General features: G+C 38.4%; 3 protein-coding genes across 6 annotated transcripts; 1 reads left to right on the top strand and 2 right to left on the bottom strand.

The window, feature by feature from the left end:
* Positions 1-274: 274 nt before the first annotated feature.
* Positions 275-2471, bottom strand: six3b (SIX homeobox 3b). Its single transcript, XM_052103280.1, has 2 exons — positions 1670-2471; positions 275-1105 (listed from the first exon to the last, which is right to left on the bottom strand). Exons 1-2 carry the CDS (start codon positions 2359-2361, stop codon positions 916-918), a joined length of 882 nt encoding a protein of 293 aa, XP_051959240.1. The 5' UTR covers positions 2362-2471; the 3' UTR covers positions 275-915.
* Positions 2472-75842: 73371 nt separating this feature from the next.
* LOC127626781 (protein phosphatase 1B-like) lies at positions 75843-143098 on the bottom strand. Of its 4 annotated transcripts, none has more exons than XM_052102816.1 (6): positions 120508-120868; positions 83939-84784; positions 83089-83206; positions 82400-82511; positions 82137-82194; positions 75843-78083 (listed from the first exon to the last, which is right to left on the bottom strand). In XM_052102816.1, the coding sequence occupies exons 2-6, from the start codon at positions 84767-84769 to the stop codon at positions 78054-78056; spliced, it is 1149 nt and encodes a 382-aa protein (XP_051958776.1). In that variant the 5' UTR covers positions 84770-84784; positions 120508-120868; the 3' UTR covers positions 75843-78053. The 4 variants fall into 4 exon arrangements, with proteins under 4 accessions (XP_051958776.1, XP_051958775.1, XP_051958773.1 ...); XM_052102815.1 differs by lacking the exons at positions 75843-78083; positions 120508-120868 and adding exons at positions 78098-81388; positions 142686-143098; XM_052102813.1 differs by lacking the exon at positions 75843-78083 and adding an exon at positions 78098-81388.
* On the top strand, positions 89967-92380 carry LOC127626678 (E3 SUMO-protein ligase ZBED1-like). Its single transcript, XM_052102654.1, has 3 exons — positions 89967-90591; positions 91252-91862; positions 92057-92380. Exons 1-3 carry the CDS (start codon positions 89967-89969, stop codon positions 92378-92380), a joined length of 1560 nt encoding a protein of 519 aa, XP_051958614.1.
* Positions 143099-144179: the final 1081 nt, after the last annotated feature.

The following is a 144179-nucleotide window of genomic DNA, read 5'->3' as shown; positions in this document are numbered from 1 at the left end:
AAAACGAAATTTATATTAACGGCCTTCACTGCTGTTTAAAATGTGATTATGTTCTCAGTTGATAAAATAAATGCTTGATTTGAACACTTCTGAAGTGAAAAGAGAAATTTCAAGAAACGAACAAGAAATTAATCTAATGTACAGAAAGGATTCACTGAATATGTGTATATTATCTCATAGTTTTTAACAGAAATTGTCAGTGTTATCTCACTCAATGAACAAAACAGTGATAGTCATTATATTAAATTATATTTATTTGCATAAAAGTGACCCATAACACTGTGTTTTCAGCGCCATTGACCAATATACAGTATAAAAACGAGCAGAATGAACAGACACTTAAAATCTCCAAGCACTTAACAGACAGTTACACACGCTTTATGGACACAACATAAAGAAATCTGCAGGAAATATAGTGGCGTAATTGCGATATCATACAAGCATGTCTAGACAACCCTAGATCTAAGGAAAACTTCGAATAGGACATGGACAATTCAATATAAATCTCGAGATAAAATTAGTATGAACATCTGCTGCCCAATAAAAGATCTCCAAGCACTTAACAGGGGAATAAAGGTGCTTTTGACTGCAACGATTGTCTGATAAACACAAAATAACAAAATTGCCTCTCCGGTTCACTCATTTCACGGGGAACGGCAATGAGTTCTACTCCACTTCATAAATGCCTTTTTAAAATGCAAAATATTCACAAACGAACATGCAAAATGGTCAAGTAGGCCTCGGAAACGAAAGGAAAGGGCGTCAGTCCGTTGAAGCGCTGGAAAAACAGCATGCTTTTCTCCTTTTGTTGAACACAAAGTGGCAAGATGGCCGGCCGCCTTGTTGCCCACATTTTCTCACCATTTCATATTTCTCTGGGCAAAAATGTTCCATATTTGTCTGACGGTGTATCCATCATACGTCGAAATCAGAGTCACTGTCTGTAACTGAGAGAATGGTCCCGGCGTCTCCCCGTTCGTTCATACTGGACACGCTGGTAGTGGGACTGGCGGCCGCGCACGGGGACTCGGCCGAGCTGTGCGGTGTACACCCGGACTCTGACATGGAGCGCAGGCCGCTTTGACCCAGTCCGTGATGCTGAAGCCTAAAATCCACACATATTTTCAGATTAAGATTATTTATGCAATGTTATATTCAAAAGTACATTATTCACAGACTGTATTCTGTAAATTCAACAGGGCACAAACTTGAATTCACCATTTGCAGCCTACTGTCTCATATTTACAAACCTGATTTTTGCTAAATTTAATTTAGTAAGTTAGAGCAACAATATTTAGTAGCCTACATTTTAACGGGGTCAAATAAAAAAATAATAATAAACATCACAGGGCAAATTAAAAAAATGTCTAAATGTATTATTTTCTGCCTAAATGTCAGCATGATTATAGGCCTACTTTGTTTTCTATTTCCAAAATGCCAATACAATAACACGTTTAATTAATAAAGCTACATTCTAAAACAATTAAATCCCATAAATTGGTTGAAATTATTAGGCTACAGAAATCTGCTTCTTTTGTTTTTACCAAATTAATAAAATGACAATCAAACAAGATCAAGCACAACCATAATCTTTGATTTCGTGTCAGTAATTATTGCATTGTATTGCAGTAAAGTCCTCGCCGATTTCAATTTAAACCATTAAACTGACCTGTTTTTTGCAGCTGCTGCTCTGTCTCTTTGCCTTCGGTTTTTAAACCAATTGCCCACTTGAGTGGGAGTCAGTCCTGTGGCGTGTGCCAGTTCCCTTTTCTTGCTCGGATTGGGGTAAGGGTCCTGTAGGTACCACTCCCTCAATAAGCCGCGAGTACGTTCCTTGAAACAGTGGGTCTTCTGTTCTCCATCCCAGATGGTCCGTGGCAAGGGGAACTTCTTTCGGACCCTGTATTTATCGACGGGTCCGAGGGGGCGACCGCGCAACTTCTCGGCCTCTTGGTAGTGCGCTTCGAGCCACATTGCTTGGAGCTTTCCGTGAGAGTCTTTGGTGAACTTGTGATTTTCCAGGATGTGGTACAATTCACGGAAGCTTCCCGTGTGATACGCGACAACCGCTCTGGCTCGCTGGATGGACTCGTGCTTGCTGATGGCATCGCAAGCTCCAGGTGCCACGGGCAAGGACCAAAGAAAACGTCCAAGCCTCTCGATGTCCCCGGTCTCCTCCAGCGTCTCGCACACGCTGGCCACCTGTTCCGCCGAGAAGTTTAGGGTGGGTAGCTGAAACATCGGTAAGTCCTCCGGGGACCGCGCTCTGGGAATGCTGCCCGCTAAAAGCAAAGGGCGATCCGCGAAATTGGGCAGGAAAAGATGTGAGGGATATAACTCTAAAGGAGATCTGAACACCATGGAGTCGCCGAACAGAAACAAACAGATGGGGAAAGACGACAAAATTGACGTCGCGTTTGCGCTGCTATCGCCGCAGTGCCACCGCACGAGTAATATCTAGCCTACCCTTAATCAACTTCGAGTGCAACGTTGACACATTTTGTTTCTCTTTTCTATTGGTCTTCTTGGTGTCGTGCTGTGGTTGTCATGGCAGCCCTGCCAATCACTGTCAAGCAGTGCAGTGCGCGCTGCCCTTCTGCACATTTGCTTGGCGCGCGGGGTTTTATCGTCGCTCCAATCAGAACTGGTCACTCACTGCGGGATGTTTTCGAGCAGGCGAATGGTGCGCCAGTTCTGTCGACGGTAGGAGGATCAATAGGTGAAATATTGCAATATTACTGCAAGGGTTTTGAATATAAAGGCGAATATGCTTCCGTGCGTGGGTGTGAAAGTTTGCGGGATTTCAACAAATAAATGATTTTTTTTTTTTATATTGAATTTCTTTTTATAGAGTTAGATAATATAGATGGGGTGAGAGATATGCAAATTTAAAAAATAGGTGAATGCTAAATTCGTTTACTAATTTCTCTCAGACAATAACGAGAGGGGGAACGCTTTAACGTGCTGGATTACGTCTAAAAGACTAATAACTGAGTCTAAAGGAACATTGCACTTGCTTGTAAAATGGTCATGCTTTGAAATAGTTTTTAACAGTTCGCATCTAAGCTCTGACTCTGGGAATATTCGTATTTGTTCAGTCTTATTTCCACGGCCGAGTTTTTCTTTAGGGATTTATTTTACTATAACAACGTTGTTCCGTGCAATTTTTATTGTTGTAATTATTTTGCCTCCTTATCGTTTAAAAAGGCCAGAAAAAACGTCAGTTTGAAACAAGATCGGCGTGTCCGGCCTGAGTCAAATAGCATTCTTTCACAAGGCTTTTAGTTTGCACAAAGCGTGTAATTAATGCCACAAACAAGTTAATTCTGATGGCCTAATTGTCTGTTTATCCTGGGGCTTAGCGCTTAATGGCCTTCTCTCCAGTGGGCATATCACTAGTGTCTTAGATTAAAGATTGATGTGTGCACAGTTAAAAGGCGGCGATGTCCTCAGATTTATCTTTAGTCCTTCAATCGAGTGACTGTTAGTAAAAACTGTCGTTATAATAATGTGCGTTTTGAATGATTTGAACAAACGGCATTGCTCCAAGGCACGATTTAAACATAATCTAAGGCTACAGGTGTTGGCATAATAATAACGGCAAACAAAAGCACTAATCTCGCGCCCCGTTGACGCAAGTAACGAGGCGTCTTTGTTCATCAGGATTAGCTAATTGGTTGAATATCGTGTTCACTGCAAATATGAATCTCTATTTAAGCGAACTGAGAACAAAATCGACCAGGAGCAAGTTTTGATATTTCACAGACAAACAAAAGGTCTATTTGGGATCATATTGATCATTGACATTTTTAGAATAGGCCTATAACAGCCAATACATTTTAAGGCAGGAAAAAAAATCTGCAATTTAACCGAAATAATTAAAGAGTTATTCTAAGTGTAATCTTTTCACAGGCTTGTAACACACTGCTGAGCAAACTATATATATATATATATATATATATATATATATATATATATATATATATATATATATATATATATATATACTATAAAAACCAACAGATCGGTATTATACACAGTTAAAAAGATTAGAACGAAATACAATGGTGTCTTTGAGTTTGTTTGGCAATACAGTTGATAACTGGCGATAATCAAATTATCAAATGAGACAACCTCGTTATACGACCTTAGCAAATGACCTTGAAATGACACAACGCCTCGCATTAGATCGGATGACAACTAAAACCTTCAAACACTCATTAGGTCGACAGTCAAATCTACTTATTAACGTTACAGATAACAGGATTCAAAATTAATCTGGATTTCTTTTGGATTTTCGTCGCTGGAGGAGTCAAATAAAACGTGGTCGAGTATAAGGCAATTTATCTGTTACATAATTACACAATTTAACACAAAAGCAAAATTTGCCAGGTGAATTTATTCATCATGATTTGCGACTGTTGAAAAGACAGTTGAAATGAGATTTGATGGAAGCTCAATTTGCCCTGTTGATCAACAGTGTCTGAAAAGAATATCCATAGTATCATCATGCAACAAGTCGCCCTTGATCTACACCGATTTTTCAGCTCTGACGCCGGCGAGGAGGATGAGCGATTTAGTCATTCAGGAAAAATCTGTAACCATAGTTTTCTCATGCTGACCAATACACCAGTAGTTCAACCTGTTAAACAAAAGCCTTTTCATGCTTGACCTCACAACTAATATTGTTTTTAAATAAATGAATAAGGTAGCCCATTTAAGGTGTTTTTTTTTTTTTTTTTTGCATTTAAGAGATTTTTATTTGATACTTTTTTATATTATGTAATAAATGAATAGTACCCATTTAATTCTTATTATTATTAAATATGCTTAATTTAAATTTTTCAAAACATTTTCAAATGATAAATAACCGAGCTACCCGTTAGTTAAAGTTAAAATCTTTTTGATCAAGGCTTGCTATAATTTGTGTGACAAAGATGTAATCAAATGAGCTAGCATGAATGCATTTTAATACCTTCCTCTGACGACAATCTCAGAATATGTGTAAATGGCATTCATAAAATAAAAGCTGCTGTTAACATTAAACATTACAATTAGACAAGAACTGTTTGTGTAAGTAAAATTAACTGCATGTGTATTTAACAATATGTGAAGGGTATAGAGGGGATATAAAAATTAACGGTTTGTTTAGATACCCCATGCATATTTAATTAAAGACTGCAGTGTGTTAATACCCTCCTACAAAGCAGACGTTGAGCTGTCTGAATAATAATCGAGTGTGGCATGTTGTGCTGGATATGAGGACATTACCTGGGCACTAAATGAATGATTCATATTAGACAGCTGTCTGGAGCCACCAACCATATTCATCACACAGCATTTAAAATATTTATTGCATATAATTATACAGTATCTGCCCTACTTGCTTTACCTGTCAATCCAATAGTTCTATTCTGATCTGCAAAAAAAAATATGTAAAGCATACTCCTACAAAACCATAATCAAGAGGCAAACTTTTGCTACATTTCGTCAACAGAACTGTAAGTTCTGCTTACAGACAGCTAGATGCAAGTGTTTTATTTCTCAATATGTTAGACTGAAAATTAGCAGAGAGCCCAAATTAAGCCTGAGATGAATGTCCTATTGCCCAGTCTGCAGTGTGAACCATTGCACACTGATCCATGTAGCATATGGTGAACACACATGTAGTGTTTTAGTGAGAATGAGGTAAAAAGATATTGAACACAGTCTCCTTTGTAAAAGCTATTCTATTAATCACGGCTATTAATCTAAACCTCTACTGACTAGAATCATCTTATGTTGTTTTAAAACGCTTTCTGGCCTGAACATGCCTGGTCATGCTGTTATAAATGTAAATTGTGGTTGCCAACATACAGAAATATAAGCTCATCCTGTAGTGAGTGAGAAGTGAGATTTTCCGCAACAGTGGCCCATAAACCTCTGTTTAACAGTATTGTCATTGGGACACGCTACTTAATGGCAGTATGCAATTTACCTTGATCCATGTGGCAAAATGTTCGGAGTATTTGTTTAATAATGGTATTGGCCATATAACAAAGGATTTCAGGACTCACCAATGAGACATATTGTGTGCGTCAAGATGTTTGTCTTTTTTTAAACGAGTAAAGAGAACAAAGATTTAATTAGGATCAAGTGATTAATTAAACAGTACTTGTAATGTCAAATTTTGGGATCATAACTCAAATATTCAGTATATTTTCTATGGCTTTGAGTACTAATAACTCAAAATTACAAAAAGTACAACATTGCAGCTGTGTGGGATAGGCTACCCAAAAGCCCTTGCACTTGAATAAAATATGTATGTTTGGTCAAGACAAGGGAACTTATGGAGAAATAAAATAATTGTTATTAAGAAGTGAATATAGTTTAATATTTATGCCTATTGTTGTTGTTTTGTTGTAGCTGATTGATAATTGTAATCTGTGTGAAGTCACCATTTGGGTGATTAGTGTTACGTCTGGTGAACTTGAAGCCTGTTAAATGAAAGTAATTCTTGTTTACTCAGTTGTACTTTAAAAAAGTGCAGATTTATGTACACTAAGAAGTACTGAGGAAAATCCAATGTGCTAGTTAACCTAGTCTAATCATAATTTCCCTTGTGTAAGCTATAACTCAATTCATATAATTAAATAAATCAAAGACACTTTAATCACAGATGAGTTCAGTTTAATTATAACTAGTAAACTGTACTTAAATAATTAAGTTCAATTTACTTGGGACAAATGAGTATGTTTACTAAAAACCATGCAAACTGATTGCCTTAAAAATATCTAAGGTCAACTAATTAGATTCTACAGTTTTTAAACTTATATATATATATATATACATACATACACACACAGTATATAATATGTACTACAGGGAAATTGTGACACAGCTACTATATCAGAGTAACTGTAAGGTTTTGAATCAAAAGTCCAGTTGAGTTTTTACCCCTCTATAAGTTTTTTATGTTGGTTTCAAGCAACTAGATCCAAAGCCTCTTAAATTAGAATACTTTTCATAAATATCAGGTTGTCACATTTTTATTGGGGCAAGTTGTCACATGTTTTAAATGTTAAAAATATATGCAATTTTATCATTAATAAAGTTTATAGGCCAAAACAATGGCTTGGTATTTCCTTTTAAATTTATTAAGTTTCATGAATTACTTCTGTTTCAAATTTCATGTTTAGATTTTTTCTTAAAATCCTTTAATGTGATAGTTTGACAGCATGCTTCATTAAGTCAAACCATTTAGTGTGCCAACATGCCCTGGCATTGGGGCCAGCAATTAGATAAACTAATTAGAAATGAGCTTCAGAAGCAATATCATTATTGTACGTACATGCTGACCACACTCCTATGGTAACCTAGAAGTAAAGAATGTAATGTTAATTGATATCAAATGACAGAAATGGGATCATCTGATTTTTGAAAATTTGATTTGATTACCACAATAAATTCATGCACACATTTACATTTATGCATTTGGCAGACGCTTTTATCCAAAGCGACTTACAGTGAGTGCACTTATTACAGGGACAATCCCCCCGGAGCAACCTGGAGTTAAGTGCCTTGCTCAAGGACACAATAATGGTGGCCGTGGGGATCAAACCAGCGACCTTCTGATTAACAGTTATGTGCATTAGCCCACTACGCCACCAGCACTCCACAATTTAAAACATTGTTTAAATGTAGCGGGGTAGGTTGTAAAAACAGCACACTGTGTAATGGACACTAATTTAGTCAGTTTAGGGATAAGATTTACATTTCTGCTTTAATTTGTAGGAGATAAACACTGTATAGGAATATTACATGAAAGTGTGAGACACACACACACACACACACACACACACAAACACTGAGATACTGGCATTGATACAAAATGTGTTACAACACTCCTGTTCTCCCCTATCTATCTATTTGTTTATTTATTTATTCTATCAACACAGAAATGTTAGCTCTTGATTTCTCTTGCAAGTAATAAACTACTTTCCACATTTTATAGATAGAACAAAAGCATTCCTGAAAGAGAAAATGAAGGAGCAAATAAAGAGAGAAGAGAGAGAGAGAGAGAGAGAGAGAGAGAGAGAGAGAGAGAGAGAGAGAGAGAGAGAGAGAGAGAGAGAAATACAAGCTTCAGACACAGAAGGAAACTGAATAGGAACTGAATTGGCCAAGGCATTCAAGACAGAACTAGTGGATAGATGCAGTACGCTGTGGAATGCCAAAAGCGAGGCTTATTGAGTGTTTTGAATGACCTCAGAGAACTGTACAGAGTGGAAGACTAGTGTAACAATTTAGGACTGCTTTTTGTAGAAAATTCCAATGCATAAAATTACAAAGGAAACATTGCTGACCACTAACTGGAAAACATATCTGACACTGAAATTGAGTGAGACTTAAGAGGTCAATGCCAAATTATGGTGGTAGCAGATGTCATGTTGCACAAAGCACTAAATCCATTTACATCATGATTAAAGATGTTAATATGGTGACGTTGAAGGCATTATTGCAAAGAGCTTCCAGCTGTGTCACAAAGCAAAGCCTATCACACTCACAGCATCTACTCTCTCTCTACTAAATATACAGTTAAGTGAATATATGTATGTTTTATTATAGATGCTTTAAATGTTTGCAGCTACGTCAGGTACGTGCTGGTATCAAGGTGAACTCATAAACCACTCTGCAGGTGGAAATGCAGCAGGCATGCTAATACACAGAGATTACGATTGACAGATCGTGTAGTTCTCCACTTTCATGATGAGCGCCATTCCACAAGAGGTCAGTGTGTAGGCTTAGCAAGAAAGTTTCTGTTGAAAAGCATGTTTGCTGTCTGTGAGGCTCATGCTGTTCCAATCTCCCCATTCCACTTATACTCGGAGAAGAGTAATGAGTAGAAACCCATCAAGGCAGAGAGCAAGGAGGAAAGGGAGGAGGAACGCAATTAATTCTCAATTCAGCTAACACCGAGAGATCAGAGCAGGACTGGGCTCATTAAGTGTCACACACTAAATTAAATGCTAAACAGTCACTAAACGCCAAAAACATTCAATTCCACCTCAACAGGCAGTCCCCAACTGCATGATTTCTTTGAAAGCTCTGCCTCCTCCTTGGACATACAGATGCCTCCCCCTCAATCCATGCTTTTGCATCTTGTAATCAAATGACTAGCAAACACAAGTGGTGCTTTTCCACTCACTCAATCTATAATTGCTTGTAATTAATCTTATACATACTGATTAACGTCCCCTTCAGTCTCTTAAATAAAAGGTCAGAATTTACTTCATCAAGGAAAAGATATGCAGCACTTTGCTTTGGGCTACCGTTTAGACTCTGTTGAGGTCTGTTAAAATATGCATTAAAATACCCAGCCTTGCCTGACAGACTCCTCACCGTTCAGCATCAGTCTATTTGTATTCCTAGAAAAGCCTTGAGACCATGGGTGGGTTGAGCGACAACAAGAGGATGGCTAGATCAGGGCAAGCCAGTGGAGTGCTGAGGGAAACCACAGCTTGGATCTACATGGAAATGCACTCTTCAGACAAGCTGATTCTGGAGAGCTGAGGACAAGCGTACCCCAATACCAAAAGCTCCCTCTCAACCCTGTCCCGGGCCTCATTAAATAATTATAGTTCAGGCCCTGTCCCCATTCTGCCTCTGTCCTCCTCTCCCCTTAACATATTTTGGTTAATTTGTTAGGGCTTTCGGCTATCAATAAGAGTAAAATTCACAAAGGATATGTGAAAGAAGTCAGAAAATAAATTCAGTTTGGACCTGCTCATTGTGAGGTGGTTTCTTCGGTCCATCTTTGGTCAGTTAGTAGAGCTCCTGAATTTGTTGACCTCCTCATAGTCTTTTTCGGTTAATGGTGTGCATATTGTAATCCTTCTGATTTCTTAATGTGGGATCTCAAAGGACAAGCAGAAGCAAGACTAAAGCTTGCAGAGTCAGGACAAAAGGGGCTTGTAATACACACAACCTGGGGTGGAGATTTGGGAGTTAGCCTCTCATCTTTAGATCCAGGCCTGCTGCATAGATCAATATAAAATATGGAATGCTAACATAATCATTATGGAGGGTTACCTGCTTATTTATACAGAGGCCCATGAATCAATCTCACTGTGCAATTATTCCTCTCATCTTTCCCTTTTAACATCCTTGAAAGGCTACCACACTTTATCCTTTGTTGTTGCAGAGATGCAGCACTGTAGCCACCAAAGGTCAAGCTGTAATGAGTGTTATAATATGAAGCCAATGGCTTTCAGTACCTGAAGTCTTGATTGTTTAGAGTCTAAAGGTTTTTCCACCATTGGATCTGTACCGATCTGGTCTTGTTTACACGGTTATGGTTTATTTTTCCATTGTGTTGCTTTAAAATCAAGAGTTGAATGGACTGACTGGGCAAGTGACCAATCATAAGTTGCCACATACTAAAAAAATGGTCCATCAGCATCGTTTAGCACAGGTAACTAACTGTACACAGAAATCCAGGCAGGGAACAGTTTGTTGTTGTATCACACCAAACCGTGCTCAATAGCAAATATTACTGGTGCCGTTACTCACTGTGTTCAGAACCACTCTGGCCATTGGTAGAAAAGTGGCTAGTGGCCACATACACATCAATACATTTTCACTTCGATTTCACCCACCTACCCGAACACCATTTTCCTCGACAAAAAAATGCAGACTTTGGAAAACAATGGCATTAAAAGCTGGGTCAGAACAGAACTTGGTTTATGATATGACATAATACACAGCCAAAACCTCAAGAGGCTGTGTGATCTCCTCCTAGTGTGTGACCAAGCCAACAAATTGCAATGACATTTGCGTCTTCTGATCATGACAATATGTGAGCACTGAGAGAAAAGGATAAAAAGGAACATAGTGAGTCTAAAACAAGATTTCAAGAACAAGAACTCCACTCTCCAAGCTTTTCCACATGTGTTGGAATTCTTGAGAATTTCTTGTACGGACATTATTATAGAACATACTGTAAGTGCTTGTCTAGCCTCAGTGAACAAACCTGCAGTGATAATCACTCCTTAAGGAGAAAATGTAGCATTTCCTAGTCATGTAGGCTACACAGAATGAAGCTGAATTAAGTTGCTCTTGTATCAACTTAATTTGGAGAGGATTATTGGTACATTTCTGAAGTGTGTTAGACAGTCTTGCAATTTCTATATGTGGCATTGCTTCTCTATATGAGGCAGATTTGAGAGATTTGTGATGGTAAAGGCATAAAATAAAAAACTACATCTTGGCACAGTCATTCCTCTGTGACTTACCTGTGACAACACAGAATACTTTTTCATTGCAACTCTGAGAGGTCAGAGGAAGTGACACCAGCAGCGCTGCCTGCAGCCATAACGATAGGGCAGAAAATAGAGAGACAGCCATAAAAAATTCATCAACCTCATGCAAGGTGGGGGAAGGCAGAAACAGGACTGGTGAGGGGTTTAATTTGCCCAGGGAGAAGTGCTGCAGTCTTCTGTGCTCCAGCGCTGCTGTAATTAAAGGGACGAGGCCTGCGGAAATTGGCTCGGACCCCTCTGTAGAGCATTGTCAACCCCGCCTGCTCACTCTCTTCACTGCCTATTCTAAAATCAATTATCTCCACAAAACAGCTGTAAGGCCCTCACTGCAGCCTCTTGCTCCTGAAGTGAGGACAACATTTGAAATTCATTACCATATAAAGCAAATTGTCCTTTACGTATTAAGCAGCATTCGCCTCTTTACAAATTGTTTTTCCCCCCTCAAATCTGATGACAATTTTACCCCTTACAGCCTCCTGGTGTGAAAACCAAGCAGTGAAGGTTGATTGCATAATTTATAAGCCAACAAGGAAACAAGAGATGGAACATTCATTTCTGATGTTTACATTGAAGGCTGTCTTTGTTTATCTTGATGACGAACAAATCCCAGTGCATTTGATTTCAAACCAATTTGCTGCACAGTATAGCCACTTATACACCATAGTGCCAAACGGTTCACAGTCAATAATCGTTCCGGTTGCATTTCCACTTGAGCACGTTATGGTACAAAGAAAAAGAAAAGTTTCTGGCCTGGTTAGCAAACCGTACTTAACCATGCTGGTGGAATGAGTTTAATATGTGCCAACTCATGATTAGTAAATTGCACACTCATTCCTTATACTGGTTTCACATTAACAGAGTGGAAAACGAAACCACAACCATACCAGCAAGCACAGAACAGTACAGAACGGCATGGTTTCACAGAATCGTTTGGCCCGATGATAGAAAAACTCATTATGTAAAAGTTTAAGAATTGCCTTCCCTGCCAAAAAAAAATAAATCAAATCTGTATGGCTGGTCACCAGCAAATGTGCTTTGAAATCTGGATGTTGGTGTGCTGGAAATCCAACTAAACCAGCAAGACTTCTTTGGTTTACACTAGTTTTGCTAGTAAACACCAACTAAACACTAGCCAGCATAAACCAACCTAGACCAGAATGGGAATTGCATGCTTGTTAAGCAGGTCTTCTCAGAAGAGTATTTGTGCCAGAGAACTCAACCTTGTAATTCTCTGACAGATTCTCAGATAGTTTGAGGAAGTTTTACAAATTTTCACAACGAACAACCCTGACTGAACTGAACTTCTCTGTTATCCTGCCACATGAGCATACAATATAATGTAATGACAGAGAATTGGTAGGAGGAGAAGAAAAACTGATTAAATATTAAACTGCACAATGAGATTATATCTCTTTAGCAAGCCAAAATAAAACAGGAAAACATCACCTTGATGTTTTTCTCTCACACTTTTATTACATTTGCCTCCATCCTCCATGCAAGGCATTTTTAACAAGTCTTTTAATTACTGCCTCTTACCCCAGCTTCTAGGTCACCATGTTCTGCTTGGGTAAGGTAAATAATTTACAAGCAACCAACTGGGTACATTTCTGGACTGAAAAGAGTTGCCTGCCACACGTCTCTATTTTCCTGGATCATACCATCGTTGGATCATCAGGCCAAACACAGAGGCATGAACAGCCAGTATTCTCACTGAGAACATTGGCCATAGAGTGCAGTGTGAGGGAGTTCACTAAGGGGTGTGCAATGTCAGGGAGTGACTCATCGTGTCTGACTATTCCCGGACAAAGAGATGATAACAGACGACTCACCGGGGACCTGTCTTCTCCCACTATACACAGTTCGCTGCACTCTCTGTGTTCTAAAGTTTGTCAGAGGGGAGAGAGAGTTCGAGTCAGTGAATCGCAATACTGATGTAAACCTCCCAAAAAGTGTTAGTGGGGTAGGGGGGAAAGAACACGGGTGTTCAGCAGTTGTAGTTGATGCAAAAGGGGGCCAATAAGTAGCGCAAATGTAAAAGTGAGAATTCCACCATACTCTGGTGAGATATGGATAAATCTACAAGAACAGAGGGTTGATAGCAGGGCTCATGCACATGCATTGTTGATGCTGAAGCCAGGAGTGAGGTGTTTGTTTGTATATGGTGCACCATAGAGACCAGGGTGAATGCAGTGTCAACTATATGATGTCACTAGTGCCAATTTCTCAGCATTAACACACAGCCAATCTGAATTATTCCACTGCACTGAATGTCTTTAAAGGATTAATTCACCCTAAAGTGAAAATTTACATTTTTCTTTTGTGGAACACAAAAGGAAGAATTTAGCCTTCACATGCCTTAACATAAAAGTGAATGGTTACTTCAGGCTGTCAAGCTCCTATAAGAACAAACCAAAAAAATATAAAACTCAATAAATAGTCAAATTCTTCAGAAGCCATACGATCACTTTGTGTGCTTAAAGGAATATTCCGTGTTCAATACAAGTTAAGCTCAATCGACAGCATTTGTGACATAATATTCATTACCACAAAAAATTGGTTTTACCTGCTGTGGCATGGGGGTGTGGTCGTGTGTCGGTCTGCGGGAGAGAGAGAGAGCTTTAAGGCTTGTCACCTGACCACGCCCCCCATTCCACACCTGCCCCTTCTTTTCTTTGTTAAAAAGCAAAAATCTGGGTTCAGTGAGGCACTTACAATGGAAGTGAATGGGACCAATCCATAAACGTTAAATACTCACTATTTCAAAAGTATAGCATTGAAGATTTAACGTCAACAAACCCTAAAACACTAAAATGACTGTAAAAATAACAATTTATACAAATTTACAGCTCAAATAATACATTAATTTTAACAGAAGAATTCATTTAAGTGCGTTAACAAAATATTAAGCTTCACATTTCTGCCTTTAAACCCTCCAAAAAATGGCATCCGTTTACTTCCATTGTAAGTGCCTCACTATCACTTCAGTTTTTGCTTTTTTATAAAAAAGTTTGTGGTAAATCAACATTATGCCACAAATGTTGTCAGTTGAGCTTAACTTGTATTGAACCCGAAATCCTTTAACTGACCGATATTTTATTTGATTTTCACTCTCAAATCAAATCATTGAACAACTCATTAAAGCAACACCGAAAATAAAATATGCTGACAGTATAGCATCAATAACTATGGCAAGGAGGAGGTGGGGCCGGGCCGTGATGACGCACACCCAGATCCTAATCAGGCTAATCAAGCCGACAAGAGGGATACATGTTTGAGAGAGAGAGAGCTTCAGACAGCTGCCCTGTATGTGTTTATGTTTGTGTGTTTTTGTTTAATTAAATATTACTTTGATGCTTCGTCTGGTTCTCTACTCCTCCTTTCCCTTTTACCCCTGTTACAATAACATAAAACATCATTGGTTCTCACGTGTATCGTGACCAAATGCCATGATGTCCAACCTCCACCGTATTTGGCATATTTGATTTGCTTGCTGCAAACATAAGTTGATCAATGATTTGTTTAGTTTATGAGTGAATATACATTTTAATTTCAATATGTTTATTTCACAAAGTGATTGTATGGTTTCAGAAGACTTGCAAAGTGCTTAAGTCAAATAGTATTTGAAATGTTTACTGTGATTTTATTTTGGAGCTTGACAGACCATGAGCCGCAATTCATTTTCATTCTATGGAAAAAGGCTGTGTTGAATGAATAAAAATAAAAATCCTTTTGTGTTATGCAGAAGAAAGAAAGCCATACAGGTTTGGAGTGACTTTAGGTTGAGTAAATAAAGGCAACATTTAAATTTTTGTGTGAAATATCCCTTTAAATATAAAAGATAAAAATGTAATTTGGTGTTTGGAAATCCAGAAAAATACTAAATGCTTAAATTTCTATCTGTTCATCATACAAAGTCACTGTTTGGTTTTAGAAATTTTTTAATATATTGGATGAGTTAAATAGTATTGACAATTTTATTATTTTATTATTATTTTTGTTTAACCTTTTAGGAGTTTGACAGCACATAGTCACCATTCACATTATAAGAAAAAGCCATGTAAAGACTTTTTTTTTTGGTTATTTCCTTTTTTTGTTCTATGGAAGACAGCCATATGTTTGGAGAGACTTTAGGGTCATTTAGGGTCAAACATTTTTTTGGGTGAACTATTCATTTAAGACAAATATCTAATTCAGTGTTTGGAAATCCAGAAAATTCATGTAAAATACTCATTGCTCCCATTAACTGAAAAAACATCATGGTACAAAGACAATACACACAGTTAATATTTGGATAAAGTCTCTTTCAGTGTGAGGCCTGTTCTTACCCAGCTAGCGTAAACATATCAGCAGTCAACGGCTTACAGCTGAGGCAAATAAGCCCCTGAATCAATTAGTCCTGAATGGGGGCCCTTTAGTAATGTTAATGATGTACTCATTGACCACAGTGTTATCTGTGTTGTTAAAGGGGTGGCCTGAAGCTCAAGCCTGCAGGTGCCCTCATGCTGAAGGAGATACAGCCAGATGTAGAACAGAATATAGATGTTATTATTGACTACCTGTTTGACAGACTTTTCTAGGGTTTTATTTCGTTTTCCCAAGCGCTCATTTCTCTGAGCATGAGAGAAGATGAATGAGGCAATTTGTTGCCATTGTTTTGCGAGTCTGCGCATATATTTGTTGGCCCTTATGTCCTGGTTGAGAACTCTGAGAGCTCTTGAGAAAATCCTCCACAGATGGAGCAATAACTTCCCAGACTTTTGTCCCGCTTTGTGATGGACAGCCAAAACAAATTTGTCACAGATACTTGAGACACACATCTTGTCAGCACACAAGGGCACTGAAAAAACACCGGAGCCAGCAAGTCCTTTCGCTAACTGCCATTAATTTACCTGTGAATCTTTTATACAGTGTGAGCTGCAGTACTGCATTATGTTTGCACACAAATCACAAAATGATATACATTTTAGAAAGCAAGTCTTTGCCTGTTAACCCATTCTTATAGTGTCACAGTCTGAAGTAATTGACAGATTGGACATGTACTCTTGTACAGAATAATATGTTCTTCTGACAAATGACATTTTAATACTATTAATATGGCCCAAAATTGAGAACACACAATACCAGTGTATTAAGGAGACACCAATGGGAAGTCGGTCTTTCACCATGGAGGTGCTTTGTTGCGCACACTTTCATTATGCCTTAGCAATGGCACACAGTCCCTTACAAGTAAATACTCATATGTTTACATCAAGACTAATGTAGCCATGTGCTACTTTACAAAGAGTATCTCTATCCATGTTACAAGGACTTGTCTTATTGGTTAAATTTTTTCATGTACACGTATGTAGCTTGGTACAATTTTTCTGGCTTTGTATATCACAGGAAGATTGCAAGCATGCAGGAAAGAATCTTTCCCCCTCGTAATATAACGTAGCAGTTCATAGCATTGCATTACAGTAGACATCAGTGTCAGTAAAAAACACATACATTGTGTGCAATATTAATCAGGTTGCATTAGCAAGTGATCTGTGTGATCTTGTGTGCGCCTGTAGCCTAATGGAGTTTCTGTGTTCTGCAAATAACAAAGTGGCAGATACAAGTGAACTGTTGCTGTGGGGGTGGAAATGGATTCTGGAGAGGTGTGATAAGCACACAACACTGTAAAAAAAAAAAATGTTTTGTAATATATTTTTTTTGTCTGTTATTTAGAAAAATATCTAAACATCCTTAAAACAAGATAAATGTAACCGAGATGCAAAATTTCAAGCAAAGAGATATTAAGAGTTGTTTTAAGACTTAGAATATATTTAATTAAATACATTTTTCTTACATTCATTCGCCACTGGCAAATTGTTTCTATTGTTTTATGCATAATTCTGGCTAACAAAAATTATGTGATGTATGTTTAAAACAAGAAGAAAAAAAAAAAATGAGAGTGGAGGAATAAATACTTAATTCATTACATAATATATTAAAAATAATATATATAAAAACAACTTTTATCTTCAATAAATACATTTGTTTAGATTACATTTAACTTGCATTAAGGATATTTACTGTAGATATACAGGTAACACTTTACAATAAGGTTCCATTTGTTAACATTAGTTAACATCATTAGATGAATTGAAACAAGAATAAAAAAATATTATTAAGCATTTATTAATCTTAGTTCATGTTAATTTCAACACATAGCAATTTAAAAGTCAAAGGTTGTATTTGTTAATATTAGTTAATGCACTATTAACTAACATGAACTTACAAACAATATTATTTGTATTAACTAACATTATCAAAGATTAATAAATGATGTAAACATTATGTTGTTAATTGTTTGTTCATGATACCTAATGTGTTAACTGATGTTAACGAATGGAACCTTATTGTAAAGTGTTACTGATCTATTTTTACTGAAATTAAAGGCAAAAAAAAAAAATACATTTAAAAAATGCAGATGCAGAAATGCACTGAAAAGGATGCCAGATTTGAAATCAGTTTTGAAAAACTGTAACAATGAGCAATTTGATGATATATCTATATTATAAAATATATTCCTCTCGTCAATAGTGTTCTACCAATTAACCACACCGCACTTTCTTCACAAAACTATCAAGACATCAAACAATCTTGCTCAGTTTCTCCTTCAGCATTTTCCTGGAACAATCTCTTGGGTCTGATCACACCTGGGTCTGCAGTGCAGTGCACGGGAACTGCTTATAAATAGTCAGCTATCCTGGAAGCTTTGACACATCACATGAAAATTTCATTTGCGGAGAGGAAATGAGGCGAAGGACGTGGTGTAATTAAGATTTCCAAAAAGCAGAGATCAGGCTTTAAGTTCATAAGTCCACCTCATGTAAAACCAAAAATATCTTATTCCAGTATTGAAACAAGCATTGTTAACATACCAAATATTTATGACCAAGGACATTCAACCATATAGTAAAGGAATTTCCCAGGTTCAGTACAAGCATTTGTGGCATAATGTTGATCTCCATAGAAAATAATTTTGAGTTTCAATTTAAAAAAGATAAAAAAAAAATATCATGGTTACACTTGCAATGGAAGTAAACAGGGGCCAATATTATGGAGGGCTTAAAAAAGAAAGGTGAATTATTATTTAGTATTATTTTGGTAAAGCAGTGTAAAATTCTAGTATTTCTGAGCTGTAAAGTTGTCTAAATCATCAATTTTGAGGTTGGACTATATTTCTTGGTGGATGAACTGGTTATGTTAACAATGTTATGGAGTTTTCACCATGTAAAGTCCCTTTCTGGTGTCCTAGCACATGCCAGGCAAAAGATACCAGGTTTACTTGCTTTAATGCCATTGCATATGACATTGAACTTGCAAAATGGGACTTACTGTAACACAGACAAGGTCAGTATACAATGCTTTCTCATGCCAACACATATAATGTTTCAGTGTTGTGGCTAGACATTTCAAACTGTTTATTTTCATATTTATTGCCTGGCCCTGTGTACCTTATTGATATTGTAACTGATTTATTGCTTAAAAAAATCAAATGCTGTCATTACAGCTTGTCAAAGACCATTCTAAATAAGCATCTGTCTAAACTTTAGTTTGAGTAAATGAGCAACTAAATGCCCTTCTGCACACAGATTTTACGTAGAAGTGTTTATCTATCAACAATAAGTGAAGAAGTGAGACCCCACACTAAAGTAATTCCTGTACTTTCAACAAGATCCCAAGAATAAGACAATAATGACATTACCAATTAGCTACACATGTCAAATGTCAGCATCATCTTCCGTTTCTTTGTTTGTTTTGGCATTAATAATGGGAGCATCTGCTCACGGTGCATTTGAACCTGAGTCTTTATCTCCTGCCAACAGCAGATTGAGTGAACCCACCCAGTCTACTCACTGTCTACACTCCATTGATTCTCCTAAAACCCTCAACAATGGTATTTGTATGCCGGTTTATTCTGTAGTAATGCAGATATGCCAGGCAGAATTAAAGTGGGCCAAACAAACGCGACGGGCGCTGGCTAATTGTGCTCCGAGATTGTGTGTGTGCATGAGAGAAACAAATGAGAGGTTCAATTTTATATAACCCGCAGCTTTTCCGTCAGGCATCTTGCTAAGTACTTTCAAGTCTTTGTGAGGAAATAATTGATTTGTGGATGTGCCTCGGGGTGTGTGAAAAACGTATTATGATATTTGTTGAATAATAGCAAATAATCACTTGCAGGGAGGAAAGGGCTGGTTAATGGATTACTGACTAATGGAGAAAAAGTGATTGACATTTTTGTCAAATTGACAAATTGTGTGTTCGTTTGATTATTTATTCTGCTGAGGTGAAAAAATGCTTGTATGTGCTCAATTATGCCAAATATTTAACATCTCATCCCCATGTTTCATTGAGATTGTATAAGTGTACGTGCATAAGTGTGTGTGTGTGTGTTTACCTGAGCAAAAGTGCCTTGCAGAATAAGAGTGTAGTCAGTACAGACTTAGCTTTTTTTCAAACTAGCAGAAGCTCATTTCTGGAGTCATACCTACAGTAATGATGTCTAGTCTAATCTGAACAGGGAGACAGCAGAAAGGATATTGAACAGTGGAAAGGTTAATCACCACTGCCTGGTTAGCCAGGGAAGACAAGCTAATTCCTCCGAAAGGAAAATGGCACACAGCTCTATCTGAGTGCAGATAAGCAGCGTTAATACAGAGACAGAATGGGGGCTCAAGGGCTGAGGCTCTGTTATCGGCAAGCCCTGAGACAGGGCAACCTAGAAACAGCCCATCCCCTGCCCTGAGCACAAAAAAACCCTCAGACAGCCTCTCAAGCAGAACTGTCACGAAACCCAGAACCCCCAAACCATCCCCCTATCAATCCGGACTCATTTACACCATCCCTTCATAACCTCAGCTTCCACAAACCACAGCAGAATCTTCCCACCCGAGCACAGCCCCCCAAAACAAGCCTAATAGGTGGCATAGCTAATTGGAAGATCAGGCAAAGGCATTAAAAGATAAGATATTCTGGCAGCTTGCCTGAAGTGTGGATCAGCACACCAACATGAAACCATCTAGTTTTGTGACGTAATTACTGAGTGAATTCAGTCAAAGTAGCCTTGAAATATCTGACTGTCCAGTTAGCATTAACAAAGACGTGCTAGCATGTGATTCTATGTATGTAAGCAGAATGTAATGCTTTTAACTCCACAATGTCCATCACTCTGATTCGCCCCTCTCGCTCTCTCTTGAGAAAACACAAAATACACATCGGAAACTCATCAGCCATTGTTTCTTAATGTGGTATAAAATCCCATTTTCTGGTGTATGCAAATTCCTTACTGCCGGCAGGATAAGCCTAGTCTTACATGTAGCACTCTTTCATTCAGCATGTTACGGTGTCACTCTGGAGGTATAAGCTCTGCAGCCTTTCCCTTTCTTAGTATTAAGAAGTATAAAATCCTTCCATTATAAGGCAGATAGGTCACAGCAATAGCAATGGGGATAATTGATCCGGGAAAAAATTAAATTATATATATATATATATATATATTCCAACCTATATGTCATACTTTCTTCCCAAGAAACACACATAAACAAGTTTTAGATTTTGTCACCATTCACAAAAGATGCAATGAAAGTCATTGATGACTGAGGCTAACATTTTTTCTATCGTTTTGTATTCCATTGAAGAAAGAACACAAAAGAAGAAACAATGTTCATGTTGAAATAATAAGTACTTTTGCTATCCTCTTATTACACACAATAAGTTTAAAATAAACTTGTTTCCTTGTAATGGTATTTGTTACTAATGTTTTACATGGCATATTTGATGTTGTTGGAATGTTGGAATAAAATTTGTAACATGGTAAAATCAATAAATGTTTTCAATTTGTTTTGAAACACTTGTTAACTGTTACATGAGACAATTAATCTATAAAAAAGATATTCTAGGGACTATTAAAAATAGATTTTAAATTAAAACGTGTGAAGCTTAGCAGAAAAATTAAGTAAGCATTAGTTCCAGACTTCAAAGATAATGTTTTCTTTACATAAAATGCACTCAGTAATTTTTTCCTTATTAAAAAAGCGTAACTCCTAAAGGCATGAATTGTAATTGCAGTATATAAGGACATAATGACCACTCAAATGAAAAGACTCCAGTCATACCAGTAACCTTATAAAAGCTGTTTTATGCTACATGGTGAGGGTCCCCTGATTGACACTTCCATGTTAGAATCACATGACCAGCCAAATATTACTCACTTAATCTCAGTCCTGTTATTTGACACTTTCACTCATTGATTAAAGTAATCATGGCTGACTGTGAATTCTTAATTTCTACAATGGCATCTGAAACTGGAAAACTATTTATTTTAAATGATGTTGCATCTAAGCCGCTAGGTGTCAGTTTAGGTCCAAGATGACACAAAGACAAAAGTTACTGAGTGCACCTTTAAAACTAAGGAACAATTCAAAGCTGAAGTATGTATTTTCTGTGACATTAGCGCCCCTGAACAAAAATAAACTATTCTTATTTAACAGCTTTATGAATACACCCCTCATCTGCTGTTGAGCAAACAAACAAATAGCCCCATCCCCAAATAATTCCACTGGTTGAGTAATGTTGTTGTGGTGGGTCTAAACGTCTCGCTTAAAAGAAACACAGGAATTTTCTTAGTGCCACAGAGACACAGTTTACAGTTTTTGAGAAAATGTATTTTAACACTGAAAAAGTTACTTGCTTAAGTTTTAATAAAGGTTGAAAAAATTTAAAGTCTGATATGTCAAACAAAAAATTGGTTAAGTCCAAAAGACCAAAAAATCTGATGCAATTAGTGTCACATTAATGGCTGTTTTTGTTCATGTCTTTTATTTTAAAGTTTGGTTCCTGTTTCCTGTCTGTTATGTGAGTTCCTGGTTGTGTTATGTGACTTTCAATTTCATGTATTTTGTTCTTATTGGTTCTTGGTTAATTAGTTTTGTCATCTTGTTGTCAATTCTGTATATTCATTGGTTGTCTTGTTATGATGTTCTCCCTAGTTTGTGTATTTCTAGTCCTCGTACTCTCTCTTGTCCTTTGCCAGGTATTGTGGTTGTTATCCAGTTATGTCAGTTTATGACAGTTTGTTCTTGTTCTAGTTCCTTGTTCTTGTTTTCATAGTCATAGTCAAGTCTAGTTCAGTCAGGTTCATGTTTATGTTTTACGTCTTAGATTGCACACTTTGTAAATAAACTGCACTTTGTTTCGCCACATTGTCGTCCTCTTCTGCTGTCGTTCCTGTTTGCCTATGATTGACATAACAATGCCTCATTTTAGTAAAATCAGCCCAATATTTTTTTTTTTTTTTTTTTTTTTGCAGTATAACATCTCCTTTGTATTCCACAAAAGAAAGAAAATCATTGGTAAATAAATTATGACAGATTTGTATTTTGTTTAGTTTTTATTTTGGAAGAACTATCCATTTAAAACTGAGCATTACTGAGCAGAAGGATATCTCCATATTGGTTTTTTAAAAGAGGTTTTCCCTGTTGGAAGTGAGAGATGGAGAAGGTCAAACTGTTTGCAGTGGAAGCATTAAACAATAAGGCAGCTAAGGAATTTCGCAATATTGGATAAACAAACAATATGCAGTGGCTAATTAGCACAGTTCAGAAAGACTCAGTGAATGCTTGAAGGCCAGATACAGTCTTTCAAAGGACAGTTGTCTACATAAGAAGATAAGTTTGTTTACATGCAACGATCATGCTTAATCAGCTGACATGGTGTAAGCTCATGCAAATGCCTTAAACTGTTTTCTTTTATTGGGTTAAGTTAATCAGTGGTTGGCAAATATAGATTTTTGCTCATATTGATTTGCATATGTACCGGTGTTCTTACTGGCATATTCAGTGTGCGCAAGTGTTGTGCAAAAGCCGATTACGTTGTGATGTCAAAGCAGAGAATAAACTGATGATTTTAAATTTCATGTAAATGTGGTTTTCTTGCATTGTTGCTGATTTTTAGTAGTTTTCAGCATATTGGTGTGCTTGTAAACACACTCAATGTCTGCTGCTGCTGACTCATTTAGTATAAAGTAAGATTGAATTTTGATGCCACTGTCATACATTTTAATGGCAGAAACTGTGTTGATGTGACAGTGCACAGTGGGACATCTCACACAATCCCAGGGTCAATTAAGTTGTACTTCTCCCCTTCTGAAGACTGATAATTTGCTGGAGGAAGTGCCGACAGGACCTTTCTGTGCCATGTTTTCCTTTCATGGCTCCACCTCTCTTTTTCTAGCAGACCTCCCGTTATAGATCTGGAGTGGTGGGAACCCAAAGGGGCCAGAACATAGACAGGGAAGGCCACTGGTAATTAACCACTTCACATGGGCGTTTATGAGCAAAGGGGAAAATGGGGGGCATTGGGGGGAAGAGAGAGTGGCAAGCGTGTCAGGAGAAAGGGGGAGAGCTGATTTCAGGACCCTGAGAAAGGCATGACTGACAAAGCCTAATGGTGGAGAGCTGCATTTAAGGACATTCTCCTGAAGCACACAGGCCCCTCGCTGCAATGGGCCACTCAACACAAGGGCACCTCTCTCACCTGCCAGGCAAACACTGCAGCCTCTGCACTCAGTGTTTACTACCACCAACCCTCAAGCCCACTCTGGACTCATCTGCCCCAATTTAGACACAGTGAGGTCATTCTAAATATTTAGCACTCAAACAAAAGGGTGACAAATACAAGGGGCACAAAAAGGAGGTATGAAGTAGGCATGAGTAATCCGCAAATGGCACAGCCTTGCACGTGAATATCTTGTGAAAATAACAATGTGTCATGACATGTTTCTTTAGGTAAGTAAAAGGGAAGATAGAAAAAAAAAAAAAACACAAAAAAGCGAGTTAAATGTTTTCCAAAACAGATGAGGCTTTGAAGGTTAATGCTCTACTGAGTTTTAAAACAACAAAACTGACTTCCCTACCCGAAACCTGAAACCTGATAATGTCATAAAAGCAAATGTAAAATGAAAAATGCAATTGCTGAAGCAACCATGGTGCTTCTATGACACTTTCGGCTCACGTGTCGACTTGTGTGGTGTTCAGGACTCCTGGTCTCTTGCATCACAAGTGCAATGCTCTATCAGTTGAGCTACCACGCAACATGATGGCACACAAATAAATGGCACCCTTGTTATTAATGTAATTAATTATGTAATGCAAACAATAAAATGATTGCTGTCAGTTGATCAACATTTGTAATCGCAATTAATCAAATTTTTGCAATTATTCATGATTAATTGCAGATTTTGAAAGTGCTGAAATTTTACACTAAATATACTTATTTTCCTGTAAAAATGCATTTATTTCCTTTTTAGAGAAGAAATCAATATTTAACAATATAATGCTTTATTAACAATTTTCAAACAAAGTCTTCCACATTATAAAGATAGAAATGAACTAAAATATCAAAAATGTATGTAACATTAAACATTTCCCATAGTGAAAGTGGGAGGTTGTATAATTAAAAGAATTAGATTGAGTATTCATTGTAATGTATGGAATGATTTTCCGGACATTATTCAAAAGGAATTGCAAATTGTATTTGCAACTGCGTTTTCAATTTGTGGACGCATAAAATGTGACATAATCCAAACGCAATTGCAAATTGCGCATTACCGCTTGCATTTTCGCTTAAGCTTAACGCACAGTGACTGCCAGATTTCAAATGGAAAAGCAAAGTCCGCTTTGCAACTGTGTTTCCCATATCTTACGAAGTTTTGGCCCTGTCATATTTAAATAGCAATTTCAATTACCACGCCTGCTTTTTCACTTTCTCAGCGTCACGTATGTAGCCAGCCAAAACTCAAATGGAATACTAATTCCCTTAGTATTTCCATTGATGCCTTACACGGAAACCCGTCAATCAGGGTCAAGGGTGGGATTATGCTATCGGGCGTGTTTGTCTTGGGAAGAGACGCCACTCACAGTCGACAGTCAAGATCAAATAAACTGGCGCCTGTTCAGGGCATCACCTCTTTATTTATTTTGTATTTATTTTAATGTTTATTTGACAGGGACAAATGCATAGAACATTGCTTTATAAAGAATACAATGTAGATGCCACGCATACATGTTTCTAGCCATGACTAATTTGCAACCCCTGTCCCTGGTTAGGCTTATAAATTTAAAACAAAAATTACAGAGTATTGAGTTTAAGATTTATAATTAATAAAATACATACAACAAATACATCCCATATATGAAATAAGATATGGGCTTAAGTAGATGTGGAAGTCACTATAAAACAAAGTCTAGACACATTTAACAATACAAGAACACAAAAGTGTGCATATGTCTGTGCGTGCTCACATATGCAACATTATGTTTGTATGCATTGTGTTATGTCCTGTACAGTCAGTGTTCACAAAGTTGTTTCAGTTTCAGCCATTGCTTTAAATGTGTATTAAAAACCTTGAAGTCTGTCAATGTTTTAATTTCAGATGCATTCCACAAATGTATGCCTCTTACTGAAAATGATGTCTGACCAAATGTTGTTCTACGCTTTATGGCTATAGTTTCCACTTATTGTGCCTCTAGTTCTTATTCCGCTCTTTTGTTTATGTACTAGTTGACAGAATATTTCTGGTGCAACGTTGTTCACACACTTAAAAATTAGTTCTAAAAAGAAAAATTTACAAAACTGTCAAAACTCAAGATATTATGCTTCCTTAGAATGATGTAGTGATGCCATCTTACAGATTTCTGGTCCATTACTTTTAATGCTTGTTTATATAATGACTCTTGACCGTCGACTGTGAGTGACGCCACTTCCCAAGACAAACACGCTCCATAGCATAATCCCACCCTTGACCCTGATTGACAGGTTTCGTGTAAGGCATCAATGGAAATACTAAGGGAATTAGTATTCCATTTGAGTTTTGGCTGGCTACATACGCGACGCTGAGAAAGTGAAAAGCAGACGTGGTAATTGAAATTGCTATTTAAATATGACAGGGCCAAAACTCGTAAGATATGGGAAACACAGTTGCAAACGGACTTTGCTTTTCCATTTGAAATCTGGCAGTCACTGTGCGTTCGCTTAAACGAAAATGCAAACGTAATGCGCGATTTGCAATTGCGTTTGGATTATGTCACATTTTATGCATCCACAAATTGAAAACGCAATTGCAAATACAATTTGCAATTCCTTTTGAATAATGTCCGGAAAATCATTCCATAGTAATGGGCATGAAATCTAAACTCTTACCTCCACCATAGTAATCAGAAAGCAGACTGTGGTTATCCGCTTTGCTACAGCAATCGTGATGCTGTCTTCACGACTTGCGTCAGGGCATCAGCGACAGCGATAAAATAAAATGGCTCATTCTGCGTTTTGGTGATAGTTAAGACTTGACGTGATTCTGTGGTAATTAAAATGCTTTATAAACCCTAAATATATTAATCACGATTTAGAAAAATGTAAGCATTAAATGTTTTTAATTAATTACATGCGTTAACATGTTAATTTTGACAGCTTTAAATAAAATGGATTGCCTTAAATGTCATAAGATAGCAATCTGTCTTTTTACTCATGATTGGTGTTAAGGTGAAGAAAAGTTGTTGTTGTAGTGCCTCTAGTGTACATTGTACCAGAAAACTGTTTCGCGTAAAAAGTATTTAGCAAAAATGTTGGTATATTAACGTGACTCTATCAGACCAGTTTTCTACAAACCGATGTTTATGTTGTTACTGTTTATGATTTTATTGAAAAAAGAAATAGACAAGAGATACTGTAGATGGCAATAGTAATTTGATGGGACTGCATTGACAGGTCTCAGTGTTGCGTTCATGTGTGGTCAACGGAAGCAACTAATACAAAGTAATCTACAGCTCACATTCTCAAATAAAGACAACAGTGTGGTCTGATACACCCAGAATACAAACAATGACAAAAAGAGCCCATCTCTTTAAGATATCAAGAAATGCCTACTCCACCCTTCAGCCTTGTCTCCAATCCAGCTCTTTTTACTGTCTGGACAATGACTTCCTGCTTCCAAATTAACCACCATTCTGACCCAAGAGGCCCCTGTCTCTATTGAGTGGCCCTCTAAGCTCCCAAAAAGTTACCCCAATTTCCGCTTTGCTTTTGTGCCCTGTTTGGTCAGACTGAAAAGCTCAGTTAGGGCATTGTTGCAGAGTGGGACAGAGAGAGAGAGGGACATTGTATAACATGATCTCCTTTAAGGTGGTTCTGATTGTTGGAAGCAGCATGGGTCTGAACCCTTAGGACAGAGCCCAGGATATGGCCCATAACTTTCCAGGGGCCAGGGGAGATTTTGCACAGTAATGAGCACTTTTATACAGGATATCTCTGGCTCTTTATTAGCGATCAAACCTTAAAGCCCACCCTTTTTCTTTTTGTTGTTTAAGGAATTTGAAATCAAGTGCCTTTGTGTAAATCATAACACAATCAGTGACAATTCAATTGTGGAAGATGTCACGCATACAATAATAAAGCTGGACTGATTGACTGATGGTGAATTTTACAGTTCATTATCCAATCAGGCAACAGCGTCATGATGGGTGCTTGTCACTTGGGGAGCTCTCCTGGCGGGGGCAGATGTCACTCTGATGCAGTTAAGATGACAAGTGCCGGAGGACAGCGCAGAGAGACTGACATTTTCTCTTCCCTCCCTCCGATGAATGGAGCGATATAAGAAAGGAAAAGCGAGCGGAACAAGATGATGTGGAACTGGAGGGAGAGGGAGGACACAGTGTGACAAGCACCATTTTGGCATTTGAATTAAACCTCAGATGGAGGAAAATAAGACAAAGAAAATAACAATGTCTGACAGCGTTATCATCCTGTTTATACTCTTCTAGTTATACCGGACAGATAGACGCAGAATGAAAGCATTACAGGTCTTATATTATCGCACTATTGAAAAAGTCTTATCTCTGTTCTGTTGAGACAGAATTGAAGAAAAAAATATGAGGATGAATTGAACTAGGCTGAATGTAAGGAGAGAGGGAGTGAATAAGTAGAAATGAACAAGAAACACAGTTGGATAACAGAATCAAAGAAAAATAAGTTGGAGGATGCAACATTCTGACATATACAGTTGAAATGCCAAAAACAAACAGGTAAAGCGGCAAACAGGAAATAGGGAAACCGAGGGAAAGAGACCATAGGGAGACCATGGGGAGACAGAGTTAAAGGGAGCGATCTCTATCTACTCAGAGTGAGGGCCCCATTAACTTGACCACATGCCCTTTGCACACAAAGGCTGTAGCAGCCCTCAACTCCTCCTATCCAATTATGTGTGATTAGGCTGAGTGTGCTGTGTCAAGATGGAGGGTAACAGTAAAGATATGTCACTCTAACTTTCTTTTTCCTTATACAGTTGTCTTCCTCACTCACACATACACATTGGCACACAAACCATGTAGTCATCTATGTGCCATTGCAGTTACAGCATAGACACATTTATCAACTATCACACCCATCCTCACAATCTACAAAGGACACTGCACACCCAGGTTCAAAACTTAACTATCGCCAATGTTAGCAAAAACTTTACATTTGTTTTTCTCCAGAAATCCACGTGGCAACAATTCTGTGAAAAATTCCTTGCATTAAGCCACCAAAATGAAAATATGAGGATAGAAATCAAAATGCTTTTGTGACAGATGCACTTTTACTCTAAGTGGCACAATGACCTGTGCTGTTTTTCATAGCTAAATAAATAAATTAAATACATCCCCATGTCATAGGAACAAAATAGGCTTTTATATTAAAGGATAGTTCACAGAAAATGACTTTCTTTCTTCTGCTGAACACAAACAGATTATTTTTAGAATAATATTTAAACTCTGTGGGTCCATATAATGCAAGTGAATGGTGACCAGACCTTTGAAGCTCCAAAAATCACATAAAGGCCTCATAAAATTAATCCATAAATTGTTTAATTTATGTCTTCTGAAGCGATGCAATCAGTTTTGGTGAAAAATTGATCAATATTTCAATCTTTTTTTACAATAAATATCCACTTTCACTATTAGAATATGAAAGTGAAAAAGGAGATTTATAGTAATAAAGGGTATACATTTGTATCTGTTTCTCACCCACACCTATTATATCGCTTCCGAAGACATGGATTTAAACACTGGAGTCTTATGGCATACTTTTATGCTGCCGTTATGTGCTTTTTGAGCTTCCAATATCTGGTCACCATTCACTTGAATTGTATGGATACACAGATCTTCATTTGTGTTCAGCAGAAGAAAAAAAAGTGAGAAATGAAAGTGAGAAAATGATTTTTCATTTTTGGTTGAACTATCCTTTTAAAAGTTCAAATTTTTTTTTCATAATTCATCATTTCACAGTCATCATTTACTCACTCTCATGTCGTTCTACACAAAATATGTCATACAATGAAATTGAAATGGTGACTGAGACTGTCATTCTGTCTAACATCTCCTTTTGTGTTTCATGAAAAAAAAAAAAATACCTTGCAAAAAATCTTGAGTAGCCTATTTTTGTTATATTTTCCAGTAAAATATTTTTAAGTAAAAAGAAAAAAAAACATGAGAAGCAAAATTACATTACATATTAAGTATTTATTTAAGATAAAATAATGTTTAAACACATATTGTTTATGTCTTGTGGCTATACTTTTGAAACATTGAGTATTTTAATGTTTACGGTTTGGCCCTCACTCACATCCAATGTAAATGCCTCACTGGAACCCAGATCATTTTTATCTTTTGCAACGCAGAATTAAACTATTGCTGTGAAAACTTCCATAGTGGTGAATGGGAGTCCACAACAAATATTATGTTTGCTTATGCTTACCTATTTGCCCCTACAGCAAAAGAAAGAAATCTACTATTACTTACTATTCTACTACTATTCTGCTACTATTCTACTATTATCTACGACTTTTTACAAGATGAAACAAACAGACCAACATGCCAAATTTACTGTCACTGCCTCAGCAGTTCTATCAGAAACTTTTAGAAACGTAATTTTTTTTTATGTAATTAAAAAAAGCGCTAGCCTGCCATTGGGAGCAACTTGGGGTTCAGTGTCTTGCCTAAGGACACTTCGGCATGTGGAGTCGTGTCGGCCAGGAATCAAACCACCAACCCTGCGATTTGTGGCCAACACGCTTACCACCTGAGCCACAGCCGCCCCGGTGAAAAAGGTCTATTGCCTTTCCATTGGCTGGTGTGCAAAAGGTGAACTCTGGTTCCTGCACACACCCCTTAAACAACAACAGGTGAACGCAACCGTCATTTCCGTCACACATTCGCAGTTACCATGGTGGTTGGTGGTGCGCTGTTTAACGGAGTAGGCCCTTGTGTTGATTCATTGGTGATTCAAACAGCAGAGCTGAATGTTGTTTTCAGAGACAGAGAAGGAGGGGAGCGCGCTCAATTAACAGCCTTGTTAGAGGTAGTGATTAGCGAGGTCTCGGCTCTGAGAGAGGCCCCCTGGGGCACGAGCAGGGCCAATGCCTCTTCAGCATCGCCACAGGAACCCCCAGTGTGTCCCACAAACCCCAAATGATAACAGACAACTTTTGTTGTGCAACTGTTTCTGGTAATTATCCAGGCAAGAGCTGAAAAGATATTCTAGAATTACTGAGGGAGAAAAAACAGCCATTTACAGGGTAAAGAAATATTAGCCACCAGAGGAAAATTATAGACATACTATGCAGTCAAATATGCCTACTTCCCTGCAACACAGTATGCAAAAAGCAGAATTTAGACTACATGCCTACACATCTAAAGAACATACAGTAGGCAATTTAGGCTAATCAATAGTCACGGAATAAGTTCTTCATCTAATTCAGTACATACTATGAAAGTGCGGGAATTCAAATGCAGCCTTGCAGTAAGTAAATAGAGAAGAAAATCATTAATTCATCAAAACAGCAGCTGAAAAACACCCAATGAGAGATTAAAAGAGTATGTGAGTTCATGACAGAGAAAAAAATGTGTGTGGATTCTGAACTGGCGTATAACTATGCTGGGGGCGATATTAAAATTCATGACTCTCTCTGCCAGCATTTGTATAAGAAAAAGATTAAGAGGGGCCCGGGTGGAAAAAGAAGCAGCATTATCAGCTTCTCTCCTGCACCAAGCAGCCCGTTTCTTCGCTTAGAATCAAGGGTTAAGAGGATAACTGCCCTCCTGAGTCTTGTACTAGTGGACAACACAGCTGCCTCTGCCCTTATACCCTGCTCCATGCTTCAGAGACATCACATCACTCTCTTAAGATATGAAATAATCACTCAATAGTACACATTATGACAACACTGAGTTGTATTAAAAAAGGGAAAACAACAGCACTGCTTCCACGAAATTAAATGTTTCATTGTGTGACATTAAAAATAAACAAAGCACTAAAACAGTGCTAATACAAATGCATGAAATATGGTGCTTTTGTTTTTTTTATTTATAAATTAATATTTCTGGTGAAGATGAATGACTTGCCAGTTACTGCATGAGAGTACTGTGTAATTATAGGCTAAAAAGACCACCCCAAAATAAATAAAAACAAACAAACATTAAAACAGTGCTTATTGCTGATAAAAATAAAGTGCCTATAAAAAGTTAAACATAGTAAAACATAGTACCTATGATATTTATAATAATTGTAATAATAATAAACTTCATTTGTATATACTTTTTTGTAGCTTCTCAAGGTGCTTTATGTAAAAAAGACAAGAAAAAAGATATAAAGAAAATTATATATAATTTTTTTTTAACAGAATTCTGCACATGTGAATCAAAGGACAATCTCACATCAAATATAACTCCAAGATTTTTCAGTTAAGTTTGAAACTCAGTTTTAAGCTGATAAAGAGAGCCAATAATCATACAGTAACTTCATTTATCAAAATAATATGGCTGGAAAATACATATACCTTCACCTGGAAAACAATTAACACAATAAGCCATTCATTGTTTATTTATTTATGCTTTGTTAGATCTATTTAAATTAAAAATAATTCCACCAGGAGGCATTTCTGACATTTTAGTTGTCCTTTATTCCGGGCCTGATATTTGTTAGAATGTCATTGTATATCTTAGATATTGGCTACTGTCAATTGCAGATTGGTTATGATTGATTTTAAATTGGTCAGCATGGCATTCTGTGTTTATAAATGCCTGATGTTTTGAGACCGAAACGTTGCAATCACTTATTTTCTTTTTTTTCTTCGTCATAATAATTGATGTATTACGCACCTACCTCACATAGTGTGGGAGGTGTGCGAGGTCTATATATTTATTGTTTAGATTTCACATTTTAAATTATGTCAGTGGCTAGTCAAAGTTGTGTATGCTAAGGAAAATGTATGTTTGGTCATGTTACATTGTTACAAAGCTATTGCATGAAGCAATAATAAAACAGTAATATAAAAAAAGCATTAATATGTGAGAAAAATAGAGTTGAAGACTAGGCAGAGTGAGTGGTCTTAAGGTCTAGTATTAGCGACCTCTGCAAAATGGAGCTGTTAGGCAATTCTCCAGAGACTGGTGAGAGGTGCTGCACCATTATGTGTGCATGTATTCCCAGGGCAAACAGAATCAGCTCCCATCTTAACAGGCTCAGTATTGCCGTCTGCTCTGTCTAACAGCAGATAAGAGGAACGATTCAATCAGTGGCTAATCCTCACCTGCCCGTTCCAGACTGCATAGGTTCATCTGCATACTGCACCTCAGCATCCTGTCCGTGAGGCTCAAGTTTCCACTGTTTGTACATGAATGTATGGAATGAGTGAATAAATGAATGTTCGTGCGGGAGGAGTGAGTGTGTGTTTGTGTCTGAGAAAGAAAGAAAGAAAGAAAGAAAGAAAGAAAGAAAGAAAGAAAGAAAGAAAGAAAGAAAGAAAGAAAGAAAGAAAGAAAGAATGATAGAGAGAAAGAAACAAGAAAACAAAGACAGACAGACAAAAAATAAAGAAAGAAATGCAGAAAGAAAGAAAACAAATGCAGAAAGAAAGAAAACAAATGCAGAAAGAAATGTGTGACAGTATGAGTATGACTGCAAGCTGACCGCTGAATAACCCAACCACAGCTACTCAAATCTGAAGAGAAGTGCAGGTAACTTTACCGGTTTACTTAATCCTAGGCTCTAATTGGAGTGAAATTCTACCTGTCTCCCTGATCCTGGGCTCAAATTGGAGGGTAACTCCACCTGACTTATTAATCCTGCATTCTAATTGGTGGGTAACCCTAGCTGGTGAACTAATGTGAATTTGTAAGTGCCATGTGTCACAAAAATATCTATCAGTGCTCTGACCGACGGTATTCTATGTCACTCCATTCAAAGGTGCTGATTTTTCCCCACACTTTCTCACACCTTTGCAAGTCCATACCTGCAGTACAAACTTTTTCTTCATCCTGTTACGCCACTTATTTTAAACTTGGAGCAATTAACCTTTACCATAAGAGTTTTCTCAACACTCAAAAACATAAACAAGGTTTGTAAATGCATTAACAAATTTTAGGCACAAGTAAACTAGCATGTAAAACATAATCTAATTTAAAATGCATTATGTAGTCTATGAATATACAGTATAATGTATAAAAATGTACCAGTAAACAATTTTTTTCAGTTAAGATATTTAGTTATTTATTTTTGCTGCATGAACACATAATTTATATGTATTATAATATATAAAATATATATTACAGAAGGAATCACACTGTATCAATGCTTAAAGCAGCCAGCAATCATTTCACTTTACATAAGATAAATGTAAACTGCTCTGTTTTCTTTCATTTCAGCACAGAGGGTGCTGTAATGTTTCTCAGAAGAGATTCAGAAGGATACTGACTGGCAAATTTAAATAAATACAAAGATGAAATGATAATAGAGCAACAAATTCCCCCAATCCCATTATTATTATTATACTAGCATATATAAAGTGTTTTTTTAAATAATAATAATAATAATAATAATTATTATTATTATTATAAAGTATTTATAAAGTGTTTATAATTTATATTGACAAATTGTCTCAGTTGAGGATATATTATAAATCAATGGCTGATAATGAAACAAAACTTCATAAGAAAAATGGTTAAATATCATAGGACAGAGGCCTTTTTTATATATATAATTAAAAACATTTCTTACCCATCTAATGATATAAAGATATATATATATATATATATATATATATATATATATATATATATATATATATATATATATATATATATATATATATTTATTTATTTATTTATTTTTGTCCTTTCAGGCTATTTGTTTCTAGACAAAACCATTCAAAAACATCTGAGCCAATCCTGCAGTAATATATGCTAATTTTCCATCTTTAAGAGGATTGGGCAAATGTTTAACATTTTAAGTAAATTACTTTGTTAAAAATGTATTTGCAATGAAATGTTACTGATGTTGATGTTGTTAATGATTGTGTCTGTTTTTAATTAGAGGGGGGCTTAAGATTGATAAACAACTTCCAAAAACAAAAACAGCTGTCTGGTGCTTTATGCACAGCTGTTTCCTGTGGCATTTTTACCAGCAACACTTGCGTTCAATAAGCACCACACAGACTGTCCTATAAACCCCAGCAATCAAAAAACAATTCTTTTTTGCCAGTCAAATTCAGATAACATGATAACAGATTGCTCCTCCATCAAGCACGGCCGACACAAATTTCCATGTGAATGTAAGTCAAAAACATGAAGGATGTAATCATTTGCCGAGAAAACCACACACACATACAGATTCAATTTGTGATCTTGATTTTCAAGTGCAAAAATGAGAAAAGAGTGAGGTAAATAAGAACACACTTGCTCCCTTTTCCTCTTGTTCTTGCTTTATTCATGTGTATGAGTGTGCGGACCTCTAAAAAGGGTCACAAATGAGAGTCAGCCCCAAGAGAGTATTCAATTTGCTCCTTATTTTCTCAGACAAATGTGACTCTTTATCAAAGTGAATAGTCCAACCCAGGGAAGATAAACAATAATCTCATTCAGTGCTTAATGTTTTCACCTTGCACGGCACCCAACTCAGCCTTCTCTTATCTCACAGCCTGGGTGCCAAGGGTTGGTCAAGATTAGCCAAAGGCATCAGACAGATAAGACAATACATTCAAATTGCATATGAAAAATATTAAAGAATTATGATTAAGAATTAGTATTAATCTGTTCATTGCTTTATTTATCTTAATAGTTTGCTTTATTTATCTTAATAGTTGAGTGGCAGTGTATGAGATTTTCAGTATGAGAGAGGACACCTCATCGTGTGATGGGTTTCAGAGGAATTACACCACACATATCAAAGACCAGCAGCACTATTACCGGCCACTTTCATCGGTAGCCACAGCTGCCATAGTCTTGCAGTATTCCCAGTGTTTTTAAACATGTTGTACTGTAAATGTCAAAAAGGATGACATGTACAAGAACACATCATTAAATGCATCTGTTGCCCTCCTGACCTGATTGGCCCCATGTCTAGGGGCCCCTAAATGTAATGTGCAATCTCAGCAGGGAATGGGAGGAGCTGTCAGGTCATCTCTAATGTCTGCCACGCTGGCCGCACATCTCCCCATAATCTGTTCTAATCTCTCCCCTTCTCACCTAATCAGAGTAATGAAACCTGAGTGATCGGCCGGAACAATGGATGAGGAGCACATTTGCTAAATTACTCAGCTAAAATCATATGGTGCTGCTTAGAGACACTTATTTCAGTCAGTTATGTTACCAGTTGATGTTATTGGCGATTATTTGTTTATGGGTATGTGCGCCCATGTGGAACTAATTGGGTTGACTATTTTTTGCATCAATTCACTTTCACTGAGTAGATTGCGATCATGTGATCTGCATTTCTTTCACACAATGAGCCCTGCTCTGTTTAGATCTCAATGTGCGGACGTGTCAGCACAAGCTCTTGTGTGATAGTAGTAATAGCTCATTTATCCAGTGTTTTCCATCAGATTTGTGCATTGTGTTGTTCAGGTTCTTCATAGGTGCCAAAGAAAGGGGAGCTCTGGCATACAATTCCTCTACAGCGTCATATTTAAAAAATTTTGTGATATGAGTCTCGGTTCCCTTAAAAAAATGCTTGCATTTACGAGAGGCAGCTCAACTACATCCACCACAAATGGTGGGTTTTCACTGGAAACCCAAGGCTGTGTAGCTATTCTGAGCAGAGAGTGTAAAATTGTCCTTCGCCTCAGAAAAAGAGATTAAAAAATACTCATACAAAAGGTCATCTAAACTTTTGAAAAGATGGAAGGTATGGATGCATGCATGTGTAAAACTATTTATTTTCTCCTTCTAACACGGCAGTCCCTTCTCTTTCCTTTCGGTTTCTATGCGTAATAGTCTGATTTATTTTGCCATACACAGTTGTTTGAAAAAAAAAATTATATTGCCTTTCATGGCATATCAGGCCAGAAGGGAAATGACATGATGTAATATTCTTTTTTACAAGGACCATCTGATAAATGTCTTTTCCAGGTGGTACAGGGGCTGGAATTCCCCCGGGCACTGAGGAGGTGGCAGGATGCGTCCATCCCTAGTGATGGCCTCTTCAACAGTGCCCTTTGGCCATTGTCACTGCTTGTGTCAAAGAATCAGAGCATCACAGCTGCAAAGCATTAAACTGACAGCAATGAGCGTTTTTCATGCACAAACATACCCAGCCTGCATGTCAATCATTGTTTGTTTCCATGTATGATGTATTTCCATCTTAATTTAGCAGGGTTTATCAAGCACATTTTTGTATTTTACATTTTTAATTAACACATATTTATTTATATTACTATGTTATGTGTAATGTTACCCTGGCATTGAAAAACACTCACAGAGCACCTTATTAGGAACACCTGAACACCTGATAATCTAATCAGCCAGCCGTGTGGCAGCAGTGCAATAGTAAGCAGATATGGTTCAGGAGCTTTAGTTAATGATCAACCATCAGAATGGGGAAAAAATGGGATCTCAGTGATTTGGACCATGGCATGATTGTTGGTGCCAGATGGGCTGGTTTGAGTATTTCTGTAACTGATGATCTCCTGGACAACAGTTTTTAGAGTTTACTCAGAATTGCGCCAAAAACAAAAAACATCCAGTGAGGGGCAGTTCTGCGGACAGAAATGCCTTGTTGATGAGAGAGGTCAAGAGAGAATGGCCAGACTGGTTCGAGCTGACAGAAAGGCTACGGTGACTCAGATAACCACTCTGTACAATTGTAGTGAGCAGAATAACATCTCAGAATGCGCAGCATGTCGAACCTTGAGGCGGATGGGCTACAACAGCAGAATACCACATCAGAGACTTTATTAGGACCATAGTGTTCCTAATAAAGTGCTCAGAGAGTGTATATATATATATATATATATATATATATATATATATATATATATATATATATATATATATATATAAATATACATACCACAGTTAATTATAGTCCTTGAATCTGATTGGACAAGAGACGTTCCATGAGCACTGATGGTGTGACAGCATCAGCACTCGGACACCTCACTGTGTGTATCACTCCGCTTGTGTTCGTGCTGTTCTAAACTAGTGCAAGCGTAGTGCATGTCTGTTAGGAGTTACTGTCTTTATTTTTGAAATTACATGTGTTAGCCAGCAGGTGGTGGCAAAAGATAATTTTTGTGTGTAATATGAGCCAGTTGGTGATGTAAAGGAAATCTGTCATTGTTTACATGGAACTGCGCTCCATGATCGCTAGTATTACTAATACATTACCAAAGCTGGGAAATAGCTTTAAACGGCTTTAAACGGACAACTTCAGGATTAAGGCTCATGCTGAGAGACACAACAGTCTGATTTATTACAGAACTCAAGTGCTTACCTTTTATAAGAGTTTCCACATTGGATACATACCGTTTAAAATGGCGGAGGACATCACTGTTTCTATAGTGAATGACTCTTGCACACCAGCTACCGCGAAATAGAGAGGAATACCCCCGCTTGGATGTCTATTTTCCACTGAGAAAGCTCACTGAGAAATCTCAGGTGATTGCACATGCTCCATCTCTCTCTCTCTCTCTCTCTCTCTCTCTCTCTCTCTCTCTCTCTCTCTCTTCTCACACACACACACACACACACACACACACACACACACACACACACACCCAGCCGTCTATCCTTGTTTATCCAATAACTTGTTTGAAACAGCACAAGCCGTGATACTATTTCTGAAGTGAACCTTTTGAATTACTAACGGAGGCTTGGACGCATCATTTGTTTTGAACCAGCAACGACAGATTCTGATCCATCTTGTAAGAATGCACAAATGCGTTTTTATGACCGCACTCGGTTTTTTGCGAATTTTTTAAAATGTACTTGTTCATTAAACTGTTGTGTATTACCTACGGCACTAGGCCTGTGGCCGAATCACAGCAGTGCTGATGTAGGGCCATATCACACTCTTGCTTGTGTGATATTGCTTAAATACATACATATATATATATATATATATATATATATATATATATATATATATATATATACACTCACCTAAAGGATTGTTAGGAACACCATACTAATACTGTGTTTGACCCCTTTCAGCCTTCAGAACTGCCTTAATTCTACGTGGCATTGATTCAACAAGGTGCTGAAAGCATTCTTTAGAAATGTTGGCCCATATTGATAGGATAGCATCTTGCAGTTGCTGGAGATTTGTGGGATGCACATCCAGGGCACGAAGCTCCCGTTCCACCACATCCCAAAGATGCTCTATTGGGTTGAGATCTGGTGACTGTGGGGGCCATTTTAGTACAGTGAACTCATTGTCATGTTCAAGAAACCAATTTGAAATGATTCGAGCTTTGTGACATGGTGCATTATCCTGCTGGAAGTAGCCATCAGAGGATGGGTACATGGTGGCCATAAAGGGATGGACATGGTCTGAAACAATGCTCAGGTAGGCCGTGGCATTTAAACGATGCCCAGTTGGCACTAAGGGGCCTAAAGTGTGCCAAGAAAACATCCCCCACACAATTACACCACCACCACCAGCCTGCACAGTGGTAACAAGGCATGATGGATCCATGTTCGTATTCTGTTTACGCCAAATTCTGACTCTACCATCTGAATGTCTCAACAGAAATTGAGACTCATCAGACCAGGCAACATTTTTCCAGTCTTCAACTGTCCAATTTTGGTGAGCTCTTGCAAATTGTAGCCTCTTTTTCCTATTTGTAGTGGAGATGAGTGGTACCTGGTGGGGTCTTCTGCTGTTGTAGCCCATCCGCCTCAAGGTTGTGCGTGTTGTGGCTTCACAAATGCTTTGCTGCATACCTCGGTTGTAACGAGTGGTTATTTCAGGCAAAGTTGCTCTTCTATCAGTTTGAATCAGTCGGCCCATTCTCCTCTGACCTCTAGCATCAACAAGGCATTTTCGCCCACAGGACTGCCGCATACTGGATGTTTTTCCCTTTTCACACCATTCTTTGTAAACCCTAGAAATGGTTGTGCGTGAAAATCCCAGTAACTGAGCAGATTGTGAAATACTCAACAACCATGCCACGCTCATAATTGCTTAAATCACCTTTCTTTCCCATTCTGACATTCAGTTTGGAGTTCAGGAGATTGTCTTGACCAGGACCACACCCCTAAATGCATTGAAGCAACTGCCATGTTGGTTGATTAGATAATTGCATTAATGAGAAATTGAACAGGTGTTCCTAATAATCCTTTAGGTGAGTGTAATATATATATATATATATATATATATATATATATATATATATATATATATATATATATATATACACACAACCGTTCAATGAACAATTCAATAAAAATAAAAAATCTGGAACAACTGCAGTTGCTGGTTCAAAACAAATGATGCGTCCAAACCTCTCAGAAATATAACTTTAGAATGGGCTGTTTCTAACATGTTATTGGTGAAACAAGTATGTGTGTGTGTGTGTGTGTGTGTGTGTGTGTGTGTGTGTGTGTGTGTGTGTGTGTGTGTGTGTGTGTGTGCAAGTGTGTGTGTGTGCCTGCGTGTGAGAGTGAGGAGGTTTAAGTGCTTTACGAGGACTTTTGTTTAGGTTACAAACTGGTAATTACATGGTATTACGCAATAAATGTGGTTTATGAGGTCATTTCTAGTGTCTACATAATTCAAATCGCTTAAAAACACACTAAACAATGTTTTATTGAAAATGTAAAATTGCAGAATGTTTTTGTGAGGGTTAGATTTAGGGGATAGAATCTATGGTTCATACAGTATAAAAATCATTATGTCTATGGAGAGTCCTCATAATGATAGCTGCACCAACATTTTGTTGAATATAAACACTGAGTGAGGCTTACTCACTTCACGTCACCAACTGGCTCATATTACATGCAAAAATGTTATTTTTCCTCCACCTGCTGGCTAAAATATGTATTGTCACAAAATTAAATGTAAAGAGACAGATGGCTCTTAACACATCTGCACTGCTCTTGCACTTTAGTTTAGAATGGCATGAACACAAGCGGAGTGATGCACACAGTGAAGCGTCCAATTGATGATTGAGAGACGTTACATGAGTACTGATGGTCTCACACCATCATCACTCAGATGCTTCACTGTGTGTATCACTGTATCACTATGTCTCCTTTAGTCTCCCATTTAACCATCTTTAGTTTACCAGAAATGTGAAAATAGTCTATTATTTGGAGGATTTTAAGCAGTTATTCTGTCTAGGTTTTCCTCAGTTCAGTCTGCTCTCCACACCTTAATCTAAACCTTGCTTACTCCAAACAATTATTGTTCTTCTCTGAGTAAAGTGAATATGAACATTGTTCCCTTTGCTCTCAGAGAGGAAACTGTGATCACACTGCCGGGCTCTGATTAATAATCACTCGTTATTCACACTGACTACACTAAAATTACGCCTGGGGGAAACACTATTTCTGCCCACGGCAGGGTGCCCTCGACCAGCCCCCCTTCAGCCAATCACGCTGCAAACTTACGGCCCCCTCAAACTACATGCTCCGACGGTGCTCCTAATCTGCAAAGACAACAATGGAGACTAATTACACGTTTACGTCTTCAATCTCTGCTCCAAGTGTAAATACATGACAAGGAGGGAGTGGAGGAAGAGGAGGAGCACCGCTCAACAGTTCAAAGTCAAAAGCTCTCTGAAGGACACAATGAAACATCCTTGAGAACTCCACTACAACCAAGCTGAATATATTTTCTCTCACCATCTATCTCCCTCACTCAAATTCAGCTCAGTGCATCCGGACATATTCAGATGCTGTGATAGTTTTGTTTGTCTGGCTTGAACTGTATCTGTGTCGGAAGAGCGGGAAGGAAAAACGGTCACAAATCCTGTCAATCTCACAGCACTTTTCTGTCCTTATGTTCTTTTTCTCTTACATACTAATCATTAAGTCACATCAGTCAATAGCTTTATTATCTGCTTGCCTGCGAGACTCTATCTTGCTATCGCCCTGTAGAGTAATTGCATTGTGACAGGGGATGATGGGGACTGAAGAGCCTTTCATTTGCAGGTTAGCGTTTATCAGTCAGAGCCATCGCACAGGGCTGTCACTCTGCCATCGGCTCGTGTGGCCTGTCTGATGTCCTTCATGTAACTTTGTGCGACAGCAATTTTTCAGTTTTGGCCTTTTTATCTTGGTGTTTTTAGAGGTGTGTGTATGAGCAGGGGATGCAATTCAGGAAGGATCTTGGAATTATACAGACACAGCGACACTTTCTGAGATTTTTGCAAGTGCTAATTTTTTAACTCTCCATTGCAAATATCAATTTGTTCAAGTCACTTAATAGGAAACAAAGAGAGCTGTTAATGAACTATGAACAGACTATCATTTACAAATCCCCCACCTCTTGTTTATTTATTAAATATTTGAGTGTAGGACTTTCCGCTCTTTTTAATGGAATATTTTACCTTCTTTCTTCCTTGGAAAGTCTTCACAGGGTTTATTTAAAACAATACATGTGAATAGTGACTCTGGTCAGTCAAGCTCAAAAAATGACATGACCCATGCACTATTTTTCCATGTCTTCTGAAGCCATCCGATCACTTTGTGCCAAGTACAGAACAAAATTTAAGCCATTATTCACTCTCAAATCAAATAAAAACATAAAAAAGCAGTTACGTCAAATGTGGCGGCAACATCGATAACATCACACCTAATGTGGAGGTTCTTAATTCATAGTGACATGTCTGTCATAAAATGTCAACATTAAATGCTCCTTGATTCCTGGAGCTAAAGAAAATAAAAGTGTTTAGATTTCTGAAAAACAAAACACAAACGGGTGCCTGGATTGCAGCAACAAAGTGAGATGGCTTGATACATACTAACAATGGTAGGTTATGTAGCACATATTTTATCTCTGTAAGAAAACATTTTTTGGCCAAAAAAATTTCTGCACAGGCTCTAAAATGACTCGCTCCCATTTTAATTAGTAAAGCTGTGCAAGTCACACACTTGCAGTGTTAATAGCTTAATTGATTATAGTGGGAGCGATCAAATATTCCCAACTGTTCCTCTGAGGAAATAATTGTACACATTTAATTTACGAGTTTCTTCGTTCCTTCGTACATCATTCGAAAGGTCAATACGCGATGAGACCCAATGGAGACAGTCATAAAGGTTCGGAGTAACATTAGAGTAAATAGGGACTGAATATATATTTTTGGGTGTACTGTTCTTTAACACTTATTACCATGTAGTTCCCTATGATTTCTGCATTGAATATAACAGACGGAAAAAAACGTATCACCTATAAAACCTATAATCTGACATATTTGGGAAGAAATTCATGTATAAATGCACAATTAATCAAATTAAAATCTTGATATGTACTAATGTGACATTTAACCACAAAAGGCTGAGATTTAACTAAAGAAATAGCCTATATGGTCTGCATATGCTTCAACAGAAAGTGAATGTGAGAAGCCTGATCATACTAACTGAATCATTAAAGGAGTATGCCAGGTTCAATCAGAGTTAAACTCAATCGACAGCATTTGTGGCATAATGTTGTCTGTCCTTTTCTATCAATAGCAGAAATGGAGGTTACAGTGAGGCACTTACAATGGAAGTGAATGGGGCCCATTTTTGGAGGGTTTAAAGGGAGAAATGTGAAGCTTATAGTTTTATAAAAGCATTTACATGAATTATTCTGTTAAAACTCATGTATCATTTGAGCTGTAAATTTGTTTAATTCGATGTTTTAATGGTCTTTTTAGGGTTTTAGGGTTTGTTGATCATCATGGCAACAAAGTTGTTAAATTGGCTATAACTTTACACAGAAAAGGCAAGTAAACTATTTTTACATGAATATCCTTTTGTCTTGTGGCTAAACTTGAAAAATGAATATTGAGTAATGAGTATTTTATGAGTAATGAGTATTTTAATGTAAAAAAATTGGCCCCCGTTGACTATGATTGTACTGCAAGTGTCTCACTGTAACCCAGATTTTTGCTCTATAAGAAAAGTCCAAATACATTTTTGTGGTAATCAACAGTATGCCACAAATGCTTTCGATTTGGCTTAAATTGTATCGAACCCGAAATATTCCTTTAACATCACGTGCATGTGCATATAGTGTTGGAATAAGGTAACGCCCCAATAATCAAAACAAGCTAACCCCCTCCCACCAACACCCCCCCCAAATATTTATACCATGATCAATGGAACCATGTAGATGCTTCATGCCCCCAATGTTCAAGACAAATCTACACCCTTGGTAGTAATAGTAGTAGTAGTAGAAGTAGAAGTAGTAATAATAATAATATATACAAAATTATTACATTATATTTAAGTAATATCTCAAGCAAGATTTTCATCACTGCTTTCGTTAAAACTGTGATGCTCTACTGAGCCGCACTGTATTTGACAATATAATAATAATAATAATACAATTTAAAAACAAAAAACTCCAGTTTTGGGTTTTGGATTGTGCTGAGATGATCAGTATAGATGCTTTTCATTTAAAAATAACAATGCAATGGTATGTTGATAAGTAATTGTTCTGTTTTCATTTGAGTATAATTTTATGAATACAATTGAGTTTTTTTTAATGATGACATTTAATTAAAAGTTAAACCCAAAATTCAGTGAAAATAAAATGGAAAACACAGAATTTGAGAAAAAATAAAAGGCATTTCATAAGGCGCTGTTTGTTTAAATGTTGAAATCCAGATTTAACCTCAAAATCAGTGAAGAATATGTGATAAAGATGCCCAGATTCTGTTCAAAGAGATCAAGTATATGACAGCTGTGTCACATCGCAACTGCAATATATGACCTTCTTCCTAGTTGCTGTTGTAAAGGGTTTGCAAAATGAAAACATACCATCCTCAAGAGTTTTCACTCTTTCTTGCTCATCTTCAAGTAATAGACAGAACAATGTGCTGACACTCATGAAGACTGTGGAAGATTAAAAGTAAATGTGTCAATCAATAGCTCAGACCAAGTCAGAATCACAGTTCTAGACAGCCCTCCTCAGCACAACGGTGATCTGAGTGCCTTTGAATAGAAATCATTGATTTATGGTCTTCCATCATGTGTCTCTCTTGCCCAAGTAAATCCTCTCAACGTTCCACTCTCTCCTTTGTATTTGTGCCCTTTAGCAGTGCCCAGGTTCAAAAGAATTAACCTTGATTGGGATAATTGAGCCCAAGCCATAGTGAATTGATTGTGGTTTATGAACCTGTTCTTCTTCCTCTTCGTCTCCAGTCCCCCCTCCTTTCCTTCTCATCTCTCATTTGCTAACAATTTTCCTCCCCCTCTCTGGCTGCCATCATCACAGCCAAGATTTCTTCTTTGTCCTTTTCTGCTCTTTTTGTATGATTCAAAGAATTCAGTGCCAAAACAGACACTGTAAGACAGACATTGTGAAATTGCTGTAGCCCAGGTGTTTGGGTTTGGTAGGATATTGAGGACAAAGGCTGGATGACAGAAATCTATTTGTCCTCAATGTTGCTGAAGAAATAGACACACGTTACAAAAGTACAACAGCACTCAGAGCAACAATGTTGGACTGACCTTCAACTGTTAGTATTAAATCAATGGCCAATGCAGTCCACTCAGCAGAGAAATACACATTCTCATAGCTTCTGAGTTTATACAGTTTGAAGCATGTAAGAAAAATAAGAATTTCCTCATGACAGCATAGGGCAAATAGAGTGTGAAAGTGTGTGTATACCCGTAAGTGGCTGGGCCACACCGAAAAGCAAAAGAAGCAGGCAGTCAATATCATAAGCGGCTTACAAGCAAGCGTCCACTGCCTCTCACAACAGATAGAGAGAGTCTTGTATAGCAGCCCTCTCTGTCAGCTCAAGATTAGTGGCAGCGAGAGGGATTTCATCACCTTTATTCAGAGCAGAAAAAGGAAGGGAAGATTGCTACTCTGGAAATGTGCATGCACAAACTACTGTAACGACCCCCCCCACACACACACACAAAAAATTGCTCTATCCGTTCTCCACAGAGGCCCATGATTGCTCCACACTTCACTGGACTCGAGGGGTAAAGCTGGAAGGACAATAAGCCACAGCAGATACATTAAAGGCCCTCTAACACTCTCCAGGTTACTGTCAGATGGGTTTCTGATAGTGCAGAGAGTGAACAGGTGAGGAGCTCCACACTGAATGTGTGCGATTACAGAAGCGCATAGAGCTGCACAGCCACACACAAAGCTCAGAGAGGTCTGTAGCCACCATGATTATGAGCAAACTTTTTGCAGAGCAACATACAATATCTCCAGCACGCCATATTCAAATGGGGCGGTTTAATGAAGCAAAAAAGTGGAAGGGAAGCAGTTAAAAATATAGATAAGTAATGCAGGTATTGGGAATGTAAATATACAGAGAAAAAAGTAAGCTGAGCTTCTGCCGGTCTGCTTGGCAAAGCACATCCTTGTATAGAGGTAGGGTAAAATCATTTCAGCTTCAATAAACTAACTATCCCTCCCCAGCAAATTCAGAGCAGCCGAAAGGAGATCGTTCACATCAGCTTTAAAAGCTGTGTGAGTGTCAGAGACCTAAGGGGTTCAATACAGGAATTGTATTGTATCCGACAGTTCAATCTGAGATGGTTGCAGTCATTAGCTGACAGAGAAAGTTAGGCAGTTCTCAACTTTTTATCAGGAGTCACAGTGGACTTTACTCAACTTAATTTTATTAGTTGATCAACCAGACCTGCCAGGTTTGAATCGGACCATCTCTGATAGCTCATTTAGCAGAGCTAATTGTTTTAAAAGGTCAGACAAGAAATTGTATTTTAAGTGTTTTTAGATGACATGACACATAGCACATTCACTGGCTGCTGGAAGAAACAAGCTAAAGCAAATCACCCAGGAGTGCAGCTGTACTTACCTCTTCAAACATCACAGTAAAAACATATTCTTGGTCCTGTCGGAGATGACCTCGTTCAGATTTATCTAAGCATTGATGACTACCTTTATGATCTAAAGCTCTCTTTTTCTATGACAAAGTCGGCCTTTGGATGACAGGGGAGGCAAAGATCAGAATATTGAAAGGAAATGTTTTTCACTCGTTGGACTCATCATGAATTGTCTCTCCCATTCTTTTGATCTCTTACATTCTCTACTGTTTCTTTCAGGTTAATTGCCTGTTAACCCTTCACTTACAGTAATTACCGCCCCCAATTACTTTCTGACAGAAGTGCAGGACGACTGGGAGAGAATATAAAAAAGTATATAAAAAAAGTATATCTCTAGTTTGTACAGTCCTTTACATAGATTTGCTTATGGTCAGCTATTAGTCTTTTCAGTATTTTGTATTTGTTTCTTCAATGTACCTACTTACCAAGGCAACAAATATATTTTAAAATGAAAATAAATTATAGCCTGATCTCATTATAATTCGTAGCTATATGTACATTTGGATCGATGCTAACACGTACAATATGGACGTGTGGACAGCATCTAAAATACGTTGTGTGTTCAATACACAGTGTTCAAGTAAAATCTACGCCCTTGGTCAGCTTTGTTGAATAAATGTAAAATAAATACTTTAATTCAATATTTATGCATTCAATAATGATTCGTAAACAACCTTTATTTGTTCATACGTACAATGATTTCCATTTCAGAAGCTGTCATTACATTAGTATTGTACGTTTAACAAATGTATGTGCACTAGAACCACACTTTACGTACAAATAGCTTTGAGTATTCATGAGATCATGTTGACAATAATCAAGTCATATTCTCAGTCAATTTAATGAATCTCTATAGGATATCCCAAGTCCATTAACACATAAGTGGAAGGAAGTATATGTGCAGGGTCCCCTGACTGTATATTGCTCTGGGCCTCTTCCCTATTTAAAAATATAGTTTTGAATTTTTTGTGGGGCCCCTTGGATCTTTGGGCCCCTAGAATCGTTACCACCTTTCACCCCACTAGCTACGGCCATGGATATGTGCAACTTGTCTATAATCCACAAGGATGTGCACTGTATATTTGTTTGCCTTTCAAAACCATTTTCAATGAAGGTGAATGTCATCACGACTGAAAGCAGTATATTGTATAAATTGAGAGCATTATAGTAGTTTGAATATCATGTGCAATGAACACTTATTGACCTTCGCCCTATATAGCGTTGTTACATAAACACTATAAGTGCAGGCAACATGTGCTAAGGAGACAACAATTCAATGGTTTAAATCAGTGGCGTCTCTACAGTAGGAGCAGGTGGGGCTGCACCCGATCAAATGTGGCACTGATCAAAATGTGTGGCATAACCATACATTTTATGTTCATTATAATGTCCATTATGCAAGACAACAGAATTGTTGTTTTAGAAATTCTATAATTTTAAAGTCTGTTGCATTAAATCCATTTAATTGTTCTCATTTGCTCTACGTGTGGCTAGCCCATCATCCTCAGTATTAATCAATGGAGATCTGGACAGGTAATATGCTTTAAGCGTAATGTGCAATAAGCATTCAGTGATAGGCTGAGGAGCACATTTGCCTTTGCATGTTGGCCAATCAAAAGCTTTGATCATATGTCAAGCTGACAGGTCCTCGGAAATAAACGCTCGAGTGCAGACCTGCGTAGTGAACTTCACTGGCAGTTTTAAAAGCTAGTTTTATTCTAATATGTTGCAGGTTGGATTAGTTAAAGTGGACCGCTCATCATTTCAATGAATTGTATGCCATTGCTTTAAAGTGTTGTTGATGCATTGGTTTGTATTAGATCACAATAACTGCAAAATATTGAGTCTTTTGTCAGTGAGATAATATGCACAGCCTTTGACGATTTGCTTACATCTGGATTGCTTTCATGGTCACTTGAGCTTTTCGAGGTGGATGTGCAAGTTTAAGTAGTGTTTTGTGCTGATATTAAATTAGATGAGATGTTTGTGCGTGACATCATGTTGAGAGGTTGCAATAGAAAATATTTTATCCGCCACTCTGGTCATTGCATGACTCATACAAAATGTATTTCATGATCTATTTCTATCCTTATTTTCATTTTATAAGAACTAGGGCTACATTCAGGGGTGTAGCAATCATTATAATGGCATAAACAATACTGTGGATAGGCCTATATGATAGATTTTTGCTTGAGCGTGGTGAAACCAATGAATTGTAGGGGGAAAGTTTACCGCTGCAGTCAATTAACCGCTGCACTAAAACACTTTTTTTTTGTACTTGTTGAAGAGTATAGACACATGTACAAGTTCACAGAACTTTTTCAGTGTGCCTGATATCAACATAAAGTGTCACAGATGAGCAGCACACACACATCTGAAGCTCATTTAATACATTTACTTAACTAAAATAACTGAGAATTCTGCTCTAAATGTAATGTTTGTTCTTAAATTAGACGCAAGTATAATTGGCAGAAATTATTCACCAATTTTTTGAATTTTCTTTTTGTTATTATAAATTTTTAAGCTTTATTATCATGCAAAAACACACTGACACATAATACCAGGTGTAAATGGCGATGGTGCCTGTTAATAAGCATCTTAACACATCATTCTTTTTTTCTTTATTTTACTTTTATCCCCTTTATTCTCCCCAATTTGGATTGCCCCAATTCCCACTACTTAGTAAGTCCTCATGGTGGCAAGGTTACTCACGTCAATCCAGGTGGTGGAGGACAAATCTCAGTTGCCTCTGCTTCTGAGACTGTCAGTCCCAGCATCTTATCACATGGCTTGCTGCACATGACACCGCAGAGACTCACAGTATGTGGAGGCTCATGCTACTCTCCACAATACACGCACAACTTATCACATGCTCCAGTGTGAGCGAGAACCGCTTAATCATGACATTGAGGAGGTTACCCCATGTGACTCCACCCTCCTTAGCAACCGGGCCAATTTGGTTGCTTAGGAGACCTGGCTGGAGTCACTAAGCACTCTGAATTTGAACTTGCGACTCCAGGGGTGGTAGTCAGTGACAATACTCGCTGAGCTATCCAGGACCCCTTTAACGCATCAATCTTAATACCAGGGAATAAACAAGGCACACCGATGCAGTAGGAGTGTGTGTATGAGAGAGTCAAAACTGATACTCTAGGTTAAAATTAATTTCTGTATTCTTTTTTTATCTGTCAAAATGAAGGAAATTAATTAGAATTATTCATCAATGTTTAAAAAATGTGTAAATGACATGACGGAGAACTTTCGGTTAACGCAACCCATGACATGTTGTGTTAAGTGATTGTTTGTGCCTCACCAGAAATAATAAGCCTGAGAAGCAAGTGGTTAAAATTAATTCTGAACAAACTGCTTCAAAAACACGAAAGTCTGAGATAAAGCAGAGTGCTTGGTTTGACATTAAATAGAACTTACAGAGGACATGATGTTTTAAATGAAAACATAACTGCTTTTTTGAATATTTTATCTGCAGAAATGATTTTGTGAGAGTGCTGAAATGGCTCCCAGGGACCCTCGAGCACTTTGCATTTTCCTGCCTTTTCTTTGCAGCTATTCCCCACAGACGCACTTCGTCTCTGCCTGGCAGATCCAACATTCACAATTTTCCACCTCCCTACACCGCTAATTACAGGAGACACAATTGGCACAGACACTTGCAAGATAAGATAACTTGTAGCTTAACAGTTGCCACTGATATAAGAAAGGAGTCTTTATAGATCACATACTTTGGAGATGTTGAATAATGGCACAGGGTGTTAAAAAACAAACAGTTCTTAAAAAGCATCAACTATAGAGTACCACAGCATTAATTGGTGTTTAATTGTTATCAGGGATTAAATTGGGATTTTGGAAGTGGGGGAACCATAAAATCAAGTTGTATTTCCGGAATGTGTGAAATGCTTCGAACAAAATGGCACGTTCTGGACCATTCTGGCCCAATTAAACCCCTGGACATTTAAAACAAAATTTAAAACTTAAAATTGCCCTTTTCCCATTTTGTAGGCTAATACAGTCTTTATTAATATTTAACATCAAATTGTAACTGTAATGTTTCCAGTGTAAAGACTTACTTTCTAACAGCACATACAGAAACATTGCACTGTGGATAAGCTGTTTTCCCAGGGTCTGCTTTTTTGGCATCAGTATGTCAAAACTGTAAACTTATGTTGGCAAGATGAGCACAAGAAAAAGATTCCTGAATCCAACCACAAATGGTCAGAATTTCGCAAGGGACACTCAAACCAAGGTCTTTAGTGCGGATATGCAAAAATAGATTAGGCTCATTTTTACCCATTGTAAAACACTATGTGTAATAGTGCCCCTTCCCTTTTTAATTTGAAGACACACATCTAGTCAGTGAATGAGAGGCCACAACCTAAAATGTTATCTTTACAGTCAACAACTGTTATCTCTGGGTTGCAAAAGAATCAGATTTAGTTTTTCAGTCTACCAAATATCATGTCATTTTAAGATTGTTTGTGTGAATATGAATTTTATTAGCAGCCATTTTTTATTTCACATCTTGATATTCACCCCCATTTTCTCTCTTACAAGTTTGATTTGGCTTCCTAACCAGAAAGCTTAGAGACTGGCCACATGTTACACTCAAGGTTAATGGATTTGCAACTGTAAAGGTAATCTACAGACAGAAAGATGACCCCTTGTATTATAAAAGGCTTATTGCTTTGCAAGGTCTGATGTTGCCTATTTGGCACAGTCTATAGCTGCTGGCATTCAACTTTCGGCCTTTTGTGACATGCAGCTGCATTGAAAGACAGTGTCTTTCTATAAGCACTGTAAAGCAGAGCCCACATCAATAAAACGCCTGTTATAAAATGAGTTACATGACTATATTTGTGCCCTCTTTGCTAAGTATTTTGATTCCAACATTTTTAGTTCAAACAGCATCATATTGCCAAATTTATTCATATTTTTATGTCAAAATGCTTTATCGGAGGCATCTGTTACAGTGGTTGTGTTACAGTGGGGAACAAATACACCCTGGCAAGTGAGCACATACAAAACACACACATACACAAACACACACACACAGACTTGCACATGTGGTATATCTGCAATCAGCATCCAACTGGTCTGCATTCCCACCTGCCCTGTTAAAAATGCAATTTCTCATGGAGTGGTGAATATGAAAAACAAATACACACGTAAATCACTTCCACCAGTAAATTACTTGAGGCCCGATTGCATCTGACCCTTCACTCTGCTGTCAGTAGCCAATTACAACCCCTCTCTGTGAGCGTTCTGCAACCTTGGGATTGGGATGTCATACGCAAATTCTTAAATTTAGATAGAGCTACACAAAACCTCTTTGAGAGCCTGCGCAGCTCTTGTCATTTCTCTCATCTGACGATCTGGGGAATTGTTCACTATTTGGGTATTTAATGACAACCAGTGCATTTCATGACAATGGGCATTTTATACTGTGAAAATCAGTATTTTACGATTGTTTGTTAGTAAAAATTCTAAAATATCCTTAAAAGAAGCTAAAATTCTTGAAAAGCATAAATGTGTTTGATGAAATACTAACATTAAGTTTATTTTTCTGACCACATTGTCCAAGGGCATAATTTTTGATTAATCACAAACTGTTTTGTTGTTAATCACGATTAATCACAGATTTTAAAAGTGCTGAAATTTGACTCTGACACTATATATAATTAATTTCTTGCCAAAATGAATTTATTTCCATCTTAGGAAAGAAAACAAAACAATATGTAATAATGTAATGCTTTATTAATATTTTCCAAACAAAGCCTTCCACAGTATAAAGATTGCACTAAAATAGCACCAAATCAAGTAACATTAAATGTTTCCCAAAGTCTAATTGGGAGTTTGACTAATTCAAATACATAGTCTCCCCATAGTTTGCTTATTCATTGCAATGGGTATTAAATCTCTTTAACTCTCATCCTCCACAATATTAATCTGCTGGTAGACTGTGGCTATCTGTTTTGTTACGGCAATCGTGAAGCTGCGTTCATGATTCGCATCAGGGCGTCTACACCAGTGTCAAGCATCACTTTGAACTCCACATGAAAAGCGCATGCAGACAAAAACATTCTGTGTTTAGGTGATAGTAAAGGCTTAACATGCTTCTATGGTTATTAAAATGCACATTACATTGGCTGAAAAATACATTTCTATCACAAGTCCCATCTGGGCTTGTTTTGTACATCAAATAGCATTAAGAGCTCTTTCCTCCATAATTGTATCACTGACACTGAAACACCGTTATATGTGTGTGTTTGTGGTGTGTGCATCAGTGTAATGACTCTGGGTGGACACATTCAAAATCTGCCCTTCCAGCAAGTGTTTATGCTGGTTTAGCTGCATAAATACATTAATCATGATAAAGACAAATTAATGCGTTAAACTTTTTTAATTAATCACATGCATTAACACAGCTCTAAAAAATATATATTCTTCTATTATTTTACAAAATGTTGCCCCTCTATTCAATTTAGCTTGTTTAACATACTTGTTCCTAGAATACGAGACAAAAATACTGAATAAGGAGATCCTTTTTTGCAGCGTATAGTCATGAATTCACACTCCGTGGCCACAACAATATCTACCATCTCTCGCTTCGTGCAGTTATAATTATCGAAATTAAACAATTAACATTTTCAACATCTTTATTATTTTTCATACTCCATCTCTCTCTCTTTCTCACACACTCTTCTCTGCAGTGCTAAAGTGTTACATTAATCATCTTAAGTCTCTGGTCAATATGCAGGCGAAGAGCAAAGCGGCTCAGCACTCTGCTAATTTAACGGCTCAGTGCTTTTCCACCTCTGTGGATTAGAGAAGAACGAGCTGCATTTACACATTTATTCACTCCACAGAGACCTGCTCAACTTCCACTCTTCACTATCAGAGAAGAAGAGAGAGAGATAGAGAGAGAAAGAGAGAGACTGACTGAGAGACTGACTGACCTCACTGGCCATCAACATACTGTAGAAAACACAGCGTTCTCCTGATTCACTGCCAGTGTGCATATGTGTCTATACACCACTGATACGGCAGAAGTCGTCAATGGATTGAAACCTCACAGTGGATTAAATTGCTCTGTTATGAAATTGCCCTAAAAGTGATAAGATGAACAGACACAAGGGAACACCTTTTAAACATAATGGCAGCTTGACAGACAGTGCAGCACTTACATTTTAAGAGGCACTTAAGAGCAATAATTAAGTAATGTCTTCACACGGCGTGTCCTTGAAGGGATGCAACAGGCCTGTCACCTTTTTAAAAGAACGAAGAACTTTTTAGAAAGTGATGGTTATTGTTTTATGGGTCCTTACATTACCATGTCTCTCTTAAGTACATCATTTTGTGATGATTAACTCTTGATTTAGTCAATGCGGCCCACATTAATTGATATGGGGATACGTGTTCTTTACAATTCTGAGAAGTAACCATATTTGAAGTAAATGTGAAACCTTGTGACAGACAACTGTAGGATGAGCCATAAGGAAGATTTAGTAGGCAAGGGTTCAGGTGTGCCTTCTCCAAGCTGTTGTGAATTGGGAGTATGTGCACCCCTAGGATACCATGAAATTCTAGCCATCAGAACCAGAGCACTGGAGATGCAAAGTCAGGGCTTGTTAGACAGCAATGGGGGCAGCATGCTGGGCACAGCAGAGAGCTGTAGCCTGAATGATGGGGTCACTGGCTGGGCTTGTTTCTTTATAAAGGCATGCTGAGGAGGAAAGAATGAATGGAGAGCAATGGTGGAAAACATTGTACACAGGGCAGAGGAGACCCAATAAGAAGTGCGTGGTGACAAGGGGGTCTGTCAAAGGCCATTTCAGTTAACGGCCTCCCCAACTCACAATGCCCTGTGCTTTCACAATCCACATGGCAAAGTGAATGGGATTGACCAGCTCTATCTTGCTGACAGGAGGTCATGCTGTAATTACGATCCAATTTTTACCTGCGTGGGTAAAATGCTGTGTGTGTGGCCGCTATTGGTAATGTGAAATGCTCTGTTGAATAATAAACTATATTGGTGATCTCTCCAAATGAAAAGCCCATAACATACATGTAATATTCAGAGGCTTTAGTTCAGGCTTTTAGAGGCAGCTTGGGTGGCTGTGGATGCTTGCAGGATGCCCTAGAGCAATAGCAATCTGTGCAGGGAATGACCGAATGAACACCTGCTTCAAATGCTCCATAGGTCTCTGAGCACATAAACCAGGGATTGGTTCATGGTGTGGGAGGTTATTTTGAATGTAGAAGTGAATAGTGTTGGGAAGTATCTGACTAAAAGTAGCAAAGCTACTAACTTAACAAAATGTTTCAGTAATGTTACAGTTGTTTTTTTGTTGTTGACCTTTTCCAGTAACAGTTATGTTGAATGAAGCATAAATTGTATTAAGAATAAATTTGCAACATGCATTAACAATAACACTTTACAATTAGATTGTATTCATTAAAATGAGTTAATTAGTAATTAACGTGCACTTACAATGAGCAACAATATTTTTATAAATTAAAATGAACCAAGATTAATAAACACTGTTAAAAAATATTGTTCAATGCATTTACTTATGTTAATAAATAGAACCATATTCTAAAGTGTTACCAAATTCACGGATGTGGCATTTGTTCAGTTTAAGCCACCATATGTCAATGTTACCACCCTAATTTTTGAGACAATTGAGATCTTCATGGTTTTTACCAGATAAATTCTCTTTTGATTTCAGAATAAAATTATATCATCTTGTGGGTATGAGGGCTTGGCCGTGTGTCTGTCTGCAGGAGAGAGAGTATGATGAGGCTCATCCTTTTTCATTATCTTTAACACCTGTTTCTTATTACAGGTGGTGGTGGTGTAGTGGGCTAAATCACATAACTATTAATCAAAAGGTCGCTGGTTCGATCCCCACAGCCACCACCATTGTGTCCTTGAGCAAGACCCTTAAATCCAGGTTGCTCCAGGGGGATTGTCCCTGTAATAAGTGCAATGTAAGTCGCTTTGGATAAAAGCGTCTGCCAAATGCATAAATGTAAATGTTATTATAGTGATGGTGGAGGGAGACCTGAAAAAGCGCATAAATGCGTCAGAGTGATAGAGAGAGACAGCAGAGAGTGTTGGCTGCATGTGCCCGTCATATTATAGAGAGAAACCTCAAGACTCATTTGTGTGTGTTTGGCAACGAAGAGACCTTTTTCATTGAAATTTTGTGTGACACTGAAGGAGTAAATAAAATACGTTGATAGTTCTCCTGATTCGTCCATTGCCCAGAAATCACGAACCTGTCACAGTGGTACCGAAACCCAGGAATCCATTGGAGGATCACGTTATCATGGAGTCTTTTCCTCTGGGTGAAGTCATCAAGTCCCTCACCAGCATCCTGCAGAACCAACACCAAGCCCTCATAAAGTTACACCTGGAGCAGGAACAGTGTTTCCAACTCCTGCTCCAGGCCCAAGCAGACGACTGGCAGCCTAATTGACAGAGAGGGGCGAAATGATGATCCTAAGGCCTACCTCAATCTATTTGAGAAGACCTCTGAGGTGTGGAAATGTCCACCTGACCAGTGAGTGGCCAGCCTGTTAGCACAGTTAGCAGCCCAGCAACTTCTTAAAACCCTGCCCAACCCCTCCCCCGGCTCAGGGTGTCCTTCCCCTTGTCTGTGTCCCCCACTTCCCAAGTCTCCCTCTTCTCACCCCCCCATGTGGTGGGATGGTAGGGAAGACTGGGTCAGTCTTTTGTAAATGCGGGGAAGCCGGGTACTGCCAGGATTGGTGTGCAGTGATGGAGATGGGGATCCCTGATGCTCTGCAGGCTGCACCCGATCAGGCAGGGGTGTATCAGTTACCAGTGAGTATAAAAGGGGATACATATCAAGCTTTGGTGGATTCTGGTTTTTCTCAAATTTCTATCTACCAATGTTTGGTGCAAGACAGGGCATTGGGCACAAATAGACGGGTGAGGGTGCGGTGTGTGCATGGGGATTTTATTCGACACTGGATTTAACAAAGAGTTATTGCCAGATCCCTTTAACTGCAACCTCCAGAGAAAAAAATGGCTTTTCCCACACTGTTCGGATAACACCAATTTGTGACTCTTCTGTTCGATTTGTTCGGGCCCCTGCCACGTTTCAGCAACTCATGGATAAAATTCTCAGACCACATACAACACATGCCGCCGCTTATATATCATCATTTATAGTAATGACTGGCAGCGACATATTCAACACCTGAGCATTGTCCAGAGGTTGCTGCGATGGGCGGGGCTCACGGCCAACCCGAAAAAGGGCGGGTGGAATTTCTGAATCTGGAGTTCTACTTGGGTCATGGGTAGGAGCGACCCCAAGTTAACAAAACTGCAGTGATCGCGGCCTGCCCGAGGCCCAAGACCAAAAAGGAGGTGATACAGTTCTTGGGGCTGGCTGGCTACTACCAAAGGTTTGTGCCTAGTTACTCTGAAGACACCAGCCCGCTGACTGATCTTACTAGAAAGGGGACCCCTGATCCAGTCCAGTGGACGGAGTCGTGCCAACAGGCTTTCATAAAAGTAAAATCTGCACTTTGTAGGGGGCTGCTTTTACATATTTTGCAGACAGATGCATCAGACTGGGGGCTGGGGCAGTGCTGTCGCTGGAGGTTGGGGGGGGGGGGGGTGATGGCCGGTGCTGTACATAAGTCGAGACGAAGTACAGCACCACTGAGAAGGAGTGTCTTGCGATCAGGTGGGCTGTCCTTACCCTCCTTCTACAACCTTAAAAAGCACATGAATGGTAGACAGAGAGGCAGCAGAGAATGTTGGCTGCTTGTGCCCATCATATTATAGAGAGAAACCTCAAAAATCCTTTGTGTGTGTTCGGCCACTAAGAGATGTTTTTTGTTAAAGTTTTGTGTGACGCTGAAGGAGTAAATAAAATACTCACATTGAAAGTTTGCTGCCTCCAGACTCCTCCATTGCCCAGAAATCACTAACCTGTCACACATCTGTCACACAGTTGTCACACAGCTGTCACACAGCTGCATTGTTACATCTATTTAAATTGAAAATATTTTCTCTCTTCAATGTAGTTAGCTATTCTGTGTTAGTAGCTTGTAGTTTAGCTAACTAATTCTCTAAAAGGGTTGCTTGACTGTAGTTTAACTAATTTTAGTTATGAGTAATTTGAAGCATGGGAAGCAACAGTTTCAAAGTACAAAGTAATTTTGGAATTAGCTAATGTCATAAAATGGGATCTCATCTTTATCCAAGTCACAAATATAGACAAACGCAATGTGCTTAAGCTAACAACATTCAAATAATTCTAATATTGTATGTCTTTTTGAACACATCCTATTAAACATTCACAGTGCTGTGGAAAATGTAAGTGAACCCTTGGATTTAAACTGAGGTAGGCAGCAATAACCTCAACCAAGTGTTACCAGTAGCTACGCAGTAGACCTGCACAACGTTCAGAAGGAATTTTGGACAATTCTTCCTTACAGAACTGCTTCAGCTCAGCCATATTCTTAGGATGTCTGGTGGGAACGGCTCTGTTGAGGTCATTCCACAACATCTCTATTGGGTATTTATTATTATTTATTTTCTGGGCTCTGACGGGGCCACTCCAAAAGGTGGATTTTCATTTTTTTAGCCCGTTCTGTACAGGATTTACTTCGATGTTTAGGGTCATTGACCTGCTGCATTACCCAAATTCTACTGAGCTTCAGCTGGCACACAGCCACCACAACATTATCCTGTTGGATATCTTTATAAACTTGGGAATTAATTTTCCCTCAATGATGGTAAGCAGTCCAGGCCCCGAAGCAGCAAAGCAGCCCCAAATCATGATGCTCCCTCCACCGTACCTCACCTTTGGGATGATTTTTATTGTTGGTATGCGGTGCATTTTTACTCCTTATGTAGTGTTGTGAGTTCTTCCCAAACAATTCAACTGTAGTTTCATCAGTCCAAAAAACATTTTCCCAGTAGCATTGTGGAGTGTCAAGTTGGTCTTTGGCAAACTTCAGGCATGCAGCAATAATTTGGTTGGAAAGCAAAAAGCTTCCTTAGAGGTGTCCTGCCATAGGCACCATGCCTGTTTAATGTTTTCCATGTAGTAGACTCATGAACAGAGATGTCCCAATGACTCCTTCAAGTTTTTTGCTGTCACTCTAGGGTTCTTTTTTTTCTTTAGTTGTTTCATTGAGCATTCTGCGTGTGTGCCCTTTATCTTGGCTGGATGGCCACTTCTAGGAAGAGTAGCAACAGTACTAAATCTCTCCATTTATAGACAATTTGTCTAACTGTAGACAGATGAATATCTAAGCTCTTAGAGATAGCTTTGTAACCCTTTCGAGCTTTATCTAAAGCAACAATTCTTGATCGTATGTCTTTTATGATCTCTTTTTGTAAGGCATGGTCCACATCAGCAAATGCTACTTGCGAATAGCAAACTCAAAAATGCTTTTTATAAGTCAGAGTAGCTCTAACCCACACCTCCAATCTTGTTTCATTATTTGGATGCCAGGTTTGCCAACTCCTGACTGTAATTAGCTTTTGTTGACGTCATTAGCCTAGTGGTTCACATATTTTTGTTATAATTGTTAATGTTATAATTTAAAAAAGATTGTGTTTGTTCATTATTGTAACTTAGATGAAGATCAAACCAGATTTTAAGACAAATTTATACATAACCGCAGGTAATTTCAAAGGGTTCACCACTGGAAGTTGTCTTCCCATGAGCCTCTTATCCGAATTTAGGTTGTTTTGGTGCTTAGAAGTGCACCTCTAAAGAAAATGGAATACAATAATCTAATGGGTGCTTGTTCGCTATTGTGACCTATATTAACTGCGGACACATAGCAGTGAGACACTATAACAGGGCTCTTCCTGTAATGAGAAGCTTTGCACTAATGGTTGAGAGTTTTGGGGGAGCTTTGCTAAATCCTGTCCCATTACAATATGAAATTAATCACAAAAAGACAGCAATTATATCAGTACGGTCTTTTGTCATTAGAGAGGCCACACCTGCCACAAGCCCTCTCTCCCTCAGGGTGACCTTGGTAATGGTCCACGGAAATGCACCAGTCCTTCATCACCAAGTTTATGTCGGTTTGACCCCTCACAATGGGCAACGACAATGCGAGCATAATCTCTTAATCCGCAATCCTGATTGGGAACACCTTTCAGTTATGATTGCATTATGATGGACAGACCATTATTAAGCTCATGGACACATAGAATGCGAAGACATCAAAATACGGAGTGAGCAGAGAATCATTCTCCTCATCCATCTATCCCACTGAGCTGCCTGGACCAATAAAAACGATTAGAGAGTTATATTGACATCATTCCACCAACCTGCGCTGTCTAGTCCTGTATCAGTGCTCTGAGCCCTACTCCACTGTCATATCCATGAGCCAAAATCACTGGCTGAAACCAAGCACACCTTCCACTCCAATTAAGAGCTGCATCCGATCATCAGAGCTTCATCCTTAATCTCATAATACCACACTCACACAGCAGAGGCACAGATAAGACTGCCAGAGGTGCATCCAAGGGAGGAGGAGAGAGAGCGAAAGAAAGACAGAGGGAGAAAGAAGGATAGATGGAGATTTCTGAAGGTGACAAAGTTCAGGGATTAAACTGAGCATGAGGGAAGCACTTCTGTCCGTTATAGAGAGAGAGAGAGAGAGAGAGAGAGAGAGAGAGAGAGAGAGAGAGAGCAAGGTAACAGGTGGAATAGTGATGGGACTGGAAGAGGATGAGAGGAGCTGTAAATCCCCTCTTGAGTGCTTTAGCATAACTCATCATATGCATGAACTACACCTCAGTCCTCTGGTTATTCAGTAGTGACTTCACCACAGTACATCTACAGCCTATAGCGAAGATTTAAAGGGACCGTTCACCCAAAAATGAAAATACTCGAATTATTTACTCACGCTCATGCCATCTCAAATGTGTATGCCTTTCTTTCTTCCGCAGAACACAAACAAAGATTTTTAGAAGAATATTTCAGCTCTGTAATTTCTCACAATACAAGTGAATGGTGACCAAATTTTTTAAGTTCCAAAATGCACAAAAAGGCAGCATAAACGTAACCCATAAATCTATATCTTCAGAAGCGATATGAAACGTGTGGGTGAAAAACAGATAAATATTTAAAGGTGCAATATGTAACCATTTTTATGTAATATTAGCTCTTTTTTTGCCAATGTGTGAACGGTTTGTACCGCAACATAAAAAATTAGCCCTTCCTGGACTTCCTATTTTGCCTATTAAAGCCTGTAGACTGATTTTAATGCAAAGGGAGCGGGTCACTTTTGCCAGGAAAATCCAAAGGATGTGAAGTTTATGTGTGCTCCTGAGAGCCTTGCCTCAGACAGTAATATCCTCTCTTCTGCTATTCAAGAGCAACAACAAACTGCAACACTAGGTGACGTTATCTTAGAGATGGAATCCAGCAAACATCACAACCACGACTCCTACACAAACTCAGAGTAAGCCAAAAAAAAACAATAAAACATTTATCTACTGAATCCTGTCTGGCTGAGCAGGAACTTGATTGTGGTCAAGCTAAAACTAGAGTGAACATCGGCAGGGGCATTTGATTCCTGGAGAGACCTTCATTCGGTTTTGTGGATCAAAACCAAACCTGAATAGGCGTTCTTCTTATTGGACAGGTAAGCTTGCATAACTGTAAAGCATGTGAAATATAGTGCCATATAGTGGATCTGTGTAATTTTAGCAAAACTACAATAATACATGAATGCTAGTCAGTGATCAAGATAATGAATAAAGCTCTATTCTTTAGAGTAACGTAACTTGGTTATACCAAAAATATATACATTCTATTATTATAAAACAATAGTGAATTGATATATTAAAATTACAGTTGTGATGGAATCACATCAATACTGAATTGTGTCAACATATTTATAATGTGCAGCCTATTTTAAAAACAGCTACTGTCATCATCCTCCAAATTTAGCTAACAGCTATTGATAAAGCTGGCTAGCTAGCTAACGCCGATATAGGCTATCGTATAAATGCAGTCAATGTATCATGCAAAGTAAAGTGATTACTTCAAACTACAGTCTTGCATAGTCAGACCTATATACACACTTTGTTTTAGCCCTGTCCCAGCACTGGAGAGTCAAATATAATATACAGTCTCAAAGTTTGCAGTAAAACAATCATAACTGTGTAAATTTAATTATGCTACCTCATCTGTCAACATGATGTCGGTGAATCACGTTGTCTCTGTTGTCATTGTTTTGGTCGATGCTCACTTGCTTGCATCCCTATAGAGTGTGAGCATGAGCACGAGTTCAAACTGCAGTTCATATAATGGCCACAGGTGTCATTAATAACAATGTTTCTGAATCTTACATACTGCACCTTTAATTTTCCTCCCTGCCCAGTAGGTGGCAATATGCATGAAGAATGCAAATCTAAAAAAAATACAAAAAAATAAAAATGTGAAGGAAAAGATGGATAGTAAAAAACGACTTAAATATTGATCTGTTTCTCCCTCACACCTATCATATAGCTTCTGAAGACATGGATTTAACCACTGGAGTCCTATGGTTTACTTTTATGCTGCCTTTATGTGCTTTTGGAACATCAAAGTTCTGGCCACCATTCACTTGCATTGTAATGACCAACAGAGCTGAGATATTCTTCTAAAAATCTTTGTTTGTGTTCTACAGAAGAAAAAAAATCATATACATCTGGGATAGTGTGAGTAAATGATGAGAGAATTTTCATTTTTGGGTGAACTATACCATTAAATGTTCACCCAAAAATGAAAATTCAGTAGTCATTTATTTAACCTGTAACACTTTCGTACTTGGAAATCAAAAATTTAGAAATGCTTTTTTCCTCCATTGAAAGCGAATGGTGACTGAGGATGTCATTCATACTCGAAGATCTTGCTTGTGTTCCACAGAAGAAGGAAAGTCATACAGGTTTGAAACAACTCAAGGGCGAGTTCATGATGACAAACATTTTCAATTTAGGATGAACTATCCCTTTAATGGGTTCTGTGGGGGGCCAACAAAGAAAACAATGCTTTGTTTTGAATATAAAGCATTATATAGTAATATTTTATTGAGAAACATAGTTTTAGTTATGTCAGCTTTAAAAAAAATGTCAGCATCAATTTGTGCCCTTTTTACACTGATTTCCTTGTGCATACTGAAAATGTAAGCTCCCCCACTGCCTACAGCGCAGAAACCTGAACAAACTACAGAAACACCTATCAGATAGAGACACACACATATACACACCAGAATCACCTACTCCCAGTCACACATAAACACTCCCCCTGGGAATTTGGTAAGTGTGTTTTGCGCCTCAGCCTTAATGTAATCTTTCCCTGTAGTCCTCGTGAAAGATTGCTCTTGCTCTGAGGCACCCCGCAAACATTCAGCAAGTTTGAGCTGGCAGCTAAAAGCCCAAATTAGAAGCTCTTAATATTGCAAGTTTGTTGGTCATTTTACTGACTGAAACAATCAAGATTCTTGAAGACCACCAAAGGAACCCTAAATAAGCTCCCTGTGCAAAGAGTGGAGACTGCTGCCACCCGCTGGCACCCAACGGTGAGGCAGCACAGTCATGTGTAGATCTTTCTGTCAGCACAGTGGCTGTTATTGGATTAAAACAATTCCACTCTGAACAGTAAAGCAGGATAAAGCACTTAAAGCCACAAATCAGTAAATGTCCCAATGATTGGGTAGCTCCACTAATATAATTCAGGTCTATAATCCCTGCGACGCCTAAAGGCTATTGGTAAGTGCAATTAACACTGTGTGCTGCTCAATCCAGTTGTGCAAATAAGGATATGGCTAGATAGAGGCCAAAAGAGATGGTGCGGATAGCATACTTCACTGAGGGTCTGACCTTACTTATATGGCATATTCATTTCACATCTGAAACCAAAGTGTAATATGTAATGATGGTGAGTCAGAGGCTTGGAGTTATAAGATGGCATTCTATCATAAACTTTTGCACAGAGGCACATGGGCTGCATTTATCTCATATGGTGCTGTGTGTAATTTGTTAATGGCAGTTAACTTCCTTTACAACTTGCTGGACCTAATAGCAGGGCTCAGCAATAAGTATGGCACGTAGACCCAGAGTCAATGTGAGACAGATTCAGGCCAGTTCATGGAACTGTCACTTGCTTCATTGATCCGAGCTACTTTTCACTGCGATCATTGACCTTGTACATGTTTTTATGCCTTGCAAACTTAAAGGGATAGTTCACTCAAAAATGAAAATTCTCTTATCATTTACTCGCCATCATGCCATCCCAGATGTGTATGACTTTCTTTCTTTTGCAGAACACAAAGATTTTTAGAAGAATATATCAGCTCTGTTGGTCCTTACAATGCAAGTGAATGGTGGCCCGAACTTAAAGCTCAAAAAATCACATAAAAGGCAGCATTAAAGTAATCTATAAGACTCCAGTGGGTAAATCCATACCTTCAGAGGCCATATAATAAGTGTGGGTGAGAAACAGACCAATATCTAAGTACTTTTTTACCATAAATCTCCACTTTCACATTTTTTCACATAAAAAAAGTATTATATTTGGAAATATATTTGGTTTTCTGTGATGTATTTATTAACGTTGTTGCAAATTCTGCTGAATTAAACTTGTCAATCAACATAGTTGAGCTTTTGTCGATATTGTGAGAATTATTTGTGAAAGTCTTTAAAGCACAAGTAAGATAAGTTTTGCTTTGAATGCAAATGGATGTCATGGACTGTATCTGTTAATTTCCAGCTGTATAATTGCAAATTATAATTTTTATATGTAAATATATTATTATCATGATATTTTCTTTTTTGAATGGGGGCCAGTTAAAATGAAAGCTCTGAAAAAAAGAATAGTCCAGCCAAAAATAAAAAGTGTCTTTATTTACACACCCTCATTTTGTTCCAAACCCATATGACGTTTTGAAGAACATCCTGGGCCACGCTTTTTCATATAATGAAAATGAATGAGGACTGAAAAGTCAAGAAAGCACCTTAAAAGAATCATAAAAGTGGTCATAGCTTTCATAAGTCATACGATGGCTTTGTTTGAGGAACAGGCCAAAATGTAAGTCTTTATTTAATGATAATCTTCCTCTGTAGCTGGTTGTTAACTGCAGCATCTAGATTTTGCAAACTGGATCAACCGATTCACTAAAAAGATCCAACCCAAAAGAATGATTCATTCACTAAACCAGTGATTCTCAATTGTCCCACTGAAATGCTCATTCTACATTACAGCATTGACTTATTTGTTATTGATCTATAATATCTATAAAAAGTAAAAATTAACACCTCACTAAATTATTTCATCAGATTCTTATTGATTGCATAATTACCCCCTGGCATCCTTTGAAAGCCCACTGGGGGACAGTACCAGGATATTCTTCAAAAGTTTACCTTTTGAACTTCATGGAGGAAAATCATACGCATTTGGAACAAGATTAGGATGATTAAATAGTGACATAATGTACTTTTTTGGCTGAGCTATCCCTTTAAGCACTGCTCTGCCATTCTTTGGCATCTGTAACTTATTTCCTTTGCAATTTCTGTAGGTTGACTGCAGTCGCTTTGTCACCCCCTCCTTCTCTCCTTCCCTCTTCTAAGTCTCTCAATATGACACCCATATCCTGCTGCTACCTTTCCCTCCTCCCAATAAATAAGATATATGGCCTTGTCTCTATACGCTCAGCTGTCATCTTCTAAATTCATACGGCTCATGAGAGACACTCAGCGTTGTGTTTAACAATGACTGCCCAAAGGAGCGCACATTGTGTCCAGATAATGCACATACACAATTGGGCAATGTGCATTATAGAAGTGGATTAAGAGCATTCACGGAAGTGGCCCAAGGGCACCTCCAGAATTAAACGCTTCACTTGAACTGAATCAAAACTATTTTTATTCCACTGACCTTGTGTTGGTTCTTCTTGGGCTGGCTGCAGGACAGAGGGTCAAATGACTAACAGGTTGGTGGTGTTAATGGGCAAAACCCAGTTTAGTCAATGTCAAATGCAATGGATCTGAAAGTTTAACTGTTAGGAAAGAAGGCCAGCTTTGATCGATTAACAAATAAACAGAGCAAAAGTGCATGTGACTACAAGATTTTCCTTTACGCATTTGACAGACGTATTTTTCCTAAGTGACCTCAGGGTACACGTTTTATCAATTTGCATGAATCATGACCTTGGCATTCCAAGTGCATTGCTCTAGCAGGAACAGGTAAAAACTATAGGATCTCAAAAAACATTTAAAAAGTGAAGGAGACCAGTCCTTTGTCCCAGCGTCTCCAAACACCCGATGAGAAGCATTGTGTTGAAAGTGTGTGTGCATTTGTTGGGCCGGCCCCCACAGTGATCTAGTGATAATCCACTCCTCTCCGCGGCAAATGAGGTACAAAGAGCGAAAGAGAGAGTGAACCAGAGAGAGGTGGCCTCAAGCTGTGATTACTCTATTTAATTCAACATGGTTTCTGAGGCATGAAACATGCTCAGCCCATAAATGACTTCCTTCTCTGCTCTCTTCTTTCCTCCACTAGCCCACGGACCACGGCTCCTGCACCTGATCGTATCTGCCTCTCTCTCCTCACTTACAAAAGGGAAACCATAATCTGGGGACAGATATAAGGAGCACATTGGTCTGGTTCCCCAGGCTAGAGTACTTCTGTGAAGGGAATATGAATAAAGAGCTCTTTTTTGGCACATATTCACATTCCTCCTAATGCAGAATTGAATACAATGGCATGTTCACTGATACTATAGAAGGACTATGGGACTTTGGGAGTCTTTTAGAAGCAAGTTGTACTGAGATGACTTCATTTTTTAAAGCTGAAGTATGTCATTCTTCATAATTTAAAATAGTTCCTCTTATCATAGCTTAGTAACTATATGCAATTTGTAGGATGATTCCCCTGAAGAGTGTAAACACTGTGGAACTATCCAAAGGTTCCTCTATTTGTTTGAGCATCACGATCAGCATGAAATAGCAACACTGGCTCAACCAGTGGCGTTAGTTTGTGGCAGGACTATCACTCTGACCAATGGAGGACTGGGAAGGTGTTCGAGAAACCTGCTTAAAAACAATCAATATTGAGCATGTTTACATGCACTTAGTCATAATGAATGTTTGGATAATTGAATACACTCAATCAGCATAAATTAGACAATGCAACAAAAAGAAAACGTGATTACATAAAACTTGAAATTATGAAGTTATTCTCTGCTTTTGACGTCAAAACATAAACAGGCATGCACACAACTCTTGCACACACTGGATACGAATTTTGGAAGTATTTTTGTAAGAATGCCAGTAAAGGAGTTTACATACAGAGCAAAATTGGGGTAATGTGTGCTGATCGGTTCATGTGTAAACCATTCATGACTTTACTCCAACAGAGGGAAACCTTTGTGTTGCATTAATTTGTGCTAACACCTTTTGTGTTCCCGGTCACAAATGACTGGCCCATTAGATTGTTAATAAATCTCTCATATTGCATATATTATCCCAAGATATTGCATTATTTTTTGATAGAAAGATTCATTGACCTGAGCTTTTAAATGGGATAGTTGGGGGCACTCCCTGCAGAAAAAAATAAAAATAACAATTATGTGATAAATTAATCACCACTTGCTTGATCGAAACAAAATGGATGTAATTTTAAAGCTTAGAATCTAGACTTTACTATCCATATAGTGGATCCTACCAATTTGTAAATCATGCTTTTTAATTTGACAAATTAGAACTATTTTGTTCTCATTATTTGCTATCACGATTATATTCAAAGTTGGAAAAAACATGTGCCATGTGTTTTATATCGTTGGAAAGGTCTAAATTACTAAAATGCAATGATAATTTTTGTTTCCCTCAGAGGCCAAACTGCAGTGAGTATTAGTTTATGAAATTCCCAATGAGACACAAATATAAACAGGAGTTTTTTTTGCCAAGTTTTTCCTTATTACTTTGTGAAACAGACATATAACTGTAACATTTGCAGTAGAGGATATATATGCAGGCTTTTTAATTAAAACTAAGAAACAAAATAACTCAAACATGACAACAAAACAAACCGTTACATCCAAAGCAGCACGCACACATAAAGTCAAGTCAAGTCAATTTTATATGTATAGCGCCTTTCACAACACACATCGTTTCAAAGCAGCTTTACAGAATATCAGCATTAACAGACGATAAAACTGTAATGTCTATAAAGGCGATTAATCATCATTGTGCAATTTAGATAAAATACGATTTTTAATAGTGTTTAAAAATAATTAAATGATAATTGTATTAATAACCCAAGTGAGCAAGCTATAGGCGACTGTGGCAAGGAACATAAAACTCCATAAAATGTAGATTAATGGAGAAAAATAACCTTGGGAGAAACCAGACTCACTGTGGGGGCCAGTTCCCTCTGGCTAACATTATGAATGTAATGTAAATATTAATTATGTATAGGTAAAATCATGGTTTAAAATTATTAAACTAAGTGTTAAGGGTCAGTGATTAAACATAGATTGTGTTTGAACTGTAAGATTAATGACCAAAGTCTTTGAAGTCCATCTTGATTAATTGCAGAAGTTCACATAGATGCAATTGTCCTTGTTAATTGGCTGATGAAGGCTTTTGTTGGCAATAGTTAGTCTAAGCATTTCATTTCAAGATCGTAGTCCATAAAAAGTCTTTATCCTTCTAGCGACCTCTAGGGAGAATGTCCCAAGTGTTAAAGACCCCCCCGCCTAATGTTTTGGAGCAGCTCCTGACACTGCATTAAAAAATAAATAAATACAAATTTCATAGGAAGCAGACACTCAGGGGGCGGAGCCACAGGAGGCAAGGATTCAGTTGTAGGAGCTGCAGGAGGCAGAAGCTCAGGTGGGTGGAGCCGCAGGACAGATCAGCAGACTGAACAACGGCCGCTGGACAGGGATCATACTGGAAGGATCGTTGACAGTCACCGGGGCGGACGGACTCGTCGAGAGCCTCAGTGGTATGGGGCGCTGGCTCTGGGACGGACGAGGCTTCAGCCGCTGGCAGTAGCACAGGATTACTGCCATACCCACAGTGTAAGAGGAGAATGTGAGCCTTAAAGCATAGTCAATTAATTCAACCAAGGAAAGTTCACATCTGCCATCTGGTTTCACAGGCTCATTAAGTCCAGTCCTTGAGACAAATATCTCCCCAATTGAAATCCTGGGCGAGATGCAGAACTGCTCTGTATACTGCTCGATGGCATCACCTCCTTGCCTGAGAGACAACAATTGCCAAGCCGCTAGATCCATAGACTGGTCAGTTGTTCTGTAACATTTGCAGGAAAGAGGCGAGAGGAGGAGGATATATGTGCAGGCTTTTTTCATTAAAACACAGAGATAAACATAAAATAACTCACAACAACAACAACAACAACAACAACAAACTTTACATCCATGAAAGTTAACAACTGACAAAGACAGGGAGAACAGGAGGGCAATATATACACAATAACTAAGAAAGTTGACAAGACACAGCTGGGATCAATCAAAGGGAACACAGGGAACATAGACACAACAAAAACAAAAGCTAATATTCAAACTAAAAGTCTTTATCCTTCTAGTGACCTCTAGTCCACTAGGGAGAATGTCCCAAGTGTTACAATAACATAGATGACATATCTGTACATACAGAAGACTATCCTGATTCAAACCAGCTGAAACACAACATAATATGATAAGTAGATATGGAAATATTCTTGAAAGAGTGTACATGGAAAGAGGATGCACAAAAGGGTGCTCAACACATCCAAAAAAATCCAATCTAAAGGATTGGGATGCTGAAAACTTGATAATTCTGTATTTTGTAGTCTCATTCATTTCCAATGGCCGGTCACTTAAGACCGGGAACACCACAGGTGTAACAATTTGAAAACTTTTTTTTTATGAAAATGATCAAACAATTTCCAACTGGATGAAATAAACTACAGTATTCAGTAAAAAAAAAAGATAATAGGTCTGTTTTGACCGGAACACAATATAAGGGTTTTGAACATTTACACAACAAAACAGGTTGTTGGCTAATTAAATAAATTAGCCGGTTAAGCTCAATCGACATCATTTGTGGCATAATGATAATTAACTCAAAAATTAATTTAGACTTGTCACTCCTTTTCTTTAAATAAGAAAAGTGGTTACATTGAGGCACTTACAATTGAAGTGAATGGGGAAAATATGTCAATATTAAAATACTCACTGTTTCAAAATTATGGCAACAAGACGTAAACAATATGCATGTTTTTGTGTGATAAAATTGCGTACTTATAATGCGTGTAAAGTTATATCCAGGAAGACAGCTCTAATAATACACCAGTTTTAAACAAATAATTAATCTCACTGCTTATATAAATATAATCTCACTGCTTATTAAATTATAGGCTTGACAGTTCTGCTTTTAAATCTCACAAAATTTGGTCCCATTCACTTCCATTGTATGTACCCCACTGTAAAAAATTGTAAATTGTAAAAAATGTTGTGGTAATCAGCATTATGCCACAAATTCTGTAGATTGATCTTAACTTGTATTGAACCTGGAATATTCCTTTAAGCAAAATCGGTGCATGTATTATACACCATGTATAAGATTGCGCACAAATGATACACTTCAGCTTGAATTGAGTTTAATCATGTATTTCAGAGTGGTTACACGGTGTCCAGTGTGCATTTAACTTGGTAGACCTGTGCTCCAGCATACAAACCTTCTCATGCTCCATTAATTGCAATAAAATTGCTGACAAACCAGACGAGCCATGCTGAGCCAAATGTGAATGGCCAGGCCTGTAATTGGAGCCTGGTGTACGTGAGGAGCTTATCCTACCCTTACAAACAAACGGTCCTGTCCTGACCTCACAGGGGCTCTGAGGTGTCATGTTCTGAGCCGCTCTCATCGGCATTCCTGCTCTTTTCACTTGACTTGACAGTGTTTTGTGGTGAATCGCATAATTAACACAGGGATCTACAGAATTCAGTGACTAAACATAATTACTTCTCCCCTCCTATCCTCCCTTAATTCCTTCCTGCGGCCAGGGGTTTCGGCCTGGCTGGACAAACACAATGGGCTGTCATGTCAGGACAGCGCCGGCTGGTGGGCCAGTGGCTGAGAGGGAGGGTACATTCAGCTCCAGTGGATGCTGCATGCTGAGACTCAGAGATATCCACTGACACAGAGGTGACAGCTCAGAGAGGGAGAACCAGAGATAAAGAAATAGCGGAGGGGAGAGCCGTAATTAACATCACTTGGTGAGTACAAAGTCAGATGAGACTGAGAAAGTTTATCACACAATCAAGAAGAAATACAGTAGACACACATATTCAAAAGAATTCCTGCTGGTTACAATAGCTGCAATCATTTGCATGCTGCAAAAACGAGATGGAGGCAGCACACAAAATATACTCCAAAAAAATGGGCACAAATCACAAATAAGGCCACCCTAAAGTTGCCACAATCAAAACTATTGGCATTCTTCTCCTTAACAATGATATTGAAGAAAGCATAGAGCAACAGTGTCTCTCAACAGGTAGGCACAAATCCTTGGGGAATGAAGAAAAGGTGGGGAAGAAAGCATGCAGGTTGGTGAATGTGGTTAATTAGAGCTGAATTACCTGGCTCCCGGTCCCCTGCTCTGTCCTCTCATTTCCTCTGTAATCCCACCAATCGGGCTGCAGTTAAGCTGTGACCCCCAGGACGTATGGCTGTTCCAGTCCTGGGTGCATTCTTTCAACAGCTCATTTACTTCTGCAATGTAACTAGGCTTTGAAAAAGAGGTAATCCCAAACACCCCCACGCCCACCCTCCCATTTCACCACTCAGACCCCCACTACTAACTCTGCACAGAAAAGAGCTTAGGTGTTTTAGCAAAGCATTACAGACGATGATGCCAGTTATCAATATACTGGATATCTGAAAGAGCACAGACAAGTAATCACATTGCAGAGACAAGCTAAACAATTAAGGGCAACAGGGATAGTTGTCCCAAAAAAAATCATTTATCATCCTCATGTAGTTCCAACCCCATATGACTCTTTTTCTTCTGTGGATCACAAAAGGAGAGTTTAAGGCATTTATACATTTGTATAATGTTTATACTTCTGCGTTGAAATGATTAGATTATGTCACTCATGACTTGTTTTGTTTTTCGAGAACATCTGGTGCTTTTAGATTTTATAAAATAAAATGATCATGTTAAAAGCAAAAATATGACAAAAAGACATGTTTACAATTTATAAACTGTGCTTTTTTTCTTGGGCTTTTACTCAATATATATTTGGTATATGAGTGCAACAATATTAGTTATATTCTACTCGAGACCATTCCGAATTGAATTATGTTTTGACCGTGTCTTTGACATTATGATGTACAGTAAATAATCATATTTCTTAAATTATGAAAACCAAACACTTCTAATTTGTCAGCTAACTGTTAATAGTTTGCTATATTCCAGAGGTATACCGATATATCGGTTTTACAGATTAATCCATTCCAATAGTTGCTTTTTGGAACTATTTTGGAATGGGTTATCTGCAAAATCCTCCCTCCCTCCGTGTTCCTCTGTGGCCAGTACTGGAGTTTTAACAGCATAACAGCAGCCTCTAGAGGTAAAATATAAATACAATCATGTGAGCACTTTCTATATCAAAATCTTTTCTCATTGGCAATATTCATTCATATTTTTATCCTCGCTTCAAAGCATATTTTGTCCGATAATCAAGTGTTAAAGCTAGGACATGCAAAGAAACATTTGACTAAATGGATGCCCCATCAGCAAATACATTGTGTCTCCAACTTCCTATCTTGTGAATAATAAAAACCTTATCTCTCATTATATATCATCTGGTAATGGCAGACAGCCTCAGTCTCCATTCACTTTCATAACATATTTTCTCAATGAAATTAAAGTAAATGAATGAGGTTGTCATGATGCCTAACATCTCCTTTTGGGTTCCATGGAAGAAAGAAAGCCACATGGGTATGGAACAACACTAGGGTTAAAAACATTATGGCAAAACCCCAGAACCAATCAATGCCAGTTCTCACCTGCATTTCTTACCTGCAGAATCTTCTCAGATGACATTTGTGACTGGAGGAGAGCTGCTAGACACTTAAGTTTCTGTTAAGACCAAGAATTTAACATTATGTTATGTTGAGCGAATGTACAACAGACTTTTAAAGAGCATTATGGAATATGAGGAAAACTTCCAAACAACTGCCATGTCTACTGTCCAATATTAGAAATTCACTTTCTGTCTATGGAGCAAAAGTCATCTCTGCCCCAATCAACAGGTGTTTCAAGCACACTAGCCTCACTATTTCCAAAACTCATTTCAGACCATTCTATAACATCTGCCTGCCTTAATCTCCCAATCCACAAACCTGAGAGGTTGTGTACAATGTGGTCAAGTTCCCCCCTGCCTCAGCCTGAAGAGTATGGATTACCTTAATCCACATGCTTGGCATCATGATCCAGGGTGACAACACAGTGTAAACGTACAGGGAGACTTTTAAGGAGTGATGGGGGGTTGATCTATTAAGGGGATTTAGACCTTGCAGTGGGTGACATTGTAATGAAGTGCAGATGTATAAAAGCCTGCTCAGAGCTTTAAAGAGGATGTCTCGGCTCTTTAGGCTGTTGATTAGCAGATGGGGTGAGAGGTGATGACCTCTCAACACCCTACTGTCAGGTAAGCATGTGCAGTCAGCTATGGTGTAATGCACACTGTGATTCTTCACCTCAGCATACTTACACCTTTTTCCTAACATTAACCACATGGTTTGTGAGCTCACGTCATGCCAATCAATGGATCCCAATGTAGTTAGCCATAAATCATTCTTTACTGTTATTAAAAGTAACCGGTACTTGCTTTTGATGCGAGTGAGTCTGGAAATGTGGCTTTGCATTGTTTGTTTTTGGTTTGTCAACCCTGTCTCTTTTAAAGCAAAGTTAACCGTCTTTGAACATGGGGTTGTTTTATTAGTTTCACTGGGTTTAAACTGTCGTTTGTAAGCACCTCAGAGCAAAAAACTCACTTTGAACTTAAAATGCCGCACATGAAACCGTACCGTGTGTACTGGTCCTCGAACTTCCGTCATTTTGTCCAATCTTTTTCCGCTTCTCTTGAATTTAACCTCGTACTCTCTGCAGTTTTTAGGCTGCCGCTTGAAATTTTTCATTCAAAAAGCTCTGTTCACACATACAGTGCACTCATTTCATAATTTTTTTTTCATTTTACAGATAAACCCCATTTTAAGAAATGATTGAAATATTGAATAAATAACATTGTATATGTTTACATTTTATGATAGACATTTAATTTTGAAGTTTAAACGCCTGCCTTTCAGTTTTGTATCCTCAATTTTCAAGCAAAAATAATTCTTTTATTCCACTGGATGGCAGGAAGTACTAGAAAAGTAAACCTTCCATCACATTATACTGATCTGAAATTATCTGAAATGAACGGTGCTCTAATGAAGTATTAGCGCTCACCCAAATCACTTTTTGAAGAGCTGAGATCTTCCACATTTGTTGAATGGATTGGCTTCTGCATTGTCTAGAAGCCCAACCTAGGTGTCATTGGAAAGCACAGAATCTCAGCTTTACAATCATGTGTATCATTTCATACAGACGAGAAACTATTTTGCTGATGATTTTTTCCTCGAACTTTTTCTACCAGACTTCATATTTTGTTGTAAATGTTTTTGATACAACACTGGATTATTCTCCCAAGCAAGCTTACAAACAATTAAACAACCCAAGGTAAAATTTTATATAAAGTTTGAGGCTATTTGGGGCTCACAGATCAGTGGTCAGCAAAGAAAATAGACGTTTGCATTTTATGCCTACCAAAATACATTTTTTAATAATTCAAACTGTGGTATTATGGCAAAAACCTTCCTGAGAATGAGAGCTTTCATTTGATATATGACTTGTCTATTTAAGTGCTATGTAAAGGACTTTTATATAAAAAAAAATAATTTTTTATTAATTGTAATTTCTTTTTTACAACGTAACCACTAGGTGGGGCCAATTTGCAACACAAAAGTTTTCAGGCCTTATTTTGTTATTTTATGTAAGTAAAGGCAAAAGTGATGGGGTTTTCTGAAAGAAATTACCGGCTTGCCATATAGCACTTCCCCATGCAGAGTTTATTAAAGGAATATTCACCCAAAAATTTTAATTTTCATCATTTAATCACCCTCATGCCACCCCAGATGTGTATGAATTTCTTTCTTATATAAAACACAAAGATTTTAAGAACAACATCTCAGCTATGTAGGTCCATACAATGCAAGTCAAAGGTGACCAAAACTTTGAAGCTCCAAAAAGCACATAATGAATGATGTGCCAAATAATGATCCTAGATCATTCCTCCCACCCCTGCCCGCAAAATTTATTTTAAATCCACAACAGATACAATTATATTTCTGTGGCCAGCAGCAGGATGAGGCAGCAAACAAGGTGCATGAGGGGGCTTATTAAATTGATGTTGTTCAGCTGGTTGGGTAGAGTCCACAAGAGTTGCAGCATTAAAGAAAAAAGGCAGCATAAAAGCAATCCATATGATTCCAGTGGTTTAATCCATGTCTTCTGAAGTGATCCAATCGGTTTTGGGTGAGAACTGGCCAAAATATAACAATTTTTCCCAATAAAGTTTGACATCAGCAGTCTCCTCGGCAATCATGATTTAAAGCTCATTTACACTTTCTAGTGATTAATAAATGCGCAGAGCACTTGATGTCACTAGGATGGGTGATAGAGCTTGAAATCATCAATCATGATCACTCAATTTTTATTGAGAAATGTGTTATATTTTGGCCCGTTCTCACCTAAAACCGATTGGATCACTTCAGAAGACATGTATTAAAACAAATGTGTCTTTTGGATTACTTATAAGCTGCCTTTATGTGCTTTTTGGAGCTTCAAGGTTTTGTTCACCATTCACTTGCATTGTGTGGACCTACAGAGCTGAGATTTGTATAGTGGTTTCTGGAGGGTTAAAACGGAGTAATAAACAGACCCAAAAAAATAAAAATTATTTTAATGCATTACATATCTAAATATAATGGTTTGAATCTTTACACCCCCAGATTGAACATCAAGCATTTGTGAGATACCACATTTCAAACACGTCATTGTGTTAACATCAAACTTCAGCAATCCTTTATTGAGGAGAACAGATCATATTCACTGGTTGCTACTGAAACATCACAACATCATATTGGGGACGTTCATTACACGGGCTCATCAGGTGGTTAGAGATTCAGAGAGAAATAGAGGAAGGATGCAAGAGCAAGAGAATTCTCTATCCTGCTCTCCAAGACATTGGGCACAGTAGTTTCCCCATTCCAGAAAGAACCCTCCATCTCAACATTTCTTAAGCCAAAAAACTTGGAATAAATAAAATACTCTCCATTGATCTACTCATCAATAATTGTTGACATACACATTGCAAATGAATGTCCTTGCATACTCGCTGCACAAAATATATCTCTTTACCATCTCAACTGGAAATCATTTATTACATTTACTTGATCTATTCATCTTAAAATTAAGCTTTCCAGCATACTGTTACAATTTAAGTGTACCAGGAGGGTGGGGAAACTGCAAAAAACATATATACATACATCAACAATCATCTCATAAAATTCAATTAAACACTCATTTTAAAGCTACACACCAGAGCAAGTCAATGAATAAAGAAAAAAGGCAGGTGGGGGAAAAAACTCTAAGAAGGCCTCCAGAGCATGTTTGTCTGTCAAATGTATGCAAACACACACACACACACACACACAACTAATCTGTGACATAAATGAAGTAATTATGTGATGTATACGATGAAAGTGGTATGCATAAGCATGTACTAATGCATGCATAAAAGTATATGTACTGTGTATCAGTGTGAAAAGGGGGTACATTCATCCCATCCATAGCTAACTGATCTGTAAGTACACCCTTGCAGCAATTGATCATTTTTTTACAGGCACAGTTCAAAACATAAACCAATCCTACATTAAGGATTAAAAAAAAAAAAAAAATCAGAGCCACTAAAAATGTCAAGTACCTATAAGCCAGTCTGAGGAGAGAGTGCCCCTTCCATTCTTTCACTCCACTGTTAAGGGAGAAAAAAAATATATAGCTATATACATACATATTTCTGCAGTTTAACTTTAGAAATACTCTACCTTCTCATAGTTTATCTTTCATAGATTTTTTAGTATTTTTATTTATTTTTCATAATCAAACGTGAGTGCAATCAAACAATACCAATTATGCCATATAATCTGGAGGAGGAAAAAAAAAAAGACAAAAAGAAAAGTATCGGTAATATAATAGAGGGATTTGGTTTTTTTTTTTTTACATTTTGTTAGAGAAAAACAAACCAGAAGGCAAGCTTATGGGAGAAATTCAAGTGGGGAGAGCAAGGGAGCAGAAGAGGGAAAGGTACAGATGGGATGAAAAAAGGAGATCAGAGTTCAGTTTTTATTTAACACGAGTGAGAGTCTTGGTTGACTGGGAAGTCACTGCAAAACAAGCTCCTCCATATGCTGTACCTTCACTCCTCCTAAAGTTCTCTCCATCCTGGGCGGGTTTGCCATAGGATCCTGCTGTCAGATGAGTTTAGTTTTTTTTTCCTTAAATTGTTTATCAGCAAGCACCAAAATGAATGATACTAGATCATTCCTCCCACCCCTGCCCACAAAAAAAATAAAATAATTATCCACAACAGATACATTATATTTCTGTGGACAGCAGCAGGATGAGGCAGCAAACGAGGTGCATGAGGGGGCTTATTAAATTGCTGCTGTTCAGCTGGTTGGGTAGAGTCCACAAGAGTTGCAGCATTAAAGAAAAGAGGGGCTGAAATGGTGAGAACATGCCTGGTGGACACATTTCCAAAAAGCTGTACATGCGTGGTGTCAAGGGGTTGAAAGTGAGCCATCTGAGATAGCCAATCGAGGCAGCAGAAAGGCTCCCTGCATTCGATGAAGGTCCGAATGCCCCGCTCACTGTCAGTCTCAGGGGGCTTAGTTGCCCCGCCCTCCTCCAGTCGAGTTTAGAGTTCACGCCTCCAAATTAGCATCCAGCAGTCTCGTCACTGCTCTTAATTGACACAGATTTAAGGAGGGGTGGGGGACTCAAAATATATCTCTGTCTACCATACAATGTGGTTCTAAAAATCATAACATTTCCATAGTTACTCATCTTTAAAAACAAATGTTTTCCAGACGTGTTGTTTAACATTTCCTATGACTCTTTCAGAATCAAAAACAAAAAAAGTGTGAACAAGGGTTTTCTTGTGTGAATCTCTTTCATGTGGAGACCAAAGCTGTCTGCTGCTTGGGCTACCAGGGATCATCCAGGTCACCTCCACTCTGCGACGGAGAAAACAAGACAGGGAAAGAAATAAGCAAACAGAAAACTAAAAAAAGGTAAAGCACTGACTAGATAGAATCAGGGAAATAAAAGAATGATGCAAAAGAAATCAAGGAAGGGTATGAATTCAAGAGAAAGTGGATTTCTTTGTTCTTGGATACCATAAAATGAAAATTAAACCATGGAAGAACATTACCTCAAAAAGTACATAGTTTAAAAAAAAATTAAAAAAATAAAACACTGAGCACTTGTAACAGGAAATGCACAAATACAGGGTAAGAAAAACAAAACTTCCCATTATTAATTTAAACAGCATTTAGATGGAAGTAGCATTCATAGGTGGGGGAGAGAGAAAAAAAAAATGACAGCAAATCTGTTTTGTTTTTATTTGTTTTTTTTAAAGCTGAATTTCCAGAAAAACAAGGCATCTAAGCAGAAAACTAATTTTCCTCAGCCTGAAGACGACTGACTCATGCAGGTTTGAAGCACACTTACCTCAAGTTTAAACTGTACTTCCAATATTGAGCTCATGAATAAGAACCTAACCTAAGAACCTAAGGAGTAAGTCTGGAAATATTTGAGTATGATTTTTTTTTTTTAAAGCTCATTCTAGGAGATAAAACAACCACACCCACCATAATTAGCAGAAAGTGGAATAGAGAGCATTCGTCAGATGGCTATGAGTGAGCAAATGTATCAGCATTCTGTGAAGTGTAACATGTCATATACAGGATTTTTAAAACCTCAAGTATAGTGAAAGAATTCAATGAATAAATGGCAACAAAGACAAATATGAAGTTTCATTTGATTTATTTTGTTAAAAGAACTGCAGCATGAAACAAAATGAAATAAAACTTTTGCCCAGGATAGAAAAAACCAGGGCATAACCCAAACCAGCAAACCATCCTCTATAGACAATTAAGTAAAGCTCTTAGATTCTGCCCTGAGACTGTATATTAGCAACATGAGTTTAATAACAACTGCAGCATTATGCATGCACTTACAATAACTGTTAAGAGGATTACACAGTTTGCATTATGTATTAACTTTGAAATCAACTGCAAGCCAAAATAATCAGCTTCAAATTGCTTATTTTTATGATAAATCAGCAAAATAAAATAAAATTGTAGCATCAGACATTTTGGGGGATGACACTTAATTCCAAACATTTTAGTGACTGATAAGAAGCTCTGTGCAAATTCTGCAGAGTACAGACATTCATGAATGATCATGTAGCAGCATTGTCTAACGTTTAGATTGCAATATGATCTACTACAGCTAATGCAGTCTGCATGTATTTCCCCCTTTAATAAATGACTTCTACATTTCAAATATGAAGCCATTAACTGACTGGAATAGTACAACAGTAGAACTGATTTACAGCCAAAGAGCAGTTTGTGGGAAAAGAGTGTATGAGCTTAGAGTAAACTGTAAAGAATATTCACTGAGCCATTGTAAATCTCATTTGGTCCAAGCTTCTAAAGCCAGTGCATTTCCATATTGTGCTTTTTCCTCAAGGGGACACCTGGATAGTAACTCTTGAGCACTCAAAGAGAAGACAGAGGACAATCATATTTGAGAGGTCAATCCAAATGATAAAATCAATGAAAGACAGACAAGAAATAGACAGGGTGGGTTGATAAACACACACACACACACACACACACACACACACACACACACACACACACACAATTAGAGTTCCCTTTAATATTGTGAAAGAATTGCTTTAGATCAGATTCACGATCATGTCACATTTATGTCACAAACATGTGCGCGTACTCACACACAATCAAAGAGCACAATACAAGCTGTACCTGATGCTTTCTACAGAACATGTTAATATCCTAAAACTATAAATCAACCACAAGACAACCCAGAATGCGGAGTACACATGCATTGCATGGCACATGGGGAAATAGTCAAAATGTATCCTTGGCACAGCCCAGATTGTCCACTCAATTAACGAACCATTCCCATTGAAATCATATAACTATTTACAGTACATTGGTAAAGTCTTTAGGTGCAAAATGGTGACCATCAAATCATTAAACTATGTGGCACTGCTTAAGTCATACATTTAGAACTGCTTATTAGATAACGGTGTTTGCAAATATAAAAAATACTGGACTAAGTGCAGAGATACAGAAAAGTGCTTACTGCAGACAGAACTGGGATATGCCAAGGTTAAACTCACATGCAGTAGCAGAGCAGGTTTTTAGTGCCAAGAATAGTGCTAAAAACTTCCCCCTTTAATAATAAAGGGATATGCTTTGTTCAACACAAACTAAGCTCAATGACATTTGTGGTACAATGTTGATTACTCCAGTCCACAAACATGAGGTATAGCCAGCCACGATATGTAACACATTATACATGTTTTAGTGTGATAAAATTTCTTAAGAACCTTATCTGTGTAAATTTATATCCAATAATACAACTTTGTAATCATGATGACATGATGCTGGTAAACCTTGTTATCTGCTGTAATGCCAGTAAATCCCTGATTTTAGCACACTAAAATCATGCTCACATGTATAATTTTCACTACTTGAGGCTATACTTTTCAAATAGTGTGTATTTTAATGTTTATGGACTGGCCTCATTAACTTCCATTGTAAGTGCCTTATTGTAAACACGATTTTTGGAGACAAATGAACTTTTTTTTTGTGGTAATCATCATTATACCCACAAATGTTCTTGATTTAGCTTGTATTGAACCTGGAACATTCCTTCGTTTAAGTTGAATAACCAGTGAGTGGCTGAATAGAGTCTTGGTGCATGCAGAGCAAACTAAACACTCAAAGAGACCCTAACAAACATATCTCCATAAAGATGACAAAAAAACCTGCACTGGAACTGCCCTAAGGAGGAACTTAACCATCAGATAAGCAACCTAGCAATCTGGGCCAGAGAGCAGGTCTGGGTAAGGGTTTGATAGCAGGGTGTGATAAGAGTAGGGTAGGTTTAGTTGGTACTACATTGGATGTCAGGGTCATGCAGTGGGGGCGCCAGAGAGCTTGTCCTGAGACAGCGATGTGGCTGCTTCGTCCTGTCCCTCCTCAGAGTTGACAGGTTCAGTGGCTGGGGATGGTGGGGGTGAGGGAGGGTCCTCCTGGGGGGCAGTCCGTGTCGTGGCACCTGTCGAGCAGGACAGCCGGTAAGTTGAGAGCGCCTGCTCCAGTGCTTGGCGATATTCGCCTCGGTGGCTGAGCCGGAACTGTCGTAGCGCCTCCAGCAGGTGGGCTGCAGCAGTGCTGCCATCATCTTCCTCCTCACCACCGGCTGCTCCTCCCTGGCTCTCCTGGTGCAAGACGCCAGTGTCAGTGGACAGAGCAGGTTACAGCGGGCCACCTGCCCATGACCTTACACTGCCCTTATGAAGGCTTTCATATAGAGAGAAGCCGGACTGAAGACTGTGCCAAAGTAAGCTGCCCTCCAGGTAAGTGGTAGCGAATGTATGTTCGTCTGCGTGTGTGCGTGTGTACAAATAAGGATAACGGTCTGAAGTGAATGAGATGCAAGCATCTTGTCAACACAGAATAATTTCATAGGTGTCCACGTCTTAGGCCAATACAATTTCTCAAATATTTACTACCAAGATGTAGACATAAAAACAAACCATTACAGAGAGGCCCAAGCTCAGATGGACAAACAAAGTCAATGCTTGCACAAAAAGCCTGGCATTTTCAACTTAAATGCAATGGCACTGCTTTTAAAGATAATGGTGTTTGAATGTTTAAACCGCCCTATATATAACGAAGACATCTCTGAGAACCAGTTTCATTTCCCTAAGTAGGACATACCCTAATCACTTACTAAATGTATTGCTCTCAAATGTTCAAGAGAGTAAACCTATACACGAAAGAGACACCTAGACCTACATTAAGACAAAATATTTGCACTAATGTGTGAAACATTAACTGTATTCCAATATGTCAGAGAAAAAAAAAGGATGGATGTATGACTAAAAAAAGAGAAAACTCAAGTGACCTTATGTTTTATTTGAGGTTCACTTATATGGTTATAAAACTATAAAAGGAAGAACTCACCCCATCTTCTTCTTTATGTGGATTTAGCCTGTTGTAAACAGCCTCAATTACACTGCGTCTAGAAGAGGACAAAGAGACATATTATAATCACTGAAAACTTAACAGAAGACAACTAATACTTGTGGGGAAAGATTGTAACAGCCCTCTTTGCCCATGAATAATTTAGAAGTAGGTAATCTGTTAAAAAAATATACTGCTTGATCAACTCGAATGTAATATGAGAACTGCAAGGTCAAATGTTATTGTTAATTTTGGATCCCTACTTGCTAGCAAGACCACCTCCTGGTGGCAAATTGGGGATGCTCTCAGGGCGGAGGTTGTGCATGACATGGCTTAGATCTGGGACGCCTTCCTCCCCTGATTTCTCTATGATTTCTGCAGGATGAGACATTTTTGAAATCACATTACACATGTAGGACAGAGAACCCTGGTAAAGGAAGATTTAAATGGCACATTTCATTCACCATGACTGCTGAAACCTTTGAATGGTGTAGGCATCAATCATCCCACACTTATAGGACACAGTGAGAGACAATAACGTCCAGATGGTGAGAGAGTAAATGGAAAACAATATTCATCATTGCTGATTTAACAACATATATAGTGGAAAACACTTCAGAAATTGTGAGGACTTGATCTAACATTCACCATCTAGTAAAGATCCCAAGAGCCTTCAGACAGTTCAGAACATGTCAGAATGTTGAGAGAGATGAACCAGATGGGCAAGAGGACAAATTATTGAGAGGAGAACAAAGAGAGCAGGACACCAGCGCTAAATACATTTTAAAATCTCTCTATGTCTAACAAAGCACTAATGTCTGGTGTTGTGACTTATGTTTTAGAATTACAAGATGGGAAAGCATACATGGTTTACACACATTTCCACCAGACCTCCACCAGGCCTATGTCAGTGTAGATGAAAGGCAGTGAAGGAGAGAGTGCTGTGTCTTACCTTCCACCCGAGCCTCCAGCAGCTTGTCCAATTCGGCCTCTCTCTTCACGGCCTCCTCAGATACTTTCGGTCCATTGGGGAAACAAACCAGAACAACACTCATGTTGTCACGACTTCCCTGGTTAGAAAAAAACAACCTTTAAAACAACCTTTAAAAAAAGGCACCTCACTGGACTAACATCCAACTTGAGTACATGAGCATGTGTGTTTATAGTTTGGCTTCTACTGTAAGCCACTAAATCTAGGCTGCCTCCAATTTTGCCTAAATTTACCTTGGATGGAAATCAGTGACATATATTTCACACTAACCAGACCTTCACAGAGAAACATCTTCCAAGTTCAATGTCTCAGAGCTTTGTTTCCAACGTACGCATGAGCCATACCTCATGACAAACACATGAAGTAGGCTGCAGTCTAATAATGGAAAGTTCTGACATCAACTTGAGCAAATCCATCCCAGATACTAGAGCGGTGACCTCATTCAGAAGGTTCCAGGCAGTGTACTAACATCTAGAGAGCTGGTGTCTACAGTCAGAAGACCAAGTGCGCTTTTTGGTTGGTACTGAAAGATTTAGATTCTTGAATGCCATAAAAATGAGACCAAAAAATCATAAAAAAAAAATAAAAAAAATTTAACTCTGAAATGCTTCAATGCAGCAGTGTGTGGAAAAGGGGAGGGTCTAGAGTTTGCAAGACTATTATGCTTATGTAAAGACTCAATGATTCAGCTTTGTTAAACTCTGTAACTAATGGAAAAGTAAATAGTCTTACAAGATAACCCACTGGGTTTTGGTGCAAGGCAAAAAGACATAACCAACACTTTTTGAGATGTCTACTTCAATCTCCTCACCTTATGTAAACAGGTGTCCACCACAGAGTTGCAGACCTTCTCCAAATCATCCCACACCTCCAACCGAGAGCGCACAAAATCACACAGCTCTTCGTTGCTCATAACATCCCAGATGCCATCACAAGCAAGCACCACAAACTCATCCTCTTTTGAAACACGTGGGATCTCAAACACCTCCGGTTCGGGAGATACCAGCTGCTCAGTAGGACCCTTTCCATCCACACACTTGTAGTCATAATCCCCCAGGGCACGTGACACAGCCAGAGAGCCATTGACCCTTTGGATCATTACAGAACCTCCAGCATTCTGAATGCGTTCTTTTTCACGTGGGTTGCAGGGCTTGTGGTCTTGCGTGGAGAACTGCACCTGTCGGGCACGACTGAGAACAGCACGGGAGTCTCCACAGTTGATGAAATAGAGGTGCTCGGGCGACACCAGCACACCCACTGCTGTAGAGCCGCTACGGTCCATGCCGTTCCGTAGATCCGAGAAGTTGCGCATATACTCATCAATCTTCAGGAAGCCAGAACGAATGCCAATTTTAACGCCCTCCACAGAATCAGGGCCCGAACGGAAGTCCTCGCTGCTGATTATGATGTGCTCCAGCAGGTGTTTGGAGCAATAGTTGGCCACACGGGAGCCAGCATGACCATCATACACGGCAAAGAAGGACCAGTCATCCAGGCCGTGTGGCAGGCCCAACACAGCTGTGTGTGCATCCTCCATCTCCACCCGCCAGCCCTGCATGCTGCTCAGGCCATAACGCAGACCGTTGCCTGCCCCGTGAGCATTATGTTTCTCAGTCTTCGGCTTGTCCAAAAAGGCCCCCATGGCTCAGGACACCGTCTGCAAGAGAAGAAACTTGCTTTAAGAGAGCAAGTTGCTTTACATGACAATATAAAGTGCCTTTTGAGAGGTTAACAACCATATTCAATCATAATATTGCACATATTACATGTCATTCACAGCTATTGGTTTAGCCAAGCAAATATTTGAGCAACGAGCATCTACGTTAACAAAGCTGTAGCACTGACAAGAATGTTTTTTGGCATTACATTAAGAAATGAATCCCCCTTTTTTTCATGAAACTGTATGAATTCATGAGAATGAACACTGTGAAAGTGATAACTGCATACAGAGTTACTGACATGTTTTTGCAATTTTATGGCTCTTGCAACAGCAGATATAAACAAGATACTAAACAGAAACTGTAAAAAAAATAAACAACATTTTAAACAAGCCTCAGTAATTGCATTCCTCAAGACTGAACTGAATCCAATGATGTAATGAACATTAGAGAACTAGATCAGTCATAAAGATTGACTAAGTAGCAATTAACAAACAATTAGATGTGCATGTAGGAAAACATTGAAAATGATGCTAAAAATATTATTTTTTTTTCAGACAGTGTAAAAGCAGAACACATTCATTCAAGTGTACACCACTTATCAACTGATAAATGCAAGGTACTCGCAAAACTCCATATTGCAACTAAACGGTCGCATTTTGCGACTGTTTTTCCTGCTGGTATGACTTAATTTTGTTAGAGGTCACACCAGTGTGACTACAAATTTGCCCTTCTCTTATTTATAAAGCGCTGCAACTTACTGCTGCACATGGGAAACACCAAAAAGCAAAATATTTCAAAAGTGTGACAAAACGGTGCTACCAGTTTAAACAGCACAGCGAGAGAGCAGAGCACATGCACAGCGCTAAACCTGCTTTTCGCTTGCGCTATTCATTGGTAAGCACAGAATTAAACATTATCCGCCAGTATAAATATTATACACATTCCAGGTCCACATATAATGTGAAAACAAATGTGCCAATTGAACTGGTGTCATGTTCCCTGAAGATTTTACATGAAATTAGTGTTAATTTTACTGCTGCATTATCCAATATACTTAACAATAAAGGTTCTTAATAGGCTACACATTTTATGTAATTCTTTTCTTTCTAATCCATTTCATAATGAAATGTGTAGTTATAGATAAAATGGTTTTGGTGCATCCCTAATAATAAGTTAATTATTCCAAGCAAAGTCTAAAATAATAATTTTCGGCCCAGTGTGTCCAGATATTTCGGTTTAGCACAACAATTTACATTTTGGTGCATGACTAGTACATTTTAATGCATGACTAGTACATTTTAATAAGGCAAAGTACAAAGGAGAATATAACAAAAGAACTTTAAAACCTGGACCCCCATGAATTAAAGACCAAGCTTGTTCTCCTCTATTAATGTGTTCAGTTATAATTAACTTTAAAGGAAAAACTTAAGATCATAACAATATCTGTTATGGAGTCCTTCTGTCAGAATGTTAACAAAACCCTACATAATTTAGGTGTTAATGAACAGTTTACAAATGTTATTGTTAATATTAGTAAATTCACATTTGCATTCCAACTCTAAATCAATGCTTTACAGTCAAATGTGCATTGCTATTTGACAAAAAATATGCAATATAAATAGTTATCTGCATCTGTGATTCAATAATAATGGTCACAATTATAATTGGTTTTCTGTCCCTACATTTTCAAGCAAATATCCAGGTTAAAGTGTGGCACTTAAAATGGAAGTGAATGTGGCCTATTGTAGGAGGGGTTTAAAACCAGAAATATGAAGCATATACGTCTATATAAAAAACAATCTCATGTATTTGAGCAAAGTGAAGTTGTTTAAATCGGCATTTTTAGTCAATTTAGGATTTTAGGTTTTGTTGACATTACATTGTCATGGCAACGTAGTTTTAATTGCAAAATTGGCTATAACTTTACACAGAAAAAGTTAGTAAGCAATTTAATCACACTAATGTTAACATGCATATTGTTTGCATCTTCTGGCCAAATGTTTGAAATAGTGAGTCTTTTAACAAAAACAATTGCCCCCAATCACTTCCACTGTAAGTGCCTCACTGTAACCCAGAATTGTGCTTTTCTTTTTTTTTAAAACAAAAAAGAACAAAAAAGCAACGAGCAAAATAAATTTTTGTGGTAATCAATATTATGCTACAAATGCTGTCAAGCGAGCTTTTATTGAACCCAGAACATTCCTTTAAAGGCACGGTCACATTTACCGAAGCACCACCCACACCGATATCACTACCAAACCAAGCAACATCCTATTGGTCAACGTCCAAAGGCACAGTTGTTTAAAAACATATAAATAAGATTTTTTTATTTACGTTTCAAAATATTTTCAAAAACTACAAAAATAACTTTCCAGGAGACTCTAATTCAACATTACATAACACATTAACAGTTCTTGGTTAATTTTGAGCTGGACATGACGGTAGTCAGAGCACTGTACCTTTAAAAGAACCAGCACATTAGATGTAATGTGTGTTGCACACTGTAGATTCGGCAGAGGGGCAGCATTGCTGCTGATTAGCAGAGCAAGAAAAAATATCAAGAATATTATTAGAGTGATCTGTCCACACCGGTGGAATAATGCAAGTCCAAAAAAAAGTAAATTGAACTGAAAGTGATAAATCATACAGATCCGGTATTTAAAAAAACAAAACAAAACAACTGGTTCTTATTCTGAACGTGTTCTCGCTTCCCAACCCTAGTTGTCAATTTTAGGAACATGACTGTAGGATTTCATCAGTGTGCCCCATTAGTGAACGAGCAGTTCACAAATGAAATCTTCCTGTAGAACACAGCGTCTAACCATTTACAGCATAAAGGAGATCGGCCTAAAAGTAGGAAGGATTTAAAAAAAAAAAAAAAAAGGCCTCTGGACACATGGGCAACACAGACCTATCCGGTGTGTCAGGATAGTAACTGTAGCTCTTGCATCACCTTTCATCTCAAGTGTCATTTTTACCAGACAACGCTTTAAAGACACACTAGCTTTGGCCATCTTAACCTCATCTTCATGACATGCACGCATATAGATGTCAAACACAATGCAAAGCCACACTGAACGTACTGCACAAACATCTTAAGCACTGCACAACCATCACGCAAACATGCAAAACATTCTATACAGCAGCTTATTAGAACTAAGAGTGCCAGAGGAACAATGTATTATTGATCACTCCCAAGGCTGAAGCAAAATGTATTTTCAGGAGTCTGATTCCAGATCTGAATGCAGGATTAGAAAGTGTGGAGCAGCTCTAAGCTGCTTTGGGCAAACCTCAACCTTAAGACCATTACATGACACCAGGAATAGCCACTGAAATGTATAACAAGCCCAAATAAGCCATTAGACAAATGGAACAGCAGCCACCACATAAGCTATTCGATCACAGCCCAGAGATCTTGAAATAGCAAACAACAACAAAAAAAGCCAAGAGGCTACTAACCAGCAGTCAGTCAAGAATTGCCAACCGATATTACAAGGGTCATGGGATAGGTCAAATTACAGTCCGGCCAACCCAGCCCGGCTCTCTCGCATGATATGTCCTCCTTTGCAGGTTTGTTTATCCATCAGAAGAATGAGAACTGGCAGCAGTCAGCAGGGCCAGGATCCAGTGAAAGTTCCAGTATCAAGATGATCAGGGGCTCATAGAACAACGTCCACATCCAGAGCATGTGGCCCATCAGGCACTAAGCTAGACTTACACAGAGGGGTGGTGCCCACTTCCAGCTTTTTTGCTCACTACTCCACACACGACAGGAATGGAAGGCATGTGCCCAAAAAAGGCGGTTGTGTGCTGGAGAGTGTGGCTTGATCAGGCCACGAGTTGTTGTGCAGTGTCATGGCTCAGCTGGCCAAGCTTGCTGGTTGGCTGGTCCACCCCCATGAGCAGGGCACTATTTATATCCCAGCTTTGGTTACTTACTCCAGAAAGCAGAGGGGGGTGGGGGGATATTGCACCCTTAAGTCTGTCATTCATGTGGGAGAGCAGGGCTTCATCTCGAGACAACCTTGTCAGATGCTCCTTTTTCCAAGGCCTTGACTCTGGGTAATCTCTGCCAAGAGTAAAGGAGCTAATCCATCACGCACTAATTGCTTTAATCAAACCATGCCATTAGCACGGCAGATACGCTGGAGGGGAAGCTTTGTTAATACTTGGGCTTAAAAAAAAAAAGGCACATAAGACCAGGTGCAGTAAAAGGCACACATGTATCAGATTGAATGCTAATAAACATGCACAACATCAGGCAATGAGAGGTTTTGGGAAGGTGACTTGGAGTGAGAAAGGTAGTGGGAATGCGGGCAACTAAAAAGATTAATCTCCTCTACCAAGTCAGGCCCCATTTACATCTGGTGTCAAGATGCAGTTTGGGAGATCGGTTTGAGATGTGATGTTGAAATACGTAAACTATGGGAACTGGATCCAAATCTTTTTGAGATTGGTACCCATTCTGAGGTGGTCAAAAAATGTAATTGACCACATTGTGCTTGAAGTGTAAATACTCATCCATTTGAACAGCAGCAAAGCACCACCTACTCACCTATCAATCTACCACTGCCATCTACCAAGTGGTTTAAACTTTGGCAGGTGTGTGTGGATAAAAAAAGGAAATACTCACATGATTGGAAAATGTGAAAAAAAGCATACATGTAGGGCTGCACGATTAATCAAAAAAAAAAAATCACGATCTCGATTCAAACATAAATGCGATCTCATTTCTTAATGATGGCGATTCACTTTCGTATATTTCCCTGTATTTACATCATGCTGCATTCGCGCGTTATTGGTCACGCTCAATCTCAATCACTTCTCTCCTCTCCCTCATTGGCAACGTTCCGCTGTTTACACTGACGTGTAACAAGGCGGCAGATCTAAACGGTAAAAGTCAGTTTACTTGGTGGATTTGTAGCGGTAAGAGGTAAAAATGAACCCCAGTGTGGAAAATCCTGGTGGCGACGGTGAGAGTGAGGATGTAACAAAATTGGTACAGAAAAAGGAGCACATTCCACCGTGTGGAACTTTTTCGGATTTAAACCTGAAGACGATGCGCAAAGAGTTATAATTTGCAAGCAGTGCTTTTGCATCGTCGCAGCACCACAAGGTAATACCACTAATCTATACAATCACCTCAAACGTCACCATAAAATACAGTACGAGTTAGCCATGAAAGACAAGGGAGCCACATCTCAAAATACCAGCCGCCAAACCACGCAAACTTCCATAACTCAGACGTTGTACGGAGCATCGCCATACCCTCCAAGTTCCCAGCGGCACAAAGAGATAACAAACGCCATCACTTATCATTTAGCTAAAGACATGGCTCCAATCAACACAGTTCAAAACGAGGGATTTAAGGCGATGATAAAGACTTTGGACAAGCGCTACTCGTTGCCCTCTCGCAACTATTTTTCATCCGTTGCACTTCCAGGTCTATACACCCAGTGTCGAATTACAGTCGAGGAAGAAATGCAAAATATGCAGTACTTCGCGGCAACAACAGACCTATGGTCAAGCCGAACCATGGAGCCGTATTTAAGCTTGACAGTGCATTTCATAACGAATGACTTCAACATGAGGAGCCGCTGTCTACAGAGGACGTTCTTCCCTGCTGATCACACTGGCGAGGAACTGGCACAGGGACTAAAGGACAGTCTCAACTCCTGGAGTTTGGAAGAGGACAAAATGGTGTGCATCACCACAGACAGTGGAGCAAACATTGTAAAAGCAGCCTCCCTGAACAAGTGGACAAGGCTTCAATGTTTTGGCCATAGGCTACATCTGGCTATAGGTGAGCTGTGTATTAAACATTTTCATATTTTCATTTTCATAATTTTCATATTTTAATTTAAATCAGAAAAATGTGTCCTTTTATGTAAATTTTTTTTTAAATAAAAAAACAACAACATATGACAAAAAAACAGAATTAAAATAAGAACACAAGGTACTATTTAGGACTACACTGTCTAAGTTTGTGGATTGAAAACCACTGGTCTAATGCAATTGTCATGCACATTTTGTCAGTAAAGCAGATTCTGTAATCAGCAGTAAATCTCCATCATTTACTGACAAGATGCGCATGACAATTGCAGTATTTGCCTAATCGCGATTGCATTTAGATTTATTGTGCAGTCCTAATTTATTTATAAATTAACCAGACATAAGCAGAAAAAATAAAAGTATAAATGCCCATTTTTATTCTGAGGCTTAAATGAACATTGAGGATTGTATTGTATGTTTTTACATTTTAAATGTGCCTTTTTAACTAATTACTTATACTTTAAAACATTTTTTTTTAATCAATTTTAAATAGAAGCACACACAATTAAGTTGATCCTGCTTTATGTTTGCCATAATATTGATACAGCCATTTTTACATTTAATGCAAGAAAATTTATGGAATGTTAAATTAATTTACTGCAGAGTTGATAAAGCATATTTTTATTTATAGAGAATGCAATGAAAGATTCCCGGATTGACCGTGCTGTGGGTCTTTGTAAAAAGCTTGTGGCCTACTTCAGCCATAGTTGGAAGCGGAGGAGGGAGCTTGCTATTGCCCAAAAGGAGCTCAACCTGCCTGAACACCAGCTTAAAACGGAGTGCCCAACAAGATGGGGATCCCGACAAGCTATGGTCCAGAGGGTCCTTGAACAGCAAACTGCTATTGGACATGTTCTCTCTGCTGACCGGAAGGCTAGACACCTGACACCAACCTGGCAGGATATCGAAGTCCTTGAAGTGATCAACAAGACACTCACCCCGCTGGCAGACTTTACTGATGCTCTGTCAGGAGAGCAGTATGTTACTATCTCCTCAGTCAAGCCGGTCCTCCACCTTTTTGAGACAATGATGGCAGTGCAGGAAGATGATACAGGTCTTGCACGATCAATTAAGTCGAAAATCCTGCATTACCTTAAAGAAAAGTATAGTGATCCACACACTCAGGAGCTGCTCGACATAGCCACAGTATTGGATCCACGTTTTAAACTGAACTATGTCAGCAAGGACAACAAAGTCAGTGTCAAGGACAGACTGAAGAATGAGATGACTAGCATTGGTATGGTAAGTATATCTTTACATGATTCAAGATATTTATTTTCACAGAGTAATAAATTTACATTAGGCTACATTGTTTACAGCTGCAAATAATTGAAATTGGATTTAGCTAACCCCCATAGCTTTTAACTGCTGAGATGTTACTTGTGTTAACAAGTGTAAAATATTAAGATTTTTATGTGATCTTTTCTCTTTTCCAGCAAAGTCCCCCACAACTGACCCCAGCCCCAGCCTTCGCTGCCCCCGTAGAAAAGAAGAGAAAGACCTTAGGTTGTTTTTTAAAAGCAGCAAAGGGCAATGAGGCAGCAGCACCATCTGATGCTTCTCAAGAGAATGATGTTGACATGGAGCTAGGCTCATATCTACTCACAAGAAACATTGACAGCGAAGATGACCCCATAATCTGGTGGAAAGAACACAAGGGACAATATCCAAAACTGTCTGTGCTGGCAAGGAAATACCTCTGTATCACTGCTACAAGTTCCCCATCAGAAAGGGTTTTCAGCACAGGGGGAACATTGTAACATGCCAGCGTTCCTCCCTGAAACCCTCACAATGTTGATAGGTTAGTGTTCTTGGCCAAGAACCTTTAAGGTTCTGTGCCAATTGGAGCAAAAAGCACAGGTTCTATTTAGTTATTTTTTATTTATTATTGTATATGTTAATGTTTTCTTATGTTCAACAACATAAAGCTTATTCACTTTAAGGGGTCTAAAATAAAGAAAGGAGAAAATGTTTTGTTACTCCTGCTGCACTTTATTATACTGAATGTCCTGTGTTTTGTTGTTGTTGTTTTTTTTGTACTTGAGTGCAATAAATTTTGTTTGAAAAAAATGAGAATCGTGTAAGAGAATCGTGATCTCAATTCCCATGGAGAAAAATCGTGATTCACATTTTAGCAAGAATCGTGCAGCCCTACATACATGCACAAGAAATTCTTCAGTATGCTTAATATCAGCATTCAGATAAACAGATGTGAGGCAAACACACCCAAAGCTCAGATAATACAAGTACGGTGCTAAAATAACCAAAAATTCCATCACGTTTGTGCTTCAATTCAATGCAAGTACAATTTGGAGATAACAGTGTGCCGCCTCAATTAAATAAAACTCTTTTTTTTCGATTCAGGTTCCATATACTTACATTGATTTGGTGAACACGTGTTAAAACCTGATACTGTCACTAAGAAATCCGGCATTTCTGTAAAGAACATCTATAAATGAGTGCATGTTAATGAGAGAGACTTGAATGCTTTACCTCATCCATGCCATGCATGATTAAAATGAAAATGGTCTTTTTTGTTCTTTTTGATCAACAACTGAGTGTGAAGTACAAAAAAGTTATTAAAATAGATACTAAAATGACAAATGGGTTGCGTATATAGTGTCTTTGGACAGACATTACACGGAAAAACTTTTACGCTCATCACGCAGCAAAAGATCACACTGCAGAATACTCCACCACTATACTACACAATTACTGGTGAGTGAAATGTAAACATTTACCAGTTAGTAGCCAAGTACATCTATTTTAAGTTGCATAGTGCAAAATTTGGTTGCAAATGAGAGTGATTTCCTCTCATTGTAGTGGAGGGCTGCAAATTAAGTAAAAGTACGATCTTGGATTATTAAAATTGATAGAGATTATTTAAAAGAAGATCACAAAGCGTCAGAAAATCTATATTTTTAACCACCCCTTTTAGGCATGTGCATGAGTAGTCGAATATTCATTCTGCAATAATTATTCCAATAGTAAAAATACTATTAGAATTTCGCAAAGTTTTGCTTCGCTGGCCATATATACAGTGAGATGCATGTTAAATCCTGAACACACCAACTAAAACTGGCAGTTATAACAGAATGCACTGGGTGGTGCTGTTGAGTGTGGACACAAGTTGAACTCATTTGTTGAGCAAACGTTTCAGCCAGTATGTTTAGATGGACCCCAAAAAAGCCGATTATTGTGAAAATGTGGCTTACTGTGAGAAAGCCAGCTTCCTGTTTAAATGTACTGGCTAAGCGGTGTACACTTTACTCTTGTATATGTGCAGTGCATCAGAAAGCAGCATACCCATTGCAACGTAATCCCCGCAACACTTCTGTAAACAACAAACATGGCATCGGAGAAAGACTATGCTAGCTGAGGTAAGGGACATTCCATCATTTAAACTGGCATGTATAAATGAGTAGTTTACGGAGCACATGTATATGCTTGTTTTTCTCAACAAAAACATGATACAATACAAACATAACTATTATATTGTTTTAATTATAATTATAAGCTTGTTTTTTTTTTTTTTTTATCGTGACGCAACCTTTATGACAAAAGTTTTTTGTTAAATGTCTCATTAATACCTTCATTAAAATAGAATATTCGTTTTTTGTTAGTTTAAATATTCTAATACCAAATTATTAATGAATGCCCATCCTTAACCCTTCCCCTGAAATCCGAACTCAAGTGGTTTTATGACCAGATGTAAATGGTGATGAGCCTTGTCCATCCACTTGTGATCGGATCAACAAAAACGCAAAATCGAGGCGTAAACAGGGCCTGAGAGACAACTTGAACCTTATAGGACAAGAGCTTCTGTCTAGTACAAATCCTGAACCAAATTATCTCAATTTAATGGCTAGTGATGCACCAATCAGGAAATTTGAGGCAGATACCGATCACTTATTTTTTAACACTAAAAGAAAAATGGGCATCAGCTGTTCTTAAAGTGCCCTTTGCAACATTTTTGCAAGTTATACTCTGCAGCTATATGTAGCCATAAAATGGCGAGTAGACACACCAATGTATAAATCTATAGATTCATCACTGGTTATATTTAGAATATATTTATACATTTCCAAGACAGGTTGCATATTCACTGAGGGTGACAATTCATAGGCACACAGTGGATAAAAATCTGCCTAGTTTACTTAAATTGTGGCAAACTGACCTTTCTGAACAGCTGACCTGTACAGTATACAAAACAGCCCTGATGTGGCTTTTTAGCTAAACATGCTTTAAGTCAACAAACACTTTGCTTTAAGTCCACAAGTCTAAAGTATATTATGCAAACAACAACTGATAATAAAAGCCCTCAAGCTGAATAGTTTAGAAATCAGCACTTACTGAGTACACAACGTGGGTCCAAAGGAATAACTGCTGATGAGCAACTGATTCATCCTAAACCCTTTAAGTGAAACATGTTCAAACAAAAACAACACTTTGTCAAGGATCAAGATGAAGTGTTGAAAATAGTCAAATAGCCAACTTCTTCCGCAGAATATAAGAATAGTTCATGCAAAAATTAAAATTCTGCCATTATTTACTCATTTGCTTGTTCAAAACATGTATTATGTTCTTCCGAGGAGCACAAAAGATGTTGGGCTGAATTCTTGGCTCAGACAAAATTCACTTTCATTGCATCTTTTATTCCATACACCTGCCCAACATCTCTTTTCATATTCAATAAAGAAATAAAGTAACACAGGTTTGGAATAACCAAAGTAGTAATAGTCTAAATAATAACTATGTTTTTTTGGGGTGAACAGTCACTTTAATTAGATGTAGCGTGAGAACATGTACATAGAGTGTCAAACATTTTTTGCACACTGGCATCACTAAGCAACTCCAGTGCTGCCCTCTAAACAAGGAGATTAGCTTCATTCGGTGACCTAGCTGCAAACTTGCCATCTTCTTGAGACATGAAATGACCTTCATATATTTCCGTTTCAGCTCTACTTGATAACAGGTTTGAGCTTAACCTCTGGTATATATAGTCAGCTAGTGATAGGATTCAGTCTAAACCACTCAGCTTTCTGTTTCAATATGATGAACAATGATATGTTGGCAACTAAAAAGATGGCCTGTCGCGATGATTAAATAATCGTCTGATTGCGGTTATTTGATCTAGGGCTTTTTGATAATCATGTATTTCTTCGATTAATAGGATAACTACATTTCCTGCATTTTATTAAACTGTTATTTTTTTTAAGAAACAGAAATGATAAAGGGCGTAAGGATTTGGCTTGGTTTACTGAATGATTCAATGATGGTTGATGATGGTTTACTAACTATTCAACAAATACTGAATAGTTAGGTTTGATTTTTATTATTACTTTCAGGATATATGAAAAACACTCCCTTTATTAAAGAGTAATATGATCCATCAGGGATGGAGGGAGACAAAAAAATTTAAATCAGCCCAGCAGATGGCAATGGTGACACCAGAATAGAAATATTTATAATTCTGCCCAGCTGAAAAATACATAACTATGTTAGAAACATAAGCTTGTACAATGTCACTAATTACATACACCAAGTATTTAAATGGAATATTGTAAGTTTTAAAACCATGTTGTCATTGATCACTGGTTTCTAAAGTATTATTTTCAAAAAATAAATTAAGGGTAGTTTGCTTTGCTTATCCAGTAAAAATAATATTTACCATAATATAATTGTACTTGTGAAATCAGACATTACTTTTGGCACTCAGGATTATCAAATATCAAGACCCTTAATATTATTACACATTATATTCAGTAGGGATGCACAGAAATGAAAATTCTGGGCGAAAAACAAAAATCCAGGATGCACTTGGCCGAAAACTGAAACAGAACTTTTTCCTATTTAAAAATAAATAAATACATAAAATGTTGTGTATAATTGTATTAATTTTATACTTTTTCATTAATTTCATGAATTTAATGAATCTGAATTGAAAAACTACAAACCAATAAAATAAATCACACTTTTATTGAAAGTAACACACCAAAATTGGACAAAAAAATATATTAAAACTATATTAAATATTATTCTTCTTTCAGTTCTGTAAAAATCTAATTTTACAGATTTTATTAACAATTATCCAAATAATGTAAAGCTTTAGAAAACTATTAAATGCAAAACAAGAGTCAAGTAATAAACTTAGCTAGCATCTTTCAAAAAGTTTAAATATGCAACAGTAATTTTAATTAAAACAAAAAAGGCAGAACACAGTGGTGGCTCAGTGGTTGAGGCTCAGGGTTACTGACCAGAAGGTTGAGGGTTCAAGCCCCAGCACCACCAAGATCCCACTGTTGGGCCCTTGAGCAAGGCCCTTAACCCTATCTGCTCCAGGGGGATTGTCCCTGTAATAAGTGCACTGTAAGTCGCTTTGGATAAAAGCGTCTGTCAAATGCATAAATGTAAAATGTAAATGTATATATATATATATATATATAAACGTGTACATGTAAACGTATGTACACTTTAAGTGAACATTATTGTGCAAAACAGCAGTAATTGAACTAAATCCAACCTCAACTGTAAACGACAGATGTATCCTCAAGTGAAGAACAAGTGTAATGTAACTGCTATACACATCATATTGGACCGCTTTCTATTTAAGTACAAGTGACAGGTTTCTCTTCAAGAACAAAAGTTGCTAAACGTTCTGACAGTCTCTCCTGTCTGAAAGCTCATCAAGAACATGAGATGCTGCACTGAACAGTCTCTCACTCTCTGTGCTGGTGCTTGGGCAGATAAATACCTGTGCGCAATCCGCGCAAGCAAAGGAAAGTGGTCTTTGTTTATGCGTCTGTAGTCAAGGGGATTGTCGCTTCTGGCGTAGTTCAGCTAGATACGTCTCAAGTTGTGGTACTGCTGTGGATCGGGGCGCTTTCCTGTAGAATCTCTTGCTGTACTCTGTGTGTATATATATATATATATCTTGAAATTTCTGCTGAACAAACACTGCAGATCTCAAATGTGATGTCCTTATCTGAAACTTTGAAGAATTTCCACACCGCTGGTATGATCGGCCTTTGTTGGGTAGCGCCGTGATAAGGGCTAGATCGATCCAGACTGAAATCAGAGCACTGAGGGGCGAGGCGATGAGGTATATATTTTCGGCTCATATTTTCGGCCCATATTTTCGGCGGCCGAAATTTTGGTGCATCCCTAATATTCAGTATTATAAGGTAAGCATCGTACAATCATCTGCCAACGCATTGCAGATTCACTTTGTGCTAAAAAGTCTCATCCTGGTGCTCATTGTATTACATGCGCTTACAAGTAAAACAATCTAAAACATTTCAAAAACTGGCACAAATGACCATGACATCCATGAAAGCTGCACGACTGATTACATTGAATCTGAAAGCGTGGTATGATGTTGCACAAGTTTAATCAAAATTATGGCGCTCCCTTTCTCCATTGCAATCTCCATTGCACTAATCGATAATAAAATTAGTTGCCGATGATTTTCATTATCGATAATTATAAATTAGTTTTTGCAGCCTTAATTTGATCCAACCACGGTTATTTTAGATAGACACGTTTATTGTGCACTTCAAATTCTAATCACATATTAATTCACAAATAAGGGAACTTTAAGCAAATACATAAATGGCATCAACTTTGAGTGACATTCATTTAAACTCCAAGCATGTCAACCAGATCAGCTCCTGTCCGGAAAAGCATGTAAATTGCTTCAAGCATTCTGATGAGTGGACCATCAGCAGAGACTCGTGCCAAACTTAGACGAAAAAACAAAACAAACAAATATACATTTTGATAGTGAACGCAAAGCGCTCTGGTTTCACTTTAAACAAACCTGTAATTGCAAATGTTCCTGGTCATAACAGGTTCATCCATGCAATGATACGGAGGAGAAGATGCACACTTTATTTCTGCAGAGTGATACAATTATTAAACAAAATCTCAAAGGTTTTGCTTCATGATAAATAAGGGCTTGTGGGTTTAATTAAAGAGCATTAAAATCACTTGTGAAAGTAAAGAAATTAGGACAGGTATATTTGACTATTGCATAATATAATAATAAATATAAAATGTAATTTTTTATTTAAAATAAATAAAGATTATTTGTTTGGCAATAAATTTTCAGCTAACAGATTATACATAATAATGTCTTCTGACATGTTGAGAAATGCAGTACAAATCATCATGGTCAGAGCATTTTTAGCATGTGGCAGAGGAAAAGTCTTACATTTGTGGCCTGATTGACACATACAGTTAAAGTCAGAAGTTTACATACACGTTAGCAATATATTTAAACATTTCCTGACATTTATTCATAAAAAACACTGTGTATGTAAACTTCTGACTTCAACTGTAGATGTTGGCGAAGAAGAGCTATTATCTAGGTTTTTAATTCCAAATTTTGCAACAAAAAAATCTAAATCAAATGACATTTAAAAGTGATTCCTTCAGATATTAAACTTTAAAAGTACATCTAGTAGTCTTCAAGTAAATGCCCCTAAAAATACTATGCTAGAGTACCCAGATGATAACTTTGTAACATTTCAGGTCATTCTCTTAGCTAAAGGAAGATCTGATGCATCAACAAGGCACCAAAACAAAAGAAGAGCAACAGGGCCCTTTATGGAGAGAGAGCTATATCTGTCTAGCTATCCTCAGCTGAGTAAACATGAAGTTTGGAGGACGGCAACCTACCCCTCTTCTCTATCACTCACACCATATGTGGCCTACGTTCTTTTGGAGGCATGATGAAAGACGCTCTGTTGGGTTCCTCTCCCCATGCACACATGTACAGTGCAGAGCTCCCACTTCCACAGTACACATTATCCACCCCCTCAGAGAAACACTGTAACTCCTATACTGTACTCAGTATCACAGTTGGAACCGCAAACTCTCGACATCTTTCCCCCTGAAACTGTTGTCACTGGCCAGTCATTCTTATAAAAACCGCAGGGTGAAACCTGAGGCACAGGCCACTGCTGCAAAAACGCAGCTAAAATACATTGCATCAGTTTAAGGAGGAAGTGGATTTTGGCAGGCTTACACAACTACGGGTGAGCTGATAGTCTGCATGCAATAAATGAGGTCTTGTGAGGGGAGGGAAAACCCATACAATCTCAAAATAAATCTTGCATCTTAAGATTATTTTCCTTAGATTGGGGCACACATACAAGGCCTTAGAACTCTCACCACTACTTATCAGCAAAACAGGGTATCTGCAAGTTTAAAATACACAATTTTTTCCACATATATGGGTCAATGACATGGCGCAAATTTGTTTTGTACAGATCTACTAAACTATCAAAAATACATTACAAATGCAATTCACACAAAACAATTAACAATTTTACTTAAATACACATCTACTTTTATGAACATGTTTTCAATTACTGAGTTCTAAGAAATTTTGAAATGTTTCTATTGCTTAAAGTAAAAAATGTAGTGGTGTAAAATATATTTTATTTGGTTATATTCATGATATTTTACTTGACTTAAATATTCATGATATTTTATAGATATTTACCTTAAATTACTATTGATGATTAGGCCAAGTTGATTATCCTCATGTATTCAAGGAAAGTTTTTTTAATACCTTTTAATTAGTGATCGACCGATATCCAGAGAGCAGGGTGGCCGACAGGCCGATACAAAGTGGCTATAACACACAATTTAATATTGCAAATAACAAACATAAAATTGCTAAAAAATGTATACACTTTTATCACAATATTTACTCCATTTCACACTAAACTAACTTTATTGCAAAAAAAATTTGTATTTTTAAAATGGTAGATGGCAGTTTCTTCTGATTTTGGTTTAGTCATCAAATTTAAGTAATTTATTTGCACATGAAGAAATTGATAATATATTAGGGAGAAGGAAATAACAGTACACACAGTAGTCCAGCAACCATGGAAGGCATGTCCACGTTAGCAAACACATTTTCTCAAAAAAATCTAAACCAATTGTACATACAGTGCATAGTGAATAAGACATTTACTTATAGCACATGTGATTACGCTTTTACTTTGAAGTTGCACTCACATGCTCAAGTGGATCGCCTGCTTGGATTGTCATGGGATGCGTCTGAAACCAGGAAAATGCTGCCTTCAGAGGCTGTTCACAGAGGTAGGATGAAAATAAGGTGCTTTTCAAACTGTTCGGTGACCAGTTTCCCTAAGTTCCATTAATTCAAAACAGCTGTCAGTTAAACCATTAACCTATTAGGCAGCAAGCAACTGCCTACATTGTCGGATGTCGGATATCGGATTAATCTGCCCATTACAAATTGCAATGCTCAGAATCTACCATGTGTGATCTTTGCAAATGACTATAAAATGAAATAAGACGTATGACTACAGTTTTTAAAATAAATATACTAGTTAAAAAAAATAAATAATAATAATTATTAGTTTTTCTTTCTGTGACGGGGTGGGCCAGACGGAGGCTAGAAGAGTCCAAACTGAATCAAATCCCAGAAGCAGACAGTGAAACTAAAATACCAAAAATAACCAGAAAAGAAATATAAATATTTGGTGCATAACGCAAGACTTTTAACAAAAAGTCAAACCCAAAATACACCAAGGACTCATATTTTGAAATATCTGTGCTTTAATATTTCCAGCTGCTCATTTGAACAGTAAATAAAATGTGCACACTTACATTCATCTACAAGGTATTACAATATAACCACTTTAACCTGTTGATACGCAATCGCCTGCACGCGGAAGTGACTCTGCTTACATTTAATATATAATTTACCATCTATAAATGTAATGAATGTTAACAAATTATACACCTTTTCAAAGGTCTAAGGGTTCAACATTGAAATCCATTCTCCGTTTCACGATAGCAATGATCCAGAAACAGCAATTTATTATTTGTGCCAGGAGTACAAATGAAAACATGCAATATCAAAACGGGACTTCATAATTTTATGAAAACACGATCGCCAGATGAATCCAGTTCGCCACACTTTGGTCAATTGTCCATGGCAAGCGTTCATTGAAAAACATCTAATACCACTTTTTGACCATAAAAGTGATAAATCTGAGAAATATTGATATATTCTCCAATGTTTACTCGCCTGAAAGAATTACCCTTCATCATCGTCCTTCAACAATCTATGCAATCTGAGCAGCATTAATGTTGTAAAACTGTATATTATCTTCTATATTAGAGTCTCATAAACAAAATGAGCCGGTCTCCAAAGTCTATTTTTAAAAATGGGGCGTAGTTTTATTCATAATAGCCAAGCAGTGCAGTCAGATTTTGTCATCTTGAAAGGTGGAGCTTTAATTTTACTCTACCCAGTGATTTTACAGAGAAAAAAGCTTGCAGGAACCTTAGAGTTGTGGCTTTGAGAACATTGTATTTCTGGGTTGTCTTGGTACTTTCATTATAGTTTTTTTAGACTATAAAAACATGTTCAGCACAAATTATTTCCATTACTATAAACTTCAGCTTCTCTAACTTTAAAAAATAACAACATATTAATTCTGAAACTTGGGAATTAAAGCCCAAAGTGTCTTCTTTCAAAAGATACTACAACTGTGTCCATCCTCTAAAGGGTCCAGTAAAAACAACCATTTAAGTTCAGGTATGTCATTTTCATGGTATGTGCTCAAAAGGGGATGCGTATCAACAGGTTAAAGTAAAACCTGTCATAAAATCGCTCATCATAAATGTACGGTATTCATTGATAGCAAAAATGCTAAATGCAAAAAAGTGAATGCAGACGATATGTTTATTCAATTAAATAGCCTTTTAAAGTTTAGGCAGTATTGCAATTCTGGTCTTTATGTTCCCAAGACCTCTTTACATGATAATTAGGACATTGTTACCAATTAAGATATTTAAGACTTAAAACCTTACATTTTAGACATTTAAACTGAATTTCTCACTGGTCTTCTGCAGGAGCAGCAGTTTAGATCACAACGTATATGGAGGACCACAAACATGCAATACTGAGCCCTGCTGATATTGCAGCAAGGCCACACGTATACTAGTGCATGTTGAATACATTTGAAACAAGGCCCGATGCAACTGTGCACCTGTGATTCAGAAACATTCACGTGACATTTTTATCCCAAAAGAGGAAACCTTTTTCTTTGCAATTTCATCATTAAATTTGTTTTGTTTTATGTTTATAGTTTGCATAGACCTCAGTAGAGTTAGAAAGACTTAAGATCAGTGTTTTTTTAAACTATGGGTCGAATAGCCACACATGTTGGATTGCAACATATTTTTTACAAATGTAAAATTATTTCCTTTGTAAATGTATTTTCTTAAAGCAAATGTGCTCTGTTCAGTTCACTCTTCCACAATGCTGCGCTGGCCGAAACTGTCTTTCAGCTGTTTACTTACAACATCAGAACAAGCAAAAAGCAGTTTTTCAACATTTGAAATTAATTATTAAGATGGTTAAATATGTACACTACCAGTATTGTTTAGGGTCAATTACTAATTCTTTATTATTTTTATATTTCATATTTAAGGATAATAGTAAAGTCATCAAAACTATGGAAGAACAGAAATGGAACTGGGAATTGTGTTGTGATTAAAAAAAATCTAGAGTTAATTTTAAACTGTTATATTTTAGCATCATCAAAGTAGTCACCCTTTACCTAGAATTTGCAGAAATGTACTCAACATTTTCTAAACTCGACCATCTTGAGGTATCACCCTGGGATGCTTTTTAAACCGTATTGAAGGAGTTCCCATTTATGTTGGGCACTTATTGGCTGCTTTTCTTTATTATTTGGTCCAAGTCATCCATATCAAAATCTTTTTAAATAAAATTTTAGTTTTGTAATTAAATAAACTAATATGTTGGCACAATTATATTTATGTCTACAAAACTAACTTCAAATCAAAAAGTTTTTAAAATCATGCAAAACATTTCAGTGAAGTGACCCCAAACTTTTGAACGGCAGTGTGTGCATCAATATAAACAAAAAAGTGAGTACTGTCTATCACAGTGGGATAAGAGAGTTGTTTACAAACCATTGCTCTGTACTGTTGTATCATAAATTTAATTCCTAAATTAATTGAAAGACTGTATGATGACTAATGGTCAGTTTAACACTAATTTAAATATCCTGTATTTTCTGTTGAAACTATTATTCACAAAATAATTAACCATTTACCACAGGAACCATAGTTTGACAAAATAGCATAGTTACTGCAATTATTGTTACCAAACTTACTATAAAATTTGAAATTCATATGGTGTCAACTTCAGTAAAAAGCTTTCAGAATCTTTCAATCTTTTCCTGACTTAGTTGCCATCAGTTTTACAGTATATATTATTTTTAAATATTGTTTATTTTATTAACTGTAGTAGCTATGGTGTAATTGCAGAAACTATGGTTGCCATGGTACGTTTGTAGGGGTTGCAAAATATGATGCTGTCCAGTTCAAACTCGATGTAATAGAGTGCGTTTCAAATTGTAATTCTTTATTTCAAAAATGTGAGTATGCATGTTCAAATGTTTACTTTCAGTTTAAAAATCAGTCTGTGAAAGAATAAAGATTTCTGTAAGAATCTGTCATCACAATTTTATGTATTTTTTTGTCATAAAAAAACGTAAGTGTCGGTGGTCCCAGGTAAACACAAAATGTCATATTTGGGTCACCTGCTTCAGACTATTGACATAAGCCTGGTTTACATTGCAGCTTATTTTGGCCAAAAACCACACACCAAGATAGGAAGATGCAATATAAAACCAGGGATGGGACGATATATCGAATTTGGATATATCACAAACTAAAACAATTACGAATCAAATCGTGGCATAACTCGATATTTTGGAATTTGCAACATCGTTTTCGGTCCATGTGATCATAAATAGAATGACACGTCAAACATCATAATCTCTCTATAGCTTGATTTTACCACTACTTTGTGAACAGGGTTCACACAAGGTCCTTTAACTTCTTAGTGTTTGAGTTTAGCTTTTAGGAATGTAAGTAATGTAAAAGTACCTGGAAAATCACCTTGTTTGATAAAAAGTGGTCGAGATTAAAGCCGATTGATTCCTCCATGTAATGGGTGTTCAGCAAAGATGAGGCAGACTCCACTTTCATTGAATAATGTGTCTTGATATCTTTTCTGTTCTTTAGAGTCAGATAAAAAGTTAAAAAAAAATATATATATATATATATATATATATATATATATATATATATATATATATATATATATATATATATATATATTTTAATCTCACACAGCATGGATGCACTAAAGACACTGACAGATTCTTGATGTTTGCTGAACCAGAACAGTGAACAGATCCACGTGGAACCTTCAAGTAACAGTAACACTTAAACAAATGAATGTAAACTTAATGGAATTACTTGCACATTGGACACATTATTTCAAACAGAGACAGCTCATCTCATTATATACAATTTTACTATATAATATTCATTAATATAATGTAGAATTTTTTTATTTTTAAAAAGTAAAATTTTTATTATAATGATAACAAACACATGATTAAAATGATCAAATATACACTTACACAATTTTTTCAGGACATGTTCAATTCTATTGCTTGTTCTGCACCTGATCAGCCTGTACCCCACTATTTTTGAAAGCTTATTTGTTTGTGATCTTATACAGAAACTATTATCTATTTAAACTTTGAGCATTTAAAGTGTACTAAACTTTATTTTGATGAGAAGTTATGAGCATTTTGTTCTAACATTTTTTTTCAGAAAGATAAAATTATGTAAACTTTTGTCATTTATGGCGTTACATCGAATTGAGGTTATCTAGAATCGTGAGCCTTATATCGTATATCGAACTGAATCGTGAGATAACCATTTTGTCCCATCCCTAAAAACCACCAATGTTTAACAGTGGGCAAATCTGAAATTGTAAAAATAACAGACAAATATAGAAAATCACAAACTTTGTAATTTCTGGTATCCATTTATTTTTCGGAAGTGCTAATAAGCAATCTGGTAAACAAAATGTAGATTAGTGTATAATAAAAATTCTAATATTCAATGTAATAATAAAAATATTAACAGTAATATAGAAATGGCTTCTTTCCACTGATGATTTGCTATGGAAATACGGTAAATTTAGTTTTTTCATTATATGCTACAGAATTTGTGTAATTCATTAAAATGCTCTAATCACTCCGCATATTAATATTAGCATTTAGCATCTACTTTGTGCATGACACAAGCAATTTTTCTAACAATTGTTTGCAGACAGTTTGTTTCACTTTTAATTGACTATCACAAATCCAGTGGGTCAAACGTCTACATACACCAAGTTAACTGTGCCTTTAAGCAGCTTGGAAAACTCCAGAAAATTATGTCATGCCTTTAGCCAATTAGCTTCTGATAGGAGGTGTACTGAATTGGGGGTGTACCTGTGGATGTAATTTAAGGCATACCTTCAAACTCTGTGCCTCTTTACTTGACATCATGGGAATATCAAAAGAAATCAGCCAAGACCTCAGAAAAAAAAGGACCTCCACAAGTCTGGTTCAACCTTGGGAGCAATTTCCAAATGCCTGTAGGTATCACGTTCATCTGTACAAACAATAGTACGCAAGTATAAACACCATGGGACCACACAGCCATCATACTGGGCAGATTGCTGGAGGAAACTGGTAGACAAGTATCTATATCCACAGTAAAACAAGTATTATACCGACATAACTATTCAACATAGTTGAAAGGCTGCTCACCAAGGAAGAACCCACTGCTCTAAAACTGCCATAAAAAAGCCAGACTACAGTTTGCAAGTGCACATGGGGACAAATATATTTTTGGAGATATGCCTCTGGTCTAATGAAATAAAAATGTAACCGTTTGGCCATATTGACCACTGTTATGTTTGGAGGAAAAAGGGTGAGGCTTGCAAGCCGTAGAACACCATCCCAATCATGAAGAATGGGGGTGGCAGCATCATGTTGTGGAGGTGCTTTGCTGCAGGAGGGACTGGTGCACTTAACAAAATAGATGGCACCATGAGGAAGGAAAATTTTGTGGATATATGGAAAGCAACATCTCAAGACATCAGCCAGGAAGTTAAAGCTTGGTCGCAAATGAGTCTTCCAAATGGACAATGACACCAAGCATACCTCCAAATTTATGGCAAAATGGCTTAAGGACAACAAAGTCAAGGTTTTGGAGTGGCCATCACAAAGCACTGATATCAAAAACAAAAACGGGTATCAAATCTGCCCATACTCAAAGAGCAGGTTTCAGAATTGGTATTGATAAATATGCATCAAGTGTGTGCAATATCAGACGGTCTGTGGGTGGTCCGTGGGTGTGCCATCTGAGGGTCAGACTATTCAAAGATTGATGCCCAGCCTCTTCTAAACCACACATACCAGCTCAATCCCCAGCTTTACAAAAACCTGGCAGAAACCAGCAACAGATTAAAATACATAACGCTTCTTTGCTGTATGGTTAAAACAATTAAGACTTCTTTTCTAGTTCCTTACCGCTCTAAAATGTTCCTGAAATGACTCCGCATAGGGAAAGTGACCCAAAGCAAGTGGGTGCAGAGTAATCAGATACATCGGCTTTACGGATTAAAGGTGCACTCAGTGATTCCGAGGAAACGCGGTTGATATTCAAACTCAACTGCCAAAACAAACACATCCCTCCCTTCAGTGCTTCTTTGGAAGCTCTGCCCCACAATCAACACAATCATCCAAGCTATACTTCAGACTAAACTACACCAGCTCTGTTCCCACATCTATCTGTCAGTGGATTACCAGCTTTCTGACAGACAGGCAGCAGCTTGTGAGAAAGGGGAAATTCCCTTCCAGCACCTGTACAATCAAACTGGTGCCCCCAGGGATGCGTGCTCTGCCCACTACTCTTCTTCGTCTACACCAATAACCCCTCTGTCAAGCTCCTGAAGTTAGCAGATGACACCACTGTCATCGGCCTCATCCGAGATGACGATGACTCTACATACAGAAGGGAGGATAAACAGCTGGCTGTCTGGTGCTGTCAAAACAACCTTGAGCTGACCACGCTAAAAACGGTGGAGATGATTGTGGACTTTAGGAGGAACACCACAAGATTGAATTGAAGAAATGAATACTGCAAGAGTTAGATTAACAAAGGTGCGAAGGGACTTCAACATTTCTAAATTGCACAAATAATAAATACATTTACATATTTGTCTCTGGCATGCTTTTGCTCGCATGTAAACGATTACTCCTCCGTGTGTCAATGATGCCGAGATCTACTTTTATAATCACTGAGAAGGTTTACCTGCAAAATAAGTAGCACCAAACATCACAAGCAGCCTCAAGAATGGACAGAGTAGCCGTATAACACTTTTCCTTGAGCAGAATATTGCACTACAGATCGCCAAGTTTGTTCAAAGGGGAACGCAAGATAGAAATTGCACTCGTGTATGGTTGCCAGATTGCACAAAATAAGTATTACATTAGCCGTAATAGTTCCAATTTGCGCAAGTATAAATCTCAAACTGGGGTTGTTGCATCTCTTATCTGGCAACCATGAGAATGGTAAATCCTTGTGGAGACTCGTTATGTCCCAATGCAAGTTAACTAAAATAACCAATGAAAAATAAAAACGCTTTTACGATAAATGAGCCGCGGGCCACATTAAACCTTGTGGAGGGCCTGATCCAGCCCGCGAGCTGTAAATTGCCCATGTCTGCTTTAGATGTTTGCGAGATTATCATTAAATCTGCCTCAGCCGCCCAAATATCTTCAATGGGAGAACCATGGCATTGCTCTTTCTCTGTTGTCCACGACCCAGTCTGAATAAACCAGTTGAGAAACACTGCTTTAACTCACACACACACACACTCACGTCAGACCCCCTTGCCTCGCTTCTCTGACATTTTCTCCGCTGCATTTGTGTGTGACGCAAGTTGACGAGTCTGACAGGCAGACGAGGAGGAAAGGAGATGCGCATGAGAGATTCTCCAACCGGTTGCATTTTTTTCTCAATACCGTAGATAAGCAAATGTACATGGTATGATACCATGAAACCGGTATACCGCTACAACCCTAGTGGCAGCAGTGGAGTCATTCAGGTTACTGGGCACTACCTCACAGGACCTGAAGTGGGAGACCCACATTGACTCCATTGTGAAAAAGGCCCAGCAGAGGTTGTACTTCCTTCACCAGTTGAGGAAGTTCATCCTGCCACAGGCACTGCTGATACAGTTCTACTCAGCAGTTATTGAGTCTGTCCCATGCACTACAATAACTGCCTGGTTTGATTCAGCTACAAAATCAGATATCACAAAACTAAAAGGAAAATTCAGACTGCTGAGAAGATTATTGGTTAACCCTGCTCTCCCTTCAAGAACTATACACTTCCAGAGTGAGGAAAAGGGCTGGAAAAATCACTAAGCATCTTCAAAGTCAGTGCTCTACGCTAACTTTTTTCCCAAGGAGTACGTGCGCTCCTAAATGAGAAAATTTAGGAGCAAACAAAGAAATTTAGGAGCACAGTGAAAATTAAATACAGAGTTTATTAACAAACAATTTATTACATACATATTTATACTGCGTGTATGAGTGTATGATGCGTGTACTAAGGGACACACATCTGTAGAACAGCACATACCTCCCAAATCACACATTGAACCCATGCCTACTAAAATCAAAGGATATCTGTTGTCCAGCTGCTTTTGTATGTTGACCGTTTGGCATACTTAGAGGTCAGCCAGCGATCTCTCATTATGTCAGCAATTTGACCGATCATCTCCACACATTGTCGTATGTGGGATTCATGTAAACTCAGTTTTTGTGGTAGAGTCTGATAAGTGGCCCAAATTTGATGAAATGTTCTTCTTCTTTCACTATGAAGTATGCAATGTTTATCTTTATTTTCAGCTGCTTCCACTTCTCCTCCTCAGACTGCAGCACTTGCCTCCTCAAGGCTGCTGACACCGAGCTTGATGGTTTCTCCAGTCTCATCCAGAGCACTGGATATGCCGCCGTGAGATGTTATCTCTTTTCAGATTAGCGATGGGCATTCCGGGTCTTTTCGTAATTGGTGTTAAAACAATTCTAATTAAATTATTACATGAAATTATACTCTACCTTAACCACAGTTATTTAAAAATGCATTGATTTGTTAAGAAATACTATTAAACATTTGCATTTAAAGTATAACTTATTGTATATAAACAAAGTGCAAATAAATCTAACCAATCAAAACGAATACAATCTGAACAGCATAATAGACAGGGCCACCACTGGCCAAATTGATGCCCTACACGTGATATGCACTAACACGTCAGTGTTCCGCAACTGCTTTCAGGTCCTTGAATAACGTATAGCGAACGAGTAAGGGCAGCCGGTGGACTTTCTGGTGCCATCCTAGGATATGATGGTGCCCCCCTAGGGAGTTGATGCCCTACTCAAAATGCGTAGTATGCCTGTAGGTAGCGGCGGTACTGATAATAGAATAATGCACCAAGAAAAATAAATTATTTGCAAAACTGCAGCATCCCACAAATTGAAATAAATGTAAAAAAGGAGGATGTTATTTCACGTGTGCATTTAATGTATAACTTTTCAATGTACATAACAAAGTGCATATAAATGTAACAATTCAAATACAATCTGAACAACATAAGTTGGCTCCGCCCTCCCTCACGCATCTTTGGTTCATTGGTTGACACTGCATGTCTGATTGACAGGAACAACGGGTGAGGCTTTTATTCTGAGCGGACAGTCAGAACTAATGTGTGCGCTTGAGCATTTAGGCCTATATTATTTTATTAGTTTTTTCGTTATTTTTAAATCTTTTGATTATTAGTATCTTAATATTTTTTTATATTTGTATAAATAGATTCTGACACGCGAGCCGGCTCCCAACGTTCACCTACAAGAGCCGACTCGATCGCAAATGACCATCACTATTTCAGATGCGGGTTTCCTGACACGAAGGACGAGATACCCACCTGTTTCTGCCCTCTACAATATTTGCAGAACATGACATTGTTTTCAAACTCTAGCCATGGGAACATTTTGAGCCAATTTGCATTGAATCTATATGTTCTCCCTTCACCGGCTACAGTGGACGTTGAAGTGACAGCTGTGGTCACGGTAGCTTTGCTCTCAGTATCCCTAACGTTAGCAGTCTCTGGTAAACCTTGTGAAGAGACTTCATTAGTTGAACCTTGCGAATCCCCTCGCCAAATTTCTCTTTCTCCTCATCTCTTTTTCGCTTTTAAAATAAAATGCGATGTCGCCTATACCGATACTTTTTTTCCATTGTTCACCTTTCTCTCTCTGACTGGACCGTGTCATCACAGAAAACTCCGCTTGTGGAATGTGGGTTTTGTAATTTTTAAACAAATATCTTAAAAGGGGGGTGGGGGGGGGGGGTACATCTGTAATCTTTAAATCGCACACTGTGCTCGTAAATAATTTTTCCAGTTCGCACACATCTATTTTTAGGGGCAAATGCGAGTGAAATACTCGCACTGTAGAGCCCTGAAAGTAGTCACCCTTTGCCTAGAATTTGTAGACATGTACTCTTGACATTTTCTCAACCAACTTCTTGAGATGTTGATGACCCCTGGGATGCTTTTTAAACAGTATTGAGGGAGTTCCCATCAATGTTGGGCACTTATTGGCTGCTTTTATTTATTATTTTGTCCAAGTCATCAATTAAAAAAAAAACATTATTGTTACATTTTAGTTTTATAATGATGTAAATTAATAGGGTAGCACAAATATATTTTTGTCTATAAAACTAATTTCAAAGATTTAAGCATACACCTTCAGATCAAAAGATTTTTATGATCATGAGAAACATTTCAATCAAGAGTTTCAAAAGTTTTGACCGGTAGTTAGTTTGTATGTATGTGTGATATATATATATATGACAAAATCCTTGTATGTGTAATCATACTTGGCAATAAAGCTTTTTTTGATCAATTGATACTGATTTTGATCTTTCAGACACATTTACAGCAGCAACTTGTCTCCTTACCACAATGCTGATACTCAGTCACGCAAAGGAGAAGTTGCTATGTGAACAAAATGGCAGCAATAGGAAAGAAAAACACAAAATGAGAAGAAAAGGCAGACAACTTTGTGCTGTAAGAAAGAAGGGAAGCTTTATATTTGCACATAATAGATAAGACCATTTGAGATACTCAAGGAAGTTATGCAGAAACCATATCCACCTCAAAACTATCACAGCCACACAAAACAAAGTGACATAATTCATGTTTACCTTCTGTTAAAGCACAGCTAAGACCAGCCACTTGTTCTAAGTTGTAACAAAAGTGCAGGTAAGTGTTTTTAATCATTTAAGACTACGGGCTAAAACAGGCAGCATTGATGTTTATGGATGAATGGCACAAAAAAGGAATCTGTTTAAAGTGAATGTACTTTGTGATAACTAGGCAATACAATTACAATCTCAATTCATTACAGGGCTGGGCAAATTAGCTAAAATATTATATCCTATTATGAGATTTTTCATCCTTCTGACAATATTCAAAAAGCATCTATTTGCTCTGATTTCCCCCCCGTCAAGAAAATAAATAAATAAAAATCAACCAAACAAGCCATTGTTTATAAGTAGATTCAGCAAGTGTTATCCCTAAAATCAGTAAAAATGTATTTAAAATAATCAAGGTATGTTATCCACACTACAGCACAAGGAAAAATTCTATACATTACTAAATATGAATGTTGCTTCCGAATGTTCCAGTACCCTAACATCGACCCCATTATGCCCAGTTACTGTCAAGTGGCATCTCCCATTGGACATTTTTGCATCAGTTCAAATGTATTTACATTCTCTAGGTGGAGAGCCGGGTTCCTGTCCCACATTGAAACCAATCACGTTCGCATAATCAGTGACTACTCAGAGATTCCATTTTCCCTATAAAAAAACATTTTTACTCCACTCACTGTGAGGTTTGGGTGTACTGTTAATCCCTTTATACGTTTTCTATTCTCTGTATTAAATCCTTCACAGCTAAAAAAAAATAACTTGTTTCACAACTTGCTTTTGTCATCCCTCTTCAGACAATCCACCCAGAAACTGAAGCTCAAATCTGCCTTTACGCATCTGGCGGATGACATGACATGTTTTCAAATTCAAAACAATTATTTTCTGTGAAGGTACGCACACATCAACTCTCTGACCCAAATCATTATCAAAGAACAAAGATTATTTACTCTAGCCATCTCTGGATGATGTACTGTGTATATGTATCTTTCGTATACCCTACACAATGTATTTTCAGTTACATGTATGTCATTTTGTGGTTTGACAGCTTGAAAAAAAAAAAAGACCTATTCAATGCTACATAAAGAGAAATTGCACAATAAACATTGCCATTTCTAATCATTCAGTTTAAGCAGTTACACCAGTTTCACAGACTAACCAGCAAATTAATCATTGCCACTTTGTTCATTCTTGCAGTACAAAAATCTTTGTAACTTTGGAGTGCCATCTGCTGCGACGCTGTGTGTAACCGGACTTCAGTAAATGTTTTAGCATCCTCTTGTGGTCTCCCAACGCTATTACCAGACTGTTAAACAGAGGCCAACTGAGAGAATTGGAAAGCACGCAAATTAGGCCTCTAATTTAAAAGACGGCAAACATTAATATATCGATGCCTCAAAAATATATAGATATCGAAATATCGCTTATTCTATTAATATATATTCAACACATTGCCTGGTACGAATTTATTACAACCATGAGGCTTGTGAATTACATGCAAATCTGCCATGGACGTGATTACAGATCAGGCGACTAATGTAAATCAATGGCCCCTGTTTAAGGTACATGCTCTTATGAATAACTCTAGACCTATATTGCTACAACTGGAATTCTGTTCTTCACTGGCAGAGCGTAAAATTATGTAGTTATACAAAAAAGCCAAGTGAACATGGAGAGACTGTATTTTAGTAACCAATGGTAACTTCTGAATCATGGTGCACTAAAAAAATAGCCCATACAGCTGGCATCAGTCAGTCAACCAAACCTGCTGCTACAGTAGCAAGCATAAGCCTATGGAATATGCCTATTTTTAAGACAAAAAAACGACTACACAGTAAAAAAAGAAGAATATGTATTGAATCAAACAAACTGCATTTCTTTCTCTATTGATTTTAAATATGCTTAGGATACTTAACATCCATTAGTGAATTTACCATCATTTCTTATAAAAAGCATGGTGTCTGAAATGCTTTATATAGCTACCTGAGCTATTACTTTCACTAAGAGATTCTTAAAAGGCAACTCTGAAATAATCTGCAACCTCCGGCTCTCAAAACATAGTTGGGTGACTCCATTAAGATGTAAAGCAATGGAGCAAGCCAACAAGGCTGAAGTTTTTTTCAGATATAAAGACAGAGAGACAAATATGGTTATATGCATCTAAAAACAAAAACTCAAATCTTAAGGCAAAGGTACAAACAATGAAAAGTCAGATTTAGTTAGCAACACAGTAGTGGTGTCATTACAAATCTAAGCTTGAGCAAAAGCTGCATGTTTTGTTAGGCTAGGCCTAACTAAAGCTCCTCTTAACATTAGACTTTCTGCACAAACAAGAGCACATACACACCCTCTCACACACCCACATAAAACTGATTCAGGGAATTGGTGAGGAAAGAGTTAATCCTGAGTCACTCAACACCACCCTGCCAAACCCATAAAACATACAAACACCCTTACCACATAGGAAACATCTAAAATGCATTCACACACTGCAGCTTATATTGTGGTGCTTGCACACCACTTGTCCGATGTCTGCGCCTATTTGGGCCTCTTGACATTAATCCCTTCAACAAGGAATAGGATGTCAGTGAGCTAGAGAACTGATTCTGTGACATCAGTGCTGACAACATGCTAACAGCATGGAGAGGGTGATGCACACTAGGGGTGTAAATCGGATGTTTCATCACAATACGATCTTATATCGATCCTTTTGGCCTGCGATACGATATTAGCCGATACGTCCAAGTCTGCCGCGATACGATTCCGATTTATTCAGTGCCCTGCGATATTATGTGCCTATTTTATACAATCAATTAAAAAATGTTTGCCCTCCAATGCAACCAAAATATAATTTGAATATTTTATTGAGCTCTCTGAAAAGTGCAAATTTAGTATCCACAACAAAAGGTACTTCAGCTGTTGAAAACATTATACAGAGAATAATATAAAAAATAACACCACACTTAAGTGATCATCAATCGGTTTATTACAGCTTATTTATTTTTTTCAGTTTACTCCAATTCAAAGTACTTACATACCCATGACTTGTTTCCAACTATCTGTGCTATCGCCACGGTTTCTTGGCTCCAACTGCCACAGTTGTAATGAAAAATTTCGATACAGTTAACTGGGATAAATGTTAGTAATGGTGTTGATGTTTAGATGCGTAAAGTCTTATAACTGGTGCTAGTGCTGGGAAGCAGGTGATTTTTTTTTCCCTCGTTAGTGCTGTTCAGAATGTCGGTGTGGTCAAGATTAACTTCTCCATGGTAATTTCAAATAACAAATTCACATGTAAAATTAAAATGGGGTCACATGCCCAATTATGATTGCATTTAATAATCATACTAAGAGATTAACTACACAAATTTAAATAATAGCCACTATTTTTGACCATGTTTTTGTCATGTTATCACATCAGCCCATATGAATCAATATGAACTGCTTGTTAAATACAAAGATGGTTTAGTCAAATCCAATCCATGCACACAACAGATATATACACTCACTGATCACTTTATTAAGAACACTATAGTCCTAATAAAATTCCCGGTGTGGTATCCTGCTGTAGCACATCCACCTCAAGGATCGACATGTTGTACATTCAGAGATGCTATTCTGCTCACTACAATTGTACAGAGTGGTTATCCGAGTTACATTAGCCTTTCTGTCAGATCGAACCAGTGTGGCCATTCTCCTTTGTCCTCTCTCATCAACAAGGCATTTCCATTCGGCAGAACTGTCGCTCACTAGATGTTTTTGGCACCATTCTGTGTAAACTCGAGACTGTTGTGCATGGAAATCCCAGGAGATCAGCAGTTACAGAAATACTCAAACCAGCCCGTCTGGCACCAACAATCATGCCATGTTTGAAATCACAGAGATAAAATTTTTTTTCTCCCATTCTGATGGTTGATGTGACCATTAATTGAAGCTCCTGACCTGTATCTGTATGATTGTATGCATTGCACTGCTGCCACACAATTAGCTGATTACACAATCACATGAATAAGCAGGTGGACAGGTGTTCCTAATAAAGTGCTCAGTGATTGTGATACTCCACCTGTAAGTGATAAAAGCATACATCAAGCAATCGTCATCAAGAGATTTGGATGACAGTCTCATGCCAGTTCCTGCCAATATTTCTGGGCAGACTTTGAGGAAGCCACTGAGCAAACAAAGAGGTCCCCTCATCTGCTTTTCTTTAACTGTCAGCCCTCTGTCCTACCCACGTGTGTAGAGTGCTGAGCCTTCAGCAGAATCCATCCTTTAGCAATCAGCATTAGATGTCAAACTGCAAGCTCAGCGCTATCTGAACTGCAGCTTGAGTCAAAGTTTCACACTAAAGGTGTAACGATACATCTTTCCAATAACCAATGATCCGATGTTATTGAAACAATGCATAAATAGCGATACAGACTTTAAGATGCAATTTATTTTAATGCTCACGTCAATACGTCTGTACGCATTTTCGCCGATATAGCAACCTTACATTAATTTCACTTTGAGCGCTAAATCCGCTTTTCATGTGGGACAAGGAAGAGCGCAGTGTCTGTGAAGTTAAATTGCACTTTGCTATTCGTGTGGCATGCGCACGAGTCAATCAAGCTTCCCATGAAATGCAAGCTCCAGACCAGTGACAGGATCAGTGTGAGCATGTAAACCGGGCTTCCCGCAAAACACGAACTCCACTAACAGGATCTGTGCCAGCACGTCAACCAGGCGTTCCTTAAAATGCAAGCTCTCGTGACAAACGCAGAGCGGCTCAGGGGCATGTTTAATTCGGGCTTCCACCGATATCGCTGTGCATGCGACCCATTTGAAATTTAAATGAGAATATGCCATTTAAAAGTACCATGGAGATGTTCAACCATCATGTGAAATGTCTTGACAACGGCGACATACTGAACAGCACTAATGTGGGAAAGAGAAATCATCTGCTGCCCAGCACTACCATCAGTTATAAGACTGTACACATCAACACCCTTACTAACAATTATCCCAGTTAACTGTAACAGAATTTTTCATTGCAACTGTGGAAGTTGTAGCCAAGAAAGCCCAGATCAAGTCAAGGGTATGTAAATACTTTGAATTGGTTTAAACTCGAAATGAGCTGTAATCAAATGATTGATGATCACTTGCAAGTGGCGTTATTTTTTAGATTATGATGTGGATACTAAATTTGTGCTTTTCAGACAGCTCAATAAAATATTCAAATTATATTTAGGTTGCATATGAGGGCAAAAAAATGGTAAATGATTGTGTAAAATAGAAACATAATATCGATAACAAGGCCCTGAAATCTAATCAAAATCATATCGTGGCAGATTTATTTATTTTTTAATCCCCTTTTTCTCCCAAATTGGATGGCCAGTTCCCACTACTTAGTAGGTCCTCATGGTGGTACGGTTACTCACCTCAATCCGGGTGGCAGAGGACAAGTCTCAGTTGAGACTCACATCACGGGAGGCTCATGCTACTCTTCACGATCCATGCACAACTTACCATGTGCCCCATTGAGAGCAAGAACCCCTAAAGGTGACCACGAGGAGGTTACCTAATGTGACACTATCCTCCCTACCAACAGGGCCAATTTGGTTGCTTAGGAGACCTGGCTGGAGTCACTTAGCAAGCCCTGGATTCGAACTTGTGACTCCAGGGGTGGTAGTCGGCATCATACTCGCTGAGTTACCCAGGCCCCCTATCGCGGCAGACTTTGAAGTATCTGCAAATATCAGATCGTAGGCCAAGAGAATTCATATAAGCTCATACCGTGATGAAACATCCGATTTACACCCCAATTTCACACAGTGTTCAAACATGATAAAAGAGAGTAGGTTTCACCTGTTAACTGCTGTCGTCATTCTGCATTCGTAGCGATTGGGATAACAATTGATTATCAAAGTCCTTTCTCTAGAGTTATAAACAGACCTTTAATCTCTTTGGAGATGAACTCTGTGTCAAAGTTTAAGTAACTCTTTTGCGGCATCCCAGACAAGATATCAAACGGCACTTGCCAAAGGCAGTAAAATAGGACTCAACAAGACTGTGATAAGCTTTATACATGAAACTGCAGCAATGTGCAAAAGAATATTTTGAAAGCATGAATCCACAATGCTTAGACCAGAGTTGGGTTTGCTATATTTGTCATTCAAAATCGAAAAAAAATTTGAAAGATAAATGATGATGCTTATTAAATCTGAATAATAAACCGAAATGGTATACTTTCACAAACTTGTCATAGGCCACAAAAATGGAGGAAAAGAATACTAACTCACCAATAACCAATTCAGCAAAGTAATTTTGCCTCATGGGATTAGTTCACACAGAAGGAAAAATCTGATTTTTATTTTTTGCTGTTCAGATTACAGTTGCTTTTGCTAGCACACCTAGATAAACTTGTGTCTGTTCATGCGTGAATGTTTATCAATGGATGTTTTTCATGAGGGCATCCAAATATTAACACATTCTTCACAGAAAATGGCTTAAAAACAGGAGAAGTTTATTGCTGCTAGGCATTTTATAACTTTCCCGTTTGTGCCAGACATCCTGTATTTTATCCCAAACGGGCCACGTCTATTATTTTAGCAGGTAGTGAAACGTCCCATATTGAAGCATAAATGTGTCCGACAGCAAGACTTTTAAAGAGGACCCCCTTCCTATTCAAAATGCTAAAGTGTTCCGTACTCGATGAGACCTTCAAATACCTTATGGTGTTGTGGTGGCTCGCAGCTGGTGCAAGTTATCGCACCTTAGCGCATCTCTTTGAGTGAGTAAAGTCAATGTCTGTATTATTTTAAAAGTTTGCACTGGTTTGCTGCCCTGTAACATATTTAATATTATTAAAGTTAAAATAACATGGAAGCAGATCATGTAAATAATAAAAAAAAAACTCAGAAACTGGCATTTATTTGTGTGGTCAACGCCTCTTCTATGACTTGCTCTAATGTCCTGATCAAAGGGAGAGACATTGAAACTGCATCCGGCTGATGCACACTCTTTCACGGGGATGCTCATCCCTCGAGCGAGCACTTGACGAAGCTAGTTTATAACGTGATGGCTTGCGACTTATTGAATCATAATGTCACTGTGCATTTCTAATCATGAATAAAATTGGCAATATGCAGCTTTATTAATAAGAGAGAGTTTGCTTTTTTGTGAGTTAAAAATTGATCAAAAACAAGTGAACAAAAAGGTAGTCTTCAACCCATTAAATACTGCAACAAAATCGGTTTTGACTTGTTTTCCAATATAAATATCTAAAACTCCTTTAAAACAACATCCATTTTTTAGCATCAATACTGAGGAGAAAAAAACTGTTATCTGAGAATATTGAAAATAATATTGAAAATACAAATTTTTTGTAAAAAAAATAAATATATATTATATATATATATAGAATGCAGTACATGTCTTCTCATCGCAACACCTGACAAAACAACCCATCGTGCACAACGAATGAAGGAGAAAAAAACATGAAATCCAATCTAACCGTTCAGACTGAGACACATTAAGAACATTTTTATTTTAATTGGATTCCAAACCACCTATGAAGGCTTGTAAAAATCAATTTTGTCTGTGTGTGTTTTTGTCCTACAAAACCCTAAACGGATTTGAGTTAGATAGGCCAAAAAAAATCAGATTTTGTTCTGCCTGTTTGAACAAAGCCATGGTGTTCTAACAAAAATAATTCAAAAGGCAAATACATAATGTCAGAATGTTTTTAGCCATCCTGAATGTCTCCAAATCTATAATCACCATCTATTTAAACGTTTTTTTTTACTATAAGTAAAAGCTTATGTACTTAAATAAACACTACACTGTTTACCTGAAGCAAAAACAAAACCGACTATGCAAATAATACAAATTATTAACGGTTTTCATAGAAATTATGAGGAAAAAACTCAACTGATAATCATAGGTACAGGGATGCAAACTCATGAGGCGAGAAGAAAAAAAAAAAGGATAAAGTCATAGCAGGTGTTCCATACATATCATTAAGCTTAAAGTAGCCCTTTCAAGTACCAAATAATTTGGGCAAATTAGCTTCAGAAAAGGTGACTTTAGCTGAATTGTTTGTAGTTTGCATTCCTGTAGATAGATCAAGCTTAATGACAAAATTTCAGCATAAATCTCAGGCCCGTCCTGCAAACAACCAACAATACAAAAATTATGCATCTGTTTTAGGCTAAGCCTGAAACAGAGGGTAAAAGTGAGCCACAGGACAAACACACGGAGCGACAACTACGACTGAAAAACTTTAACATCTTCACTTCACTTTGAGACAGAAATAGAGGAGATGTAACAAAAGCCGAGGTGATTACATAATGCAATGAATTGTTTCTAATACGGAGCACGAGCCGATGGGATTATTTCTGACGCGCGCTTGTTTGTCTGTGGCTCGCGCTTGAGCTGTTGCTGGACAAACATAACCAATAACTGTGATTCCACACACACACACAATCACAACATACCGTTTCTTTGTTGTCCCCCAAAGGGAAAGTGGGCGATAATGTCAGTCTAATATCGTTATAGTGCTTAATGTAAACTCGCTCGTTACACAACAAGCTCCGAAATACATAGCAATGAAATCACGCGCAGGCTCGCGCTGGTTAGCTTAGCACGAGCTCCTGTCGAACAAACCCAAGGCCTACTCGTCCCACATACTTACATTTCCAAATATACAGCGAGTGTCAGCGTTCGTTTCCACTTCGGTTTCTGGGCTGAGGTGATTTCTCGGAGACGATATGTTTTTCTCTTCCTCTGAAATCAAACAAGCAGGGTCACTTCACACGAGAAGCGATCATTCCGTTGACGGCGATTCTCTGCTGCTTTGATCGCGTGAATTTTTGCGCATGTTTGACGCCAACGCAGATGCCAATGAACAAACCTGTCTACTTAATGACTGAATCTAAGTTTCGTATCAATATAGGATCATGTTGTGGGATAAATAATTACTGTGATCCGAATAATAAGCTTCTATGGGGAGGCCAAAATATCCTTCGGTTCGTAGTCTTGTGTGTCTTGATGAAGGGGAGGGGTCGTTTGTTCAAGTGCCTCGATGATTGGCCAAAACTCCACAAAGCGTGTTTGCTAATTGGATTATATTGCTGACAGACAAGACTACGGATGGCCAATCCCACGATTTGATTGGTGTTCGTGTTGTCATTTACCATCATCGCCCTAGAGGATAAATATACATTTCGCACAAAACGTGTCGCTTAATGCTGAATATCTCTGCACATCTCGAGGATAAAATGGAGGTCACTGTTAGGGTGCATTACAGTATAAGTCTAACAGATGTTTGTAATATAACGTAATATCTTTCATTATATTATATTTATTAAATATAGTTATTTCATATCATAAAGTAAAATAATAAAAATTATTCTAGTCACTGCTCACAAATATATATATATATATATATATATATATATATATATATATATATATATATATATATATTGTAAAGAGTGTATTTGGGGGGTTCGTTTCTATAATACATGCATAATACACTCAGGACCTTAAGGACAAAAATGTCCCCATTGAAACCCGTTAAAACCGCAATAATTTATCCCAGTGCATTAAAGCATAAAATCGTGAATTATATGATGTTACGCTTTCATTTCAGAGCCCTGGCTTCAAAGTTAAATGTTTTAATAGTGTGTGTGTGTGTGCGCGCGCGTGTGTGCGTGCGCGCGCGCGCGCGTGTGCGTGTGTGTGTGTGACATTTAAACAAACTGCCATTTAAAGGATTAAAATCCTTACAATTAATGGATATTTGTTAGTTATGATCAGGACAGATGTTGGTTAAAAAAAATGTACTAATTGAAAGAGAAAATAATATTAATATATAATATATTATGGTAGTTTTTTGATGCAGACATTTTTGTCTTCTAAGGACAACTTTTTGAGTAACTTTTTTTATTGACACACAAGGGTTAAAATGTAGTGACAATTAAGTAAGCTGTTTGTTTGTTAAAGCTGAAGTATGTAACTTTTATGTTTCCTTCTCCTATCCCCACTTAATATGCAGAGACAGCCATAAGCAAATCATAGGTTAATTTTCTTGAAAACTGTAAACACTCGCTGCATCAGAATTTTCATACATCTCTACTATATACTATGTGAAAAACAATATGCCAATGGAGTAGTATGTCCGAATCCACAGTATTCATAAAGCAGTAAGTGAGAAATACCCGGATGACCTTCTATTTAGGAAGCTTTTTTAAGAGCTGGACAGGACACTTAACTGTCCCATAATCCCTCTGGAGCTGAGGCAACGTCACATTCAAAACACTGGATTAAAAGGAACGTCAGAGAATCACGAGGCGGACCCCTCTTCTAAACTGTAAGTGTTATATATGCCAAGATAATTATTCCTTGTGCTTGAATGGTGCTTGTCTAACAAAACCTGAGCATATAGTTTTCGTAGTTGTTGTTATTTCATCATATATTTGGGTCAAGAGATGATGCCAACAACCCTGGATGAAGTATGTCTGAATTCTATTCATACTACTCGCATGCATACCTAAAAGATCGTACAGTTTTGCTGGCAGTTAAGTGCGGCACTTTGAAAATTCTAGTGGTCAACCGATATGTTTTTTTTTTTTTAATGGCCGATGCTTATATCCAGAGAGCAGGGTGGCCAGTACAATGCCGATATAATCACACAATTTAATAACAAATATAAAAATAACTAAAAATGAATAAAGTTTTATTTAGCACTATATTTACTCCATTTCACACTAAACTAACTGTAGAAAAAGAACCAAAAAAATGTATAATAATATTGTATTTCTTCTGATTTCTGTTTAGTCATCAAATTTAAGTGATTTATTTGCACATGCAGAAATGGTTAATATATTTGGAAGAAGGAAATAACAGTACACATAGTGTAACCATGCAACCATGGATGGCATGTCCACGTTAACAATCGCATTTACTCAAAATAAAAAAAAAAAAAAAAAAAAAAAGTTACACCAGAGAATATTTAGTAGAGACAGGCCACTTATATTAAAAATTAATGGGAGAAATTAGAATGCTCAATGCAGCCAACTGTTAATGGATGTTGATAGGAAGTCCCACCTTACAATTAAAAGAGCCAATCACCTTTTAGATACAGACATTTCCTGTCAATCAAATCAAGCAGCATGCACACTAAAAGCTGGGAATTGTTTTTTTTGTTGCCGTAATCTGAGTTAAAGAAGCACCATATATAATACCAGTGTTATCAGATTTTACTGCTGATTTGAACTATGTTCTTTGATCGTAATCTTGACCAACCGTTTTGGAGATTTCGGTCTTTCCCTATATTGAAGAAGTTAGGAGCTACATTTTCATGACTGGAAATAACCTCCCAAGAACATTTCAAACATGGCTGACAGTGGACTGACTTGCTAGGAAGACTTCAGTTGCACTCACATGCTCGTGCGGATCCAGTGCGAGCCTCAATATCCTTACAGTTTAAACAGCCTGGATTGCCGGCTTTGATTGTGACCACTGACCATCATGATTTGTGAATCAGAGGAACTTTTGATCATGATCCTGAAGTTTTTATTCTGGATGATAGAATACGCGCTTCAAAGGAATATATTAGATGAGTGCTCGATGGGATGAAAATGCTGGAATTTTGTGAGGTTTGTGAATCACATCTTTTAAAATGAGATATCTGCATATTTGCAGATTGTAAATAATAGAAGTTTTCTTTATATTTGCCTTATATCACAGGGAACTGTTGAGGAGAGAGTGTTAGAATATGTGCTTCAGAGGAAGATTTATGAGCATTCCACAGGATACTGGATCTACTGAAGTTGTGTGAGGTCGGTTTATTACATCTGTTTTAATGAGATATGTGCATATTTACAGACGGTATATGATATTAGTTTTATTGATATTTGTTAAGTTAACGGGGGTGGGTTGCAGCGTGAAGCATTTATATATTTCCATTGATAATGGAATAAATTTGGGGGGGGTAATGTGTAACCCAAGTAATATAAAGAGACTGGAAGTTATGTTACACTACTTTTGACCAAAAAGCGATTTGATTGCATCCACTAACTGGTTGTAGCTATACCACACTTAGGCTTCTTATTAATAGAAGGTCAGTTATGACTTGTTCATTTAAACATTACAAGTAAAGGCTGCTGTTGCTTTAACTTGTAGGTTGTTATCTTTCTTCACAAAGTAGCCTGAACAATGCTTTCATTTACAGTACCTGATGGCTACCACTTTTAAGTGTATAGTTGAATCAGTGTAGCTAGGAGTCAGTTATTATAATGGGAAGTACAACACAATGGTTCTATTGTCATTCATAGGTTAAGAACTGTCCTGTAACAGTTCTGCCTGACTGCTTGTGGATACATCTGCCAAACTGTCTGCTGGTGTGCCTGCTGTGTTTGCATTATACTGTGGTTAACAAACCAGAGACACGTAAACACAAGCACCTTTGTTATGTGTCTTAAGAGCTGAAAGGTTAACAGCGGTAGGTGTCCCTCAGCTGTTTTGAAAATCTTTTATTAAGTTCTAAGGAACAGACCATCATTGGCTGCTTGACAGCACCATCAAGTGGTAACTGGTAGGTTGTTTCTAAAACTGTACAGCACAAGTTTAACAGAGCATCATTAGGGAAATACCCTGTGTCTGGTAATGTCTGTGTTGACTCACAGACTCTGTGTCTGGTAATGTCTGTGTTGACTCACAGACATTACCAGACATGGGGGATTTTCCTAATGATGCTCTGTTAAACCTGTGTTGTACAGTTTTAGAAACAACCTACCACTTTAGGTTGTCATTAACTGCAAATGATGCAAAACTGATTAAACCAGAGTTCCCATAGTCATGAAAATACAGGACTTTTAAAATTGTGATTAACAGGTCTAGAAATTCATGTAAATTGGTCATCATGTACGAGTCATGAAAACTTCTATAGTGAATCTACATTTTCCTATCAATGGTCAGCACCAGGTGGTGAAAAATTGGATATAATTGGACAAAGCCTATATCAAACAGGAAATTGATGGAAAATGGACATTTTTATTATTTAAGTTAAGAAATGTTTCACTAAATAAAATAAATAATGAATATTTAGTGTTGGTAGATTACTTCTGAAATATAATCTTGGACTGGTTACAAATAACCTTAAGGTTAGTAAGCGATTTTAACACATTAAATCATGTTAACACAAATTGCTTATGTCTTGTGGCTATACTTTTGAAACAGTGAGTATTTTACAACACCCTACGGCGAAATCATCAGAATTCATACAACTTTTCTAAATTTGGTTAATTCGTATGATATTGTGCGATTGCACTCATTTTAATTCCAATGACTTTCACTACAGCCAATGACATTACTGGACATCGTTTCCATCCAATTTCCAGACAATTACTTGCGTCTGTCACACACAACAGCTTCCTATCATGTTTACACACTCTACTGATTGGTTAAGTTTAGATAAGGGGTTTGGGTAAGGGCTTAATAATAATAAGTATGTCCTTAACGCATCGCACTTATTTCCGCATTAGACATCCGGGTTTATGCGAACAACATCGTGCATGACCATACGAAATTGCCAACTCGTAAATTATGTACAAAGTTTCATGAGATCGGGTTGGTATTTTAACGTTTATGGATTTGGCCTCCACTCACTCCAATGTAAGTGCCTCACTGTAGCATTTATTTTTGCCAATTTTTATTTTATTTTTAATTAACAGAGGGACAAATCGAAATGAATTGTTGTGGAAATCAATATGATGCTATAAATGCTGTCGATTGAGATTAACTTGTATTGAACCCATAATATTCCTTAAAGCACCAAATGTAATAATTTGACACCAATAATTTGGCTCGTGATCGCCGACATCACAGACTGAAGTGGTGGCAAAAAGATCAGCGTGCACAGTAAAACAAACCTGTAGTTATTTGACCGCAAACACTCCCACCCAAACCCACTTGCATTTTACGCAGGCACAAAAATTGCACTTGCTCACGGTCGTAGCTCGTAGCACTGTGGTCCAAGCACTGTACGTAGCACTCATACACACTCATGAAAATAGAGCCCTATGTATGTTTGAAATCTATTTGTACTACTCACATACATACCTAAATAACGTACTGTTTTACTGATCAATAAGTTAGTCCTTCTTCAAATAAAGTACACACTGTGACAGTACTCAGTTTCAAATGCAGGGAGAGGAATTTTTTTAACGCCACAAAGACAGTGTTTACAGGTTCTAGAAAATTAACCTACAAATGGCTTACGTATAGTTCTTTCTATCTAGCAAACTTCAGCTTTAAAAATTAGTAAACATGAAATCAAACAGCAACTTGTTAAATCCTTATCCAGTAATCACAAATAGAATTACTAGAAAAGTCACGGAAATGTAAAGGTCAAAATGTGTGGGAAGTGGAACCCTGTTAAACATTACAAGGTTACACTGTAATTTTACACAAGGTGAAACTGCCCAGTTACCCAAAGCTTAAAAATGGCAAGATGATGGTAAGCGCACATTCCAACACTCCCATTATGTGCATTCTTGAGGAAGTGCTGCTCTGAGGCAGAGTTAGATCATTATTACTGATGACATCATGCAGCTGTTGCTGACTGGGCGGTTTTGCCTGGAAGCAACATCATGTTTAAATATTTGTGAATGTCTGCATTAAGACATCTAGTATGCATGGTTAATTATGCATGGGTGTGTGTGTGTATGTGTTTGTGTGTGTGTGTGTGTGTGTGTGTGTGTGTATATATATATACGGAGGAGATGGCACAAGATGTATGGACATTCAACCTCTTTGCTGACTTTTGTCAATATGAATGAGTTCATCTCTTTGCCAGCTCTTCGGTTTTCTATAATACAAGGACCTTAGACTCTTGAAAGATCCATCTTGTGCTTAACTCATTATCTCCATTTGCATTACCTCACAAACACCACTCAATTTATCCCTACTATCTCTTTTTCTGTCTCCTTCTCACTATCTTTCTCTTCAATCCCCACTTTTCCAGGATAAATAAAGAGTGATTTTAATTCTTTGTGATTTTTGAGCCCTTTGAGGGGATTCACTTCACATTAAGCATGCTGTCCCACACAGCATTAAATATTGAGCATGTGGGTCGTTTTGTTTTTATAATTTCTCTTCCCACAGGTTGTGTTGGCAGCCATTGCTTGGAGACCATAAGAGGTAACTGCATTTTGATAAGCCATCAAATGAGTGAGCAATGCAGGCTGGAGGCTCTCTGCTGCTGCAGTCTGTCAGGCTGCCTAGATGGTATCATTGCTTGTGACACAGAGCATGCACACAGAAAGTCTACACTTCCCTGCCTGCCTTTTTTCCAAATGGTGATGGTGGTTGTTGGTTTAGAAATTTAAATAAAATGACAATTGTGGTCCAAGGTGGCCATGGCCACCACTGGCAACCCCCTAGCTCCTCCCCTGGCATCAAGGAGGAAGTGAGAGTGAGAGGAAGGAGTTCAGTCATGCATGTTCCATAGAACTTCTGGTTCAACTTAATTCACATCCTTCCCAGATCCCGTTTCTCCCCAGACATTTTAGTGGCACCATAGACATAGAGTATAAAAGCAAATTCATCTTTTATTCAGCATAGGGTGAATATTCAGACTGCAAAACTGAAAAATAGCAAAGGTCAGTATTTAGCAAGCTTCTCTCTCCCTGAAGTACTGAAACAGAGTATGACAAACAGTGTTCCTTGATCAGTTGCTTGAACCATGGTTCACAAAATGGCATTAAAATGTTCCACCAGAGGTGGTTCAAGCCATAGGCCATAGACTGTTGCATATGCATAAGAGTTTGCGCTACAAAGGCCCAGGGCCCTTATGTACCACTGTCCAGACTAAAATGTCTCATGGGGTTGACTTTAGGCAAGGCTCTGGGTGTGCTTGTGGGGCCCGAGGCACTTAATGGTGTGAATCAGTGGACCAATGATGTGATAAGCATACGGTTGATCACTCCTTATCCTATGGCATCTCCAGTCTCCCTGAGGCTTGTATGATAAACATATTTTACCCTTGACTCACTGGGTTGACTGTTGTCATTTAATGCCTGAGATGGAACAATGGTGTCGAAGAAAGAATTAAATAGTGCCACCACCCATCAATCGGTGTGTATCACTGATGCCGTTCGTCTGTAATATGTGCATGTATTCTGGTAGCACTCACCCACAAATCTATAAATTAATTTTGGTTTGTAAATAAAAATGCTGCCATGTGACATGCTGATGACAAAAATGCCTTAAATTATAATGTACCTCCTGCCAATTTGTCCTGTTTTATCACTTTGTCTTTCAGAGGCTGGGCCACATTCTAATATGCATATTGTCCATCCTAAATAGTGAGATGAAAATTTATTTCTCCCAAATCACATACTACAATATGACAGATGTCATGCAAAAAAAGGCCTTGTAAAAATGTTACCCCCCTTTGATCCAAAACTTAATTCAATTGTGGACATTGGTTCCACACAATGAAGATGTGTTTATTTGATCTGATTTTAAAATGTATGCTACTTAAATACTTTGTGTAGCGAAAACCTAAATTAATTGAGTTAACCTAACCTAACTTAAATTTGATTTGTTCAAATAACTCAAATAACAAAATAACAAATTAGTATATTATGTAGATCTTTTTGTACTTTTTTATCAAGTATGGTAAGAGTTTACAGATCCTTTGTCACGAACCCCGCCCCTCTGCCCCATCTCCGCTTCCTCGAGCACGCACACATGCACTCCGCGAGCGTGCTCGCTTCCCGCTCCCTCGCTCCCCCTTGAGCTCGTACGCTCTTTTTCCTCCATCGGGCTTCCATGCCCGGTTTTGCTTTTACGAGCTCTCGCTCATAAACGATCTCCCCCCTCTGGCGCACTCGGCTCATCAGCCAGAACATTATGACTCTTGTTCTCACGCGCTTCCTATCCCCACACATTAGTTACACCTGCCAGAGTCCCAATCACCTGTCATTGTTTGCACCTGCACTCACCCCTATAAATACACCATCCTTCCGTTTGTTTCCGGTTGGTTATTGTATTGTATTTAGATTCCTGTATGTTTGGTTCCCGTACCTTTGCCCCTGCTAGTCCCGTCTAGTTTTGCCCCCGCTAGTCCCGTCTAGTTTTGCCCCTACTCGTCACTTGTTAGCTTGCCAACTCCCCATTCCTCTCGTCCCCTGTCTTCGTTCCCGCTAGTCTCGTCGTGTTCCTCGCCCTAGTTGTTAACTGTTTTCCCCGCTCTCGTTCACCTCCCTCCTTGGATTTGCCCCCTTGTTTGTACTTTTGCCCGGACTGCTTTTATTTACAATAAAGCAGTTTTTCCTCATTGTGACTGTCTCTACTTGTGTGTGTGTGTGTCGGGTTACAGAATAACCAACCTCACCGTAGACAGTCACAATGCGTCGCGCTGAGGATTCGCGCGGCTCACTAGAGCGGAGGAATACGTCACATTCAGCGCGAGGAGCTACGGTGTGGAAGCATGAACGCGCGCTCACAGCCCAGGGCCAGCAGGTGCGTGCAAATTTTGATTTTTGTCACCCTGCGTCACCTGTGTCTGCCCCTGAGCCCGTTTATGCTTCCCCTGCATATTTGAGTGCCGTGAACTCTCCACCCCCCGAGAGGTTTTTTGGCTCTTCCGGCGCTGACCAAGGGGTTTTTTTGCGAGGCAGCGGTTATGTAACGCATAACCCCGCCCTTGACATTATGGAGCCAGCGGCCCGACTATTGGTGTTGCGTCAGGGGAGTCAACCCTTGGAGGTTTATGTCACTGATTTTTGTGCCCTGGCCAACCAGGTGAATTTTGATGAGGTGGTTCTGAAAGACATTTTTCAGGATGGACTGAATGAGCCAGCCTCATCATACATGCCTGGTGGTCGATGCTCTCTCAACCTGGCTCAGTTTATTGACCTCGCCCTGCTGTGCGTTGGTTCCTCGTTTACTGTGGGGGAGGCAGACACTGAACCAGCGCTCCACACCAAGACCCCCCTCTCAAAGCCTACCACGGCCCCCGTTTTGAAGCCTACCACGGCCCCCGTCTTGAAGCCTACCACGGCCCCCGTCTTGAAGCCTACCACGGCCCCCGTCTTGAAGCCTACCACGGTCCCCGTCTTGAAGCCTACCACGGCCCCCGTCTTGAAGCCTGACACGGCCCTAGTCCCCAAGCCTGACACGGCCCTAGTCCCCAAGCCTGACACGGCCCCAGTCCCGAGGCCTGTTAAGGCCCCAGCCTCGAAGCCTGGCACGGCCAGCGAGTCAACGCCCATGCCCGCCACGGCCAGCGAGTCAACGCCCATGCCCGCCACGGCCAACGAGCCAGCGCCCATGCCCGCCACGGCCAACGAGCCAGCGCCCATGCCCGCCACAGCCAACGAGCCAGCGCCCATGCCCGCCACGGCCAACGAGCCAGCGCCCATGCCTGCCACGGTCAGCGAGCCAGTGCCTGTAGCCTCGACCGCCCCAGAGCCAGCGCCTGTAGCCTCGACCGTCCCCATGGCCACGTCCCCCGTTGGCCGAAGACGTAAGAGAAGGAAGAGGGCCCCTTCTCCCCAGTCTCGTCTTGTGCTCAAGACCGCAGAGGTGCCCTCAGAGTCTTCCACGGCTCTGCCGGGTTCTGCTCCGCCCTCAGAGTCTTCCACGACTCTGCCGGGTTCTGCTCCGCCCTCAGAGTCCTCCACGGCTCTGCCGGGTTCTGCTCCGCCCTCAGAGTCTTCCACGGCTCTGTCAGCCTCTGCTCGCCCCTCAGAGCCCTCCCGGGCTCCTCCTCACGAGCCTCCCAGGGCTCCTCCTCACGAGCCTCCCAGGGCTCCTCCTCTCGAGCCTCCCAGGGCTCCTCCTCTCGAGCCTCCGAGGGCCCCTCCTCACGAGCCTCCTAGGGCTCCTCCTCACGAGCCTCCCAGAGCTCTACCCCTCAAGTCCCTCAGGGCTCCATCCCTCGAGTCTTTCACGGCTCCACCCCTCAAGCCTCTCACGGCTTCGCCTCTCGAGTCTTTCAGGGCTCCATCCCTCGAGTCTTTCACGGCTCCACCCCTCAAGCCTCTCACGGCTTCGCCTCTCGAGTCTTTCAGGGCTCCATCCCTCAAGCCTCTTACGGCTTCGCCTCTCGAGTCTCTCAGGGCTCCTCCGCCTCTCAGGGCTCCGCCCCTCGAGTCTTTCATGGCTCCACCCCTCAAGCCTCTCACGGCTTCGCCTCTCGAGTCTTTCATGACTCCACCCCTCAAGCCTCTTACGGCTTCGCCTCTCGAGTCTCTCAGGGCTCCTACGCCTCTCAGGGCTCCGCCCCTCGAGTCTCTCAGGGCTCCTCCCCCTCTCAAGCCTCTCAGGGCTTCGTCTCTCGAGTCTTTCAGGGCTCCTCCTCCTCCTCTCAAGCCTCTCAGGGCTTCGTCTCTCGAGTCTTTCAAGGCTCCCCCCCTCAAGCCTCTCGAGCCTCCCAGGGCTCGGCCACTAGAGGCTCCTATGGCTCTGCCTCCCGAGCCTCCTACGGCTCCCCCTCCAGAGCCTCCTACGGCTCCACCCCCCGAGCCTCTCATGGCTCTGCTCCCAAAGACTCCAGAGCTTCCTAGGGCTCCGCCTCTCGAGCCTTCCACGGCTCCACCACCCGAGCCTCCTATGGCTCTGCTCCCTAAGACTCCAGAGCCTTCTAGAGATTTGCCTCCCGAGCCTCCTACGGCTCTGCTCCCTAAGACGCCAGAGCCTTCTAGAGATTCGCCTCCCGAGCCTCCTGCGGCTCCGCCTCCCAAGCCTCCAACGGCGCCACCTCCCCCGGCTCCGCCTCCAGAGCCTACCCGGGCTTCGCTCCTGGAGCCTTCTACGGCGCCACCTCCCACGGCGTCACCTCCCTCGGCTCTGCCTCCAGAGCCTTCCAGGACCTCACCTCTGGAGCCTCCTACGGCGCCACCTCCATGGGCTCCACTTCCTGAGCCTTCCAGGCCTTCGCCCCTAAAGCCTCCTTCGGCTCCACCTCCAGAGCCTTCCAGGCCTTCGCCCCTAAAGCCTCCGTCGGCTCCACCTCCAGAGCCAACTACGGGGCTGCCTCTGACGACTCCGCCTTTCACGGCTCAGCCCGGACTTCCTGACCCTCTACCTGTCCTGTGGCCTCTTCCCTGGCCTCCGGACCCTATTCCTGTCCTGTGGTCACCTTCCAGACCCCCGGACCCAGTCCCTGTCCTCCAGTCGCCTTCCAGACCTCCTGACCCAGTCTCTGCCCTATGGCTGCCCCCTGGACCTCCCGACCACCCGCCTGTCCACTATGTTCCCCCTGACCTTGTCTTGAACTGCCCATTGACCCCCATGGACTGTTTCATTTCCCTTTTGGTGCCTTCTGTTCTCCGCGAGATCACACTCTCGTTCTGTCCCCCGTGAGATCACACGCTCGTTCTGTTCCCCGTGAGATCACACGCTCGTTCTGTTCCCCGCGAGATCACACTCTCGTTCTGTTCCCCGCGAGATCACACTCTCGTTCTGTTCCCCGCGAGATCACACTCTCGTTCTGTTCCCCGCGAGATCACACGCTCGTTCTGTTCCCCTCGAGCTCACACGCTCGTTCTGTCCCCCCGAGCTCACACGCTCGTTCTGTTCCCTCGCGCTCCTCGCAGCCGAGCGCGGCCGTCAGGAGCCGTCCTATTCAGAGGGGGGAGTACTGTCACGAACCCCGCCCCTCTGCCCCATCTCCGCTTCCTCGAGCACGCACACATGCACTCCGCGAGCGTGCTCGCTTCCCGCTCCCTCGCTCCCCCTTGAGCTCGTACGCTCTTTTTCCTCCATCGGGCTTCCACGCCCGGTTTTGCTTTTACGAGCTCTCGCTCATAAACGATCTCCCCCCTCTGGCGCACTCGGCTCATCAGCCAGAACATTATGACTCTTGTTCTCACGCGCTTCCTATCCCCACACATTAGTTACACCTGCCACAGTCCCAATCACCTGTCATTGTTTGCACCTGCACTCGCCCCTATAAATACACCATCCTTCTGTTTGTTTCCGGTTGGTTATTGTATTGTATTTAGATTCCTGTATGTTTGGTTCCCGTACCTTTGCCCCCGCTAGTCCCGTCTAGTTTTGCCCCTAGTCGTCACTTGTTAGCTTGCCAACTCCCCATTCCTCTCGTCCCCCTGTCTTTGTTCCCGCTAGTCTCGTCGTGTTCCTCGCCCTAGTTGTTAACTGTTTTCCCCGCTCTCGTTCACCTCCCTCCTTGGATTTGCCCCCTTGTTTGTACTTTTGCCCGGACTGCTTTTATTTACAATAAAGCAGTTTTTCCTCATTGTGACTGTCTCTACTTGTGTGTGTGTGTGTCGGGTTACATCCTTATTCACTGACAATACTGATGATCCTTTAACATTTGGTTCTTGAGATGTGAAATACACACAGATTTTACACAAGCAATGTACTCAACCTAACAATTAGCTCCACTCTTCTCCATAGTGGTTACCTCCCAAGAAAAATTAAACATCACATAACCTCTAACACTAACAAATCTCCTACTTATTTCATTTTGCGTAGAAATACATTAAAATTACACTTAATTATAAAATGCTCTCTCCTTATCCAGTCCCATGCAAAGCATTCTGGGAACTGAAAATCATCTGCCCGGTTTCAGCAATACATTGATGCAACACATATTATTCATATTACACAATTGGATTAAGTAAACGTAGATGGGTTATACACAATTAAATTAAGTTGATACTAAATACTAAACTATTGTGTTGCATTAGGTCCTTTTAAATATGTTAATTAAGCAACTAGTAAACATTACGTTGAGTGAACACCATCCGAAGTAAGAATCCATTGTTATATTTAATAGCAATGTGATCACATCACTTTTTGATGACTGCATTGAACCTTATGCAATATAATAATGTTCTAATTTCAAGCATACATTTATTAATTTGATTTTAAGTGTACTGGTTTAATATTTTCCCTTTATTCAGTGTAGATTTTCAAAGTGTGCATCTAATATTGCCCATAGCTTCTTTGCAAAGGAACAAGAAGAGTTTTTCAATTGTGAAAAACTGAAACTAAAAGTTTGAGGAAACTAAAATGTAGAGGTAGGCTAATGAATTTAGCTAAATACTTTTACATTTAAAAGCAAACAGTGGAGGAAACAATATTATGTGGTGGTGGCCTACTCAAAGTTTACTTTCCCATTACCAGCAATATAAAGCAAGGCTTTTTGGTACATAGAAGTATGTAAATTGGGATGCAACCATATTAATGCTTTCTGTCAGCTGTTCCTTGCTGCCAATATGATGTGAAGCCCTTTTTGAGTTCAAGTTTGTTATAGGTTTTTTTGTTCTCTTCTGCCCCCTGCTGTAGAATGTCTAAATAGCAGCCATTATTGGGGAGGCACTGTTCTCATCTGAGAGTTTTTACTAAGTTAATTTAATCTTTCTTTATTGAATTAATGAAACAAATAATTCAGTGAATCATTGACAACTAATGTACAAGGAAATTGGTCATTCTGCAAAATAGGTGCATTTTGTGTTCCTCAATAACGTGTGATCAAAGGCTTTAACTTTACTTTTAAGTGTTTTTTTTTTCATCATCTTTCTTGAGGATACCTTTTGGTCAGTTCCCAGCCCCGTGTCCATCTTCTCATTGGTAAATATGCACATATTGCTAAAAAAAAATAAAAAAAAATAAAATAAAAAAAAAGATAAGAAAAAGCTATTTATTCTTGGTGAATATATTTCATATTTAAGTTGACATAATAAATATTTGTAAAGACTTAAAGTTGTTCCCAAGTAATGTGTCAGTTACCATCGTTTTTAAAATAACGTACAATTTAATAAATAAATAATAACATAATGACATCATTGTCCTCTCAAGATGTGAACTCTTCAAGTATAAGTAAGTGTCTCCTCTTTTAAATCATTTCATCTTATGTTTTGTTAGGTTTGCCAACCCTGTAACTTTTTTAATGGCAAAGCTATATCCCAAGTTATATTAAAAATAAAACGTGTAGCTTGAGATGGCACAGTGCATTTTATTGACATTTAAAGACTTTATTGTCTAGAATAGAATAAGATATATAGTTAAAAAAAAAAATGTAGGCCTACTTAGAAAATCAGCTTTTTAAAATAGAAAAGGCTAAGATTTCACAGAATGAACCAACTGCAGTGAAAAAGCGTAATTCAATTTTAATAGTAGGCTACACGAAAAGCAGATAAATTACCATATACCCTGCTAATCTCTCTGTGCATTTCCTTTCTGTTCTTGCCTCCAGCATCCCACTGCTCAGCAGTCTTAACACTTCAGTGTGACTGCGACTCAGTCAGACAGTAATTGGAGAATGTTTTGAGCATTTCACACACTCCGCATAAAGCCAAAGCGTTACGTTCTCAGGCGACATAGCCATTAGCCTGGTTGCCGACCAGCAGACCTGTCACCCTTGTTTAATGTGCCTCACTGGGTGTATTTGTGTGTGGGGGTTTATGTGCTGACACTGAGGAGTTCAGGCCGCAGCGGCATGTGAACCCACAGGCTGAGGGGTTAATAGCCTGTTCCACCACCATTTCCTCCACCTCCAGACGTCAGAAACCCACACTGTCACCCTCTCAGCTCAGAAGGTTGTGTACAGACCGTTCGATGCTGCTCTCTTTGACAATGTCGGCACCAATTTAAATGGAATTCTACATGTGCTAATTAAGTGATCTCTAACCATCCACTCAACCACCTGGGCAGAGCTCCAGCAGACCCGCTCCCTCCGCTCATCTTCCTCAGCACTACAGCTCTGGCATGTCCTACTTTACTATCTAATGACTCTCTGATAGAGCGACACTGTGCCAAAAAATAAACAAAAGAAAGAGCTTGAAATCCCAGCATAATGATGCCCCCCTCTTTTCCCGCTCTCATTGTTCTGACAGGAGAAAGAAGTCGTGCTTCATTTGCATAATAGATGGGAATGGAACAGCAAGAAAGTGTGCCACTCCGCACCCTAACACAGTGCCTGTTACAGCTCGATGCAAATGATCTCCATCATAATCTCATCATCATTCAAGGATTTGCTTGGGTTGATGGGAACTTCACCATACAGATATATACAAACATTCTGCTTGACATGTACACAAATACACAGTGTTACATACATATATGATATGAGAAAATTATCCATATGTTCAGAAAGATCAGAATCTGTGTTTGCTATATAATGTAAGTGTAGAATTACCCCCCACAGAGAAAAAAAGTACAAACTGAATGATTTAAATTGACAGGGATGATTTGCCATTTATAATGTCATGTCTCTGTCATCTACTCATTTAGTCTCAGTGAGAACCAAAAGTAAAAGCTTTTAAGGCTCTCTCCTTTCAAATTTAACCCAAACTGTAAATCTGCATTGGAGCTGCAATCATGTCTTTGTCAGCTTCATGTCTGATGTAAGATGGCAAGGTTAAACATCATTATTTGGTTGCCAGGCACTGGTTAAAAACATTCCTAATAATATTATATTACAGCTTGCAATAAGATTCGCCAGACTGAGGTCTTTTATTTCATTTGAAATTTGAATACAGTTTTTCTTTCAGACCTCATAAATTATTTTATCAGATGGCTCAATAAACATTTTATAAAGAGCAGAATTTGGCTATAATGTTTTTTTCCCCATTTCATTCTGCATGGGACTAATTAAGGATACAGTGCACTATTTAATTTTAAACAAATATTTACATATTAATGAAACCTAATTTTACATATTAATGAATAGTATTTAGAGGGTTTTGTGTGTTCATGTGGGCTTTAGATGTTCATAGACAATGTGCTAGAGCTGGGATTACATTTGTGTCACACCAAGATTATTCTCCTTGCCTTATCCTTGCTGAAATATGATTATCATTGTTTTTTGTTATTTCTGTTTATAGTGCGATTAAGTCCAATCTTATTAATGAAAAACTCATCGGATGTCAGCTCCTGCTCACGCAGAATAAGAAGATGTTTTTGAGACAGAGGGCAAAGCTTGGAAAAGGTCCCTGAGAGATTTGCGACATTTAAATACATGCCAGGCCTGAATAATTCTGTCTGCATTGATCAGAGATTCAAGATTACAAGATAAGCCACCATGGGTGTATAAGGACAGGGTTGCACTGACTAAAGCTTGACTTCTTCAGCGCATACTGTTTGTCTATGCCTTTATACATTGTTTACAAACAGAGAGCTGAGCAGAGTACCTAACACATTTTTTTTTTTTTTTTAAATAATCCACAAAAATTTAAAACTTAAAGGGATTGTTCACCCCACAAAAATGGAAAATTCTCTCATCATTTACTCACCCTCATGCCATCCCAGATGTGTATGACTGTCTTCTACAGAACCATTAAGATAAGAATATCTCAGCTATGTACAGTAGGTCCATACAATGCAAGTGAATAGTGACTAAACCTTTCAAGCTCCAAAAATCCCATATAGCAGCATAAAAGTAATCCATCTGTCTCAAGTTGTTAAACGATTAGTACACCCAAAAATGATAATTCTCTCATGATTTACTAATATTTACGCCATCCAAGATGTGTATGTCCTTCTTTCTTCAGCAGAACCGAAATGTAGATTTTATAAGCCCATTTCAGCTCTGTTTGTCCATACAGTGAAAGTGAATGGGTGCCGTGAGGCTGCTGGCTGTTGACGGTCCAAAAGGCATACTATATAGGCAGCATAAAAGTAATCAATACGACTCCAGTCGATCAATGAATGTCTTCATTTCAGTTCTGCTGAAGAAGGAAAGACATACACATCCTGGGTGGCTTAAAGGTGAGTAAATCATGAGAGAATTATAATTTTTGGGTGAACTTGTCCTTTAAATCCATATCTTCAGAAGCGATAAAATAGATGGATTAAGATGAGAAAGGTATCAATATATAAGTCCCTTTTTCCTATAAATCTCTACTTTTACTTTCACATGCTGAATGTGAAAGTGGGGATTTATAGGTAAAAAGTATTGAAATGTTGATCTGTTTCTCACCCAAAGTGACTGTATTGCTTGAAATGAAAAGTTTGGTCACCATTCACTTGCATTGTGAGGACCTACAGAGCTGAAATATTCTAAAAGAATCTGGGATGGCATGAAAGTGAGTAAATTATGAGAGAAATTTTACTTTAAGTTTAATAGTCAATAATAATAATATAATAATAATCAAAGTAATTTTAAAGTTACAAGCTGTGTGTGTGATGGTGTTGGACATTTTCATTTATGTATATAAAGAAAGAGGTCTTAGACATCCAAAAATGTGATCATTCCTCACTGATCTTAAAAATTCAGGAGGATGAAGGACTCTTGATTTTCACCAGTTTAATTTGTAAAGTGCCAGTGATTCCCATGATCCTCATCTCTTGCGGTTCTCATCATCTCTTTGATTGCTCAAACCCTGATTTGGCTTCTTCTTATAAGAATATTAGACCCTCTGCTATAAAAAGACAGTGCAGGCATTATCGTCTTGTAAAACGGATTCAGGAACAAATTAAAAATTGTCGTCTAATCTTCTTTGACCAAATGTACCAAGTGCAAGTGGTACATGTTCTTAAATCGGTGGCCTGATCCCAGTTGTTTACAGCCCTAAGCCTCAGGAGGGATCTGGTTGCTCATAAATCTGGGGCCCTGATTATGTTGCAGCAGAGACGAGACACAAAGCCACATTCTCATTTTCACTTCCTCCAGACCAGGATATATACATATAGGTCAGATATTTACAGTCTGTTTCCCCCTGATCACATACACCATGATATGCCTGCCTAATGCATGCATACATTTGTTGAAGCACATACATTCACGTAAACACAGCCGAGTACTAACTTAAAGGATTGGTAAATAGGAGGAACAATTATTTAGGACACAGTAAAAAAAAAAAAAATATGCAAATAAATGAGCATTTATTGTTCTTAAAATCTAACATATTGCCACACATTCTTTGACTATAACTGTGTGGATTCATACACTGAAAAAAATGTGATCCTTAAAAATGTTAATTCATGTGGTAACATCTAAAGTAACTGGTTTTGCTCAAGTAAAAAATATTTATTAACATCACTGTATCAGCCAGAATACATTAGTTTACACGACATAGACAAATAACAACATTTTAATAGTTCGATTATATAGAAATAGTTCCATGTTAGTGTTCTTAATGGGTTGTATCAAGATTAATAATTATTTTTCTGGTCCACAAAGAAAACACAGTAACTTCTAAAAACTCAGAATTTCCTCCCCTGAACATTTATTAAAACCAAACTGCAAAAATCCCTGGCTTACATTTAAGTCTGTTTAATTCAGAGAGGGGATATACAATGGTCAAGAAAAAAAAAGTTATGACTGTTTTTGGTATTTAAAAAATGTGGATTAATAACTAAATGTATGATATGACCCCTTTAATGTATGAAAAACTTCAGTTTTGAATGATACTGTGTCAAAAAAAGTAAATAACTCACTTCATATGTTGTTATGATGGCCAATGTGTGTGTGTGTGTGTGTGTGTGTGTTTGTTACACATATGACATGTAAGATGAGTATATGGTATTTACATAGATAACCAATTTTAAGGGTACCCCATTTTAATTACTGGACCAGAAAAACATACATGTCTGAGATATAGTGCACCCCAGCTTTGCTCTTTTTTCCAAATGCTCTGAAGAAGCAATTTAACTGAGCAGCACTGAGGCTTAGTGACCGATTACAGATTGCTGATGCCATCCAGAGCCCATTGGAACACATGAGTCAAGTGGCCTGGCAGCAGGATGAGATTTGTTTCTTGGGATTGTGTGGAACTATTAATTCAGGTCCCAGCAGTATTCTGGCCGGTCGTTACAGCGATGATAAGGATAAGGAGCAGCTGCTGATGCTCAGTTCAGCAGCCAGATTAATCTGCTGAGACTCAGTATTAAAAAAATATGGCACAGAGCATGTTTGATTGAGAATTACGCAAAAAATGAAGGGATCTGTTTGCTGCGTATCTGGGGGCTTGTACCGAAAGCTGTTAAGAAGGGATGAGTCCATAGTACTCATGGATATATCTCTAGCTTCATCATAAAAAAAACACTCCCTAATCTATATCTGAGATGTACTGTATTGTATAAAATACAAAAGATAATTCTTTCCATATTTAAGTTAAAGAACACATTGTATACGGTTTTATACTTTTCACAAAGCCGCTTGTCAACAGCTTAGAATGCATTACCAAGCTTTGCTCATATTTAAAAAAATACAAGATTTTTTATTCCGTTTTTGTATCTGATGAAATCTTCATTTCAATGTATTTTTTATACTTCAGCATATCAGTGCAGTTTGTTTAAGTGGGTTGGTTGCCAGAGGGGTGATACTGTGACATTGGCTGTGAAGAAAATGGCCTGACACCATAAAGCCACAATCTAACGCACACATTCATAACTATAGACTACACATGCATAAACGCATCACTACTCTCCATTCTTGCCCATTTGCTTGTCCCAAGCAGCCCATCCCCACTCCTAGCTATGAATATTGAAGCGGAACACTAATAACAACATGTATGCATTGTTGCGACTGCTTGGTCTGAATTATTTACTGCTGGACTCTTTTAATGTGACCACGTTGGGGTGCAGACCAGTGCACAGCCTCTCCCTCAGTCAGCTCCACTCTGCCATGTCACCTTGACCGTGTCACTACAGGTTAGGCAGAGATGAGGGTCAGAGTTCACTCTGCCAGGTTGTGTGAGCTGGTGGGGAGGTGAGGGCCAATCAAGCATGAGACAGCTTTTCACTTCCAGTGTCCGTTAGGGTGCCTCAGCCAACCAGCTCCCTGCGCCCAGCACATTAATTCACTCGGCAGCATTAATGTGTCAAATGAAAGTTTTATGTGCCGAATAGTCAGCAAATAGTCACTGCTTTTAGGGCACAAATAAGGCCAGGCTCAGCAGATAGGGGGAATCTATGTTCTTCAGTTGTTAGTCTATAATTGTGTGGTTGTTTAGATTAAATGCAGATATTGTCCAATAACTCTAGACCACATCGACTTGAGATGGTTCTTATTTAGAACCTGCACTGAAAACGGCTGACATGTACTGGGGCACTTTCATGACATCATGTACATAAAAACATGCTTGATTTTCTGTCATGGTGAGGACTTTCTTTTGACTTCTATTGGTTTTATACTGAGCTAATGATGAGCAATTGTATACCCCTATCTATCACATACCCTTACACCTAAATTTAACCCTCAAAGAGACCTTGTTGCATTTTTTAGATTCTAATTAATACATTAAGTGTGTTTATAAAGCCTTTACTTACTGTAGCTATTAAATGAGAAGTACCATAGACTTCTATTGTTTTTATATACTTAAAGGGATAGTTCACCCAAAAGGGAAAATTCTCTCATAATTTACTCACACTCATGCAATCCCAGATTTCTTTTTTCTGCTGAACACAAATTAAGTTTTTTTTTTTTTAAATAACTCAGCTCTGTAGATCCAGAATTTAAAGGTCCAAAAAGCACATAAAGGCAGCATAAAAGTAATCCACACGACTCCAGTGGTTAAATCCATATATTCAGGAGCAATACATTAGCTGTGGATGAGAAATCGATCAATATTTATTTTTTATTTATTTTTTGCTATAAATCTCCACTTTCACTTCTACATTCTTCTTCTTTTGTTTCTGGTGATTCACATTCTTCATGCGTATCGCCACCTACTGGGCAGAGTGGAGAACTTACAGTGAAAAAAAGACTTAAATATTTGTCTGTTTCTCACCCATCATATTGCTTCTGAAGATATGAAATTAACCACTGGAGTAGTGTATTACTTTTATGATGCTTTTATGTGCTTTTTAGACATCCCGATTTTTGGCTACCATTCAATTGCATTGTATGGACCTACAGAGCTGATATATTCTATTAAAAAATTGCGGTTGGTTCAGCCCGAAGAAAGTCATACACATCTGGGATGGCATGAGGGTGAGAAAATTATGAGAGAATTTTCATTTTGGGGTGAACTATCCCTTCAAGCAATAAGGTACGTGAGGCTGTGCTATATTGAGAAATTAAATATAGTATTCACAATATGGCACAGACCCAAGTGCTTATATTGCTTTTAAAAAGATTACCACATAAAAATCATATTAAGGACATGTGTTTATTCAAATGTTTTTTTTTTTTTTTTTTTAAGTAAAGTCATTAAATGCCATTCAATTGTTATATCAGTTTCTGGTAAACATTTGGCGGCCTGCACTGCCATGCATTTACCGTTATTCTACATAGTTTTTTAACAGATTAATTACACATTACTGCAAGCATCATTATATCAAAACATAAGTGGCTTTCCACACAAAACACCCTGAGACAGATCTTCAGTGGTGTTTTTTCTCCAATACAGTAGGACGCGTTGTAGGATATTGTATATGAAATGCAATGAAGAATAATGAATAATGAATGAGTAAACATTTAATTAGAAACATGCATGTCATGATAGCTGTAAAAGGATGACTGACAGGTCGGTGTACGGTGACAGGATACATGTAACAATAGTCCCCCACACACTAAAAAGTAGACACTTTTCCATCTTAAAACAAGTACACACTTTAAGGGCATAGTAAAATAATTAGGAAGCAGCAAAAGTTGTGCTTTATAGTGAATGAAGCACGGCTATTGGCCATTCAGCATCCAGGACCAGAACTATCTGTTTTATAAAGCTGATTAATTACTATGGGCAAACCTTATCCCAGAGTTTATCACTAACCCTGCATTTTATGAAAAGAAATTGGTACTTTTATGGAAAGAAATTGGTACTTTTATTCACCAAAGTGGCATTCAGCTGATCAAAATGTATAGTCAGGACATTAAAGGTGGGGTATGTGATTTGCAAAACGGCCGGCAGATTTTGAAAATACACAACTCTAAGGTCCTACCTTCTCTCCTCCAACGCTGGCCCTGACTCCACCCATTCGAAAAACATGGACGCGCAATCATGCACGAGCGAAAACTCAGATGCGCAGTGTTCTAGCAGTGTTCTAGACTCACTAGTCAAACAGTGCATTCACCTGTCAGACAATTTTTCAGAGCGAATTGTTGACACAGCAGGAGGAGGGGTTCGCATACCACTCTTGAAAGGTGTAGAGCTGATTTTCTCATAACTGTAAAAAAAAAAAGAACATAGCCAGCCCTGGCGTCTGTACAGCGGTCTTCTATTCAAAACAGGATTCATAGAAATGTGGAACAACCCCACTAGCACTATAAAAGCTCTATTCTCCATACATAAATACAATCGCTTCCTGTTACTGGGTCACGAGCTTTGAGTATGCGCACGAACGGGACACGCGCGCCAGGGTGGTGGGGGAGGGGGCATGGTACGACCGTTTGATTGACACATTTTCTGTCCAATGATTCTAGATGGTCTTGAAAATGATTGGCTGGAGTTTTTCGAGTCCTGCCCGTTCCACAGATGATTAAATTGCTTAATTTTCATTTCAGTGCTTCTAATTTACAGCCAGTAAGTGGATTAGGAATAGGATTTCAAGTTATTTTGAAAAAATGGTCAAAAAAGAAAATCACATACCCCACCTTTAATAATGTGAAAAAGTACTATTCCAATTTGAATTTTTTTTTTTTTTTCATAACTTCTTAAACTACTTCAAAGTGTTCTCATTAAAAAAAATCCTCCACTTGCTGCAATGACAGCTTTGCAGATTCTTGGCATTCTAGCTCACAGTTTTCCAGAAAATCAGGTGATGTTTCACCCCACATTTCCTGTAGCACTTGCCATAGATGTGGTTGTCTTGTTGGGCACATCTCACGCACCTTACAGTCTAGCTGATCCCACAAACGCTCAATGGGGTTAAGATCCATAACACACTTTTCCAATTATCTGATGTCCAATGTCTGTGTTTCTTTGCTTACTCCAACCTTTTCTTTTTGTTTTTCTGTTTCAAAAGTGGCTTTTTCTTTGCAATTGTTCATTATAAGCCCTGCACCCCTGAGTCTTCTCTTTACTGTTGTTCATCAAATTGGTGTTGAGCGGGTAGAATTCAATGAAGCTGTCAGCTGAGGACATGTGAGGCATCTATTTCTCAGACTCTGATGTACTTATTCTCTTGTTTATTTGTATCTGTTTATTTGGCCTTCCACATCTCTTTCGGTCCTTGTTGTCCTTTGTCTTTGAAGACTGTAGTGTACACCTTTTTTATGAAATCTTAGTTTCATTCCTCAAAACAATGATTGACTGACGAGTTTCTAGAGAAATCTGTAATATTGACCTTAAGACATGCCAGTCTATTGCATACTGTGGCAACTCAAAAACAAACACAAAGACAATGTGAAGCTTCATTTAACGAACCAAATAGCTTGCAACTGTGTGATATGATAGCAAGTTATTTTCTAGAACCAAATTAGCAATTTAGTATGAT

This window comes from Xyrauchen texanus, chromosome 33 (assembly GCF_025860055.1).
Source record: "Xyrauchen texanus isolate HMW12.3.18 chromosome 33, RBS_HiC_50CHRs, whole genome shotgun sequence".
In the NCBI taxonomy this organism is placed as follows: domain Eukaryota; kingdom Metazoa; phylum Chordata; class Actinopteri; order Cypriniformes; family Catostomidae; genus Xyrauchen; species Xyrauchen texanus.
This window is presented reverse-complemented; position numbering and strand designations above follow the sequence as displayed.

Excerpts from the sequence above, each read along its gene's own strand:
- six3b (XM_052103280.1), bottom strand. The coding sequence starts at position 2,361 with ATGGTGTTCAGATCTCCTTTAGAGTTATATCCCTCACATCTTTTCCTG. Across the intron at positions 1,106-1,669 it reads GCAGCAGCTGCAAAAAACAG|GCTTCAGCATCACGGACTGG; the intron begins GTCAGTTTAATG and ends TGTGGATTTTAG.
- LOC127626781 (XM_052102815.1), bottom strand. The coding sequence starts at position 84,769 with ATGGGGGCCTTTTTGGACAAGCCGAAGACTGAGAAACATAATGCTCAC. Across the intron at positions 82,512-83,088 it reads GCTGGAGGCTCGGGTGGAAG|AAATCATAGAGAAATCAGGG; the intron begins GTAAGACACAGC and ends CTCATCCTGCAG. Across the intron at positions 82,195-82,399 it reads GGAGGTGGTCTTGCTAGCAA|ACGCAGTGTAATTGAGGCTG; the intron begins GTAGGGATCCAA and ends GTCCTCTTCTAG.
- LOC127626678 (XM_052102654.1), top strand. The coding sequence starts at position 89,967 with ATGAAAGACAAGGGAGCCACATCTCAAAATACCAGCCGCCAAACCACG. Across the intron at positions 90,592-91,251 it reads TAGGCTACATCTGGCTATAG|AGAATGCAATGAAAGATTCC; the intron begins GTGAGCTGTGTA and ends TTTTATTTATAG. Across the intron at positions 91,863-92,056 it reads AGATGACTAGCATTGGTATG|CAAAGTCCCCCACAACTGAC; the intron begins GTAAGTATATCT and ends TCTCTTTTCCAG.